The sequence below is a fragment of the Gymnodraco acuticeps genome, unplaced genomic scaffold (genome assembly GCF_902827175.1).
Source record: "Gymnodraco acuticeps unplaced genomic scaffold, fGymAcu1.1, whole genome shotgun sequence".
NCBI classification, from domain to species: Eukaryota; Metazoa; Chordata; class Actinopteri; order Perciformes; family Bathydraconidae; genus Gymnodraco; species Gymnodraco acuticeps.
The window spans coordinates 4,892,519-5,036,697 of NW_022990271.1; the positions used below are offsets into that span (position 1 = coordinate 4,892,519).

General features: G+C 41.5%; 1 protein-coding gene across 13 annotated transcripts; it reads right to left on the reverse strand.

Moving 5' to 3' along the window:
- Nucleotides 1–10,844: 10,844 nt before the first annotated feature.
- Nucleotides 10,845–83,510, reverse strand: neo1a (neogenin 1a). Of its 13 annotated transcripts, none has more exons than XM_034221015.1 (27): nucleotides 83,385–83,509; nucleotides 80,967–81,117; nucleotides 66,703–66,839; nucleotides 54,571–54,725; nucleotides 54,285–54,405; nucleotides 39,165–39,399; nucleotides 37,178–37,332; nucleotides 34,876–35,024; nucleotides 33,257–33,395; nucleotides 32,737–32,786; nucleotides 30,424–30,568; nucleotides 28,042–28,152; nucleotides 27,695–27,889; nucleotides 26,520–26,615; nucleotides 23,465–23,697; nucleotides 21,275–21,413; nucleotides 19,410–19,517; nucleotides 18,891–19,085; nucleotides 18,092–18,124; nucleotides 17,785–17,850; nucleotides 17,514–17,652; nucleotides 17,088–17,332; nucleotides 16,464–16,556; nucleotides 15,955–16,125; nucleotides 14,879–15,166; nucleotides 13,622–13,707; nucleotides 10,845–13,037 (listed from the first exon to the last, which is right to left on the reverse strand). In XM_034221015.1, exons 3-27 carry the CDS (start codon nucleotides 66,755–66,757, stop codon nucleotides 12,885–12,887), a joined length of 3,555 nt encoding a protein of 1,184 aa, XP_034076906.1. In that variant the 5' UTR covers nucleotides 66,758–66,839; nucleotides 80,967–81,117; nucleotides 83,385–83,509; the 3' UTR covers nucleotides 10,845–12,884. The 13 variants fall into 13 exon arrangements, with proteins under 13 accessions (XP_034076906.1, XP_034076905.1, XP_034076908.1 ...); XM_034221014.1 differs by having other exon boundaries at nucleotides 13,622–13,725; XM_034221017.1 differs by having other exon boundaries at nucleotides 13,622–13,758; nucleotides 39,165–39,333; nucleotides 83,385–83,508.
- Between the last annotated feature and the right edge of the window lie 60,669 nt (nucleotides 83,511–144,179).

A 144,179-nucleotide genomic window follows, 5' to 3' on the forward strand; every position in this document is an offset into this window, starting at 1 on the left:
CCCCCTAGACCCCCCTGCAGGGGTTGGGTTTTCAGCATGTCAACTCTTTCACCTGTGAGAGTGAGAGTGTGTTAATTAATATATTTGGCAGTTTGGAGTAAGTCTGTAGATTTGTTTGTGTGTGTGTGTTTCATGTATCTCTCACGATAATTAATTTTGTTGGATACATTTTCCCGGAAATTATTGCGATAAACGATAATATTGTCGGCACCGTTGTATGACCATTTTAGACCACTGACATAATGTTAATATATAATAATAATTCAAGTACATCCTTTCAAACTGCTAGTCACATCCTCATGTAAATGGCAATTTATCGAGTTCATTTTTATTTATCGTACGATACGTCAATTAATTGCTTACATGTGTTTGACTTTCATTAGTGAATGAAACTTTGTGCCTTTTATAGTCTGTGTCCAATATTGTGTATTTGTATATATTGTATATATATCCTATATATAGGCTATGCTAAGGTCCTGCTGCTGACACGATAGCAGTAATTTTGTGCGCATATGTAATTAAACCCATGATATCAAAATCTCACTCTAGCCAGGTACCCAAAGTTGGCAACCCTGGTGTACGGTTGTATGGGGATGACTAGAAAAAAAATATTTTAAACCACCAATTCAACTGTATACAGTTGGGCTGAAACTGGGACAAGAAAACAGCGGAGAAGACGTAACGGGGCAGAAACCCTCCTTTTTACGCAACGGTCCAGACATAGACATCAAACGGCAAAACATATTCAGTTGCCAGAACTTTGGCATTAGGGCAGGGATATCTAGATACTTTCCAAGGTTTGACATAATGAATTGTGCTACTTTTAAAGCAAGCAACGATGTTTTCAAATCTGTAATCAAAAAGGTCCGCAAAAACGCTATCGAAGCAGTTCCTGCCGTTGCTACATAGTTCAAACAGTAACAGCGGACTATTTTAGTTAGTTAGCAGTTTAACATCCCACATTTCTAAGCAGGTTTTTAAAAAAAAAAAAAATTATGTATTTTATAATTATTGTTGGACATTTAATGTAATTGACTGATAATGTTTGCATCATTTCAATCATATAATCATTTTAACCCTGCTCAACCATGCACATCCCTTAGAAACTGTCCTAAAAGAAACGCCAAAAAGTTTGCCATTATTAAAGTTATTGTTGGCTTCATGGCATAGGGGGGCAAAACCCCATTTTTTGGGAAATCAGACATGGAATGTTGTAAAAGGTTGTCCACCAGAAATGATATCTCGGACCTTCAAGGATCACAACCTGGGTGGACAACCCGGTCAACTAGCTACTGGAAAGCTACAGTGAGGGTCAGAACAATGCAACCCATATATGAAAAAAGTCAACAATTCTGGCTGGATCAGATGCCATCATTCTCTTTCTGATTGAATATCTCTGTGACAGTTCATGGTAAAGACACACTGAGCCAACCTATTGAAAGAGCAGAACATAAGCTTTCAGGTGATGCCTCGGTTAAGCCTGTTCTCAATAAGGCCACTAGATGAAACTGTGCCTTTTTTGTCTCTCCAAGGCAAAATCCATTTCAAGCAATGCACTTGTGGTCCTCTGGATTGTTTTCTGTGTTCAAAATGGGTAATCATTTGATTTATATAGTGCTTTTCCTGGTGCTCAAAGCGCTTAACAAGCAAGTAAAGAAGAAAAATAAAAACAAAAGTAAAAAGTGCTAAGCTAGGTAGAATAAGGGTGAGGGGTTAGTGCAGGGGTGTCAAACTCAATTTCATCGCGGGCCACATCAGCATTATGGTTGCACTCAAAGGGCCGGTTGTAACTGTATAAATATACATATATAAATATATAATATATATAAAATAACGTGTTATATTATATCACATTATTGCCTCTGAATTGGATTATTATCGGATAGGATAATAACTTAGTAATTAACTACCAACTAAGTCTGAAAGCAGAAGTCTAGGGCAAACAATAGCATACAGAAGGTTTACTGCCGATGCTAATTTGAATTGATTCAATGTTTACAGATTTTCTGTGTCACTTTGAAATGAGGTGTATCATTGCTTTGATAACAAGATTATTCATATACCCCTTTTTGTTGTAAAAAATACTCATTCATTCTGGGCATGTCATTTTCATGATGAAAAACAGCGAGATCCCCCATGTCTGGACTGGAAGATGAAGACACTGGAGGGTGGGAGTTTTAATGCCACCACTGCAATCATAATTGAAAACCAAAAGATTGTGTGGGTCCAGGAGGGTGCCAGACTCTCCACTCTTCTACCTTGGACAGAAAGAAGACTCTCTCTGATGTTACAGACCTACCTGCTCCTATACCACGTCTCTGCTAAAGACAGGCAGAGGTCCAGGTCACTTGAGCATATTGAGAAGCTAGAGAGTCTGGATACTTCCTCAGATGGCACAGCTGAAGACCTGTTACTTATGTGGTGCCTAGCAAGAATGGTTACACCTTCAGAGTTGCTGGATGCTCCTCCAGCTGCAGAAGCAGGACTACCTGGCTTTTCTGCCTTCTGTGCAGACCTCCACCCACACAGACCGGCCAGTATCATTGGCTATCTTCCTCTCATCCCAGCATCTCCAACTGATCCTGCTGTCCTGAAAGAAGAAATTAAATGGCTGGTCAGCATACACTGGGAGACAAGTATACCATTATCACAGGAGATCAGGCTACATATGAACTCGCAGTTGCCATCCGAGACAAGCACAGAGATGAGTTCTGCAATGTAGTCCTGCTGCTGGGGGGATTTCACCAAGCTCATAACTACATGAAGGCTGTTTGCAAGATCATCAGGGATGCAGGTGCAGAGGATATTATTGTTGCAGCTGGTCTGTTTCAGGAAGGGACTGCCAAGAAGATGCTTGGTGAGAAGGCTGACTACTACCAAACCATGCATGCTCTCAGGATCCTCAGTGGGGGCAAGCATTTGAGGCATGTGCAGCAGACAGAGAAACACAACACTGGCAGTCACAAGTAGAACATGTTGTGAAGATGTTGTTTGAGAAAGAAACCACTGCTACTGAGAAGTTAGAGATTATCCAGATGTCACGTCCACAGATATCAATCCTACAAGAACAGATGTTACTTTTCCACGAATCTCTGAATGAGCACCCAACTGCAGTTTTCTGGTCAATCTTTCTGGAGATGTCGGACATTCTGGCATTTTGACATTCTCCACAGGTTCATCTACTACCAGCGGGAAGGTAACTGGGCACGACATTTCTGTGAATCAGCACGAATGCTACCTTACCTCACTGAAGCAGGACACTACAAATATGGGCAGCAGTCTTTGCCTCTGTATTTGGCTGAGATTAAGAAACTGCCAGACAGCCACAGAGGCACATGAAGCACTGATGGCAGGTGCATTTGTTGGAAGGAGAGCAGATGGAAACCACAATGGTGTATCTCCTGACATGCTTCTGGAGCAGACATATAATGCAGATGCCAAGGAGGCAAGTGGTCTGGATGGTATTACACTCAATCTTGCTGCCAGGATGAAGTGGGTCTACACAAAACCACTCACTGCAGCTATCTCTGCAGAGCTCAAGTCTATGCTGCACATCCATTCCTCCAGCCCCCACCATGAATCTGGTTGGAGTCGTGTCAACAGAGATGGTAAGGTCATGGCAGCAGTAGAGACCAACCCATTCACGACAGCCACACCATCACTGATAAATATATCAACTGGTGAGTGTGCAGATCCCACAGTCAAGGACAACCTGACAAATGTGAAAGCAGTTGGTTTGAAGGCATTGTCATAGTCACTGTCCAGTGACCAGAAGAAGACAAGTGTTGTAAAGCTAAACACCTTCCATACACAAAACAGGATGAAACCAAAGAAGTCTGTCGGGAAAACCTCTGCACCTGGCAAGAGCAATGAAGTCACTGCCCTTCTGCGCATGACCAAGATCATTGCCAGTGGTGGAGAACTCAACATTGTTGACTTCATAGGCAACCACGAGTGCAGTGACCTTCCTCCATCCCTCTTCCAGGAAGATGGCAGTATGAGAACAGGGACCAAGGCAAGCCTTGTGAAGATCTTGAAAGAGAAGACCAAAGTAAGCAGCATCCCTGATCTGCCCCAAGACTGCCTCAAGACAGCAGTAGTCGTAGATGCCATGTCCACCATACAACACTGGTCTTTCCACACAGGTGAAGGATTTGGAGTGATCGCTGAGCGATACAGGCACCTGCTGCTGAATGATGTGCCTCATGGCACTGACATCATACACTTCTGTTGTGACAGATACAGTACAACCAGCCTCAAGTCAGCTGAGCAGGAACAGAGATATGCCAGATCCAAATCAGCGAAAGTGTATGAAGTCAGTGAGCAGTACACAGCTCGGGATCCAAAGAAGTTTGTTGCAGTGTCTGCTAACAAAGCAAACCTGCTGAGCTTCCTTTGTGAGAAGTGGTGTGAGGATGAACAACTTGAACCTGGTCTTGGCTCCACTCATCTCTACCTGGGTGGTGGATTCAAGGAAGAGACGAAGAGTGTGGTGCTCACAGCATGGTCTGTTATAGATGTTCCTGCTCTTGAATCAACACAGCAGGAGGCTGACACTAGGATCTTCCTCCACACTCTCTACAGTGTCCAGAATGAGGGAGTTGACAGAGTTGTCATACATGCCAATGACACCGACATCATTACCACATGTCTGTACAATGGTGCTACGCACCTCAGCGATCTAACAGAGCTGTGGGTGAGAACAGGCAAGAATGCATATACCTGCCTATACATGAAATGATTGTGGCACTGGGACCTTCACAGTGTTGTGCCATGCCCTTCATCCACAGTCTGAGTGGTAGAGATACCACTAGTTATCCATATTTCACTGGCAAGAAGGCATGGTTCAAGAGCAGCATGAGTCTGCAGTGTGAGCATTTTTTTTTTTAGAGAGTACTTGTCCATGGACAAGTGAGTTTGGCAATTTACTTGTCCGAATACATTTTTCATTTGTCCAGAATGGACAAAAATTGGGGCCACTGGAATCTTCTTCTTCGCCATCGTATTTTACATTTTTCCACGTTTTTTACGACACCGCTAACGTAAGTGAGCGGTAAGATTTTACTGCATCACACATAGGGTTGGGTATCGTTTGGATTTTAACGATTCCGGTTCTGCTTTTCTATTCCGGTTATTTTCGGTTCTCGATTCCGGTTCTTTGAGAGGGTAAAAATAAGTCCCATGACAAACTGGGTGAAAAATATATTTAGTCAAATCTGTATTCCTATTTACAAATCACTTGATTGATTGATTGATTGAAAAGTTTATTAACAGCTTGTATATTGGGTACAGTACAGCTCAAAACATACAATTGTTAATAGGATGCAGACCAGAGAAAGACTTTCGTCTTGTTTACATCAGGGTCCCCCATTTCCAATTCATCATATCATTTAAGACATATAAGACATATTTGACATACAGATGGCTTATATACAATTTACATACAGGTGTTTTTTTACATACAGATTGCTTATTTATCATTTTCATTTTAGATTCCGTTCTAATACATCCTAACCGGACATTTAAGACATACCAAGTCTACAGATATACAGTTAGTAACAGAGTCTAAAATGCGAGTATATACATAGATGGGGGGGGGGGAAGCTGTCCATTGAACGACAGGTTGAGATTTGTACCATTACCGGGGCCAGTTTTTGCAATGCTCTCCCCCGAAGGTGCTCTTTAAGAGAGGTTTTGAAGGTAAGTATAGTTTTACTTTCCTTTACAGTTGTGGGAAGAGCGTTCCACCTTGATGTGGCATAATTGCGAAACGTGTATTCCCCCTTTTTTGTGCCAAATCTGGGTTTCACATGATTTGTGGAGCTCCCTCTGGTGTTATGATCATGGTATTCCTTGACCTTTGGGAAGAATTTTGACATGTACATGGGTACCATAGAGGTGTAGTGGATCTTGTAGACCAGGCCCATTGCAAGTAGCTGTACTCTGTCGTCTACTCTAAGCCATCCTAGGTTGTCAAAGTGGGCAGAGGTGAGGTGGGTTCTAGATGAAAGGTCAAGCAGTAGTCTGACCAGTTTATTTTGCGATGTTTGAATTTTTATTTTTAGCGCCTTGGAGGTGCTATGGTACCATGACGTGCAATCATAGTCATAGTACCCTTGAATGAGTGCTCCTGCCAGGGTTTTCAGGGTGTTTTTGTTTACCAGAGAGGAGATCCGGTATCGGAATCTAGTTCTTTGATTGACTTGTTTTATTACATTGGATGCCATTTTGTCACAGGAGAGGTTTGCCTCAAGAATAGATCCTAGGTATGTAATTTCCTTCTTACTTGTGACAATAATGTCACTTCATACTGTTGAATTTCGTTACGGTTATTGAATACAATTATATAAAAAATAATCTCTGCATTGTTTAGTTAGTTCTAAGTGGTGCAGTTTGAGAATGTACAATTGGCCCAGTCTCTGATGTTACATCAGATGTGAGGACAGCGCGAGGACACAGACAGGGAGGCTGCTTCACTTCATAAAGGAAATGGCGGTCAATATTAACAACATAGGAGCTGAAACGCTTAATAACCTTCATTACGTGTTAGAGAAAGAACATAAGAAAGTTTGACAAAGATGAGACTGTTAAACGGGCAGCGGATCTGCTGTGTGTAGAAAGAGAGAAAGAGCTGCACCATGCAGCGATCAGCTGATACGGAGCATAGAGAGAGAGAGCTGCAGTCCGCACGGCTCGGCCTCGCCTCCTGTCCTCACAACTCTTATTAATCCCGGTACTGGGCAATTGTTATTTGTTTTTACTCGGAACCGAGTTTTGCTTCCCAACCCTGCCACTGTGCTACACGTCGTTCTTATTATACATCCATGGTCCCGCCCCGCCCCGCCCCCGTCTAACAGTACAGAAAGCGGCGAGATGCGTTTCCTTAGGAATCGACAAGCAGAACCGAAACTAACATTTCCAAACGAACAATGGCGGACACGGACAATTTGCGAATAACTTCTGCCTTTTGTAAACTGAATTTATCAATAATTTGTCAATAAATGAGGGCGAAAAACGTCACTTGTCCGCCGGACAAGTCAATTGAAAGATCTACTTGTCCGATATCGTAAATAACACGTCCCGGACGGTGGGACGTGTGCTTTTTCGCACACTGGTCTGGACATACCTGCACTTGAAGAGTTTGGTGAGAACCCCGCCGATGACATAACAGATGACCTCCTCAATCAGGCACGAGACCTCACCATCACTGTGTATACATCCAAAGCTGATCACTTTGAGGGTTCTGATCTGGGCAAACTGAGAGCATACAAGTTCCTGAACAACAACACTGCCACACTTGAGAGCAGTGACAGCCAGTAGCGTGGCGTGGGGAAAAAATTAGGGGAAGCCAATAACACGTCCTTTCTTTTGGGTCGGGGGTGTGGTGGTCAGTGCAATAACGTAACCAGATGAGTGATTACAGCACCCGGTATAATTTTACACACATTTGTATCATACAGATGCAGGATTTACACACGCCTGTTATCTAACCCAGGGGTTCCCAACCTTTATTGTGCCAAGGACCGGCAGATACATAACAAAAAATAATCGCGGACCGGTTGTCAATTTTAACTGATTTTAATATTTACTCACCAGCAGGTAGCAACAGAGGCTCATTGTATGTAACAGCCTGAACAAATACTAGAACATATTAACAACGTTTAAAAAAGAACCGGTGTCGTTTTTTGGTTTTTCGGAAAAACGGAAAACCAAAAAACCGACGTTATTCAGTTTTTAAACCAAAACGGGAAAACAGATAAATCAATGTTTTGGTTTTGTTTGTATGATTTACGGATAATCCAGTGATGGGAACACGAGGAGAAGGCGCATTATGAAGGTTGTGTGTGTGTGTCAGTGACACTGGCATTTGTTTTCAGAAGATATTATGATAGTGACGTTCGTTCCGGTGCACGTCCGACAGCATTTAGCACTACATCGAGATTAAGATTAAACTAATTTATTTTGGGAACACCCGCATATAGGCTACCTATGGAGTTAGCAGATGTGTGTAAATTACTGTTCATGGTCATTTGAAAAGAAATGCCGGTGTATGGAGTCAGATTTGGGTCAATATTCTCGCGCGTAAAACAAGCTACTCACGAGCGGAAAATGTGCTTTTACACGCGCATAAAATGACGCTCGCGCGCAGATTAAACCCCCGCGAGCGTGTCAGCCTCGCGGAGTCTGTCTACGCGCGCGTGAAAAGTTTCTGGCACTTTGGGGCGGAGCCACTGGACTTTGATCGACAGCTGCCAGGAAACCCGGGGTTGCCAGGTTTGATAAATGCCTGAACTGCCAAGAGCCGAGCAGTGACGGCAGCAAAATCAGTTCGACGAGATGCAGCTGTCAATCAAAGTCCAGTGGCTCCGCCCCAAAGTGCCAGAAACTTTTCACGCGCGCGTAGACAGACTCCGCGAGGCTGACACGCTCGCGGGGGTTTAATCTGCGCGCGAGGGTCATTTTATGCGCGTGTAAAAGCACATTTTCCGCTCGTGAGTAGCTTGTTTTACGCGCGAGAATATTGACCCAAATCTGACTCCATACCGGTGTCGGACAGACACAAACACATAGCTGAGGTGATTATTAAAAATAAAAGCTAATAAAATAAACATATACTGTAACATAGAAAACCTTAATTTAAAGGGTTTTGCAAAGAAAGTGGCGGCCATTTGAATTTCGCTGCCTGTAGCTTTCCAGTCTGTAAACTGAAAAATCTGTAAACATTGAATCAATTCAATTTAGCATCGGCAGCAAACCTTGTGTATATTAATGTAAACCCTTCAATATATTATATATAAATAATATTTTAAGTACATTTACCCATTTTGAACACAGCAAACAATCCAGAGGACCATAAGTGCATTGCTTGAAATGGATTTTGCTTTGGAGAGACAAAACAAGCACAGCGCCATATAGTGGCCTTATTGAGAACAGGCTTAACCAAGGCATCACCTGAAAGCTTATTTGATGCTCTTTGTGTCTTTATCATGAACTGTCACAGAGATATTCAATCAGAAAGAGAATGATGGCATCTGATCCAGCCAGAATTTGTGACTTTTTTCATATATGGGTTGCATTGTTTGGGGCACTGTAGCTAGTTGACCGGGTTGTCCACCCAGGTTGTGATCCTTGAAGGTCCGAGATATCATTTCTGGTGGACAACCTTTTACAACATTCCATGTCTGATTTCCCAAAAAATGGGGTTTTGCCATGAAGCCAACAATAACTCTGACTCACACCTCAGATTTGTTCAGAGATTCAAATGAATAAAGGGAAGCTGCTTTGTTTACCTCTTAAAGTTTTGGGCCCAGAGGATTGCTGTTTTACTGTAACACAGCATTTATATAAAATACAAAACAGTCAAATGTAAATGTAAGAATGAGGAAAATCCAAATGTTTAAACCAAAGAGAATACAGCATATTATGTGAGTTATTCCATTAATTGACATGACCTCCATTCAGACTTCAGTCAGTTTCTCTGCAACTTACCTTAAGTGACAGGGACAGTTGGGAGAACTTATCTGTAGCTACACAGACTGGCTCACATTTTGTCTGCAGAATTAAAAGGTTGGTCCATTAAATGCAGCGGTGCCAGTTGTTGATTAATCTGCAACTGTGAGTTCATGATGGTGGTGAAACTGCATGAGCTGTGGATAAAACCATATTTTCCTTATTGATATAGATGTCACAGTGTAGTGAGGTGAAGTCATAACAGTCTTAAACTTTTCCTTCTCACGACAGTAGTCTGCCATGATTTCTGTACAGCAGCAGCCCCCCCCCATCTATGTATATACTCGCATTTTAGACTCTGTTACTAACTGTATATCTGTAGACTTGGTATGTCTTAAATGTCCGGTTAGGATGTATTAGAACTAAATCTAAAATGAAAATTGTAAACAAGCAATCTGTATGTAAAAAACCACCTGTATGTAAATTGTAAATAAGCCATCTGTATGTCAAATATGTTTTATATGTCTTAAATGACATGATGAATTGGAAATGGGGGACCCTGATGTAAACAAGACGAAAGTCTTTCTCTGGTCTGCATCCCCTTAACAATTGTATGTTTTGAGCTGTACTGTACTGTACCCAATATACAAGCTGTTAATAAACTTTTCAATCAATCAATCAATCAGCAAACTGCTGTCATGTCAGACTTTATATCAATCTTACAATCAGGGTAGATAAATAAGGACTCTTCTCAAATTGAGGGTTATTTTCAGCCATCCTTGATAAACAATAAAAACACTAAAGCGCCCTTCTGTAACCTCAAACACTCTCACATGACACACCAATATGCCAAGTCTATGAATAGCAGAAGACTCATTTCCACCCTTACAGGAACACTTTCAGCAAACTGTTTACTTAAACTTAGTTGTCCATGGCAGTTTCATTTCATATGAAGCAACACTTCATTCAAAAGCTGCAACAACTTGAAACTTGTCATTACTAATTATTAGCCAAATGATAAATGAGTCAGTTACACCAGCCCCTCAGCACAAAGCCACTTTTTATCCAGTCTCACATGATGAGAAAACCAAAGCTGGAAAACTTATGAAACAAATACTCAAAACTTTACCTTAATGCGGCTGTACATACAGTATAAACCTATGAAGAATTTGGGAATTTATCCAGATGGCACCTTGAATGGTAACCAGACATGTGTGTGTGAATGCTGGCTTGTTTGGTAAAGCATTTTGTGTGGTTGCTAAGAATAGAAAAGCACATTATAAGTGCATTTACCATCATGTTTGATGAAAAGAAGACGAGTAGAAACATTGACTTTGTTAGTATTCATAATAGTTTGTATACACAATGTATAGGAGCACCAATAAAAAAACATATTTTTTTCCAAATCTTTTTTTCAACGTTTTTTAAAAAGCCACAGATTTTTTTTCTACAGAAAGCAAAGAAATCTCTGTACATGAACAAGCAACAACATAATTCCTCATCATGAGCTGGAAAGTAAACAACTCGGCTGCTCAAATTCATTTTCATCTCTGAAGCAAAATAATAATAAAAAAAACATTAAAAAAAAACAAGACCAGCTGCCTGCTGCTTACCTAGGACACTACGTTACACAAACAGCTTTTTGATATTTAAAACACAAGATATGTATAAGAAATGTACTTTTCAAAAATTGTGAAAAAGTGCAATACAGGTTCAACTGTTTACAACTCAATAGATTATTTCCCAAATGGAGTCCGGTCCTTTTTCTTCCCAGTTTGTTTTCAATCATTTTTTTCCTAAAACGTGTTCCTCGTTTGTATCCATAGTTAAAATCTCTTACAGATATATTGACATTCATGACGATGTACATTTATGAGAAACATGGTATTCACAAAAGTAGAGCAAATGACTATGATTGCAAATGACAAATTCTTTGGGTAGAGGGTAATGAAAAACTAGTTTCTTAGATGAACTTTTTTTTCTTTTTACATCAGATTTGTGTATAGAACAAGCTTCTTTTTTTTTCATACAAAAACTACCATGTAAAAAAGAAATCCGGGAGTCCTATTTAAAAGGCCAACATCTTTGCATCTTGTAAGATTTGTTAAAGAACCAGGGCATTTGATGAAGGACAGCAGGAAAAGAAACAGCACACATTGCTGTGGGAAAACGCACACATGGTTGAGCAGTACGGACACCGAAAACCAAATATTGGTTTTTGGGAACGACACACGCTTTTGATCACTTCTCATACAAAAGATAACTGGTCTGTTGCAGGTGATTGATTGATTGATTAATGGGTGATTTCTTCTTTTTGCAGGGGTGGGGGTCAGCGCCCTGAGTCCTACTGTAGGTACCCCTGACCTGAGAGGGGATACTGTCCCACAGAACTACATAGAAACGCAGCACACCTCCGAGCGACATCTGCAAAAGTCAAGACGTCTCCAACATACAAACAGGTTGGTAAGGCTTTTAAAACGGAGCTCCCACATCAAACAAAAGACTGAGAAATAAAAGGTTTTTAATGTACATAGGGGACAACACTATGCCAGAGAAGAATGTACTGTAAAACACATCCGGCTTCTCTCCCCTTTTGATATGAAAACTGAGCTTCAGGACTCACTCTTAATCCCACCTTTCATCCAAAATAATAATAATGAAACAATGGGAAACATCAGAAGAATGAGGCAGTTTAAAAAAAACACAACATATGTACATGTTTATAAGGATATGTGTGTAAAAAAACAATACAATAACATAGAAAATAACAAAAAGTCATGGCACAATATATGACACAAGGGGATAAAAACAGAAATAAAATGACAAGGTTTATGAATGTAGGCTTGTAAAGGGGGAGGGGGGGCTGATATCCAATGTTCACTTCACTGAAACGGCCCAATAGATATACAAAATGCACAAAGAAAACACTAATCAAACAAACACTGTGTGTAGACTGCGCTGCATGAGCACCAACATCAAAACCAGCATATTTTTGGACTTTGTCCTTTTGACTTGACATTGAAACCATTGTCTCATCTTGAGCAAACGTTCGCCACAAAAAACCTTACGTACATATTTTTGCGGAGGAAAAAATTCACAATCTTCCGGTTGAAAGCGACCAATGTTTTAAAGTTCATTGTCTCTGAGAATGGTTCTTCATAAAAGATGAAGCGCGTCACTTTGTCTTCCCTCTCATGGCAATCTCCTTCCTGAGACTGAGCAAGGTAAGCCGAAAAAAGTTTCAGTCTGGAGTTTGTTTCTTTCTGCAAGGGGACGTGAGAGTTTGTTTTGGGCACAATAAGCAATTTTGTGTCCACCAGCATCTGGCTCCCAAGGTTCCTGTTTGGGTGTGTTTGTTTGACTTTAGAGTGTGTGTCTTTCCGTGTGTACGTGTGGATGACAGAGAAAGTGTGTGTGTAGGTGTGTGTGCGTGCTCATGGCGCTGTGGTGATGGCGTTGAGGTCCTTCATGAGACCCTCGAGGTGGGCCATCTCCTCGGTTAGCTCGTCGGGCTCGTAGCTCTGAGGGAGAGGAACAGGGTTACTGCGGGGGGCGGGGGAGGGGCAGGGTGCGAGGGAGGCAAGCACCTGGAGGCAGGAAGGGAGGAAGGGAGGAGAAGAGAGGAGAGGAGAGGAGGAGAGGGTCAGTCAGGGATCTTTCAGAGGATGGGGGGGTTGTATGGGTGGGATGAGGCGAGCTGGGGGATGGGTCAATGGGACTGAAGCGTCGTAAATGGCAGAAACAAAAAGAGGGAGCAGACAAAAGCAAAACATTCAAAAGAGACGCCAGTAGATGTTCAACAGCCAATCATGGATTAGGAGGCGGAGGAATAAATAAATGGTAATAAATAAAGTCATTCCAGTTATGGGGCATGTTAAGATTAGTTGTTAGAATTTAAATAAATTGATCAAAAGGCAGGCGACAACAGCATAACAAAATGGTGAGATTGAAGTTGGAAAGAAAAAAAAGAGAGAAAGAACAAACAGAAAATGTGGTTAAAACCAATGTCCAGTGGAAGTAACCTTATAATCCAGTGCCCAAAGAAAAAACATGGATTTGGAAGGAATGTGTGATAGGTATACTTTTAAAAGACAAGACTAAATAGTTATTAGGCCTGGCAATAAGACAGTCTGCATTTCTAAAAGCTGCCAGAGTGGGGCGCTATACTCACGCTGTCGACATCTTCCAGCATCTTGCTGGTCTCTGGTACGTCAGGGGCGTTGGGTACGGTGACGATCATCGGAGTTCGTGTCCTTCCTAGTGTTCCAATAGAGGCTGTTTTAACAACATGGGGGTGAGTAGGAATCCCTGAATGCGACAAACACGTGCACAACAGTCAGTGAAGGCAACAAATGACAGTAAATCTAAAAAAGTACTCTTGGAAGTGTAAAAAAACCGATAGCCTTGAGTCACTTTCTTCATGTATCTGTCAAAATAACATGCTATGTGAATACGTTTTGAATGAGTTTTCAAAGTCTTATAGAGCAGATTAATTTTGTGAAAAAAAGTTGTGAAAAATGCCATAACACAAAAATGTTGCAATAGGTGAGGATTTCTTAATTATGGTGAACACACACACTGAATTTTGTACCACATACACAATCCTGATGCAGGAAATATTCAAAAGGTTGAAGTCGGTTACTGAGGCAAGTAGCGATTCCCAAATATCAACTATTTACTTTTTTGAAAAAGTACAAAATAAGTTAAAGGGGACCTATCATGCAAAATGCACCTTTGTACGTCTTTTATACATGAACATGTGTCCCCGGTGTGTCAGGGAACTCACCAAGTGTCAGAAAACACAACCCTCTCTCTTTTCCTCCATACCCAAATCTCTATAAACGGGGCTTTAACGGATCTGATACAGACTGATACAGATTTGAAAATAGTGTGACGTCAGTGACGAGGAGCTCCGGCTATATGGCCAACTCTCCACCTATCAGGGGAATGACAGGTTGCCGTGGCATGGTAACATGACGCTCGTAACTCGGCCCCCTCCTTTGCATGGGGGGGGTGGTCAGCTGCAGCGCATGCAAACACAGGGGTGGAGGGGAGCAAAATGAGGCATGGCTAAAATGCATGATCTGTTTGGTATTTTGAAAAAGAAAACGTATAAATATACATTATATAGGTATGGCCCTACAATATATTATTCAAATATAGCATGATAGGTCTCCTTTAACATAACCTTTAATTGAAGAGAAACATTTATGTGACAAAACATAACAGTTAAGAATCGAAATGTCATGTCAAGCAAGTTCTCGATTGTTGTAATGCAGGTGAAAATATAAATAAAGAACTGTTGATTATCTGTTAATTTAATTCAATAATCTGTATCTAATGAATAATAATCACATGCTGCAACTTTTGGATTTATTTTAGATCCCTGGTGTGTGTATGTGTGTTAAATATGAGTGTGTTTGCTCACCGGCCTGAGCGTGCAGCTGTGGGCTGGGCAGGGCAGACGACTCGTACGACGGATGGCTGCCGGCTGGGATGGCAGGCACGGCGAAGCTCTTGAGGGGGTGGGCGTGGGCGTGGGGGTGTGCCGAGCGGAGCGGGGGCAGGTTGCTGGAGTAGCTGGGCTCTTCCTCGGTGGTGGAGGAACCGTGATAACTGCCCTCAGGGTCCACCATGATCTCCGAGGGGCAGGAGACCTGGGAGGAGGCGGTGGCTGGGGGGAGGGGCTCTGAACTGGGGGTGTTCCTCACCGACTCTGGAGGGGGGCCGAGGGGTTTGGAGAGAAATCATGAGCAGATGTTCACAGGCTCACAACTTTTTACATTCACAGGGAACGATAACCAACTTCATACTGTCACTTTCCAGCTAGCTAGAGAACTAATGCACTGCTTTAGAGACAATTATAAAAATCTTCCTGGTATTTGGAAAAGTCTTAAATCAACATTGTACTGATTGTATTTTCTATTTTGTTATTTTCTACATAATTGAACAAATCATTCAAGAGAATATTCTTAATAAATCTGCTACTCAATTAAGTCTTTTTATAGCAAAACATTCCAAAATAACTTGATCTCAGCTTCTCCAATGTGAATATTAACCATTTACCAGGGAAATTGTGATGGGTATTATTCCGTTATTCTGGACATTATACAGACTATATAGTTGACTGAAAAAATAACACGAATGTTCAGTTGAAGCCCTGCAATGCAAACAGTCAACAATAATCCATATGTTTTGTAAATGGAACAGCCAAGACAGTCGAGCTCTCAGCTGTCACTGTAAATGAAAAACAGACAAAAAAGTCTGACGTGCGTCAATTCGGAAAAAGTAGAAGTTAGTAAAAGAAAGCATATAGAAACTTTTTCAGCAGGCAGGAAGTTCAGAAAAGAGAGGTTAGTAACAAAACCGTTGCAAACTACAACATGAACGCAGCCATATGGCAGCAGCATGTGAATGAATAAGAACATGATTATTAAATGAATGAATATGACCAGTGTCCCCCTCTGTATGTCTCCTACTGTCCAGCAGGTGGCAGTGTCTCACCTGTAGAGTCCACCCTCTCTAGATGGGAGATGGGGGTGGCACAGGCGTGCGGGCGAGGGTGCCCGCCGCCCTGGTGGTACATGTAGCTGCGTGTTGTCGACGCCAGGCTGCCCATGTGATAATGGTGGTGATGGTTATCAAGGGAATGGATGGGATGAGCACTAATCACAGCTGTGAATGGAAATGGACATGGATACAAACACAAACAAGACAAGATGTTTAACAAGCTGTAAAAATGATGAATGGCATGGAAATAATGCTGGTGAGATACACACACATGCAGCTGTAATAAACACACTTGAATATTCTCTCTGTCAAAAAGATTCAGGATGGAAGACAAGCAGAAAAATAAATGATAACAATGATTATTTTCTAGGTAGCATGACATGGAAAGATAAGATAGATTTGGAGATCTGTATTACGTTGTGCTCTAATCAACACGTTTTATCGACTGTTATCTGTTCATTATGAATGACTTATCACTCTCTCACACACTCACACACACTTACGCTGAGGCGGCTGTGAGTCAAAAGGCATCATCATTTTAGGCCTCATCCCTCGTCGGCCTGCTAGTGTAGACATGCTGTCCTCTGATTCGTGGCCTAAAAGGTACGGTGGAAACCAGCCATTCAGAACGATTTTTCTTTTGTGAATGATCCATCTGTGATCTTAGGATCCATTTTATATAATTGGGTTTTTGATCTCTAAATCTCACACACAGCACATGAACTAGTTACATTGAGTGGATTCACTGTACTGTGGAAGTTGTGATCATAACAATGGACATTATGTATGAAAAGCATGAAATGTGTTGCATGATAACCACAGAAAAAAACACCAGCAAGCACAAGTGTTGACTTGTGAAACAAAAACACCATCCCACTTTCTCCATCCTCCTGCAGTCATCCCCCTGCAAGCAAACCTGGGGGTGTTAGCACATTTCCTGCCTTAAAACCAAACAGTTTTCTTAGTCCCCAGAATCTACTTTCCTGTCCCCAACTCCCGCCAAACTCAAGACGTTTACTCAGGATTATTATGCATGTAATTCAAGCAGCAACGGTGACATTTCAATTCGATCCTTTCCCATAACATTTAAGTGAAATTCTTCCCCCCCCCCCCTCGGCGAGACTGACCGCGGTAGGAGTTTCGCCGCTGCTGGAGGTGGGGGTTGTTCTCTAGGCTGCTGTCAGCCGGCGTGATGTCCTGCGAGGTGCGGGGGATGGGCGTTTCCGTCATGACTGGGTTGGGATCCGGCGACTTGTCCATGGGTTTGAGTTCCAGCCTCTCGTGGTGAATCCAAAGATCAGGGGGCTTCAGGTCTTTGGAGTTTCCCTTGTATTTGTGTGAGCCGTTTGAGGATTTTGAGGCAGCCCGCTTTCTGCAGAAAGAAAACACAGACGTATCAGTGAGAGACTCCTCTCAGTTATAGAGAGAAGTACAAGCAAAAAGGGACACATGTGGGGAGCTGAAGATTAGTAACCAGAGTTGGAAGATGTATTTCAGAACTCTGGAACATGAAAAAGGACAAGAAAAAGTAAAAGTGTTACTGAGTTTCTTACTTTTTCTGGTGGGACGTGGTGCGCCGTGTGCACAGGAAGGCCCCGACCACCACCACGATGATGGTGAAGGCTCCCACTGAGATGATGATGACGATGACCAAGATGTGACCTTCACTGTTGCCTCCAACCCCTGATTTACCTCAAGAGGAGAAAGACCGGATTAGACTAGCTATTGGATGCCAAAATAATAATGTACATCCACTAGTGTCTGACTAATAGCATCATAGCTGAACAGGATTGTTAAAGAAGGCAGCTGAGAAGAAAACCTTACCAACTGGATTTCCACCACTATCTGGATGGTTTCCTGGGTTGCCCTGCTTGGGTGGCAGATTTGAGGCTGATTCAAAATGGAAAATATATGTTTTAGTGAAACTCCCTCAAGTGTTTTCATGGCCTCTTATACTGTCATATTTATACCTGAGATGCATTATATTCTGAAATGTTTTACAAGCACAAATAGATTTTGCTGGTCATGCAGCCAACATTTTCATCAGCCAAGAAGAAGGTAATCTCCAGAATGAGAGATACACAAGGTGCAGAGTCAGCAGTGGAAGATAAAGTGTGAAGGGGGAATTTACCTTGGTCATTAGCCATTTTGTCAGAGGACTCAGCTTAACAGGCCAAAGGAGAGCAGGGAGGGAGAGACAATAAAAAGCAAAAAACAGGTTAGTGAAAAAGAGCAGATTTGGAGACAGGAATAAAGCAAGAGATTAGAGTTGTGAGGAGGAGGAGGAAAGAGGCAAATCTAGAAGAATTTAAACCAACAGCCAGAGTGTACTACTGACACAGCCAAGAAGATATTAAAAGCAAAGCATCCAAGTGAAGAAGATTATAAAAAGTGTCCTACACACAGTACAATAACACATACTGATTTTCAGTAAAAAGAAAATACCAAACATCCAAAAAATACTGAAATGAAACCTGAAATGTACTCAGAGGTTAGTGTGAATTTGCTGACGATTAGTGGCAGTAATTTAGTCCTCCCCAAGCAATCAACAAGGCATGGGAAACATCCCTGTGCCCGCTCTCAAGACACTTTCTCACAAACAACTTAATCAGGAGGAGAAGTGTTAACTAGAAACTCATTTTAAGCCAGGACCTGATCTGGCAAGGCACTGCCGGTCATTAACATACCAACAAAACACATTCCCGGTGGAATACTTTGTAATGTGAAACTTGTATCATGTTGCTTCACATCATGAACTACGAACAGAATAGTAAATACCACCAAAAATGTATGATTCTGTCTTTGAGTGTTAAAAACTGCAGTGATTAGGTGTCTGATAAGCCTTCAAACTCATGTATCTGTTTCTCAAACTGAACTTCCAAGACTTCATTCACTTGTCCTTAACGTGTTCCTATATTTTCCTAACTTACTCTTTGGAGTTCGGAATTGTACAGCCTCAGACATGGGGCCCATGCCCTTTGAGTTTCGGGCCTGGATCTTGAAGTAGTAAGTGGTGTCCAGCGTCAGCTCCTGGATCTGGTGGGTCAGGCGGTTGCCAACCACTGGTTCGATAACCCAGTCATGGACCTCAGCGTTGACATCTGTACTGTAGTAGATGATGTAGCCTACAACAGGGAGGGTCAGGAAGAAAGACAATTCCATTAAGATAGAGGCTTTAACGCTGAGCAAAGCAAGATCAACTACAATGCTTTTGTGCTATTTCCTCCAAGTACTGTATTGTGTCATATTATCACTCTTTATTGGGTTTATTTATCTCACTGAATCTCTTTTTGATAAAATATGTTGAAGACTGACGAGATCTGAGCTCTCCTGCATGACAACAAGTAAAACAAATATTCCTTGGGACTTTGTACACGTTAATGATAAAACTTGAGTCTATATCAATCTGAGAACATAAAATACGTAACGCACGAGACTTGGATACTGACCAGTGATCTTCCCGTTGGCCTCGGAGGGAGGCTGCCAGTTGACGATTATGGTGCGAGGTTTGTTCTCCTTGCTCACCACGGTAACGTCTTTCGGGGAGGAGCTGGGAACTGTTTAGTGGTGGAGTGATTGAGACAGGTCATTTATTGCTGATAAAAAACATGACATATTGTAATGCTCCATCTTTAACAACATATTTCTCTCATTAATTATGTTTCTATACGTCATTAATTAACTCATATGATATGTACAGTATGTATATTGGATGTCTAATGTTTAGCTTAGCAAATATCTTTTGGATACTGTGTGTGCATTTTATGAATTTATGTGATTTCTGTGTTTGTGTGCGTATCGTGTAAGAGGCTCTACTGAAGTGACAACCTAATTGTTATGACGTTGTTTTTACATGTCAGTGCACAATGACCTTGAAGATAATATTTATTTAAACGATTGTGAATCAAACCCCTGGCTGGACAGATATAAGAACTGGCTGTTCTCCTCACTTCTTCGGAAAAACAACACATAATGTTTCACTTCGTTTTTTAAAGTCCAACAAATCTCAATCCAATAGCCGGATAAATACGCCGATTCCAAGAAAATTAGCCTTTGTTTTTAATGTGCTGTTTATTTTCAGGCCACCATTAGCTCAGCAGTAACAATTTACTCAATGAAGTATGGACTCTGACACTTTAGTATTTGCTGTGTGTATATTGTAAATACAGAATAGCCAATTTAACAGTAATATAGTAACTAAAGGGAGATCATTCACTGTCATCCCTCCGATGTTGTTTCAAGCTAAATGTAATTGAATCAGGAAAAGTATAATGAACCAAAACAAAATGCTTTTTGCTCTACAAGCTTGACCCCATAAAGACTCAGGTCTTGGTTGGCTCCTCAGGCTGATATACCCGGCCATGATGCTGCAAATCAAGAGAAACATGAAAAATAAATATGTTTTGTTAACACAACATTTTATATGTATTCTTATGGTTATAATTATCATTAATTTCTGATTCGTCCATTGGCGTATTGTGCGAGAAAGCAGGGTTAGTCCAAAGGGCTCTTAGTGAACAGAAGAGCAATACTTAAATTATACAGGCCTCACCCCCTGCATGCCACACTGGTTTCCTACCGGAGCACTTTCAGCCACAGACTGAGATCACCGATAACCACCACACAGCGCCACAGGAGGTCTTTCCTCCCAGTGGCCATCAAACTCTTTAACTCTTCACCCCTAAGTAAAGCGCACTGAGAACTTACACACCAACACTATGTGCAATATACATATCAATATAATTAACATCATTGCAATACACTCGCTGCTATATATATATATATATAACTATGTGCAATATTATATTATTATTAGTATTATTATTAATAATGCTATGATAACGTGCAATTACGTAACTGCCACTACGTTTTAATTTTTGCACTACTAACTACTTAATACTGCTAATAATGATTGCATTGATTGTGTGACCATCTATGTTTCATGTTGTCTGTGGATGTTTAATTGCTCTTTTTCTGCTGTGTTTATTGTGTTTATTGTATTTTGTTACTCTGGCACAACAATTTCCTTCGGGATGAATAAAGTCTTATCTTATCTTATTCGCCAACCACCAATTTCACTTGTGGTTAGTGTGAAATCTATTGATAAATACCTTCCATATTAACTCGATTAAACTATACTGTACAGTGACCGTTTGGTTATCCGCAGGTCTGTCATCTCCTTCCCTTCGGTCTGTAAAAAGTGAAACATTACTTCCAGCCAGCCAGGGGCTCGTTACATTGGAGCATGTCTTTGTGGATGTGTACATTTGGTGTGTTTGTGCACAATTATTCATGAGTCTTTGTTTGCTCCTACTGGTTTCAAAGGTGGTGCCCTGAGCAGTCATGCTCCACGTGCTGGTGCGGCGCCCTTTGGTCACCATGACGGAGAACTCGTACAGCGTGTTTGGCTTCAGACCCGTCACCATGTGGTTCAGGCTGGTGGTGTTGGCCATCTGGAAACACACAGGCAAACACACACAATAAACAATAATTCAGTTTGTTTGATTGTAGATTACATTCACTAAACACAGATGAGGGATTCAGAAGTATTTTTGTCAGCAAAGGAAAAATAATAGGAGAACACTTTACTTAAAAAACATTATTAAAATTAATATTTCACTATAAAAACAGCTGACATATATTCTTCTCTCAATTAACTAAGGAATTCATTGTTACTATAACTCTGGATGTTGTGCATAGTTTATTACACTCACTGACCACTGAGGGGAACCAGAAGCTTTTACATTCTGTAATGCTCAGTCATGTTTGGTGTGAAACATGATGGCACAGAAAGACGAGTGTAGCCATTGTGAAAAAGCTTTACACTGCAGATTAGCATAACATCAAGTTACAAAACACAAGGGGTCTATTTAAAATGTCTACAGCATCACAAACTTTAAATTAGTCAGCAAGTCGAAAATAAACGTGGGTTATGTCATCTTGATGTGTGTTGTCCTGAGCTGGCAGGCTTGCTGTGGTTTGTCGCTCGCTAACAGCCCTATCTGTAACATTGCGTGCTATCACAAAAGTGCAGTTCTCCAGCGGGGATGTCACACAGAGGGCAGTGGGATAGGAAAAGAGAAATGTTCTTAAGAAACATGCTGCCAGTTTGAGAGCAGTTGTCTTTTCAATAATGTACAAGCTTGTCTGGCTAGACTCGCATCAGAGTAGAGGACATGATGAACATTACGGCTTCACTGTTGGTTAGACTGGTTTCAAGGTTTACGTGCACAAATACAATGTAGATTTCGGAGATAGGAATCCTCTGATTAATACAATACACCAAAATAGACTTGTTAGAAGATGGAATTTGGTTATTGGGACAGAAACATAATGAGCCTGTGAAACTCTTTAATTACTGTCACAGGCGGAGAATCAAACCAATTTGAGCAAGAAGGCAGCAAAACCTGGCTGCTGAGTCTGTCTGTGTGTGTGTGTGTCTGGTGTATATGTGCATGTGTTTCTGAGTTGGCTAGATGGAGAATGCACTTTCAGAACTACAGAGTATTTTCCTAGTTCTTAGATTCTCTTGTCCTTGTTGAATAATTGATCAGTCAACGTAGGCCTTTATCAGAGCTCTGCTAGGTCACATGTTTGCATACATACATGCAGCCATAAAAAACACTTTTGCCATTATTGTAAAGTTGGGAGGGAAGAGGTGTATAGAAAACAACATGCACAACATTTTCTGTTGAATATCTAACAAAGAAGCAGCTTAAGAGCTTTTGCTGTGATAAACGATATTACTGCACTTGCTGTAACCACTGTTCATGGATGATGCCAAATCAACCAGGACAGTGATCTTACAGGATATTACTGACAATCAATCAATTATCAATTGCAGCCCTACAACTCTAGAGTCACTAAAAAGAGACTTAAACATAATAAACTATAATAATAAGCTATTGAGTTAACTGAGTTGTCAGCCACATTTAACGCGAATGGAGAGCAATGAGAATTTTATTCAGCCTACAACTTTATGAAGACAAACGCCTTTACACTTAATTCTGAGGGAGATGTTCTCAGTTGAAACAGACTTCTTCTCTTTATAGTGCTTCCTGAGCCGGATGAAAATAGATTATTGCTTGGCATTATCCTGCCGCTGTGCTTGGGAGCTGCTGTGGGAATACTTTATTATATATCATTGTATGACATTGCTTTTCATTTTCAGCACATCAATACATCTCTCTGGTAAGTGTAGGCGCAGCGGGAGGCACAAAGTCCCACAGCACTAAAATACACAGAAATCGTACTGTATTAAATGAAGGCGCATTTTTAGAGTTTGATCAGACTGAGATGATTCAAGTTTTACTTCAATGAATTTGACTCGTAAATAAGTTACTTGAGCTTTAAAGTGCTGAGCTAAACCAGAAAAAATTAGAAAATTAAACTGGGGCTTCAATTTATGAGAAAATCTTTCTCAATTAGATTGACAATAAGTTTTTTTTAGTGCAATGATTTTAGGTAATCTACACACATTAAACCAGGAACATGAAGCTCTTACCTTCACTTTAGTGTTGGCAGGGATGTTGGTCTTCCAGCGGACGGTGTAGAAGCGGTTATCTGTGATCTTTTGGTTCTTGGGCAGCGAGTTGTCGGCCCAGGTCACCTTGATGGTGTCGTGGCTCAGCACGGAGGACTGAACACCCACAGGCGGCATCATGGGAGAGGGGTCTGGTACTGGGGTGTATGGAGCATGATAGTTGATAGACATGTCAACATCGGGGTCTATGGGGTCTGCATGTTATGGCAGGAAACCCGCATGCATGCACACAAATTAAAATGACCAACATTAAAACATAAAGGAAAAGGCGTGGCGGATCGGACAGTGGAGTCAACAAAGGATGCAGGGAGGAACAAACAGAAGAAAATATGGTTAATGAGTTTAAATAAAGAGGGAGGGAGAAAACAGATAAGTGGATGGGATTGGGAAGGATGAAGAGAAAGAGAGAGAAGATTCTATTAGAAAAACAGACACAGACCTCTACAATAGGACAAATCTACAGAGCTGGTGCTTTAAAGAAACTACTATACAGTATTTTTCCATCAAGAGCTACTATATACTACAGAGAGAGAATGGAAAACTCTATTCATAAGAAAAGATTGCAGTAAATGGAAATCTAGGCAGAGAGCAGATAACCACAATCCTACAGCCAACATTTTCAAGCTCACATATTTAAGTGTTAACACACTCTTTTCAGAGAAAGGAGGTACTGGCATGTGTTTTGACGTGTTTACATCATGGACCTGTTCCCAACATTTGAATGCAAAGTGGATAAACAGACGGACTAGGGATTTACTGGAAAATGTTCCTCTTTGCAGAGTAACATCTAAAAGGCTGCATTATGTCCTTGAAAACTGTAGAAAGAATGCCGAGGCTTTAAGTGAGGAAGCCTGCAGGCAGAGAGGAGGGTCACGGTCAAGTGGTAGTTTCATGTGTGTCTGTGCTTCAGATCTGAGCCTTTTGGCAAACTCTGGCACAACTAGAAAACATATATTAATGTGCGGTTTCCTTGTTGAATAAGACAATCAATTAAATGAATACCACAGGCTTTTTGTATTATATTTTGGGGGATTCAAGGACACAGAATAGTTTTATAATTATTCTCATGTATTGATTCCAGTTGTATCAAAACTGGTAAATGTCAATACTTTCTCAGTCACCCATGATGACTCTCCTCCTTGACCAGCTGTTGGTCCTCTCCTCTCTGCCTCGCTCCATTTGACACCTCTTTGTACAGAGCTGCCCTCATTACATTCCCCAGTCAGAGTCAGAGTGTGTGTGCATGATGAACACCCAGCATTCGTGTGGTTATGGAGAGACACTGCGGTTTTTGGAGTGGCATGCAAGCTGCATTTCTTTACCCAGGTTTGTGTTACCACAGTCTCCAGTGTTAACCAGTAGAGCAGGGTGCAGGAAAGAGTTGCCCTGGTAACATTATGTTACAGGTCCGGATGCAATTCCTAATTTCCTGCTCCTAAGTTTTGGCGCCATGTTATTATAACATATTCAACCCAGCACTCTCAACCTAAGTTCACCAAGTTTCTCCTTTTTTTTCAAAAGTTAAAGTGCTATGTAGGTCAGCTCGTCTTTTTAATACCGACTTGAACAAACTGGCAGGAAGGGAACGCGCCCCAGAAGATTCAGCAGACGATGGTTGTGGGCTTTGGTTCTGCTTTGAGAGGAAACGTTTGGATCTGACGAAGGGTTGCCAAGAACACCACAGGGGGTCTGCGAGTGTGTGTGAGGAAGAGAGGGCTTCATACAGAGAAGGGTACAGTGTGACAGTGTGTGGGTGTGCGCGCACTTAAGACTGCCACCCCCCCTCGAAGCATGTTGACGGGATTCATGTCATCCAGCATCCCACCCCTCCCCGCATGGCTGTGCAATGGTGCTGCTGCAGAGACGAACTGCAGTGATCAAGGCTTCATGGGGGGGGCGGGGGTGGGCAGGATGGGAGAGGAGGCAGGTGCAGCCCACATTCGGGGGACACCACAGGGAGCATGGGCTGGTTGTCTTCTGACATTGTCACATAAACTCTGTGAACTCCACTAACATGCAGTCTAACTGGCAGTGTTTTCTCGCTTTCAGATCATTTGTCAGGCACTCTGCAGAGAGACTTAACTTCCTCTTCTAATTGTGAGCTGAGGCTTAAAGAATTACAGAGTCTCGGGCTGGCAGCCAAACTCGATTCCCCATATTATTTGCCCGATGCGACAAAGCTGTTTCATTATAACAATACATCCAATTACCTTATTTAGGTTGATATTCCTTTTTCATGCAAATCTAAGACAGTGACAAATAGTTTTGTAGCTATTTTGTAATTAAGATGTGTTTAGCCAAACTTTTTCTGATTGAAAAATAAACTTGTAAAGGCTCATTTGTAGACATTAATAGTGACTCTAAACATAATAGTTCTGCTATTGCTTGTTACTTACACCTACGCCACTAAATCTCTTTGGCTCTACTAAAAAGTATGTAAAATGCCTGTTTACACTGATTAAGTTGGTGAGCTATATTCCAGTGTGGGTTATTTATTATAACTCCTTATAACATATTTGTGAATGTATGTTGATCTGTTGCCTCTCATATATACCTTACCTGGGAGTTGCTAAAGCTGCTAATGAATTATCCTTTTTGGGAAAAATAAAAAATAAAGTTGTGTAAAACCTGAAGAGGTTCTCCAATAATATTTCTTTATTCCACTCTTTGTTGTTGGATATGTGCTCCTTCAATATATTGGAATATTATTCCCTGACAACCGAGGACATCTGGTAATGTAAGGGCAACATTTCAGAGCCTTGAAATTTTGATTAAAAAGAGACTCAAGTAAACGGGGAGTCATTAAGGAGAGAATTAATTAGAGCAGGGACAGCCAGATGACCCGTTATATCTCCTTGGTAACTTGGAGTCGAGACAAATTCAGCCTGATAATGATCTGAGATTAGAGAGAGCAGAGATAACTGTTCACAGGATTTAGGATGCTACCATTTGCAGTGTACCGAATGATAAGAGATTTAAGGTCGGCATGGAGATGTGTGGATGTTTGTGGTCCTACCTGACTGCGGTCTGGTGATGGCGCTCTCGTACACCGGGATCCCCTCACCCACGTTATTGTAAGCCTTCAGGGTGATGACATAGTGGGAGCTGGGGACTGAGAGAGTGATAGAGAGAGGTTAAGAAAGAGCATGGTGAGAGACACAGGAAGAGCGAGATAAAGGATGTGTCCGGCCATCTAATCAAGCCCAACCTCTCAAGACCCTCCACTGATAATTGCGATATTGGCCAGAATGAGTGTTTGGACACAATCCTCCTCTTATTGTGATTGTAATAAGGGCTTCAATTATGCATACATAGATATTCTGCAAGACTTTTCCTCCTAAATCTATCCCATTTAATATGATTATTATTATCTAAGTCTGACCTTTTCTGAAGCTTAGATTACTGGAGTATTAATTGTATATTATTGAGTTTGACCTACATAATGGGTATGGTAGAAACAAAGAAATAACTATGGAGCAAAATGTGTGTTTTGCTGTCCAACGAAGCAACATCACTACCTATTGCTAATATAAGAAATGTCAAAACATTGATTTCTTGAGTTCTATTAGTAGATAATGTATTCCAACTCCTCCAAAGTTCCATACTGGTAACATGTATGCATATGTCAGTTTCTCAAAGGTTGGACTAATGCAGAGAAATGTCTCTTACTGTATGCAACAGTAGGAACAAGCAGAATATTTTACTAAGGTAGACCTTTCATTTTATGTTTCCTTTTCTTTTGATGACAGCAATAATTAATACCACCAAAACTATTTGGTTTGATTTAAATAATTTTGACCCCTAATTATCGTGTCCCCATTAGGCCACTCTGTATAATTAACGGCTGAGGCGTGTGGTGGAGAAGATCTCATTAATTCTGTAAATGCTCTCTATGAGAGATGAGCTGCTTCATACTGTTTGTGTGTCTGGTGAGGGTTTTCTCATTTGTTATTAAAATGTCACATAACTAGTTAGTTCTATTTCTAAGTAGGACAATCACAGTAATGTTTCTAAATGTTGACATTTTAGTATATGACGCATTTGTCCCCACGCTCTCATTACTATCTGAAACAGAGCTATTTGACAAATCAGCTGAGATTCTTCAATGTCATGATGTTGTGTGACAAATTAATATTTCAGTAAAAACAGAACACAAGCATTACGGCAATGTTTGAATGAACATGTTCTTACAGAGGTTCTCGATAGTGTAGTAGCGCTGCTTGTAGTCCACTTTGATGGTCTGGGCATGGGGACTACCGATGCCATAGCCGATGGTGTAGCCCCTCACCACAATGTCCTGGTTCTCTGGAGGCGTCCAGCTCACCACGATGCTGTTGACCAGCGGCCGGACGTGGAGAGAGCTGGGCTGGTCGGGTACACAGGATTCTAGCAAAGGAAATACATTAAATAATAACTTATAAGTATGTCTTTACAATTTCAGAGAGCAACATGGGTAATTAAATGCTGAAAAAGGTTGAAAACATACATTCCAAACCTAGTTTAGTCTGTACATATTGAGTAAAGCAGATGATTTTTACCATCCAGGTCGCTCTCAAACGTCTCAGTTGTGGTCCACTCGGTGGCCGGCCCTGTGCCGTTCACAGTAATGGCCGACACCCGAAAGGAGTACTCAGTCCCACGCTCCAAACCTGGACAGGAAACACAAGCCGGTCAGATTCAGAATGTTTAGACTGAGCTGTGGCTGATCTGAATTTCAAGCAGCAACAAAACTCTTTCTTTAAATCTTCTCTCTCCCTCTAAAACCTGATTTTATTAATAATTTACAGCTGCTGTCAACTTGGCTGGTAATCTGGGGTTTCAAGTTGCAGACACAATACATTTTTGGAAAGAAACACATATTTTAAACAGATTTCCTATTCCTCTGCACAATTTAAGGAGGAATGTATAAGCTAGCCTGGGGAAGGATTAAGTGAGGGTTTCTGTGCAGTTCATTTTCTGTTCAACTCGATATCACAGGAGTGATTGAGATTTTTTTTTTTACCTTTTACTTTTCTTAATGGTAAATAAATCTTTATCCACCAAAGCATATAATCAAAGAGAACAGTGTGTAAAAGAAGCCAGCACAGAAAAGTAACACAGAAATCTTTTGGAGTTTGGAGTTTAGTTAATATTTTAAAGCTATGTCTCCTTCAGAGTTGATTCACTGCTGGGTGCCAGCTTTAAAATGCACAAAAGAGAGGAGAGCCTGCTGACAAATGAGGTGTTGCTTTTTTAATTTGCTGTAAAAATTGTCATCATCGCTACATGCTAATCCTGCTGCCTTTTCTTTTTTGTACCCACTATTCTGGGCCGCCCTTGGGGGGTTGCTTCTGAAGACTGCCTAACTATCCATGCCTCCAAGGCTACAACATCTTCTTCTAAACGCTTTTGAACCAACAAACACCCCACTGTCCCCCCCCCCAAAATCTACTTTTAAGTGTATATTCTCTTTGATGCAGCACACAGCTTGACGTCAGGCCACTTGAAAGTTGCTGAGACAACATCTAATATTAATCACCAGTGCAGCGTGTCTCTGGTGATGTTTTTGTGGTAGCAGCGGGTGACGTTACGGTACAGTAAGACATGAGACCCTCTCAAAGTGTTCAGATCAAATGCAGATAAACAAACACAATTACAGACAGACCGACTCCAAACATCAACTCAGACATGTCTTGAATCTGAAGATCTTAAATATTGTAGCATGTCAGAACTAATTGACGGATACATGCAGCAGAGGTCAAATGGAGTGTGATAGCATAAGGGTTTTTATGTAGGACCTGTATGTAGGATCAAATGGGAAATTGTGGATGTGTGGAGCTGTGTTCTTAGTAAAGAGCACAAACCAGCGTTTCCGCCAGGGGGCCGTCTTGCCGTCATTTGACGCCCTTATTCAGCTCGGGACACCCTGAACTCGAGCCGAGGGCGTCCAAAACATATTAATAATTCGAGAGTAGATCGAGAATTTTTATTGCTTGAAATGACGAAAAGGACATCCCTCTGTTGGAGGGGCAAAGGAGTCTGGTGGGATTATTTTCGGAGTATTGAAGATCGTTTCCCCGACATCGAAGGCACCGGCTGCTACAGGACAACACGGAACGTGCACGATTTGGACGCGATGAGCAGGGGGAGTTTAGTGGAGCACGCGCGTGAGCTGTGCCTGCGAGCGCGTGAGCTGTGCCTGCGAGCGCGTGAGCTGTGCCTGCGAGCGCGTGAGCTGTGCCTGCGAGCGCGTGAGCTGTGCCTGCGAGCGCGTGAGCTGTGCCTGCGAGCACCAGAGCCTCGCAGCGGCAAAACTGAGGCTCCCTGGTAAACTGTGGTAACATGAAGAGCCGTTCGGGAGCCGAAACAGCCGGCGCTTTAAGAGAGCCGAGCCAAATGATCCGGCTCACTAACGTAAAAAGACAGTATCTATAAGGGACGGCTCAAGTCAAAATTCAAAACAACCCCCCCCCCCCGCTCTCGGGGTGGACGCCCTCTCAGCCCTGGTCTGGCGGAAACACTGGCACAAACCCTCAGTCCTATCATTATTCCTATGACCCTGATCACACCCAGCATCAAACACACTCAGTGGACAGCTCTAAATGCAAGTGTGGACACAGATAACCCCAGATAAAGGAAACATTGTTAACTAGGATGCATTTAAAATGCATTTATATGATATGTGTGAACTGCTCTCCATCTCTGAACAAACATGTAAAGTGCTTGTTGTAACGGGAGCTAACTAGCTTCAATACAAAATACAGTTATAAATGCAACACATTCACAGCAGCTTGCAAAGCTGTTAAACGAGAATTGAGTCAATCAAAAAAAGTTAAAACAACAAATACAAAATGTTGTGAACATGTGAGGGCGATGCTACAGCAGGTAGAGTTTAATTTTCACGTCAGCAACTATAGTTGAGCCAAGCCAGTGTCTATTACCATCAATGATCTTGTTCAGCTGGGTGCCTCCGGTGGTCTCGGCTGCTTCACTCCTACGGGAACCTTTCCGGTATCTGATCTTGTAGCCGGTGATCTCCCCATTCTGGTCACTAAAGGGTGGGGGGTTCCACCGAAGCATGATGCTCTGAAGGAGGAAAAAAAGGTGGATTAAACTTAAACCTGCGTATGTGGAAATGTCTGGTTTTGAGCCTGCAGCTGTGAAGGTGACCTCATTGTTTAGCATCACACCTTCCCACACACACTTTGGCACAGACATTTGTGTAAACGTAACTCTGCAGGTTTACTGTTCTGTTGGCCAGAAACACAAGGTCTCTCCCGCCTCTCCCCTCTCCTCCTGACTGTGGTGCAAATGGGAGGGCCGTGTTAAAACAAACATCCCTCTGAGCAAGGGTGACGCAGCGCAGATTGACGCATTAGGAAGGAATAAACACATGAATAATAGAGGGAGGTGTCCTGATGAGTGGGGTGTGCATGTGTAACTGTCGTCAGGTTAACCCTGCAGAGAGGCAGAGAGAGGAACGCAGGCTGGCGAGCAAACGCTGTCGAGGGATTCATGAATCTGAGCTTTTGTGTGTGTATTTAAAGAGATATGTGGGGGGTAGCCCTGTGTGGGAGAAGAGTTAATTAACGCTTTCTCACTGTCACACTGATGCACAAAAGCCTGAATACATGTGGAGGGCACACACACAGGAGTTCCTCCACAGCCAAGTCAAGGGAGTTGAGCAAATTACATTTGTGTTAAGTGTGTTCAATTATTCCACTTTTGTTCTTACACTTTCAGTCCCAACTCCTCATCTCCCCCTTGTTCTCCATAGTCATGGAAACCTTTTTAATTGACTTCTGGAAAATTCACAGGGAAAAGGTGCAGAAGAAGATCATAAAGACAATGTTCTCGGGTTGCCTTGCAGGGTAAAGATGTGCCGTTCAGCTTGACAAGGCCCAAAGAGGAGGCTGAATAAATAACAAATATTAATTTGTTTTTTTCCCCTTGGTTTCATTTGGCTGGGCGTATCCAAAAAGCGAATTGCATAAATGATTTGCATCTATACACTCGCACCAGGATTGTTGACTTAATGACTGTTTACATTCAGAATTAAACACAATGACAACAAAGAGAAAATATTAGATGAACTAATTTCAATAATGCTTGGGAATAAATGATGCCAGATGTTTGTTTTGCAGCTTTGAAGGGGTTTGTCTGTGTGTAATTGGGAGGGGACAGCTGGACGTACACTAGCCATTCAGAAACACAATCCCTATCGTTCCCACAGAGCGGCTCTTTCTCATTTTTACTTTTAACATTAGCATGAGGGTTTTCTCTCCATTAATCTCAGCTGAGTATCCCTCAGCATGGGTGGCCGGTTCTTGCTCAAGCTGGAAGTGTGTGATAGGATTCTCTACCAGTTTCCTTTTCTAGTTTCAACGACAGTTTTCTGTAATTCTGGTTCTGCATTGAAGGGCTAAAAGCGCTGGCTGCTGCTTTTGTAGCCAATGCATGCAGCTCACAGTTTTCAGCATCTCCTTCACTTCTGTTTGTAATTGCTGTCTCATGTCATGAGTGAGAAACTCTTTAAAAATCAAATGTAATCCATCATTCAAGTGGAAATATACAACAGGCCTGCAGCTCTCTGTCTGAAGATCAAATGGTTGAAGAGATTTCCAGCTGAGGTCAGTTTCCGGTCTGAATCAAGAGCTGTGAAGCCTGAACACTACTCTCCCAAGAAATCTATTGTGAATGTATTTAATTTAACCTAAAAACATGCTAACCAACAGGTTGAAATGGTTGTCACTACGTTAGCTTTGCACCTAGCATCACATTTAGCATAGATTTGTCGGTCAAAAGCCACCAAAACAAATATTTTAGCTGGGAAATGACTGCAGGCCAGATACTGTACAGAGGGAGAGTGATCCAGAGGATAAAACCTTCTGACAGACGGCTCTCCTGCCGATGAGAGGATCGATGAGGGTTCACACTCCATCTTAACCAGCTGGGGCAACAGGCCTGTGACACGGCTGATCACACAGAGAAACAACGGTGTGCTAGCCTTCAGGCTACGTTCTGTATTTGTTCAACTGTGTGTGTGTGTGTGTGTGTGTGTGTGCGTGAGTGTGGATTTTGTGAAGCGGCTGCATACACCGTGGACCGAAGCTCAGTCAAGCTGCAGGCAGTTTAGGTGCATTTTTATGTTGGCATCTGAGGGAGTCTGTACAACATGCGTGAAAGCTTTTAAGACGTCAATAAGAGAAGGGAAAAATCTAGACTGGTTACACGTCATGCAAACTGTGTCTTACTTTTGAGTTCTGAACCTCCAGGGTGAGGTTTTGAGGAGGAGCACTGGGTACTGTGAAACAAAAGAAAACAGAACATTTATTTTCTTCACAGAAACATAGCACACTGAGGGTGAGTATTTTAATTAGCGGGTGATTAACACAAATTCTATTTTTAAATAAGCTGCTTGTCTTTGCCTTATGTGACAGTAAAACAGATACCGTAGGTTGAGTGTTGCTCTGAAAAAAAGCATTCCATTTGAAAGCATCAACTCAGATTCATCATGTTTTCCAAAATTGACAGACTAAAGGATTAATTGATTCATGTAGAACATTATTTGCAGGTGAATTGCTTATAAACTAATTGGTTAATCACAGCACTAATCTACTGAAAATGAACAGTTCACTGTAAAGATGTATCTAGCATACTGCAGATTACTCTAATTTATAGCCATCCATGACATTTTACACACAGACAAGGATGTTAACGTCAATCAGGACATGTCACAAACCAAAGGCAGGCTCTCTTCATTAAGATACTGACCATCAGACAGCGTGCGAACGGCCACATCGTCAGTGGAGACCCCCGGCCCGTGCTTGTTGTTGGCCACCACACGGAAACTGTACTCTGTGTTCTTCTTCAGGCCTGTCATGGTGTAGGACTGAATGTCAACGTCAACGTCCTGAAAGAAAAGGAGGGAGGAAAGAGAAGAAAGTTTGTTTGAATATACTAAAAATATAACAATTTATAAATATGAATTAATACAAATATATCTTCTTAGGTGACTGTGCTAAATAGAACATATGAAGTAAAGTGCTGCAAATAAAGCCAAAACCACACATTCATTTGACTAGTTCTATACCAACAACATTTACAGAATTGTGTAATTTTAGCTTTCAAGTTTGATATTGGCACACACATGAGTAAATAATACCAGTTCCAATAGTTTTAAAAGCCTAGGATGTGGCAAAGCTACACATGTGTTGCCTCCTCCATCATTTCATGACACCAATAACTCAGTTTGTGATTCTGTGTGTTTAAATAACATCCAAGGCAGAGAAACAACTTATGCTCCGTGTGATCAAAACTCTACTTCAGGCCAATTTACATTCGTCTCTCCGCTTGTGACATTTGGAGTAGAAAGGCGGAGACTTGGTGGAAATCGAATCTTGCTTCCGAATCGCTTCAATCACAACCTCTGACCTCGAGGCATATGATCGCTTATGACCACTTCACCCTGGAAGAGGCATCACAGGTTGTCCCTGACTTCCCCCTGTCCTTTAATATTTCATCTCCTTTCAGCACTGTATCTTTCTATCTTCGTCTGTGCTCCGTCCCATTCCTTCACCTCTTTCTTTCCACCCCTCTCTTAATCTCTTGCCTTTTTCACCTCATATCTGGCTCTCTTCTCGAGGGAACTGAAGCGTCATTACTCAGTACGCAGGATGACGTTTCATCCATTATCATATTAAAGGCTTTTTAATGCCTCACTGGCTTGCACACCGCTACTGCTGGGGCTGACTCAATATCTAAGCATCTGGATTCCACTCCTGTGACGGAGTTAGACCTGCAGAGAACAACTCTGTGAATCATATTTCCTTTTTTTTTGCACAATATGCATTTTGTGTGAGATGCATAATCAAGAATGTAGCCAAAAAGCAGTACAAAGAGTCTTTAAGCTAATGATTAGGAACGCCTTACCTCATCACAATTTACATTAGGCAAGGAAGTGAAATTCTTTTTATCTAATGAACCCCGCAAAAGCAAGCAGCAGCTACAGGAAGTACCTCTCCTCTTAGGTACAAGACATGAGACAATGATGTTCACTGAAACTATCCAACTTTTAACAATATGAAATCAATAAAAAGAAGGAAAAACACAAGGAAAAAATGTAATGCAGGAAATACTACACCCGTTTAAAGTCCTTTAAAAAAGTAGTACATTATATCTGAAATGATATCTAGACTTTACATGTTTTATCTGATTTCTGGATTATTTTTATTTATATATTTTTTCCATCAAGCCTTTTATTGTCTTGTTTCTACATCTGTTGTTCTGTGTGCAGCACTTTGTAACTACTCTTTGAAAAGTGTAAAAACGTTGTCTCAGATCCCTTTCTGCTATCACACATTATAGCTGAGTGAGTGAAGACAATTTCCTACCTGTTCGTTGTCAAAGCTTTTGTCTGTGTAGAACACCTTGTAGGTGAGCATCTCTCCGTTGCCAGTGATGGGTTTGTCCCAGCTCAGAGAGACGGAGGTGGGCGTGTTGGACACCGCCTGCAGGTTCGGAGCAGGACCGGGCACTTGAACTGAAGCAGGAGAGCAGAGATTAGAAAACATGACAATTGTGTTTTGTTTTATCTTGAGCCCTCTCCATTTTTCTAAGCATTTTTATGCATCTGGAAAACAGGAGCTCAATTTAGCATGTCCATTTGTTGCTGCCAGAAACACATTCTTGGCTCCTCTAAAGCCTCATTTCCCTGTGTGAGCTAGAGCTGAGACCAAGACGGCTCAGAGGAGAGCGATTCCCTCCGGACTGGGCTGACATGTAGATTTTCTTGTTATTGCCATGACAAACAAACTGAAGGTGCGCCTCAACAAAAACATCAATGTGCATCTCGCATTACACCAACATTTGCCTCAGGCTAATATTCAGTACGCTTGACTGTTTATCTAACTACGTGTAGTTATTCAAAATAAGGGGCAGGATTAGACAGAGATTGAGTTATAACTTGTCTGTGTATCAGTTATATGTCTTGTGAAATAAATAGAAAAGGGCAGATATGTAAATCTTGTTGAGGAATGTGGTTCAACATCTTAAAGTAGAGGCTTTAAACTTGGCACTGTGTTAATTTATATCTTTTAAACTTTTTAAAGGATCTGACATCTTAAAAAAACTAATGAGAACACAAACATTAACGTTAATGTCTCAGATTTCTTTACTTCCACTTAGATTAGGGGAGTGTGAATTAAACTACTCGGCTATTATTCCTACACTGTGGTAAATCTAAACACTTTTAAATTATAGCAGACCATTAGCACTTTAACATCCAAGCAAATATCTTATTTAATTTCCAGTTTGCTGGCAGATAGAGCTCTATCACGTCCCTAAAAGGTTGTGACATGCTGCTACCACCAAGAAGTACCTAAAATGTGAGAAACATACAGATATGATGGTCAAAATCAAACAAGATATAAAACATGTAAGAGTTAATTTGGCTAGTTTAAAAGGTAAAAAGTCATCTTTGTTTTTCGGTAGTTTAATTGTCCTAACCCAATAATAATGTAAGGAGGATGAGAATCAACCTCGTAAGCAGCTGGTTCCAGTACTGCAGAGAAACTCGGAGAGTATATGGACAGTGGTGTCATTTCTTGTTGTCTTTGTACTGTCCCAAATTAGATTTTAAATTAAACATTGACTATAAGGTTAAAGTCACACAGAAAGAGATATGTGTCTGTACCTTAAATATCTGATATTGAAGACAGAAGCTCCCCTTTGTGTGGGTTTGAGTGTGTCTGTGTGTGTGTGTGTGTGTATCAAGTTTCTGTGGAGAGGTGACACGGTGCAGCTGCAGAGATGTGTGCACACACCTGGCACTCAGGTGCAGGTCAAGAGTTTAAGCTCCCATTCGTAGCATGTTCTCACACTAAAAGTGCACGCACACGACAGAGATATACTGCCCAGGTACAGCCCGCCCTCACTGCTATCCCCACGGGTGTCTAGGCATTAACGTGCAGTGTGTGTGTGTGCATCTGTGTGTCGATCCGTCCGCCCTCCAACCAAGGACACAGGTAGAGTAACGGCAGCTGACCTACAAAGTGACAGTGACTGAGCTGCGGCTGAGCCCAGAGGTGGGGGACGTCCACCCTGACAGTGTGCTGGGAAACCCCCTTTACAGCACTTTTAAATGTGGGTGAAACAGCAGCAGCCATGGGAAGGATTACACACCCAGACACAAAGAGAAAAGAAGAACCACTTCGCCCCCTCTCTCCTCAAGAACTTGTGTGTGTCCTCCACTTTAAACATCCTAATGAGCTTCTGTACAGCATCTCTGTGCAGACCGGCAGAGGAAAGTGTTTCAGATAAAAGACTGGAATACTAATTTCAAACATTCCCTGCTCAGGTAGGCCTGGTTCAAAGCAACACACACACAGGGATTATAGTAAATGTTGGGGCTTGAATATGAAGAGGCTTATGAAAACGCTGTATTCCTCTGGTGTGGGTGGTCTGCCTTAACACACAACACCAAACAGCCTCTATGTGACTGCCCGTGTGTGTGTGGTGTTGCTGTATCCGAGTGAATATTTGTTTGTATGAATGTTTATTTGCACATTTGTGAGCTTCGTTTGAGTGCATCCTGTTTGCATCAGTGTGCCAGTGTGAGCATGTTCCCAACCAACTGCCTTTATGTTTATGTTTCCTGTTTACTGAACACATATAAATGACCGTGTGTGTCTTTACCTTCAGCCTGGGTGGCCACTTTGAGCGCTGCAGAGCTCTCTCCCTGCCCGTTGCTGTTATGGGCCACAACCCTGAAGCGATATTTGGAGTCTGGCATGAGGTTCTGGATGGTGACCTGCATCTCCCCGGGGCGGCTGGTATTCACTACCCGCTCCCTGACACACACACACACACACACACACACACACACACACACACACACACACACACACACACACACACACACACACACACACACACACACACACACACACACACACACACACACACACACACACACACACACACACACACACACACACACACACACACACACACACACACACGAACATTTTAACTTGTGAATTCATACATTTAAGAGTGTAAAAAAACACATTTTAAGTTTACAAATGAATAGTGTTGGGTACTAAATGAATGATATAATCTTTGATTGTATTTAAAAGCAAATCCTTAGACTTGGTAAGCAGAAAACAGCTAATGTTTGATAAATGACTCATTGTTCTGGCCATTAACTAATCAATCAAGTAATTGAATAATGATGAGCATATTAGCACTCATCTGTCTCTACAGCAGAAACCATTTGTTTGTTTGAGGCAAATGGCACATGTGGTTAGTGTAAACATTATTTGTACCATCCATGTATCCGGATAGATACTTATATATGCATTTACATCTGTAACTGTAGCTCAGAGTAAACACTTCTTATGTATTAGGCAGAGTTCCCGTTAGCCGGTAATTACCGGACTACGACCGGTAAAATATGCTGAAGACCGGCAAATCTAAATCTCTCCGGTCAAAGTGTCCGTTCAAAATAATTTCCGTTTAGCGCAATACCACATCAGTTGCGCCACTTGCGCCATTTATGTGACAGACAAAAGAGTATGTGACAGACAAGAATAGTCAATTCTAATGTCTAACACATAATGTGGAGAAAGAGATGTCCTGTATGGGTTGATTGTGCGTTGATCTGTTGGTAATGCCTCAGGGTTCCGGTGGGCATGTAAACAAATGCATAATGCTGCGCTATACTTTGTGGCCTCACCCAGTTGCATAGCGACACTTATTGTGTAGGTGTCTGTTGATAAGCAGCTAGTCATATCATTAGCTAGAGATCTGATCGATATGGACATAAACGCGAGTGAAGTCTAATCTGACGGGAGAGAGAGATCAGCTGCTGCTGACGAGTCGACACGCAGCTCTGCATAATCACATGCAGCGGTGAGCGGAACAAAACACACACCAGGTTAGAATATCACACGTAGCTATTTTACCTCTCAAACTACCGTAACTAGTTATATGTTTAGTTTTACTGTCGGGTCACTCATTACTGATCCGCGAGCTGCATGATACTGACAGGCTGTCAGGAGAGGGAGAGCGCTCCGTTTATTATTCCCGTGTTGTTGTAAGTTACTGTTCACTTTTGAATAATGTAGTTAATCTACTATAATTAGTTTAATATTGAATCATATCAATTTGTTTTAAAGCTCAATAAATAACAAAGACCTTTGACCGGCATTTTTCTCATTTTGTCTGGAAGATTTAAACTTTAACGGACATGTTGACCGGCGAATACATATTCTAACGGGAACTCTGGTATTAGGCCACTTCTGAGAATGACTTACAGCCATTGCATAGGGAAAACATAAAACGTAGCCAAAATGCTGAAGAGTAATTGTGGAAAATCCTCTCAGCTTCTTTAATTTCCTCCTGAATCATACACAGTAAATCCTCTCCACAAGACGCTGGGGGAAATTATCACAGAGCTGCTTAAAAAGAGTGTTTGGACTGAATTGTTTTGTTTATACTTGAATGTAAAAAAAGGTAATCCTTTGAGGAAGGAAGTTTGTTTTTAATTAATTAACATTTACTGCTATGATAAGTGCTTTAATTAGGCATTTCCAGAGTGGTCTGAGTGCCCTGCCGACTGCAGCAGTAATGTGTGTATTAGTACCCTCCTGGCAGTACTACAGTTTAGTGTGTGTACTACCTGCTGGTGCCCTCCTGGCTGTAGAACACAGAGTAGGTTAACTCGTCTCCGTGAGGTTCGGCTGGCGGGCGCCAGGTCAGCTTGATGAAGCGAGTGGAGACCAGCGAAGCCACAACGTCTCGAGGGGCGGAGGGGGAGGGCCCCGCTGGACCGGCTACACCTCCGGAGCCTGGCGTTACATGGTCAGTAGTGTTAGGAGTCAGTGAAGGGGGGGGGAAAGAGGGCAGGGCTACATCTTTGGGTTTGGAGGAGGAGGGTAGAGGGAGGTTTGGGTGCAGCGAGACAGGGAGGGGCAGGAGAGAGTGGCAGTGTGGGAGTGGGTGAGAGAAAAGTCACGCAGAGGTGCCCGAAAAGGAACGGGTCGAGGAGAGGAAAGGGGTTGAAATGGAAATGACAGTGAAACGAAAGAAAGGAAGGAAACAAAAAAAGAAGAAAAAACAAAATAACAACAACGTAACAAAAACTGCCTTTTGGCGTGACAAGGAACCACAGAAATAAAACACTTCTACTACACTCACACAGCTGACAAATAAAGCACAATACAAGGGGGACTACACATGCAGATCTACACACAGCTCTCTAATGTAAGGGTAGTGTGAGCAGAACATAGCGTTAAACATTTAATTCTAAAAAGACGGCTTTTCCGCCAATCATTTGTGATTAAAAATGATTGGTTAGCAAGTTTTGGGTAGCATTTATAACTAAAAACTGGCATACACAGGTAGAGTTTGTATGAATGGGACAAAGACACCTTCCAAATGCACACAAGAAAACCATATGTTCAGGGAATTAAACATATTTTTTCAGACACAGTAAAACAACTCAAGTCTAACAATAAAGTTTATTCTGAAGTCTAAATTCTCTCAACTAACACCCCAGATGATATTTTTTATACACTTTTCCCGCCACATTCCACAGGCTAGCCACAGAAATGTTTGTGATTTCATTTGGTGGTTGTTTTATTTTGGAGGAACAATCTGCGGTCAGACTGAGCCAGATCTGCTTTCCATTTGCCTGGCAAGTGGGCGAAACGAAAGCATACGGAAAGAATGTCAGTCTGTATGACATTTCTATTTGTTGCGGGTCAAGGAAATTGACAGGAGGGCAAGGCTAAAATACAGAAAAGGAGCAGGAAAAGTGCAGTGTGCAAACGGTGTATTATTATTGGTGAAATTGTTTTGAAAAGCAAAGTGACCGCTGGCCTATTTGTCTGTCGTTGCAAGTGAGCTAACCACTAACCCAGCTCTCAATATTTGTTTACATTTCAAATTCCCAGATCACTGACTTCTGTGATTGGAGTGATATGAAGCAATTGCTGCTATTTTGGTCCACGTACACTTTTTCCCTTGCCATTGCGCACACACTGATCAATAACGCAAACCTCTGAAGGAGTGTTACTTTTATATTAATGTTACAGTGTTCGTTTCTATATAAGTTTACGTGTGTGTGTGTGTGTTTTCAAGTGCAGTCTTTGGCAAATGACACCTTTTGAGTTGTGTTGGCTCTGTACTTCAGCACCTTGCATTTGAAATCAAACAATGATTTATGAGGTAAAGGTGCTGACTATAATATTTCATTTCAGATTATTTGACACAAACCTAAAACAAAATCAATTCCTCTTTTATGACGTTTGGTTGCAAAGTCGATGTTTGGCAGAGGCTACAGCAGATATGAGCAGACACTCAATATCTCCAGGCCGCCTTCAGTCAGGTTTTGGCAAGCAGGAATCAGATGGATTGATTCAGGTGACTGATGGCCAGTCGAGATTATTCCACAGGTTGGCAAACACTTTTAATGCCTTGTCTATATTTTTTGTAGGAAAAGGTTGGGCGATTAATGTTCATAAAGGGATAGGACTAGTTACCCAACAACCTAAAACAACCTTAAAGCTGGACGTCAACACTCAACCTCAAAGCTACTGATTCATAACAAATCCAATTAGCTGGAATTGAGCCAAAAACTGAGGAAAACATATAATTGCCCTAATACTCTTTGACTGCCGTGTAAATTACCAGATGCTGAACCATTATCCTCATTCAACAAACACACACACACACACACACACACACACACACACACACACACACACACACACACACACACACACACACACACACAACACACACACACACACACACACACACACACACACACACACACACACACACACACACACACACACACACACACACACACACACACACACACACACACACACACACACAGGATTACACAGCAGATACTGTCACAAATTACTATTGGAGACTAATTTCCAGACAAAATAAACACATAAAACACGTTAAAACACTATCAAAACAAACAAATGAAACGCTAAATGTAATGTTGGGAATGGTCTACACAGAAAGGAAATAAGGGTGAAAGATCAAGAAAATAAATACAGTATCAAAAATGCAGTCAAAATATTTGACTGCATTTGCTGCTAAACTGAGGAATAGCAGACCAAAACACAGACGTTGAAATGACCGACCGACTGACTTTCTTACCGACTTAATAACACAATAAAGGCATGTGATATTATAGTTTGTAGTTGCAGCTGCAGAATAATGCATTTAGACCTCCATGTAAAACATTTATCTTGGTGGTCAGTAAAAAGACGAGATAAAACACACAGGAAATCAGCTTGGCAACTCTAAAGTTAAGGTTCCTTGAAATTGCTACTATACAATACTATACAAGAAGGACGGGATCCCATGTGTGCAAATGGAGTTTATTTTAGTTTAGCGTATTCTGGAGTAGAGCCACCGCTTGTTGACTGAGACAAAGGAATGAAGGCATGACAGAAGTGGAGCCAAGCTTTCAGACATGTATGTGCAGACACATTTAGAAAGAAAACCTCCACTTTGGCTTTGTTCCGAAAGGCGTACAGAACTGTAATACAGGAGGCATTTTAGAGAAACACAAATATAAAGTGGGGCTGTGGAAGAAAAAGGTTTCACAGTTGGGTAAAGCAATAAGGAATACAGCAGTTCAGTTAAAAATGGTCCTGAAATCAGTGAAGATGTAGAAATATAGTATAGCCTGATGAGAAATGCATTGTGGGATAGGCAAAGGGTCATTAGATGTAGTTTCTATCTTTATACACCTTGTCAGCTGTAGGTAATTGACATGCGGGGCAGTTTTCGGTGTCCTTCTGACAATCTGTCTTGTACTTGCATGCCTAAAACTGTTACTGTAAGAAGGCGTCAGCCTCCCACTGCCTCTGCCAAGCTCTTTTCATAGCTGATTAATAGTGCCATTAGTCTCTGTGCCAGAGGTAATGAATGGCTGGCATTAAGGCTTAACGAGGAAGGTTACTCTAGATCTGCATAATAAATCTGGGAAACCAATACGCAAAACAGTCAAGACAAAGACATGCATAGCAAAGCATTCGTCTTAATATTCACCGGAAGCAAGAGCAAATTAAAATAATTAGAGTAGCACTAAAGTTCTGATTAAAGCCTCATAACTTTTATCTTGCTAACTCCAGCAATCCTCCCCAGAGTTTAGCTGTAAAGTTACGCCAAGCAGTTTTTTTATCATCTGGTCTGAGTGTAAAGATAAGAGAGCCTACCTCAGTGGCTGAGACTATACACCTCCACCAAGAGAGCAGAAATCTATTGAATGCAGATATCTGCCAGAAGCACCCACAACGCTGTAACTACAGATATCCTTTTTCAGAGGGAATTCAGCAGGCCATGCCAGGCTCTTGCTAAATGGATTTCCTCAGAACTAGTTTCCATGCCTAATGTGGTTCAGTAATGATGACTGGATAGGAGACAGATCCTGCACAATGCTAATGGTCCATTACTGAGTCACCACTTGTATCTGCCTTAGAAAATAATAAAGGAAGAATGAACAATGTACTGCAAAAGCCTGGACAGAGCCCTCAGAAAACCAACAAAAAAGCTGGCTGTCGATTAAGTCTCTTTCTGCTTCATCCGAACGTGCCACGGTCGCACGAGGAGAACATGTGGGGAGCATATCTCTGGGCTTGCGGTTGAAATACATCAAAGGTGATTTCTTCTGAAGAAACACGAAACAGCATAGAGACATTCTTTGTTTAAATGTATAGGTAATGTAAGCATTGCCACTTCTCACGTAAATGTGGTGGAAATCGGCTGCCTTCTCAGAACGACTGCTGACAACCATAGATGCACTCCCTCTACAATCTTGTTATTCTCGCTCTCTTCCTAGATAAGAATGGAAAGATGAGCAAGCCTGACAGCTCATGACATTTGAGCGGCTTCTTAACGCGCCGACAAAAGAAACTGATTCAGAAAAAGAAGACAAATGTTTCAAGTGGAGACAGAGAGATGTGAAGAGAGAGATGGTGGAGGTTGTTTTTGTTACTCTTGAGTTTCTTGTCGGAAAACAATAATAAGCTACATTTTGGCCACCATTTTCAACACTTACAAAGTACTTAACAAACAATACTACAATCAATAAAAAAAACCTTTATAGAAACAATAAAAAGCAATACATTAATCCACAAGGGGAGATAATAACACCCTGCTAATTTCACCATAGCAGGTGAGAGATTTGACTTTTGGACCCTTACATCACCTTATCGCTGGAGGGGGCTGAGATAGAGTATCAGATAGGAGGAGCATATCAGTTACTGCTGCACACGCTCTCTCGCTAAGATAATCAGAGACAGTCGGGATTAAAGTCCAACACGAACCTCACAAAGGCTAAAAGCAACAATGAAAGAAAAAGAAAATATTTGAGTCACAGACTGTTTCTCCAAAGAAGTGAAACAGGATCCCTCCACATTCCTCCGTATCACTTTCTAGGGCACATTCACCATCATCGAAAACATGTTTGAAATCTGTAATGTTCCCCGGGCGAGAAATAAGCTTTTATTAATTAAAAGAAATACATGGCAATCCCAAAAATGAATGTTCTCCTCATTAGGTCTTGAGTGGTTGAAATATTTTTCTGGAACAACTTATCTGTGATGAAGATGCTGGTGGTGGGGCCAGAGGGGACACATCAAAGTCAGACAAATTAGGAGAAATTACTTTGATGGATCGGCACTGGTAAGGTCATGTACAGAATATTGAAAAATGGGACATTAAGCTTTTGATGTTACCGCCAGTTAATGCTGCTGCAAAAGTGTGGAAATCAACATTCTGATTATAAAAAAAGACTATCTCAGCTTCTCTGCCTGAGCACACGCCATGAACGCGGTTATAAAAGGTTTGGAGTGGGTCACAGATGTCTTTACGTCTCCACACTCCCTAAACACTCCTGTGGTGGCAGAGACAAAGTGTGGAGAGAGAGAGGACCCATCTGATAGATCTGGGCCTCCTGGATGCCATGTGGTGACGCAGCAAATGCTTTAGTAGGATGGAGGGGGTTGTTTGTACTTCCAAGGATGGTCCATCCATCTATCAGGCGGCTAAAACCTCTGAAAGCCTGTGTGTGTTCTCCTTTATCGACTAGGAAAGCTGTCTCTTTGAAACCCTGAAGTGATTTCCTCTTAAATGCCAGAGTCTGTTCAATGTTACATATATCTTGCTCTTCATATCCAAAATCAACATTCTCTAATTCCCTGTGGGCCTACAGAAACAAGAAAAAGGCATTTGTATGGGCTATATTTTTGGACGGGATGATGGTATGGCTGTGTTTGCATTCACTCTTGGCCCTCTAGCAATTGACTTTCTGGTAACTTCGTTTTAATAAAAAAAAGAGACAATTCCTGCTCTGGGTTCTCAAAATGAACATAGAGCAGAGGGGTTTGAAATGTGCGGGAATGTGTCAAATCAACGGAAAAAACCTTAGAGGATCCACAGATCTCGTAGGGGAAAACGAGCGTCCCTATTTGGAAATGACGGCAGTAATTGAATGGGGTCGGAAGATAAATAATTAATCATCCGCTGTGTTTACATCCAGCGTCCCTTCACGATCAAACACATGTACACACTTGATCCGTGGGCCACTGGTGAGTTAATTTGGGTGTGATTGCTTTGTTTCCCTGAAGGCCTTGCTTTAACACGCACACACTCGCAGAAACATGCAACATCATGAGGACAACAGCTGCTTGCCAGGACTCTGTATGCAAATGAGGATGTGCGACTATGGTATACAATGTAACCCCCCCTTTCCTTTCCTTTCCTTTCCACTTTGACGATTCTGCATCACATGCTCCAAATGCTGGGCGTCTTGGGCTCTCCTTTCAAGCAGATCAAAACAGCCAGTGATGCTGCACGTCTCCTGAGGACTGGGCCACCAATGCCCAGGACTGGAAACAAGATTTTTTTCTTCTGCACCTCCTGCCTTTGTGTCTTATTACCTTGGAGGAACACAAACACACTTCAACCTTTGCCAGGGGAACACAGCAAGCTTGGAATTAAGTAATTGATTTCAGTGAAAGCCCTGTGGTTGTGTGTATACATGCACTTGCCACATTTTGAGTATAAATTGAGTGGAGCTGAACAAGCAGCAAAAGGGCTGAAAAGGTCAAATAGTATGTTTGCAGAAGTGGGGGCAGCGGCACCACCCATGGGAGACTTGATAACAAACAGGCCAGCTAATCAGACTGCTACCAATAAAGCAGCCTCACTGGGTTCGACCCACTGAGAAGCGGCTATCACACGGCGCGAGCAGGCCGTGGGATGTCCACGTCCCGCAGTGATGTTACTCACTAGTCTACTTTTAGCTTGTGGAAACTAGGAGGCTCATGGAGACAAGGGGGGGGCGGCTGCTAACATGAAAGATAAAAGCTCCAGCTTTGGTGGCGCCGCTCACAGTGGTCAGCTGCCTGCAGCTAAGGGAAGGGTGTGAAGGGAAAGTGATGTTTTTGTGCCATGTGGTACTTCCAATTACTGCACCCAGAGGAGTGGCCACGTCCAAAAACATCACAACGGCATCCTGGATGAGTGTGTGTTGGAGGTGGTTGCTGTTATATTGTAGAAAGGGCACGTGTTATTAGTGGGGTGTGTAAAACAGACTGTCAGGGAAAGGCAGATCCCTCACACATACGTACGCAGTACACAGTATACAACTGGTGTTGATAACAAGTGTGACCTTCACAAAAACAGCACTGACGCAGGCACTAAAGGCTACGTTTGAACCTTTTTTTACTTTCCTTTGCAAAACAACAGCAAAATAGGGACCAATAACATTTGCAGTTAGCACTTAGGCGACAGACCATTAATAAATAAGGCTAAGCCTTTCACCACGGTCGAATAAATACAACCCATAGAAAAGTTTAGCCAGAGCTGTGAGTCTGGACACACACACACACACACACACACACACACACACACACACACACAAAACACAAACACACACAAAACACAAACACTTCGCCATCACTCGTCGAATAAACTGCAATTTGGTGATGGCTGATTTCAGCTCTTCACAATCAATTAAGGCTACAATCCCTTTGATCAGTGCCCTACAGCCCCCAGTGGGGAACACACTCACTAATCACTATTCATGCACACTAAAGACATTCTGTATTTGTATTTCAGTTAAGACACTGCATGCACATTTCAGGACTTTATCCCCTAATTTGAATTTCAATATATTTTGCTATGAGGAAAATTCTATTTAGTGGAATATATTCACATTTACATATAATTAATATTCTCCACCAACTGCTACTGATTAGTTTGTTGTATTCCTCTTTGATTACCACAAGCTTTTGTAAATATAACTACAATCTTCTAAATAAAACAACATTATCATATTTGTTCCAAATCAACCTTATCGCACCAATAGCAAATAATACTCAAGACTGTCAGTTAAGACATGTCACTAAGATGCTTAGAGCACCCGCAGCTAAAATGTTGCTGTTGAAGAAAAGGTAATTTTTGTGTTAATTGAGGTTTTTTTTTTTATGGAAAAGGATTAGTGGAGCTAGTTTTTATTAAATGCAATTTTATCCCCCAGTTGCACTTTATGAGTTTACAAAAGCCTTTCGCTTTTAGACTCCTTATCTCTGTTTTTGCTGCATCACGCTTAAAGGGATGTTCATTATAATATAAATGTTGACTTTTGGAAATTGCAATTTTGAAAATAAACACAAACTGCAGCTCGAAAAAATGACCATAAAGCTAAATTAACACCGCAGGATGCAGCCACGTATTCCTGTCAGTCATTGTATACACCCCCAAACTGTGTGTATGCGGTCACTGGTATATGACCGAGATACAGTACGGAACAAAGCCAGTCAAGGCTGGAGAGAGCAGCCTTGACATAATGATTGACGGTTTGAACGAACAATGGAAAACTATTTAATGAAATCATGAATTGAATATGATTAATTTGTGCCCCTGTGACGTCATCACCAAGGGAATCACAATACCGTAAAAGAAAAGTAAACATACGTGTGTGCAATGATGTGTATCCCAGTAGCACATGACACGTTGTCTAACTGTCACTTTGTGGTACTGGTGCCTGCTGTATGTAACCTTATGACGCAGCAGAGATGGAGCGTCAACCCTGCGCTGACACATTCACATGCTCTCAACATTACACATTCACTCCTGCTGGCCCCGCCATGACCCTGCGAGCAGATGATGGCGCACACCGTATTCCCCGAAGTGGGCCTGAGCTTTTATTCAGTGTGGGTAGTCTGGCTGGAGGGAAGGGGTCTTTTAGCAGCCTATTCTCACTTCTTGATTTGAACAGGGAATAGCAGTGGCGCTCAGATTTAGCGGGACCATTCCCTTTCGGTGGCTTGTCTGTCTCAAAATGTGTTTTGATGTTTTGTTTTGTTGCTGCTCTGCCATCCCAAACTGTTTCTTTGTCTTTCAATCCTGATCTAGTTACATATTATATTATATGGAATAATAATAAAATGGAATCCTTTTCCCGAAACCAGCAAGGGGCGCTGCTACAGTAAAGCCCTCTGACAGCAGTACGGGGGCAGAAGAGGCCTCCTTTAAAGTCACTTTCTCTATTCTTACTTTTGATATTAGATGGGAAAAACATCAACATGTATTTCTACATAAAACCCTTCTTCTTGTGAGTCTGCACGCAGCGACAACAAGAGATTGATGTGGCTGTGTTCTTGTCTCTCATGTGTACCAGTGGTCCATGAGGAAATAATTACTGCTTGTGTTGAAACAGTTCCAATATTTCAGCGCCTGTTTGTTTTGCTAATTTGCTCCAGATCTCAGTTCTGTTAGTAATGCATCTCTCTTAAGGTTTCGAAAAACATTTTGAACATTATATGGAAGGGTTTGGTGTCAGCAGAAATGCTTCTCGCAACCAGGCCTACAACATCTTTGTCTGGGGTGTGTTCAGTGTCTGTGGTCTATTTAATGTTTTTCAAAACCGAGTTGAGAAGCATCGTTTATGTAGATTTTCATAATATAGTTATTAGACTGACAAAGATGACTTCATGTTTATTTAATTAGTTTCTCTTTACAGGCAAGGTAAACTTCCACTTCATTTGTTTTTTTTATACTTTGTAAATCTAAATTAAGCTTGAGTGGGTTTTCTTGACTCTTGGATCCTTTCTGAAAGTATAATCTTTTTTAAAAAGGTGTTAACTTTCTCAGCCCAGATCAAAGGGAATGCGAGTCACAGCCTGTCTCCCTTTTTGGTTGCTAATGGCAGCGCCAAGTTATCTGAACATGCTGTCAGAGTCTTTTGGTCTTCGTGTCATTTCACTGGGAGGTCTAGTGCCTGCTGTAATTAATTGATTCACTAATGAAGTTACGGTATGTTCGATGCTCTAAATAACCCTTCCAGTATCTGCCTGTCTCTTTGTCAAGCTGCAGCGTTGGGGACAGCACACATGTCAGTGGTTTATCATGCCAGCCCTCCTGATGCCTGAACTCATAAATACACAGAGTGATGGAGGGAGACACAGCGAGCACTCAGGCAGTGATGAGGCATCTCCATCTCTCAGTGGGGGTCTAGTACCTCTGATGGGAGGGGAGGACAGGGCTCTTCTGTTAGCTGCCACAGGTCTGAGAGGGGAGGGGAGGGACTAATGGTACCATGGCTGCATAAAGGGAGAGGAGAAAGGTAGAAATTCAAAAGCAGGGGGAAACCGAAGGGAACAAAAGAGATGAAAGACAAGGAGAGATTGAGGAGCATCGTTTTCCTGTTCAAGCTGTGGATTCAGCAAAAGCTTAGATAAATGCATTTGCATCTGAAATACTGTCATCTCCACTTGAATTAAAGCTGAAGATACAAGCCTATGGAATAAAGAAGCTGAAATGATGTAGTAGCATTGCACAGCATTAAGCATCCAATGATGTTGATTTGAATTGTGTTATCTTTTACCCCGAAGTTGGCTAAGTACTGAGTAGAATGCCTCCCTCTCATTCATCTCAATGAAATTGACTCTCCACAGTGGTGGCTAAAGCAGCATGAGAGTGCAGAGCTTGTACATCCAAACAAGCTTTCAGGCTCTCCAGTTAAGTATTTGGCTTGGGCTCTAGGAGGCAAATGTCAAAACATTATTCATGTGTGCTGTGGGAACGAAGAGGAGAAGAGAGAAGAGATGGAGGGACAAACTCAGACAAAGGAGGATTTCCATATTAAAGCCAGCACAGTGTATGAAAGGAGAAGAAGTAAGTATTCAGATGCAAATGGCAGTGCATCTCTTGCATTTATGCAAACATAAAAAAGCAAAAAACATGCACTTAAGGGCAACGTGAAAAGTGAGTGCATCCACTTCTCTTTTGTTTGCCAATGTTAAATGCAGATCTACATTTGTCATATTAAGCTTTCACTGTAGGTGCTTGAATTTTAAACAAGCCGATGTTGTAGAGTGGGTATGTAGGGTATGGAGTTCCCAGGTTCGTGTGCAGCCTTGGGTTTGTTATTGTTCAAAATGAAAAAAACATAATGCTGAAAAACAAGCAGTTGCTTTCTGCTTCTGAATGAAAAGCCTCAAATGTAAATGCTAAATGCAGATCTCCACAATCAATAACGCCAACTATCCTAAAAGTAAATATGTGCCTTAGCTCTGGATCTTAAAGAACTACACAGAGAAAGAAACCTCACTGCAAATATTTGACATACATTTGAGTTTGCCGTCTTATCAAACTTCAAACACAGCCTTACTCTTTGTACTGCATGTGAAAAGATGACAATCATATAAACAAGTGCTTTGTCTAGGCGTGCTCAACTTCAAAGTTTTAAAGCGTGACCCATTTCCTCTCCAAGCTGTAATTGCCGCCTACTACCGTATCACGCATAAACGCTTCACATAATCATGTGCCTGGAAAAGGCTGCAAATTGTTGATGCACGCTGTCTATCCTGCAGATGACACATGACGATAATCCCTTAAATAGCATATCCTCTGCAGCTGACTAACCTTCCTCATGATCTTTTAGACAATAAGGTCTACATGTTGACAGCAAATTAAACTGCCAGCTAGGAATCATCATGATAGCCATTAGTGGATGTATTAATAGTTTAGTTAAGAAATCAAGGGCCAATGTGCTGGGATAAAACCATTGTATTGTACATTGTGTACACAATGTACACAATGTATTTTACAATAAAAGTTATTAGTGAGAACATTTCCTGATTGTCTTTATTGATTCCAACTCCTGCTTATATGGGTTTGATGTGGTACAATTACTAAGATAAAATCAAAATGTCTATATATATATAAAAAATCAGATTTGAGAAATGATTAAGCGTTTGTCAGTGTGGAAAGTCATACCACATTGATTCATGGTGTTCTTTGTCTTGGGCAAAGCCTGAACAGAAACTAGAATAACTACGCAAACTTCCAGCACATCTCAAATATGGCGTCCGTATGTGGCAGTTTCCCATTAGGAGGCGCTTTCTTGTCCTGCATAATTATGTCCACTTTCGGAATTGTGCTCCTATTTACCCACATCTGGTTGCAACTAGTTGACCCTTATAGCACATGGCTGTGGAATGTCCAGGGAAATTGTTCTCGGCTGCAATCTGTATTCCTATTCCTGACCTCCACTCGCTCCAAAAATCTGTTTATTTAAGATTTTAAGATTGCTTTAGAAAAATTCAAATAAAGCTTTCTTTTCTTTTCTGACAATGGAATATGAAATTGGCATCTACAGTACTGGAGTCCAAAGCCACAGTTATTGATACAAAGCAAATACTGTATCACTATAAATAACTGAAGAAAGTGTACACATGCCGACAGCTGACCTTTTTCCATTCCAAACATCCACAAGTGGGAATCATCAGCGGAGCCACATTTAACTGCAGCTGGCAGTGTCAAGATGCAAAGATTAGGCCCACTAATGAATATTAGCCAACATGCAGCCGCTGGGTGTTTAGATGCAGTTCACCCCCATTGATTTCCCTGTTGGGTGAAGACAACTTTATCCCTGTGGCAAGTCCCTGGCTTATCAACCCCCCGACTGCAAGGCAGCCGGCAGACAGACGGGGTGATTTCTGGCCATGCTTCAGGAGGATTTGAGTCTGGCAGGTGTGAGCGGGATACCTGAGGTGTAACACACAGGGGCAGCAGAGGTCAGGAGCAGTATGTTCGTGGGTTAAGAAGTGGACAAAGATGTCCAGCTGTGAGGAGGGGAACCATATAGGGGGAATATTCAAGATGGCCCAATAAACACAAAGCCCAGACTATCACAGAGAGCAGGTGGCTGTGAGAGACAAGGAGAGATAAAGTGAGAGGAAGTGTGGAGAAAGGTGGCAGATGGCTGTAGAATTGGATATGTACAAAGAAGAAATAGAGAAGAATACAGAGGAGCGACTCTAAGGAGAGAGACACAACTCTGCTAGATCTTAAAGAGATTCATTTCAACCTCACATCACAAAGGCATATCCACAAAACACACAGAGCTGTAGAAAACAAGAAGACTTCAAACGTGTTCTCATTGATTCACCGTTGCACCTCTGAGAGAGGAAATTACTTTGACACAGTGGCGCTTGCATTTGTGGAGAGTGCAGCAGTGGATGTGTCTGTACAAGCTCAAAACGTCAATAATTTACAGGAAGAATAAACAGCAGCTCTGCGACTTCTGTTATTTTGTGGATCTATCATCCGAGACGCAGATGATGACTAGATAATAAACTGATGAATAAACAGGAGATTGGAAAACCTTCTGCTGCTAAATGTGTTTCTATTAGTGCTACTGTGACAAAGAAAGAGGTACACTCAGAAATGGTTCCCTGTGATATTTAAGTATTAAACAGGGATTCATTTTTCCAAAGCCCCACTCTGGGCAGAACCCGTGTACACGGCCAGCTGCCGCAGCAATTCCTCCCATTTATCTTCAGGTCAAAGAAAAAGAAAAAAAAGGAAAAGACTCAGGGCCATGTAAAGTGGCAGAACCTTATCAATGGTGTCAAACACAAACACACAATGAGCTGCAGGTCATCATTATTACTGACTTACTGTCCTCCAATCAGAGGGGGAGACACAGCTGGGGGGCCACCGGTTGGACACTGCTCTGCTAATCCATGAGCCACCTGCTTCAAGTGAGGCGGAGTTCACGCTTGATCACATTTTGTCTTCCTCAACAAAATGGGAGAGTCTGAGTCAACAGTTAAATTGTGTTTATGAAGAAAAATGTGCTGCATCGGGATGTTTTTCCTTTATTCCCCCGCCGTGTTATTATTTTTACACTTGTTTTATGAGATTATGCTTTTTAGTGAAAATGTGTCTAAGTCATCATCTTACATTTCTTGTTGCTTTCCTTGTATGTGTAGAGAGGTTTTCCCTAGCCCTGTGGGTTGGACTGTGATCATTATGACTGTGCAAATGATCTCTAATTTAAGTTCATTTTCCCCAATGATCAGCCGCAATGAGAGAAAATTACCTCATAAATGAGGATGTTACATTTATTTTCAAACATTTGCTATTATTTCGGCACCTCTAGCCACTGTCCTTGGTGTCTGCTTGTGTTGTTCTCAGTCTGCACTCAGCAGCTCCACTCTGGGAATTAGCGTTCAACCTGTTATTTTGGCTTTGAAGGGAAAAGTACAGTAAGAGAGAAAATGCTGCAGCTATCCAGGCACTCTCACTTAGCACTAGTTCATGTTTGGACACAGCTCGACCAATGTTGCATCAAAGCATGCACGTTGTGTGAGGCTTCCTAAAGCCTTACTCACAACATTTCTGTAGCACTAGATGTGGAATGGACTAGAACGTTTGCCCCAGATATAATTTGGTTCCCTGTAAGTCACCTCTGGCTTAACAAGGTCCCAGTGGTTCATTTCACTGTTCACTACACACTCTCACACCTTCACAGATGTGCACTGCCTCTAGCCTCCAGCTAGGTGTTTATAAATAAGGCAAACTGTACAGAAGAGCAACTCTACAAGCCTGTGTTGAAAGAGTATTATTGCTGACATAGATGTATCTAGAATCTTGGCAATTTAACAAGACTAACGGAGCGTCCACACTACAGCTTCAAAAAAAGCTTGGAGCTGGGCGTGTCTGAAGCTTGGGGATGTTATTCAAGCAACGCGACCAACAACCAATCACATGAATCTCCCGCCCCCGACATAGAAAGCAAAAACCCCCGAGGATTTTATGGGAGCAATATATATATAAACTCCCCAAACAGGCAAAAACCTACCAGTTTCACCCACTGTCTCTGCCACCTCCCTCCATGCCTGGTTCCTCCGGTTTGTATCCCGGTAGGTGAAGAGGGTCTGGTCATACAAAACCGGGTGATTTGCTACGGCGATAATTAGTTTCTCCTCCATCTTTTTTTGAAATATAGAAATGAACGGCGGGATATCTCTCCCAGCTTAGACGCAGTTTGATTGGCTACGGCTTGAGCTGTCAGATTTTCCGAAACGGGATTTGATTGGCTGGCGCTGGCTACTCCGGCGTCTCCGGCGGAGACGGACCGCTATGCTACCCACAATTCAGTTCGGCGAAAAAAAGCGGCAACGTGACGTCACCCCATTCAAAGAGAATGGGCAGATTGAAGCTGTCGACGCTGTAGTGTGGACGGGCCGTAACACAATGCTCACTTTGTTAGCATTAAACAACACCAGCTCCCATAACAATGACTCATAGGAGGTGAGGTTATCAAAAGCTAAGAAATAATGAGCGACATCATTGTGGTAAGTATGAGCTTGTTAATTGTGTGTTTTGTAATTTTTTTTCAATTAGAAATGAATTTTCTTTTGTTGACTGATTAAATGATATGCCAACTAGTGAGTGTGTGGCGTACCGTGATCCAAGATGATGAGCTGAGCGCTGGACTGGATGTTTCCTGCATCGTTTTCCGCAAGGCACTGATAGAAACCCTCATCTGACTTCACCAGACCCAGGACCTGCAGGTTGTGCTCCTTCTGCAGAACAGGAAGAGAAGAAATAGAGAAAAAGATAAGAAGATTAAAGTTGGTTAGTTACAACTAGCATTTTTAAATCTTCCTCATAACCCTGTGATGATGCTAAATCGTGCTAACCCTGCAGGAAAGGGAGAAAGCTGCATCTCTAGTGCCAAATGTACTTACAATTATTTTGAAGTAGTCGCTGGGGATGACAGCATCTCCATTCTTGACCCATTTGACAGTGGGAGCGGGGGAGCCTGAAACCTCACAGTCAAAGACGATGTCCATGGACTCGTAGGCGTAAACGTTGTCTGGCCGCTTGAGAAACTGGGGAGGAACTGTGGAATCCAGAGGAGAGAGGGAAGTCAGGGAAGTTGCATTAAATAACATTGCATTCATTTTGATGGAATTAGCAGTATAAGGAACGGAGAGATTAAGAGGGACTACAGAACATTTGTAGCAGTCCTCTTTTTTTATGAAAATCAGAAACCAATTTGTTAAAACCATAGACTGTATATGGTTAAAACCAACCAGACACATGAAACTCCGTCACTCTGGTCTCTGCCAGTAAATGAAGAAAAACCAAGTGATGCCATGCCCCCCCCTTCAACTGCCAAATTGCCATTCAAGAATCATCTAAAAAACAACTTATCAAATTATATTCTGTACCCTTCACAACTGAACTGCAACCTTTTTCGCCAGATGGCAGCACTTGGATTATTTGTTTAAAAAGGATCAAAAACCTCTGATCTTATATATTGAATAAAAACAGCTACTTGGGGAACAGCACTGTGTGATAGCATGCTACACTGGCTAAGCCGAGCACTTGCAGATCTCCCCTAGTCCTGGTAATGAGGGCCACAAAAGGAGTTATTTGATCTGCTGGGGTGATACAGCGCCTCATCAATCTGTCCTGGAACAAGGTCACTGGGAGCGCAGGGCCCAGGCCTCTTCCTCTCTCTATAATTGGACTGCATGTGTATGTGAGGAGAGACAGAGTAAGACAGACTGTGCTGTATGTGTGTGTGTGTGTGTGTGTGTGTGTGTGTGTGTGCGTGTGTGTGTGTGTGTGTGTGTGTGTGTGTGTGTGTGTGTGTGTGTGTGTGTGTGTGTGTGTGTGTGTGTGTGTGTGTGTGTGTGTGTGTGTGTGTGTGTGTGTGTGTGTGTGTGAGAGAATGTTTTGCCTTTGCTTCCTCTGTGCATTCTCAGATAAGCAGCAACCTCGCTGACCACAGTTAAATGATTGCATTGTTGGTGTGTCGAGCGTTGCCAGCAGCCTCCTGGGCCCTGTGATAGCTAGTTATTAGCATCTATTTTGTGGCCATTTGCGTGGGCTTATTGGATATTAGTAGTGTCAGGTAGATAGGGTCCTTTTCTGGCTCTATTTAGCGGAGAAGCAGGTATTGAGGTCAAGTCGCCCTCATATGCTTGATGTAGCTGTGGCTAATTTACACTGACATGAAATTGCTCGTTAAAAGATGAACGTGTATTCTGTTGGGACACACTGTTACCAACAAAAAGAAAATGAAGACTCAAATAATAGCAGGGTTTCCCACACATAGACTATACTTGGGCGGGCCGCCCAGGTATATTAACGGCCGCCCAAGTATATTTCGCGACCCATTTTTTTTTTTTTTTTTATACGTTTTTTTTGTATATATTTTTTTTTATTCGTCCGTGACCACGACGCCATCTGCGATCGATTAACTTGTGGACAATGATCCCTCGCTCCCTTGCTCTGATCTCGCCTCGTTAAGTGGCCTGCCTCACACAGGGTGACTGGCTGTCTACATGATGTGGCCTGCCGACATGGCCACTGTCATAGAGATCATAAATCAAAGCCCTTGATTGGTCTCTGTGTGTCATTCAAGCTCGGGATAACCTCAGCTCAGGTGAGGTAAAGGACTCTCTGAGTGTTTAGATCAGGGGTCCCCAAACTTTTTCCTGTGAGGGCCACATAACTTTTCCCTTCTCTGATGGGGGCCGGGTCAGTTTGTAACAAAAAAAGTGTGACGATCGCATGGGTGTCTAAACGTAAACATTTATTGTTTTCTAGAAAGCCACACATAACCAAATATTAATAACCCTTTCCGGGATCTTCACAGAAAAAAAGTCAGGAAATAAATAATAACACTATTAATGAAATAAATAACACTATTTATGAAATAAATAATAACCAAATAACCCTCTCTGGGTTCTTCACAGAAAAAAAGTCCATTGAAAATTACTGTAACTTTCTGATGTGCCGTGCACAATCTTAACAGGTAAAAGTTTAGCTTAGTTGTCAGAGCAGAATCTCTCAAAAATAAACGTGGATTTACGTAAACAAATATATTTTTTCGGGTTTCGGGTGTTTTGTTTGATTTTAAACAAACAAAGTCTTGGCTTTCAGAATATGAAACTTTTATTTCCAATTTATTTATTTCTCACTCGCAATCTGCTCTTCCGCAGCGCCGCCGCCGCCCCGCCCCCCCCCCCCCCCCCCCCCCCCCCCCCCCCTCACTCCGCTGAAATTATGAATGTAAGAGTATAGTAATCATAGATAACACTGCAGGGTCCGTTACAGTTTGTTTTCATCTGATTTCAATTAAACAAAGTCTTGGCTTTCAGAATATTAAACTTGTTTCGGCAAATTCAGATGATAAATACAACTTTGAAGCTTCGGCATAATTACAAGCGGAGAACGGCAGGCATAACAACAGCCGGTGTTTCTCGTGAGTGTTTTCCCCGGGAAACAAACACAATACACACAAACGCAAAATTACACAAGCACACACACTGACACACACACGTATACACACACACTCGCGAGCTTCCCCTCCAAACGAAAATATCTTCCCTCGGTAGTATTTTGATCATTTGCTCCGCTAATAATCAATCAGATCGATGGATTCCAGAGAAGAGACAACTTTGAAGGCCTTTTTCTCAAAATGATGACTCGGTGACAGTCATTATATAATGTGACATATTTCGCTTAATATTTGAAGTACAAAAACAATCCTGATATCATTATAAAGCTAGGAATATCCTCTTTCCATCAGTGTATACAACTCAAAAGGTGTCTTCGGGTCAATGCGACTGATTTCGATAGAGCAGGTCACAACATTTTGACAGGGGCTAGTCTAGGATTCGCGTGGCCAGACTGAAAGAAGAAAAAAAAAAAAAAAAAAAAAAATCATAATGCGTCTCTGGTATTGTTCAGGGGGCCGGGCCAAATGTGGAGGCGGGCCTTAGTTTGGGGACCACTGGTTTAGATAGTTAACTTAGTCTAAGTTCTCAGTGGGTCTCAAACAGTGTGGTCACCATTTATGTAAACACATATTTCCATTTGAGAGGGTAGTGATTGGTCTAATGGATAGTGAGGTGGGCTGAAGATCGGAAGGCTGTGAGTTCAAATCCCGCCAGGAACACCACCACTAGTGTGCCCTTGAGTGCCATCTTTACGCAAAATGATTATACAAAATGATTATACAAAATTAAAACTTTTTTTTTTTGCGCACCCCCCCCCCGCCCGCTGCCACCACCCCGCCCAAGTATATTTCAGATCTGTGGGAAACACTGAATAGATATGCTTACATTTTCAATACATCCATAAACAGTGTAGCTACAGGACAGAGGGGCACCGTGAAATGTGTGTGTTTTCCTGACCTTAAAATGCACTTTGCCCATCTGTTTTCTATTTTCTTGCCCAACAGAGAGCAACAGCGGGAGGAGAGGCACAACTCGCAGAAGTCGGCACAATGTCACAACATGTTTTTTTTGTATCCTCATCTGAAAAGTGGGGGCAGCATCTGCCAGTGTCCTCACTCTTGGTGTTTTTTTATATTCAATTTTCTATTTTCTGTGTCTTCGTATTTAGAAATAAATTACGACAAATTGAAATCGGTGGTATTGCCTACTTTAACTTCATGGACATAGTCCCTGACCATGACTGTTAACTATTTGCAACAAGTGGCTTTGTGATATTATACTAGATTTCCATATGCTTTTTTAAGTAGAGCTTGCATGTCACTTAGATTTCACAATGCATTATTGAAATACAAGTTCAACAAAATCATTTCAATAGGAAATGCAATTCACTTTACTTCACTAGGAATCACATAAAACAGTGTAGGGGTATCAAAGGGCTAAGCTTATCTTCAGGTTTGGTGCTTCAAAAAACAATACAAAGTTACAGTATTAAAACAAAAGTGCCGTATGGTATCATTCTCTTATCTGCACATTTTCCAGATGCCAGTTTTCGAACCACAAAATGTTTCAAAGACACTGGCTAGTCCACAGAATATTGAAACGGCCCATCTCCTTATTTAATGAGCGTCTAGACTTTTCTCTGAGCCACTGTGGAAAATATTGACAACTGAGACAGGGATGGAAATGAGGATGGTGATGCTTGCGGACTGGATCCCTGTATGATTGTCAGGACAGCCACCCCCCTGTGTCATTGTGTGTGTGTATGTACCAAAGTTCCCTGCAGCGGGAAGTGGAGCTGTTAATAATGTGTTTCACAGTGTGGTGTCCCCTGGATATTCGCCTCTAGTTACTGTGCAGGTGGATTCCTTGGTTAACTTTTGTGTCAGGAACACGGCTTTAAGGTATCAGTAAGTCAGCGTCTGTGTGTGTGTGTTTGTTGAGCCATGTGTGAGTATGAATAATTTGAGTATAGTCACTGGTGCTATATGCTGTACATGTCTTTGCTTCCTTCCCTGCCGGCAATATGTACATGGATGGATTTAGTTATGTATTGCAGTTTGTATTACAAGTGTGTAAATGCCTGCTTATGTATGAGAGCATGTTTCCTTACCTCCATGCTGTTACAATCTGTGCAAGGATATAGGTATAGTATAGTGTATGTGCATGCCAGTGTGTTTTTGTAAGTGTGTGTGTAGGGAGAGACCCCTAGTGTGTTTTGCTGGTGACGGGTTCTGATGGTGGCTTGTACCCCGCGGTTCTCTTTATCTCTCATCCTCTCTCTTTCCGTTTCACCACAGCCCCTACTCTTAATCTTCCTTTAACTCCCCGTTTATCTCTCCATCTTTAGCCTCCCCCCTTCTCTCCATTTGAGCAGACATGCACCATTTTCTCTAAATGGTGTTCAGACATTTGGAACCTATTGGACTGAGCAATGAGTAGGAATGCCTAAATATACCAATAAGGCTTAAACAGTGGGGGTGGGGGATCTTTCAGGACTCAGCGGACCACGACGTGTGTGAAAGTATGTGTGTGTGTGTGTGGTGTGTGTTTAGAGGGGAGACGCTCATTGCAACCAGCCCAATGACCTTCCTTAATTGGCGTTTTAAAGCATAACACATGCATATGTAAATGTGGAGTTAGTCACAGTCACAAAAAGATGAAGAAGAGTGCTACCAAGGCCAGCAGTTGGTTAATCAGAACAGCGGTGGTGTTTTTGATTAACAGGCTCCTGTATTAATTGGAGATAAAGAACTACGACGTGCATGACTACCATCAGCTTGGGAGTTGACATAAACATGACAACAAAGGCGAAGTAAAGGTAGTTATATGCTCAACAAAATGTTGAACAAAAACTCAGGTTTCAACAGAAAAGGCTTGACTTAAAATGTAAGGACATTGTGTTTGCATAATAATACTTGTTGCCTCTGAAAGGGAGTAAAGAGGGTTTTTTGGCAGATAGTATTTAAAGATCACTTAAATGTAAAGACAGAGAGCATTGGAAAACACTTCCAGCTGAGCTTTTAAAAAGGCAGAGTTGATGATGGTCATCATGTTTATAATTATAAAGAATTGTTACAACACTAAATGAATGTGTTCTTGTAAATGTCTCTCAATCATTCTTAGTGTGCATGCAAAGGTTTTCATATATATATTCATTTTTTTAGAGTTTGACGATTGTTCTATGTGTACCTGCACAGGAAATGAATCTCTTCTAATTAAGAAGTTATTGTTTATTTTTTAACATCTGGAATTCTGGATCCAGTGACCTAACGAAGTGCACGTCTTCCAGTTCAAAGACACACAGACACACATTCTCAAAAGCTGGAATGTGTCCAATAACTATTGATCTCTAATGAAATAAATTGTTCAGACACAGAAAACAAAACAACGAAATGTCTAAAACATGGGATAAAACATCAAGAGCATTGTGAGAGAAGGGAGAATGGCTGAAAGAACTACAATCCCAGCTCTTTGGGGATGGTATTATCTCTTTAGCCTGTAGCTTAATAAGAGAAGCTTTCATACAGACTTACACCGACTCCAGTGAACTGTTAAAAGACGGCCACATAAAGGTCACATGGGTGTCTCACTGTGAGCTTGTAAAAACAAAACCCCATAGGATTCCTGAAGGGATTCTGGCGAGATACTTTACTCAGATCTGCACTGGTAGCCAGGAACACATTGAATAGAGATACGCTGAGGGGAAGAAAGCCCAGCCTTCATCTCATACTACACCCAGATACAATGTGAAATGTCAAATTCAGAGAGCAGAATAAAGCAGCCGTTAAAATGTTAGACATAAATGGTCCCACACTTACGCTACAGCAGTGATCTAATAAGGCCTGATGTAAGACTGTTGAAGCTGAACAATCAAAAATACAAAATACATTTTCCAACTGTGTTAGCTTGGCTGTTGTCCAGTGAGCTTTATAAAGTCAAATAAAAGCTCTTAGGCAGTCCGGGTTTACTCTGAGGGCAAGCAGATCTCGGACTGTGCTAATTACCCGTCCTGTTCCTCCAAAGATAACAGCCTTACTTTTAATCCTGGCCAAAACAAACAGCTTCAGCAGAAAGGCAAGAAACATGCTTTGTGTTGGCTTCTCTAGTTATTGTTCAGAGCATAATGTCCTGTTAGAGTCGGAGTCATAGAGAGGGAGTTCAATCTTTGGACGATTTTGTCAACTCAGTCGGATGGTTTTGAAATGACGGGAACTGAGGGAAAGCAGACGCCCTAGATTCTCCCTGAAATGCTGAAACAGCTTGTTGATGGTTTGGTTACAGCTAAGGGGAGTTCATGGCACTTCCTTTGTGCAGTGCTTTCTTTTCAGATCAATCTCAGTAGAGTTGAGCTATAAAACAGACTTTTACTACTCAACATGCTTTTGGAAGTATACTGAAAACCTGGCAAACCAAAAAACACAACACAAATGTCCATTCACTTGTATTGCATACTGAATATTTTACTTTAAAATGTGGTATTAATGTAATTTATTATAAGAGTCTAACTAGCAATTTGGAGGATTAAATACTGGATGTGTTGTTTTGTGTAAACTTATTTATTGCAATCGGATACAAATAACATCATACTCATGCCGTAAACACGTTTTTAATTAAATATGAGAAGTTTTTGGAGGACTAACTTCAGTATTGCATAAGAAGAAGCAAGTATGTTGATACAACAGTTAAGAATTTAGAAATAGGTCAATGGAAAAGTTATCTTAGTGACCCACAAAGGGGTTTCAACCTAACAGGAAGTCCCAAACCAATTGCTCTCACTTTCCTGAGAAGTAACACTAGACTATCAGTTAATGAATACATTTAACAATTTGACCAGCAGAGCAATGCCTGTCAGGAGCTGCTTCAGCAGATACAGAAACATGGGAAAGACAATCACATAGCTGAAGTCGAACACACACGGTACATTTTGCATGTACTGTTTGAGAACGATATCACACAAAAGTGTGATATCGTTCTCATAACAGTACATGCAAAATGTACCGTGTGTCACAGGATACAGGAGCGTACACAGGATCTGACAGCGACCCCTCCACACACTTCTCACCCCAGTGGTTGAGCTAACACCCTCTATGAAAGAGGGAAAATGTGTGTGTGCGTGTGTCTGTGTGTGCTGATCCTTATCAGATTAGTTTTCTTATAATAGCTAGATGGAACATTTCCTTTTTGTTTCAGCCAGAATATATCTGCTCTGTGACGGCACAGTGGGGTGCAGCAACATGGTGTTCCCAAATAAAAACAGACCAAAATATCCAACACATCTTATCAGATTTCTAATTCTTCCAGGCATTATTTTAACAACTATTTCTGTGACTAGTTGGAAAAAAGAGTCTCTGAGCATGGTTCAGGGAGGTAAATACTATAGCACTTTATAGCACATGCTTTGGCATTAAGTCACAGTCACATGTTGCTTTTTTCTCCGTGGATCAATGTGAGCTGCCTTAACTGTATAGATGTACAATGTCTTACGTCTCTTGCTACAGAACAGTGAAGAAGAAAGTAGAACTTGGAGTTGAAATTTCAAATATGCAGTTTTCTATTTGGTACCGTCTATTTTTACTCATTGCTATAACAAGGCAAAACGACTCCTCCTGTGTGTGGTTATAAACCCTAACTTTAACAGGGGGCAGGGACTTCCTGAGCGCTGCATATGGAAAGAACAATTAAGTTGATGACACGATAGCATGAGGCTGTGATTGATGAGGGCCACTGGCTTGGAGCCCTATAAAAACATACATTTTGTTATGCTATTTCTGACACACACACACGCACACACACACACACACACACACACACACACACACACACCACACACACACACACACCACACACACACACACACACACACACCACACACACACACACACACACACACACACACACACACACACACACACACACACACACACACACACACACACACACACACACACACACACACACACACACACACACACACACACCACACACACACACACACACACACACACACACACAGAGAGTACAGAGGGTGAGAAGTCACAGCGAAGTCACACTGAACAGAAAACACTCTCACAAACATACAGTAATCACACAATCCTGGATACGATGTTGATGGAGTTAACTGTAACTGTCAACACTTTAGATTAAAGTCTGACAGTCTTCTAATCTACCTGCCGGGAATTTTCCTGCAGTCTGAGAAAAAGTGTAGCTTCAATGGTAATGCCAGATTGTGCTTGTGTACAGCCTCTAATCCTCTTTATCTCACTGATTACATTTAATAAAACTGATCTGGAACACGCTGCTCTGGTATACCTCTTGCTTATGTTTGACAGACGCTGACTATCTCTCCTGGAGCTGTTTATACATCCTTTCACATTGCAACATATTCATGTTTGTTCAGTTGTGTTTTTAATAAAGGATTTGCAGCTGAACATTTACTATTTTTGTAGCATAAAGACGGACAGCTATTCAATACATCTACAATTTTCTGCCGGAAAGCTCTGCTCATGTGAAGTAAAAAAAACTGCATTAATTAGGTGTATGAGATTCTGATAAGTAGGGTTCACCATTAAAGGACCATCAAACTGATTCTCCTGAAGCGTTAATGCCTTGGTCATTTAAAAAAAAAAAAAAAAAGTTTCCACCTTGTAGGTAGAGACTTTCATAAAAAATACTAACTATATATTTTGAGAGATTTTACTAAGTTTTATTATTATTATTATTATTTGTTCAGAAATGTACAACTGTAACTGTGTCTTTGGTTGGGCTTTGTGTCCCTGTAACTTTAACACCATGGAATGTATCGTCTCTTTCTCACAGATAGTACACATTGTACAAGATTCCAAAGCTTATTGATTGAAAATAAAAAGAACAAACATATTCTCGAGGGGAAATAGCAACCAAGGACACTTGAAAAGCCACTAAGGCAGGTCCATTGGTTGAAGAATGGTTGAATCTGGAAACCATGCACGTGTAGTGAATGCATACAGGTGTATAGAGTGATTGACCTTGTGTGGCTTCATTATGTATGCTAGTTGTGCGATAGTGTGTGTGCACACACACACACCTGCTGCAGCCCTGTGCAGAGCTCTCTCCACAGATGAGCACCAGCTGCATCACAAACCCCCAAGCTATCTCCAGGCGAAGCCTAACAATGTTTTACCATATCAAATCCCCGGCCACCTCTCTGCATCTTTCCCCAAGCACAAACTGTCCAGTGTCTATGAAAAGTGGCCAAACACACAATTGCTCCTTGTTCCTGCTGCAGAAGAGGCCCCTACAGTGTTTTTATAGCCGTCAATCATGGGGAAAATAGTGTTGATGTTACTATAGATTCATACCACGATGATTTGTATGAGGGCATTTTATGAGCGGAAATGTTTCCTCAAGGAATCAATTGACCTTTCAAGTGTCATTTCTGTTGTCAAGGGAGCAAATCAATGCCACAATCTGGTTTCTTCATGAATCTGGATGGAGCAAATGCAATTAGGCCTTAGAGTCTACAGCATAGGATTTAATCAAACCGGTTTATTGCATTACAATGACTGATGTCTTTCAACAATATTCAAAGAGTGCTGATCAATCCTCGACAGTCTTGTCACATTGGAGGTGGAGGCTGGCAGGGTCGGGTCAGAGACATGAGGGATTTCAGCGAGAATTCGATGGACAGACTTGAAATCTGAAAACGAGTGAAGTCCGATGTCCTCCTGTGACCTAATCCCATTTCCCATTACTGTCTCCTGTAATCACAGGGAGCAACGGGAAATGATGAAAGGATAGTGGAGGGGTGATGGTGGGATGAAGGGATTTGGGGGGGAAAGAGATGGAGTCATAGCACGATGTGGCTGCGTGTGAAATGCAATGAACCCAGGAATGAGCCTCAGGGTGTTTCCCCCAGTCTCAAGTTATTTCACAGCAAATCATGTTGTCTTGCCTCACCTGGGAAAAGCACACATGACATGTTTGTGTTCATGTCTATTTCTCTCAACAACGCAAAGTCTGACAACAGTAATTACAAGGCAATTACTGTGGGTGTGTCTCCTATGTGAGAGAGTGGTTTTACGTTCATCCACGGATTTTTCCACAGATGGTTCTCCTTTCTGTCACTCTCATACAGATTGAGAATGTGGCGTGCTCGATTCATTGTGTTGTCAAAGCTGAATTTGAACATTGTTCACTCATTGTTACCATATGAGGCATGGATGGATTTCAACACTTGGGAAGGGGAGAACTATTTTTTTCAGAGGAGATTGGTTGCTGAGTGAAAATTAATTCTTTAGATTTACATTATGATTATTTCCAGTGCTGGTCAGTTGCATTGACATTTACAGAGCAGGATATAGTATGGTATCACTGGACGACACATTTATTCTAGTTGCTTTTCTTGAGATTTTACATGCATTATTTATTCATTTTGTATTTCACACCATGACACAAGGACTGAGCTTATATGGGAATTTTAGACTAGTCATGGAAAAATGAAGTCTTTGCTACGAAGTTGGACTTTAAAGAGAAAGATTAGTCAGCGTTCACTTGGGAAATGGCAGCTGCTGCTTGTGTAAGTGTGATACTTAATGCTCATAAAAAAATATGTCAAAACGAATATGTCTCGAATTTTTATTTGCTCATCTACACTGAATTTCGAGTGATACATACTACAGCTTCAGCAGTCTAGTACCTTCAAAGGATTGGCTGAAATTGAAATGCAGAACTGAGATATGTTTGACCTGAAGACCATTAACGGCAAGTTATTCATGTTTTCCAATTACAAAGAGGACAAATCTTACATCACATCAACAACAGATGTGTAGTAATGTAACGGGGAGAAAACCCAGCTCAAATTGTAATGCTACTTATGTGTACTATTTACTTTATATTTAATACTAAGCGTCAGACACACATTTACTAAAACACAATATAACCTCTTTTGCAGAGGTGAACTTTTTCTGTTCACCATGTTGTCTGGTATCTCAAGCTTCTCACGTTCTTTTTTGTCTCTTCTAAAATCTTATACTTGTCTTTCTCCTGCCAGCAATATGTGCAGCTCAAATCTTTTTGTTGTTGCTTTGTGTAGTGAAGTTATGGGCAACGGCAGATTTGAACAGGTAATAACACACCACACATGCTACACATGCTACACATGCTACACATGCTACATATGCTACGTATGCAAACTTATGCTGAATATTTCACTCACAGTCAACGCCTTGATATTTTTAGTGTGCAGCATATCCCAACAGTCACCTGCTTGTGCACATTTACATAGTTTGCGAGCAAGAAACACACCTTGTCCATTTCATTTCAAACTAAGTGGTTTTGTTTCAGGTCTGGGAAGTGTCCTTTAGTCGTCTAATAAGTTGATTTCCAAACTTAATCAGATGGAATGAGTCTGTTTTCAGCTCTCAAGCACGGCAATCTTCTTATTAGTTAATACATCCTCTCTTGGCACGCGTATACAATCCAATCTGCATCTTAATAAGAGTCAGTAGGTCTCCTTGTTTCACATTTTCTTAAACAAATAGAGCCACAGGAAGATTGGCAGAGCTTTTTCAGATAAATAGAGCATTTGTTTTTTTTCTGTTCTTCTGTTACAATTTTGAGCCAGAAGGCAGACAATGCTGACGGTACCTTGTATGGTGAGTTGGGCCTGGGCTTCAATGGTTGCGTTGGCATTGTCCGCCATGCAGGTGTAAATGCCGGCATCCTCCTCTGTGAGATTGAAGATCTGAATACTGCCTCCTCCCAGCAGCTCCACACGACCCTCACTGCGGACAGACACAAAAACAAAGATGTGAGAAAGAAAATCAGCCAAATGTGACTGTGAACAAAATGTTCCTCCTGATTCCTTTATACAAATAGCATGAAGGACCTTTGGGGCTGTGCCACTGTCAGCATCACATGCAGGGGACCTCAGGATTCAACATTTGTTTTTCTTAACCAGACTTGTGAATTATGTAAAAAGCCATTACATTTCCATGAAGCATATTCCCTCCCTGCTCATTTAGATCACTGAGAGAGAAAGGTTGCATTCTCTGGAGCTCCTTGTTAACCTACTGGCCTGAGGTTGACTCCACATCTGTCACACTTTACCAACTCCGGTTATGAATAAAAGATCCTAAAAGTTGAGTCAACAGCCCAGAAAAAGGCAATTTACAACCTTTCTTAACAATTATGATTCATGGACAGCTCAAGAATTATTTAATCTTGCGGCATAAATGACTACTTTTAAAGAATACAAGCACACAATCATACAGATCATACAGCTTTGCAGCCACACTACAGAGTTCTTACAACGCCTTAACAAATGTTTTCCTTCTCTTTCATCAGCTGTTGATTAACCGGGGTGACACTCATCTATAAAATAACAATACAGAGATCTAATATCGAGGGGATTCGACTTTTCAAACTGATGCGTATCCACAGCAATATTATCATACGTTTATTAAAAGTTCACAACCTCTAAATGTTGTGTTTTCCTTTCCTTCATACAAGCTTGAAATCTTCACTCTGTGTTGTCCCTCAGTGAAATCATTATGTAAATGCATCTTTTCGTCTCTAGAAGACATCTTACAAGCCACAGTGAAAGCCCACTGAAAACTGAATATCAAGTGTTTCACTGTAACAACAAATCCATGTTTCCATCAGGCATTTCAATTACTAAATATTTATTCTAAACTATTTACGCCTAATCCAAATATATAACCGCATATTTGTTTGTTTAGCCTCCTTTTGAACCAGTGACCCTCCTCCATCTTAAACAGTCCCAACTTTCATTTCCCCAATTGGCCCAGGGGGAGCAGTTTGTGGCCGAACTGAGGCTTAACTCAACAACCACTGAAGCCGGGGAGTAGGAGGGGGCTGAGAGGAAAGAAAAAACAAATAAATAGCCAACAGAAAGCTCTGCATTCAGAAAGAGACAAATAGAAAGGTGGAGCAAGACACTAATTCAAAAAGGGAAGGTAAGATGCAGCAAAGTAGAGGGAAGTTCAGTGTTTTCTGGGCAGAGCAAGATTACTGCACTCGAGTGCATTGAGGAAAACAACACTAAGCAGCAGGTTGAGTAAGTACTGATCAACCTGCTGGCTATCCATGTATTTCACATAAACTCCTGCATCTCTCTCTCTCTGACTGGTGCTGTGTTTGGCAGCATTGGCCTTTGAGACCATCTGCCTGTCTGTCTGTGCTGAGTGGAGCGTTGTAGTGGCCCTCGACCTACTGTCACAAAAATGGCATCTCTGTTTCACTCATATTGTGGAGATAAAATAGACTATTAACCTCCGCATGAACCGTAATCACATAACAGTATGCAGGGTTCTTACACCTTTCCAAAGTCAAATTCAAGCACTTTTCAAGCATTTTCAAGGTGCATTTTCCAGCTTTTCAAGCATCTTACAGCTGTTGTAAATTACATATTTATATACACATACTCAAATGATTATTTCCCTACCTCACATTAAATGAGATGTTCTTTATGCGATAAACAACCAAATGTGTGTTTCGTGATAGCCTTCTACACGAGGATGAAAAATTAAAGAAAAGAAAACTAAGTTTAACATTTCAAAATGAGTGATCTGTATGTAGACTGGGCCTCCCATATAACCTGTCTGAGCCAATATAAAACAATCAGCCAAATAACTTTTCAATACATTATTGATTACTATTTTTGAGGTACTTTTAGGTTGGAAGTGAACATAAGTCAGAGGTACATGGTGTACTTCTACTCCACTACAGTTCAGAGGTAAATGGTGTACTTTTCCTCCACTACATGTATTTAATACCTTTAGTTACTTCACAGATGTGGATGAATGATGTGAAATCTAATCAAGTGTTAAATCAGACTTTAGTTCCACCTGGAGTAAATCCACAAGCTACCCTGCAGTCTACAAAGCCATTCAAACTAGCTGCACCTTTACCAGCTTTGAGAACACTTTCATGATCAATCATTATAAAACATATCATATATATTATTCTGAAATGGACCAATCTGTACAATGAATACTTTTACTGTCTTTAACTATATCTTGATGAGAATACTTTTCTACTTTTACTTGAGGAACATTTTGAATGCAGGACTTTTACTGTGACAGAGTATTCCTACACTCTGGTACTTCTACTTTTACTCAAGTACAAGATCTGAGTACTTCTACTTTTACTCAAGTACAAGATCTGAGTACTTCAACTTTTACTCAAGTACAAGACCTGAGTACTTCTACTTTTACTCAAGTACAAGATCTGAGTACTTCAACTTTTACTCAAGTACAAGACCTGAGTACTTCTACTTTTACTCAAGTACAAGATCTGAGTACTTCTACTTTTACTCAAGTACAAGATCTGAGTACTTCAACTTTTACTCAAGTACAAGACCTGAGTACTTCTACTTTTACTCAAGTACAAGATCTGAGTACTTCTACTTTCACTACAAGATCTGAGTACTTGTACTTTTACTCAAGTACAATATCTGAGTACTTATTCCACCTCTGGTAGTGTATTAGTCTGAATTGTAGCCACAAAATCACGCAGAGCTGCATAGAAATAGACTCACAATGGTAACAAGTGGAAAATAATATGTACAAATGTGTACAATGATTTGTAGGTAATGCTGACTATTCAAGACACCTGACTTATACATCTTCAAAGGAAGACTGTGTTCATTCTACAATTACATGGGATTAAAGCAAAATGTAGTTTTACTTGTATAATACTTCAATTTTATATAAAAGACCGTTTGTTTTCATGTTTTCAAATAAACAAAGTATTGGCTTTCAGAATATTAAACTTGTTTCGGCAAATTCAGATGATAAATACAACTTTGAAGCTTCGGCATAATTACAAGCAGAGAACGGACTAATGTAACGTCACAGCAAGCAACAGCCGGTGTTTCTTGTGAGTGTTTCCCCGGTACACAAACGCAAAAATACACAAACACACTCGCGAGCTTCCCCCAGACCAGTAATACAAACGAAAATGTGTCTTCGGGTCAATGTGACTGATTTCGATAGAGCAAGTCACATTTGGTTTAGGCACGAAACATACTACCAGTAGAAATACATTGCTTTCAAAATCGCTCTGTGTCGAATCAATAGATTATATTTCGTGACTATAACACGAAATGCCGTGAGTGCTGCATCCTCTGAACACCACACGATGGCGACTGTAACGCACACATAGGTACGCTCCTCTGAAATGATTGTCCCCTGCAATTATTATTATCCCTCAATCGAGTTTGCTAATCAGCTTGCTAACGTTAGCTTAAACAACGTTAGCCTAATCTAAAATGCTCAACTACGGCGTACCTTTCATGTGGCTCGTCAGCGCAGACTCTCCCATCGTTATGTTGCAAACTTTGCAGGAGGCTACTCGTGGGCTTGACCCTCGTCTTAGCCATGGCTTGTATTTGTCTTCTGCTAGCCAACGCTCGTTGAAACGGCAACCTCCTGGCACACAGTCATCTATCACTCTCATCAGAATGCCCAGGTCACACGTAACACAAACACTTGCAGGTCGCGCGCATAGCGCGGGAAGGCCGCAGCGGAGCTGTTTTATGTAGAAGCGAAGCAATTATTTTAATCTAAAAAGCGAATTATTCAGTCATACAGCAATTTATTGTACAAGTAAAGCATTTACATTTTCAAGCACTTTATCTCAATTTCAAGCACCATTCCCATAATTCAAGCACTTTCCCAACCTTGAAAACACCACGTCAAATTTCAAGCATTTTCAAGGATTTCAAGCACCCGTACGAACCCTGAGTATAGTTGGATAGCACTTCAGTTCACCGTTAGAGACTTAGTGTCTTACACAAGTGAAACTGTTGGTTTAAAAGGAGAAACGCTCTGAAAAATGATATGTGTTGGAGATTTACATGCAATTACTGATCCCTGCTTTGTACAGCGTTTGTACATTTTCTCACTGACAGGCAGCAGTAGTGTCTAGCAAAACTATTTCATAAAATCCTGTGTTTGCAGCAGTTTACAAGAACATAAGGTTTAATCTGCTTTTGACCCTTAAGGCGGTTATGAAAGGTTAATGCCTGGTTGTCATATTTCACAATTGCTGTGGAAGTTGTCACCTCTTTCTACTCCAGTCAAGTAAGATTAATACTGTATGGATTCTATATAATTCATGGCAAACATGTAATTACAGTAGAGCTTACCCATTTATTGGAAATCTGAGTCGAGGACGACCGTATGTTTAATTCAGGCCATGAGCAGGTCAAAAATGACATGTTGACCCAGTATGACTGACAGGAAACACAAGTCAAACTCAGTTTAGTGAGTCTCAAAAAGCTATTAAACAGCACACTGGGCCAATTCTGACAGCAGTAGATTGAATAATAAAGAAAAACCCACATAAAATATATTGCACTCAGCAGGAAGTCTGACAGAAAATGCCCTGGGTCTTCAAGGTGTGGGGGAAAAGATGTAACATAGGTCAGCAGCTGCCTTTACTTTAGCTTTACAGCGGTACATAACAGAACATTGTACATTGACTATTTCCCTGTGCACATTAGAGAGCTAGCGGATTCGGCTGAAAGGCTCCGCATGTCAAATCCTTGCTGAATGAGAATTTCCTTATAAAAGACATTTCTGAGTTCCTAGTGCCAAGCATTCCTGCAGTTTGCTTTACCAGGACAACTATTCAGAGTCAGACTCTTGGCCTATAGTGCCGCATGCGCCATAAAGGGCATTGACAGCTTCTCTTATATTTGAAAGAGGAACACACAGTTAATATCAAACCACCAGGCAATTTCTCATTCTGCTTTAGAGAAAGTCAATCTAACAGCAGCAGCTAAAGTGCTCGGTTAAACAAAGAACGCGTTCTCTCTTTATAGACCATGAGGGAGGGAGGCAAAGTAAATTGGTTTGAGCTGAACGGGCTCTAGACAACTTGTGCTATTGTGGAGGAGCACTTGTGGTAATTTAAACAAAGACAAGGTGTCTGCTGTAAGGCTATGAAGGATATCTCCTGCATTAGCTCCAGGTCCTCGGTGAGAGATGTGAGGCTCTAATTACATCCGTATTCACCTACAACAGGCTGTTAAATTAGCTCACCAATGCCAATGCCACTTTTTATCTCGTTACAAAATGGCACACACTTACACTCAAATCGTACACGCAATGTGAAAATGACAGTGTGAATGTGTGAAGCCAAGAGGCGCATTGTTCCCAATTGGCCTTGCTCTTTCAGGTTTTGTGCCAATGTTGTTACTAATTCCATTTCTATCAGCTACAACTTTCCACATTGTAGTGGTGTGCAAACTTGACATATAATGTTCAGTTACACATACGCAGTCAAATGTGGTTAAATATGTAGTTTGTAGACTGCGACTTTCCTTATTACATAAAACTATTCTCTCAGTTTCAAATAGTCGGAAAGGACAGCATCCTCCTTCCTAGCTGGTGAGGAATAGATGTTGAGAGTTTGCTGTCAACATGCAGGCCGAGGCCTCTGACACAATCTTGTCCCCGTTCTGCCACTGAAAGCAGTGGCAGCCACAGAGACTTCAGAGAAGGGCTTTTGAGACCAAGAGAACATTTGGTATGTGTGAGTGGTGAATCAGCCTTCCGTAACACAGAGTGGTGGCATCAGATCACTAAAGAAGTATGGAGATGTGTGTGTATGTGGGTGTGTGGATGAAAGCAGTGCAGTATGCTGTCACTGAGCATTCAGTGGTACTGTGACATTGGTTGGGCAAGGGTCATGCCATCTGCAGCGCAGCGCAGCGCATGGGCAAGGCAGGTGGAGTCACAATTGTCACAACAAAAAGGGGATCGACTTTTTATGGATAGCAAGGCATCTCTTTCCTCCTCTGTTTTGTTGCTCATTCATTTCCTCCCTTCTCTCTTTGTCTATAAACCCCTCCACTGTTGTGGAGTTTAAAATGTATCTTCTCCCTGTTGACAACAACATATTAATAACAGCTCCATGAACTTGAATGATGTTTTTACAACCGAGGAGGACTCCAAAAAACTAGTACTATTTCAAAAGATCTATGGGGAACACACTTGAGCGACTAAGGATAGAAGGAATAAATTAGACTAGCTAAGGAAATAAATGACTGAAGAAAAAAGCGCAAATCGATGTGATCAACAACCTGGTGCAAACAGCACAGACACACGTAACTTAACCATGAAACATTTTTGTATTCCTCTGGCTTGTAAAGGAAAGCCGCAGGGCCCTTGAGACAATATCAGCTCTTGCATACCTGACTTTATTGTTTGTTTTTCTTTTACCTAACCAAATTCCCAAAAGTAATCAGAATCGTTTGATTAGCAGGATGAAGCTTGCCGCCCATAACTTGCGTAATATACTTTGAGATGGCTCTGGTGGGCCCTTGGGGCGCCTGCAGACATGTAAACCCTGTGTCCCATGCTGGGTCACGTTTATACAACTTCAGCAGATTCAATGTCTGCTGATGGGCCTCAGCAGAAGGAGAGTTGTTTTATTATGTGAAAGACAATGTGCAGGTGCAGGCTTCAGTGATTAAAGACTCATTGTCTATTTAAAAAAAGGATGCCACACAGTTTTAGCTTTTACAAGTAATTACAGTATGACTAAAGAAGATTTTTCTTGGTACCTATTGTGGTGTTTTGGAATTATCAAAAATAAATCAGCAAACAGTAGATTTACCCAATGGCCAACATCCAGTGTAATTCTCTTACCCTCAATTCTCACATGGAAATAAAGACAATATGACAAGAACCCAACAAACAACAATAGATGGTATGACAGGAAACAGGCTTTGAAGAGAGCCAGTGTGTGTTTGTGATGTTTCAGAGACGGAGAGACACTGTAAAGAAGAGCTCCTCTGCCAGAATACCTTGTTGCTTGTCTTGTTTTCTCAGCCCTACTCACCAGGAAAAATATGTCCATTTCCTTAACCCACTTTGCAGCTGCCATCTGTTACATAAGCAGTGTTGAAGAAAAGTCCATTCCTAAGCAGATTCAGTCTCCTGTGTGTGCTCACATGCATGCCCACCTCATTCAATGTGGCAAACATGTGGAGCAGACCAGTTTCTATCAAACTCACATGGATCCTAACCCTTCCTTGGACGGTTCTTTTTATATCGACTTTATAAGTAAATTCGGATGCAATTCAATACAACAGCTCAGCCGCGAATTATACGTTTACAAAATATTAAAATGTTCGGTTTGACACAGTCTAGTATTGATGGAGCTAGATTTTGTACTGCATTGTATTATATACACAGTGGGGGAAAAAAAGTATTTAGTCAGCCACCAATTGTGCAAGTTCTCCCACTTAAAAAGATGAGAGGCCTGTCATTTTCATCCTAGGTACACTTCAACTATGAGAGACAGAATGGGGGGAAAGAATCCAGGAAATCACATTGTAGGATTTTTAATGAATTAATTGGTAAATTCCTCGGTAAAATAAGTATTTGGTCACCAACAAACAAACAAGATTTCTGGCTCTCACAGACCTGTAACTTCTTCTTTAAGAGCCTCCTCTGTCCTCCACTCGTTTACTGTATTAATGGCACCAGTTTGAACTCGTTATCAGTATAAAAGACACCTGTCCACAACCTCAAACAGTCACACTCCAAACTCCACTATGGCCAAGACCAAAGAGCTGTCAAAGGAAACCAGAAACAAAATTGTAGACCTGCACCAGGCTGGGAAGACTGAATCTGCAATAGGTAAGCAGCTTGGTGTGAAGAAATCAACTGTGGGAGCAATTATTAGAAAATGGAAGACATACAAGACCACTGATAATCTCCCTCGATCTGGGGCTCCACGCAAGATCTTACCCCGTGGGGTCAAAATGATCACAAGAACGGTGAGCAAAAATCCCAGAACCACACGGGGGGGGACCTAGTCAATGGCCTGCAGAGAGCTGGGACCAAAGTAACAAAGGCTACCATCAGTAACACACTACGCCGCCAGAGACTCAAATCCTGCAGTGCCATACGTGTCCCCCTGCTTAAGCCAGTACATGTCCAGGCCCGTCTGAAGTTTGCTAGAGAGCATTTAGATGATCCAGAAGAGGATTGGGAGAATGTCATATGGTCAGATGAAACCAAAATAGAACTTTTTGGTAAAAACTCAACTAGACGTGTTTGGAGGAGAAAGAATGCTGAGTTGCATCCAAAGAACACCATACCTACTGTGAAACATGGGGGTGGAAACATCATGCTTTGGGGCTGTTTTTCTGCAAAGGGACCAGGACGACTGATCCGTGTAAAGGAAAGAATGAATGGGGCCATGTATCGTGAGATTTTGAGTGACAACCTCCTTCCATCAGCAAGGGCATTGAAGATGAAACGTGGCTGGGTCTTTCAGCATGACAATGATCCCAAACACACCGCCCGGGCAATGAAGGAGTGGCTTCGTAAGAAGCATTTCAAGGTCCTGGAGTGGCCTAGCCAGTCTCCAGATCTCAACCCCATAGAACATCTTTGGAGGGAGTTGAAAGTCCATGTTGCCCAGCGACAGCCCCAAAACACCACTGCTCTAGAGGAGATCTGCATGGAGGCATGGGCCAAAATACCAGCAATCGTGTGTGAAAACCTTGTGAAGACTTACAGAAAACGTTTGACCTCTGTCATTGCCAACAAAGGGTATATAACAAAGTATTGAGATGAACTTTTGTTATTGACCAAATACTTATTTTCCACCATAATTTGCAAATCAATTCTTTAAAAATCAGACAATGTGATTGTCTGGATATTTTTTTCTCATTTTGTCTCTCATAGTTGAGTTATACCTAGGATGAAAATTACAGGCCTCTCATCTTTTTAAGTGGGAGAACTTGCACAATTGGTGGCTGACTAAATACTTTTTTGCCCCACTGTAAGTAGGAGTTTCTAATTGTATACCCACAACATTAGCATGCAGGGGGGATAACAAATTAGAGACACATTTCATTATCATGTGATCCAGGGAACCCCTAAGGGAAAAAACCCAAAAACAAACACAATTGAAGAAACATATATATATATATATATATATATATATGCCAAGATGTTGTACAGGATTCAATTAATAGAACGGCCAGGGCACTGCAGGCAGTCTTTACTTTTGTTATCACATTCTGACACTTAAAAAGAAAATATTATTGTCATTTTTTCCTCTACATTATTAGGATTGGAAGAAAATGATGTATTCTGTGGTATGGTATGTGTTTTTTACTGACATCCCAACAGCGACTATGGACTTTGTATCATTTCGCTATTGAAAGATGAGTTACAGCTCAGCATGTGTCGAACATTTGCCATCAACCTCACTAATAGTCACTCTGAAGAAAGGATCTAGTGAAATCATAGGCCATTAAGGTTGATAGGTTGTATCTCTGACAGGCTGAAAGGTTCAGATGCTCTCTCCATGTCTTTTTATGTCACTGGCCATTTGAAATCCACATGTAAAGAGCAGAAGGGTGCAAAATGTCCTCAACTTAATTTGAAAACTAAACAGAGTTAAAAAACTAAAAGCCAGCAGCTGATGCTGAACTGCACTCAAAAGGATGAGGAGAAACAATGCAGGTTAAAAGTTCAAGTGTCACTTTCTGACTTCACTCAAAACTACAGACAATTATGGACGATTGCATCTGGAAGGACTCTTATCTTGGAAGAAATGTTTTAAATGGCTGAGGCATTTGGTCGGCTATGCTGCCTTTTAAAGATTAGAAGAACATTTTTTTCTGTGTGTCCATGCAGTATTGCCAGCTAACACAATCCTCAAACCGCTTTTAAAGTGCCATTGGTTTTAAATGTATTGTGATCTATTAAGAAATTCTACTGCAAAATGTTGTTTGTAAATTGGTAATATCATTGCACAATACAATACAGTTATAATCCTTAAGCCTATAACGTATTGCCTTGTTTTTTACAGAAAGGCTGTTTTTGCCTCTACCAGTGATACATGAGACATTTTAAAACAACTCTGAGACTGTATTAGCAGTAACGAAACATACCTTATGTACTCTAAAATACAAATGAACTTCATATAAACTAAAGTAGGAACTTAACACATATGCCCAAGACCAATTGTAAGTAGAGTTATGGAAAATAAATAGTTTCTGAAAGGATAAGCAACATATTTTTAACAGTTAATCTAGTTTCGCTGAATATACAGTTTTTCTAATAGGTAAAACTATAAGAGCTTAGAATTGAAACCCCTGCTACATTTTGCGCTCTAACTGTGAAAACATATATAGAGTAGCATGTACAAATAGGGTTAAAGCCATTTTCATACCTTCATGTGGCTTCCCATGGTAGCCCACTGAGAAAAACACTTCCCATGGCCAGAAGTGTTCCTTTGTGTGTGTATCTACCACTTGTGTGTGTCTGTGTATATGTATTCCTTTTGCATAAGGTGATTTGTGTGTGTGTGTTTGTATGGAAGACATATGTGAGAGAAGGTTACACTGCAGTTCAATAATAGTCCAATTGCAAACAATTCTCTACCCCGTGCATCTCTCTCTACACACAAGTAAATGCAATATACACAACTCATATTTAATGAAGGCTACAAGACAAGGAGACGGATGCGCTTGGAGGCTTCGGAAGGAAGTTGATTTACATGCTCTGTCAATTCCCTGTTGCTGGCGGACATGCATAATTCATCCATTTATTGACTGCTGGGGAATTCTATTAGGGGATGGTTCTTAGGAGCGAATATTCCCCAGAACAAAAGATGACTGCCCTTTTCATGAGTGTCATCAGGACCATGTGTGAGGAGTCCAAAGGAATGCTTCTCTGTTGCACGATGGCTCCTGCTATCGATGACACACAGGGCATTTGGCTAAGAATGCGTTTTTCAACATGTTGACTGAAGAGCTTCAAGTGTTGCATATACTGTCACGGTGCTGCTGAGCTAATCAAAATAAATGGAGAGCTTTGGTTGTCCTTGGCAATAGACTTGCTCGGAGGCCAAATGAATAGGAGGCTAGGATCGGGTGACTACATAAACAGCATGTCACAGCAGAATAAGCCAAAGTGTAAATTGATATCGCAATATCAATCTTTCATTCGAGATACGGTGGAGAAGATACCTCAGCTGAATAATTTCACACAAGAGAGCATAATGGATCGTGTGAACAGCATCCCCTACATCTCTACTAAAAACTATACTTACCTATCAGTAAACAGTCATTAGACCAACCAACATCTAATTGGTCACACTGACAATGAGACCAAAACATTGCTGTTATCAGACTATACAATATCAACCAGCTAATGGTCTGACGGACAAACACAGGGCATCCTTATTGCCAGTTTAATTGTTGTGTGTAAATGTAAGGTAATTGACGTTTAATCTAGGAAACATTGCATAGGCTGCATCTTGATTTCCCCCCAAAAAGACTGGGATGTCAGCGTTGTTATGTCCTCTTTTAGGAAGATCCACACAAATAATTGTTTGTGCAAAGAAAAATAAGAAATGTGTTTTTGAACCTGTAACCATCAGCATCTGCACACCATATGTATGCACCCTCCTTTCTAGGGACGATGGATGGTTCTGGATTTACTTTCAATCATATATATTTACATACATGAACAATTGTTTGTAGTGGTGTAAAATGGAAAAGGGAAGTCATCCCTACATCTCCTTCTCTATCACCTAAATGTATGAGAAGGACTGCTAGCTGATGATGCCTAGTCTTACCATTGCAAAAGACAAAAACAGTATGTAGTATAATCCCATCATGACGGGCTTTAAAGAGACATAGACAGCACTTTATAAGAAATAAATCAACTATTCCGCAATTGAGTGTTAGACAACCTCCTGTTCTAATTTCCATTTCAGGTTATTGCTCTGTCCCCATCTGTCATCACAGACATCAAAGAGTTTGAAGTCTAACATGGCCAATATAGACATGTGACACAAAAAAAAAGAACCTGTCTGTCTGTTCTTCTGGAAGGTTATGAAAAATGTACTAATGAGACTCTTCAAGACTTATAAGACTCATAAAGGAAATATCTTATAAGGCACATTTTGAAAGGACTTTGAAGGATTCCTCTGTGTCTTTAAAGTGTCCTAAAGTACTTCTGATGAGTCAGTCAGAAAGAGAAGGACTGTAAAGGTATTAGAGAGGAGGACACAGATATCCAAGAATCAGCATGGTCTAAAAATCATGGATACTCAGTTAAATGTTGCCCCTTCTTCTGCAGCTAAAAATAAAACAGGCTTCCTGCGATCATGAAACCACACGAGAGAGAGACAGAAGAAAAACCAGAGACATGACCAAGTTGAAGCACCAGCGGCAGAAGCTCAATGTGATAATCCCCGCTGTCAGTGGAGTCACCCTGCCTTCAATTGGTAGTTTTGACACATCTTATAAACTTTCATCTTATGTCTACAGCTTTGCGTCGCCACTTTCAAGGCCTTGTTTGTGCTCTGCACCAAAGACCAATTAGGCCACTCTTTGCAGATTTGCCTTTCTCTCTCCCCTAGACTGTATGCCACACATATTTTTAATTGACAGAAGCTCTTATATCTCTCATGTAATGCCTGAGAGGGACAGGAGACTCTCAAGGAGAAAAGAGAAAGTTCCACGGCTATTCTTTTTAATTGTCAATGTCGTATTAAAATCAAAGAACAGCGGCGGTAATGTATTCGCCACACAATCCATTTTCTGCTCTGGAGGCAGGAGCATGGAGGTCCACTTCAATATCTCAAAGAATTCCGTACGCTTTTCAGAGTACGCTTGCTAATTGCCAGCAAGGTACCCTGAAGGGGCGTGTATGCACTGTGAATAGCGTTTGTAATTAATACAAGGAAGATTAGTAAGTACCTTTTAGCCTAGACCATTTAACTTGAGATGTAGTGCTGGGCTTGTAACTAAAGGTTGGGATAAGTTATGCTAGCTCACACCCCACAGGACCATTGTGGTTGTCCAATGTGAGTGACCTTATATTAATTTCACTGAAGGTAGAAATCCCATAGTGTGGCTGGATTTAGATGACTGAGCCTTATTTCAGCTCTTTTCTGTCGACCGCACAAGTTTGCAAAGTTATTATTCTCCGGGACCGGTACACAGAGTTTAGGTCAACAAAGTGCTTTCTTAATTGGTGAGAATCAAAACTTCCCAAGGCAAATTGCAACTCTCTCTGGGGGATTTAAGCTGCTCTGCTCGTGCTAATGGAGTGCCAGAGAAGTGAGTGCACAGGCGCGGTGGACACTCTCTCTCGGCTTTTAATTTGTGAACTTTCCCCTCAGCTGGCTACCCTGCAGCCTGGTCTCCCAGCTGAAGGGGCTCTGTTGGCACATCCGGGCTCCTCTGAGGCTTCTGAGTAGCAGTGGCAGAAAAGCATTAACACCTTGGGAGCAGGCGCCAGCACTAACAGGTTAGCTTGTGGAGACCAGGGGCCCCGGGTTACAAAGGAGCAGCACATTATGGTCTGTGTTGCTTTTAAAAAGGTAGGAATGTGTGAGAGCCAGGGAACACAGCTGTGGCTATCTTTTTAGGTAACTATTTAAATGTGAAAGCTACATGTGATTTTGAAGGTTGGTTTGAATAACACATCAGAGTTATGCCCCCAAAAAACCTGTAGCATTTTTAAACGTCACCTATTATGCAAAATCCACTTTCTTGTATCTTTTATACATAAATATGTGTCCCCTCTGCGTTAAGACATTCTGAGAGTTTCAGGAAAAAAGATTCTCTCTTTTTGTTCTGATTCATTTGTATAAAAACCTGTCTGAAAATGAGCTGATCAGATTTTGGCCACCTTATCACCTGAATCTCCTCCTATAGGGCTGAAACAGAGGGGTTTATGGGATGCTACAATGCATGATCTGTTTGGTATTTCGAGCCAAAAACTTCAGACATGTTTTGTATATATCTGAGCCCTATAATATATTGATGAAAAACAGTATAATATGGGGAGCTTTAAGGCTTCTTTAATTCCTGAATACGGATTTCATGCTCGTACCTTTCTTCCAGCAACTTGTCTCCAAAACATCAGCGAATGTGTGGCGCAGGGTAACCCATGACGACGCAGGGCAGCAGCACGCTGGCCCCCACCACCTTAAAGACCGCTGCAGGCTGCACCAGGAATTCCAGCTTCCCTCTCTCTCCAGTTTTCTAAAATGGTGAAAAAAATGTCAGGGTTAAGGCTGAGGATCAGGTTGGGGTGAGTAAATGAAGCAGAGCAGAAACCTTCTACGTGACGGGTGTCATTTGTCTTATAAACCTTCAGAGGACTCCAGTCAGGTCCTGACACCCAAACCGGACCGGTCAGATGAATAATGTCCATGTTGACGTAGTGAGACAGCCGAGCTCGCAGCTCTTTAGGACTTCAAAGTGATCCCATATAATTGCAGCTGCAACTAACTGCATCCAGCAATAACCACAGGGTATGTGTGGTATATGTTTGACCACAGCACATACAGATGAGTTCAGCACTATCAAATTATCTTAAATCATAATTCTCTAAAGCTTAAACAAGATTTAAGTTCAGAGAAACAGAAATGTATAAATATTCTTCTCCAAGCCCATCTCCTACTCTAACGGCCCGTCCACACAGCGGCGTGCGTTGGACGGCTTGGAGGTGGGCGTAATCTGAAGCTTGGGGATATTTTTTGCGAGCACCGCGACCAACAACCAAATCACATGAATCTCCCGCCCCCCGACATACCAAAGCAATAGCAATGTTAAAACGAAGTAAACTGGATATAAATCCCCAAACAGGCGAAAACCTACCAGTTTCACCCACTGTCTCTGCCACCTCCCTCCATGCCTTGCTCCTCCGCCGTTTGTATCCGGTAGCTAGATGAACAGAGACTGATCATACAGCACCGGGTGATTCACTACCGCTACAATGAATATTCCCTCCATTTTTTGGAATATGAGGAAATGACCTGCGTAGTCTCTCCAGCATACACGCGGTTTGATTGGCTTAGCGCTTGTACTGGCAGATTTGCATAAACGGGATTTCATTGGCTGACGCCTCCGTCGAGGCGTCAAAAGTTGAACATTTGCTCAACTTTTGAAGCCAGCTACGCCAGCAACGCTCCACGTCGCTTCCCAAAATGCAGTTCGGCTAAAAGTTGACGTCACCCCAGTCAAAGTGAATGGGCAGAAGAAGCGTTGGAAGCTTCAACCGCACGCCGCTGTGTGGACGGGCCGTAAACGTCTCCCCCGCAAACGCCCCAGTTACTTTATTCTCAAGCTTATTTGTTGCGACTTGAAAGAGAACACAAATAACCATAAATGTATTTATGTTGCTCTAACATCTGCCAGCATGCATCCAAACAAAATGTCTTTTCAATTTCCTCACACAGCTTTACGAGTTTTCCGTCGGAATGCATCCAGCCTTTTGCCACTCAACAACACATCCATGCAGGAGTCATCCAGAGATAAAGACCCCCACTGGGGTCTTGTTGTAGTCTGATTTATGACCTCTAATATCTTCTGTGTGGTGCCAGGAGCCTGGTGCTTAACAACTCAGTAAATAAAACTGTAGAGGTGAGAGACGAGACACTGCCACAATGGAATTCAGCCCCCTTTTGAGCTGCAACTGAGTTACTTGCGGCATTACTGATAACCCCACTGGGAGCCGTACCCCTCTTTCATTACAGTTGGGCAGATTTATTCATGCTAAAGGTAGGGAGAAACCCAAAGCTGACAAGTAAATGATGCACCTAATTGTATTTTAATAATAACGAGTGCTCTACAACTTCAATTCAAGGTTTGAAGGTTCAAAGGATTTATTGTCATGTTTCAATTAAATTCAAGGCTTTATTGTCATGTGCACATTAGGCTACGGTGTAGATATGTCAATGACAAACTTAAGGTCCCACGCTCCTCCAATAGTGCAACATGAATATATATAGGACATAAAACAAATAAAACAGATAAAATAGTGCAAGAGAATGTTTTGAGATGTGCAAGTAAATACAAAGAAAATAGAAATAGTGCAAGAAAAGTAGATGGAATACGATAGATAGCTAAATAATTTGCAAGACGCAAACAGATGAATGTTTTTGGATGTTCTTTAAAAAAGTTCCGGTGTTGAATAGTCTTATGGCCTGTGGGATGAAACTGTCCCTGAGTCTGGTGGTTTTAGTCCGGATGCTGAGGTACCGCTTGCCAGATGGCAGCAGACTGAACAGTTTGTTGCTGGGGTGATGCACAGCTACGGTGTAGTTATGGAAATGAAAATGACATAGCAAGGTAAATGCGTAAGAAGTAAATATATACATGTAAAATAGAATAAGATGAGCTAAAAACAGAATGTAAAATTGTATTTACTGTAGATGTAATAAAGCTATTCTACACCGAGCAATACAAACTCACTTTTCTCCAGTGTCACAGGACAACATTTCTAAACTGTATCAGGTCAAATTACCTGGCACTACTTGGAGCTGGGCCTCGTCGCTGGACTTCGACGACCCCACATTTTCCACCATGCAGCGGTACAGGCCGGCGTCTGCCTCCGAGGCGTTGCTGATCACCAGGGCTCCGCTGGGCAGCTGGACCAGCCTTGAGCTCATCTCCAGCGGCAGGCGGTCCTTCTCCCACCTGGTGAAGGGTATCAGTTCTGAGTTGACCTCACCACGCCATCACCTGGTTGTTCCCTAGATGCACAGTGGTCGGAGTTGGCTGGCTGGCGAACCGCGGCATCCCTGCAAGACAGCGAAGAGACACAGATGTAAAAACCAGCACTTACTTCCAATGTCAGAAGAATAGCAAATCTTTTTTGAAACATTTCAGAGGTGTTTTAGGTGTTTAAAGGTCCTGAAAAGGTGATTTCAGTATCTCAGCATAAGCATCTTAAAGAGCAAAGGAATTTTGGCATTTAAAGAAAGCCTTACTAAGCCGACTGATCTGGGACCTTTGACACAGCAGCGAGGGAAATTAGACAAACTTGGAGTGTCTGTTTTAAACTATGACAAGATCTAATCTTCAGATCTGCGAAACATAACAGAGGACTGGAAGTAGCATGTTGCAATCCATTTCCAGGATAGATCTCAGGGGCCAGAATATGCAACCCACACCCAACCCCGACCTCTGGTATCTTAATGCACACACACAACCTCCCACACACAGTTGCACAGCACAAACACTTATCCGCGATGTTAATGTGCCACGCAGAGCAGGAGACACAGAGCACTAATTAAAAAGGCTGGATCCACAGGCTGTTTGTGCTGCTGTACCCAGACTTTCATCTCAACGCAAAATAATTATTTCCTGCGTTTGAAACCATTGATCTGAAACCAACACTCGCGGGCCACGTTCAAAACAATCGTAAACAATGACTTCAATTAAAAACAAATTACAATGTGTGAACTGCAAATGGTATTCTTGGCTTTATTAGTGAAGAAGGAAGAGTTGTGTTTAAAAAAAGTAAGAAGGCCACTCCGTCCACAATGAAAAGAGTATCATGTTGTGTTATTACCATATAGGGCCTCTGAGTTTTGGGCTGACTGAAGTTGTCTCCTTGGTAATGGGTGTATAAAAGAGAAATGAGTGGGGTACCAATGTGAGACTATGGAGGATGGGGAAATAGGGTTTTTAAGTTTGTTTATATATTCATGAGTGCAAGTTTTTCTGCTGTAACTGTGTTGTTACTCAGGAAGTGATGAGTGATTATTTGTCGTCTCTGCCCTCACTCACCTACAGACAGCCATTTTAAATCCCCTGCCAAGAATGGCTCCAGGGTAAATCACACTTTAAGATAAGGCCCCAACAGCTATAGACTCTCGTCTGGCCCGGGCCAATGCACACATCTTTTCTGAGAATATCTCCACACAATAGTTTGGCTTATATGGGTTTAGCTGATTCCAGTACTGATATGTTTGTATCAGAGCTGCCAATCCCCGACTGTAAAATCATACAAGGGTAGAAAAAAAAGCCTGAGCTGAATCATTTAGATTACTGAGCTCCCCAGCGAATCAAATGATTATGATTAGCAGCTGTAGTGCAGGGTGAGTAATCAGTCTCGCCAATTTTAGGAGGAATTCTGGGATATATATATCAGGCTTTCAATAGAAATTCATTAAGAAAACACGGTTAAAAAAAAAAATGAAATGAACGTTTTGTAGTTTATGCTTTATTGTCTTTATGTGCGAGAAGGAGATTCCTTATCTTTCACAGAAATTAATTATATTTTCTTGACGATATTCACAACTTCTGTGAGTGCAAAACCATATATAGTTTTGTGTATACGTCTCCCTCAACTTTGATAGTAAGGGTGCTCAGTTGTTAAGGAGGGACGTATTGATGTACTTCATTTATTAATAGGTGGACATTACAGGGTGGCTGGTAGCTCATATTAAATAAAGGACGGAGTATACGATGATTAGCTGAAGTCTTTAAGGTTTGTACTGTTGTGATCTTTTGTGAGGTATTTTTGCGTGCTAGCTGATATGTTTGTCTAGTCCTACCCAACAAACATTGACAGACAAAGAAATAGATTATCTTACACTGCGTCCACAAAACACAATGAACACTTTGTAGGAGTAAGCTGTAAACAAACTGACATTTAACCTAGCTTTAACTGAAACGTAAAACTTCAGGAGGTGCTCCGTCTCATGGAACAATAACATTGCAAAGGATAAGGTTGAGGACCATGAATTAATGCGCCTGATCCAATAGCGAGATAAAACTATGAGTTTGTGTAACATCTTGTGACTTCACATTCTGCCCAAAGAGGACAATGGAAAAACTGGGAGTAATCAGCAGACATGAAAAGCCAATTTAGTTCCACATGAAGGGATCATTTTCAGAGAGGAGAGAAACATCTTCGCCCTCACAACTTCAGGTGTTGCGAGCACTTTCTGTCTAACTTTGCAGTGACTCCTGCTCTCAATCGACTAATCCTTTGTTCCTGCAGGCCCCTCACATCCCATCAGGCTGAGTTCATCAGTTTGCGGTGTCTTAAGGATGCGTGTGTGTGTTTTGTGTGAAGGTGTGTGTGTGGATCCTAATTCACAAAGGCATGAGATGAATGCGTGTTATGATGTTTGAATATGTGTGGGTGTTTGTTAAGTGTACATACTCATTGAGCGTGGGTTAAGGAAGTGCATTGTAGATTGGGAAATGGTGGGTGTCCAAGCCAACACTATCGATTCCAATTAATCACAATTCTCCATTTAAATCGACCTGATGGGAGCTTCATTTTCCACACCCTTGCTCAGCACCACGTATTGAACAGGAGTGCTGTTCTGCCAATCTCAACACTTATTACCAGAGTGTGAAGAGGCCAAATGATTGCAGGATAGCAATAATGTCTCAGTGGTCAGCGCACAAGAATGGCTAACGGTAGCAGTTGCTTTGTTCATTTCAAAAGGCATAAATGAGAGGAAAAGGTGACTCATTGTATCGTGCATGCAAAGAACTAGGGATGTCCCGATCACCTTTTTTTGCTCCCGATCCGATTCCGATCATTTGATTTTGACAATCTGCCGATACCGATTTTTCCCGATCCGATCTTTATGCAATGCATTAAGAGAAAAAAAGGTAACAGATAACGGCTGGTCATCCAACGCGATGAATTCAGCTATCTTGGCTGTTATTTGTTTGGCCTTTTCACTGTTCTGGGGCAGTTTCTCTTTCCTTTTAAAAGCCGTTACCTGAGTGGCCGCTGTGTACTCGTCAAGTTGTTGTTGGCGTTTGTTTCTCAGGTGGCGTATTAGATTGGTCGTGTTGAACATAGCTCTGTTCTTTCCACCACGCGGAACCTCCGCCTTGCAAACATTACACTGCCTTCGCTATCAATTTTATAATACTTCCAAACTCCTGACATTTTCTCTGTCCCGACTCCCGAGTCACCAGCTGAACGTAGCCTCTCGTTAGCTTACTGCTACTATTAGACACTGCGCCCACTCTGTTGCCAGATTTGAGAGAAAAAGCAACCAGGTCTGAAAACAAGCCCAAAAGAAGCAACACATACATGATGTTGTGTCATTTCATTTTAAACCAAAACTAAGGCCTCAGGATAACTTTAAGACGTGAACATGGTCATTTTTGTTTTGTAACATTAAATAAAATAATACAAATATTTTATAAAAAAAATAAAAATAAAAATCCCGATCCCCGATTTTTTTCTCCTGATTCCGATCTTTTGAAAATCACATGATCGGATCGGGACATCTCTACAAAGAACATTTTGCGGCACCTCAGTTGTTTCCCCGACTCAGACTGCAAGGAATCTGGGTGTGACCCTAGATAACAACCTGTCCTTCACTGCAAACATAGCTGCTACAACCCGTTGCTGCAGATACACGCTTTACAACATCAGGAAGATACGTCCCCAGCTGACTCAGAAAGCGACTCAGGTTCTGGTCCAGGCTCTCGTCATCTCACGCCTAGACTACTGCAACTCCCTCCTGGCTGGTCTACCTGCATGTGCCATCCGACCTCTGCAGCTCACCCAGAATGCAGCGGCTCGTCTGGTCTTCAACCTTCCTAAATGTTCCCACACCACTCCGCTCCTCCGCTCCCTTCACTGGCTTCCGGTAACTGCTGGCCCTTCCTACATCCAGGACATGGTTAAACCGTACACCCCAGCGCGTGCACTACGCTCTGCATCAGCCAAACGACTCGCTGCGCCCTCGCTGCGAGGGGGGACCCAAGTTCCCATCGGCAAAAACACGTGGGGTTTGCTGTCCTGGCTCCAAGATGGTGGAATGAGCTCAGGACAGCAGATAGCTTGCACATCTTCCGGCGCAGACTGAAAACTCATCTCTTTCGACTCCACTTCGAGCGATAGAACTATTAACAAAGCACTTATATACTAATAAGGGACTGGCTTATCTAAAGCCAGTTGAGTAGCACTTGAAATGTTTGGCTCTATGAAACCTGATGTACTTATATGATTCTGTTTTCTTCAAGGTTGTGTCTTCCTGGTCGAATGTACTTATTGTAAGTCGCTTTGGATAAAAGCGTCAGCTAAATGCAATGCAATGTAATGTAATGTAATGTAATGTTAACATTTGTGGCACCATGCCTCCTTTGTGAGTAGTGGTTTATTAGATTCACCAAACCCTACATCATCTGCATGGCTTTGCCAGCGGAGCTTATAATCGTATGAATGCTAATGAATAAATGTGTCCATCACTGGATGGAGATTAGCAGAAAGGAATTGTGCCGCAGAGAGCTAGGTACAGGCGTTACGACTGTCTGCTACGCCTCAGACTTCACATGCACATGCCCTTAAATCAAACAGTTGGGTTTCTACTATTCTTAATTCAAATCAGGAATAGAATAACAATGAGCAGCTTAATGTAATATGCAGAGGGCTTTAAGGATCTCCCTCTAGATTCTTCTTAATTAGTAACTGACTGCAGAATGGCTGTCTTCACCTTGGATCAGAAATACAACAGCGCTCTATGTTACACATTTTCAAGCAGTCAGTTTAAGTAATTAAAGAAAACATTGAAACTGGCACACATGTTTGAGCTGCCCTGAGGGCTATACCTCCTTATATGGTTCTAGCCAGAAAAAGTGATGTGTTTAGATTGGCAACATAAACTAAACCATCCTCCACGGTGAGAATGTGGAGTGTTACGAGAAAAAGGACAAATAACGTTTTCACTTTCATCACCCAATTTGATCCAACAGCCGCTTCCCCCCCACATTTAGTTCACCTCTGCCCCATAACATCTTATCTGTTTGTACCAAACAGATAATATGAATTAGCCTAATTGACTAATCAGGACTGATAACACTGATTTATTTTACAAAAAAAAATGTTATCGTCATAGTTAAATGTATAAATAATATATATGTAAATATGTATTGTAACAGTAGATTATGATTCAGAGGCATGACAATAATACCCATGCATAACACAACAGTCCAAACCAGTTTATCTCCGAAATGACGACTGTAATCACAAAGAGAAGATAACGAATTAAATGCTGAAGGCCTGATGCTAAAGACGGTCTATATGGAAATTCTTCAAATGCATATCTTTGCCTTGACAAAAAAAAGAGAATAGCTACAATTTCAAACCCTCCTTAAAAGACATTAACGACATTAAGGACTAACGACTGTACGAGTACTGCATACAGGATTTATGGGAAACTGGCTAAACCATGTATGATGCAACTTACTCAACACAGAGCCAATTATTTTCCTTGTACTATTCTGGACTGCTGTGCATAATTCCCCCTGCTGGCACATCAAACAATCATTTGAAAAGCCACAGTGAAAAACATAAAGACCAATAAACAGGAGTTATTGGAGATGTATCTGGCACATCTACAATAGAGCGTGGTAGCAGAACAATGGGAGATTAGCAGTACATGTTTGGTGAGGGTATTCTCTACAGATTGGACATTCATTTTCAAATCATGAAACAATAAGAAGGAAGTGATCACTGATGGCAGAACCAGTTGATCAGAATGCAACAGACACTACTGGGAATCTCATTTCACCAAGCAATTATTTCCACTACTTCTCTTTCTTTCTGCCTCTCTAAACTCAAACAGTTCACACACATTATCTGGGGATTGGTGAAAGTCATTCGTGGTAATGCCGGATATCAATACTTGAAATTGAAGTACACAAATCAGGATAAAGGATATTGGGTACACAAAAAAGTCAATCAAACCACTTCATGTCCAAATAATTCCTATCAATGCACTGACAGTTACACATGTATATTCACTAGTTTATGACCATGCACCAATCACCTTCCCTTTCAACATCGTCTTCCCTCATGAACCCATTGACAGAACAATCATAGCCATATTGTTGGTGTTGTTATGAATTTCAATATCAGACAGAGAAAAATCTAATTTGCTGAGTCAAAAAAGACCAATTTCAGGCAATGAGGTGTTAGATCAAGCCCGGGAAGAAGAGTACATTATACAAAGTGTGAAGACATCCAATCAATGTCAATGATAATCTCAGACTCCGTGTGAATGGAGAGGTGTTGGGGTAATCAAGCAGGTCCAGAAAAGGAAAACAATGTGTATTAGAGATATTGTCTTCAGAAATGTGAGCTAGGTCGAGGTCTAAAATCTATTTCCCTGCTGTAAATCCTCCTGTAACAGTATTTTCAATAGATGCTTTATTCAGTTCAGAGCCTCTTTATGTTCGTGCTGCCACTGCAAGTAGTAATTAATTCCATAATTAAAGGTTTCAGGGCTTCGAGGGAGGATATTTTCCAAGGGCTTCCTCCATTAAAATAAATACTGCTGTTCAGCCTACACACTATAGGTTATATTCTAACATTTAAAACCGTAAAGTATTCACGGAACTTAAATATTTTCCCTCTCAGATGATTTCAAATGTAGAAACACTGCATGTTTACAAACTGTATGATTCATCGTGGGGTTATTGTATTTACTTGAACAGGTGTATGTTTTAAATAGCTAAATCATTTTAAATAGAAAATACAGATTTTTTTCAGATAAAGACTTAGTTAGACCCAGTTATAAGGATTGCATGTGATATGTTTCTTCAGAAATGTTCTTTTGCTAGATTAAAGCTTTAAAAAACTAGACATTCATTTATTTGAGTGTTATGCATCCAATTTCAGGGTTTATTTTTTACTTTAAGATTGGATTAAAAAAAATCAGTGGAGCGCTTCCTTTTGGTGTACTGGGGAGGAGCACTGCTGGGCCAAAATGTTCAGAGGGTTTAGCACAAGAAAAACATCTCCCACTGGTATAGCATTGGTTATGTGCGGGCAAGTTCATGTGCGGAGGCAACACCATGGAAACTCACAGGCAGTAAACAACAATTAGTTACATAAGAGACAGATGTTTATACTGCTCATCTGCACTCTCCGTTATCAAACTTCAATTGAATTGCATTGCAAGACCCACTTTATCACATTCCCTCCAAACAACATTGTTCAGCCCCCGATATCACTCTTAATAAAAGGCACTTCAGGAGTTATTGGAGATTATTCTATCTCTCTAATGCAGCCTAGGGCATTGTGAAATTCAGTTTTAAGGGTTGCTGCTTCAGTTTTGCTTTTAAGTGGCTGTGCATGTTGCATGAAAACCACAGCATGAATTATTTTGCTTGCTTTTTTATTGGGTTAAAATGGGGAATGTGATCATAAACGAGGCTGATTGATGTGTCTCACAATGAAAACGTCAAAACAGGATTTGCATGGCACTATATGGAAGATATCAAAGATACATAGCAAGTTTATGAGCGACTGTGGGTGTTGATCTAGAAAAAAATATATATACACACTTAAGGTTTGAATTGTGCAATCTACTAGGAAAATATGAAAAACATTTTATGGCTTTTTTTAATCGACAAAGTCAAGACAAGTGAGGGAAACGTAAACGTTGAAGGTCCTTTCAGTTTGTGAAAACATGTTTGCTCGCTCCATGGTAAAAGGTAACGGCAACCTTCATCCTGTCAGGGGCTGACAGGTGGGAGGTCTTCCAGGATTGACAAGAATGGAAACAAGATGAATTAATGACTCTGTGTTGGAATCTAATATAGAAGTCACTGAGGCACTTCATCATGCATGAAGCCTGACAAGCCTGACATACTGAGGAAATGATGAATGCACAGTCTGGCAGTGTCATCATAACATATTTGTCTTTTTCACCAACAGGGAGGGGAGACAGGCAGTGAGTGCCATAACAGAAATTATGTTGGACCATAAAACTGTTCTAAATCTTAACTAATCAAATATGTTCAGTCTTCATGTAATCTAAACAGCTGTCTGTGAACATACATTTATAACAATTGGTGTAGTTTACAACTGAGCTAAAAATAACTCTTACTGTATGATCCTTTGGCACACTGAAACGTGTGATGAACATCAGAGGGAAGACATGACGTGAGAAGGTATCAGTTCTTTTGAACTCTATAATACATGTGCAGAACAATGGCAATCACAAAAGCATACACACTTCTACTGACAAACTGCTGCTGTTGTGCACACATCAGAAGGACAGACAGAAGATGGATGGGTGGCGTTCCGCAGGAGTCGGCCTCAACCAGGGATCTTATTTTATCTACTGGGCTGTAAAAATGTCTCTCGGGTGCAAGAAATGACAGGAAGAGCATTTCCTGACCTTGTAACCAGTCAGTGCCTACAGTAAAACCCTTAGAACACCACTGCTGTCCCAGAATGACAACAGCCTATTGTTAACTTCCCCACATGACAACCTCAAGACGAAGGTGGCAGGAGGCAGTCGGAAATACAAAGTAATTTCTTTGTTGACAACAGAGATGCCAAAAAGAATCCTGTAGTAGTAGCAGTGTATTTACTTCAATGATCCCAACAGACACCTTTAAGTATGTTGTGCTAACTCTGCCCGGCTTAACATCTCTGATAGCTTTTAGTTGGGTTGGGATATTTTTAACTGCTAAAACCACTCTGGGTGCCAGATGTTGCAACAAAGAACGCCCTTATAAACATTTATGACTATCAGAGGATGGGCCCAGGGCGCAGCTGCCGTTTAGAGTACAACTGAGGCGAGGGGACGTCACCCTTCGCCTGATGACTACATTTCTCACTCACCACAGAAGCTTTATTTTAACCGCAACGCTCAGAAAGACAGGCAATGCAACATGCACCTTAGAGAACAGTCAATCAAACAAAGCTAACCTGCAGAACAAGTGTTACAAGTTTCTTAAAATTCTTGTCTACTGCATATGTTAGTAAAACTCCAACAATGAAATCACACACAATCAATTGTCTGGATGGGAAATGACACGTCAGGATGAAGCACAGTTGGCATTCTGACAGCTCCTGATTGCCTGTTGTGGGGACAGACAGGAGATACAGGACGGATGGATAGATGCTGATGAATGGAGAAGGACATGTGACAGGGCTAGGTCAGTGGTTACCATGGAAACATCAATGAAAGGAAATCGAATTTCCCCTTTCAAAAATGTATAATTTCACAACTGAGACTTTGGACAAATGATATGACATATATATTATTTATATCATGTCAACCACTTATATCATGTATTCAAGTAACGTGTATTGAAGCATTTCCACTGTAGTTGATTCCAATAGAAAACTATTTAATCTGTGTGATAAACTCTATATTTTTTTCACAATTAAACAGTATTTTTACAGTATAATGTGGATAGTTGTCTTTAATGATAGCGCTGCTAAATCCACAACATTTTCAAATGATATACACACGGTTAGATCATAAATGTCTAAAGACGATTTGTTTTATGGCAGAAAACATTAAACTTTAGATTTGTATTCAAGGAATACTTGAGATTGATGGGGACACAGGCTTGGGCCATAATGGACAAAAAAACTATAGTAAATACAAAACCTTGAAAGATAAATTGTAATTTATTACTGAAAATGGAAACAACACATTGATAAGGTATATGAGGGTCATTTCATGACTGCAGGCAGCCATATATAGACTGATTTCATAATAATTTCTCTCGTCTAAAGAGTTTTCTCCAGTCATTTCTGGTGTCAGCAGCTACAACTGAAAGTGAGCATTAGGTTATGGAGACATTGCTCACATCCTGGTTATGTTATCTATTATTCATGACTGTTTGGCATAACTCCAAAAGTTAAAACTACACTCAGTATAAGCATTTCATCATTTTATGGGTCAAAAGCTCAATTCTCCTCAGCTTTTTGCTTTTTAAATCTCACAGCAGATGAGTGATGTTGCAGCTCTATAGCTCTCACACATATACTGTATAATATATTCTTACAGGTAAATCTTTTTTTAAATTCGGTTAAGAAATTTCTACTTGATAAAAGCTGTGCCACAGGTCCATATCGCCGACACTGCTTAGTATTTACAAAAAAACCTTAATGGAGCTACATCTATCACGTATGTATAATGCTACAGCTAAAGAAAAATAAAAACGTGAAATGCAAGATGGAGGATATTTTTTTCCCTCTGTTTTCCACAGAAAAAGACTGTCAATAATCGTTACGAGCCATCCGGCCAGAAACCACCCCCCCGCAGCAGGGGTCATTTGTCAGCTTCTGAGACATTGCTGTGCACGGCCCTGCAGATAATATATTTTTTCTGTGCTTTTTTTAAATAATTGTTTACAAATAATAGGTGACTGTGTTATAAGGGTGCTATAGGAACCAATTTATTTTTGGGTCACATTTTTTAAAATTGTGCTTATCAGTTTCAAGCTCAAGGTGATGTCCTTTACTATAAAGTAGGACAAAGAAAAACAACATATCATCCCATTTGAGAAGATGGAAACAGGTGATGTTTATTTGTTTCGTGGTTTGTTTGAAAATTAAATCAATTATCAAAGTAATTGCTGCTTCATTTTCTGTTAGTGTTTGTGTACATGTTGGCCGTATTTTACTTGACCCTTGTGTTTTGAGTCAGCATGTGAGTGTTTGACCTCCCCTCTCAGGGTATCACATGTCTCTCGTGCTTCCCCTGTGTGTTTCATCTGTTCACACTCAGACCTCCAGCCAAGCTAACTCCCCACAGAACCCGGGAGAAAACGAGCCCTTATTCATTACAGGTAATTGAGTTGTAGCTGAAACAATACTGATTGCATTAGGGCCCTTAATCATGTTAAGGTGTCTTATTTATCACTGGGAATTTAGCTCATTCTTGGCCCATTTGAAGCTAACCTTCTGCAGAGGTCGTTGCCACGGGAGACTGAGGCTGCTCCCATTACCCGAGCGCAGATAAATGTGTTGGCACTCCGACCGTACATCCCTTTGCTCTTTCTGTCTCACCTCCCCCTTTCCCCCTCGCTCCCTTATCAGAGAACGAGGGGAGGAGGTGAGAGGTAAGAGAGGATGCAGAGAAGCTCAACAGAGCCGCCTCTAATGTCAGAGGAGTCACGTGGGGAATTATGAGGGCGATGTCAATCAAAGAGCAGCTGGGTCGTCCTTGTATCTTTCATCAAGTGCTCGTTTCCTTAAGACCCCAGAAACTACTCCCTCCTCTGGAATGAAGGGCCCCTCCACCCTCGACTAGCTCAACAGGCCATCCAGATAAAGGAGCCTAACACACCCCTGTCCTGCTGTTGATGGACACATGGATACGAGCTGAAGGAATAACCTCTCCATATCCCCCTCTCCTTCTCTCCCTCCCTACAGCACCATCCAACAGTCCTTCCCATTTCTTCAGCCTTTTCTCAGCCGCTCTCTCTTCCTCGTTTCTCCAAGTCGCATTCATTCGGTTTGCATTCCCATCACCCCTCCCCTCTCCATCTCCCCACCACACATTTCAGTGGGGAGTTCTATTGTTCGCTAGAGAGGGGCATGCTGCTGCTGGTTCTTATCTGGGGGCTATTGGCGGCACATCTGTAGATGCTATCGGCGGCCCTGTTGCTCTGCTTATCCTCAAGCCTTGCAAGGGCTGAGATTGGGGAAATGAGATGGATGGATGGAGCCAGAAGAAAATGGAGCATCTTTCTTGGAAGGAATGATGAAGGAAGGGGCAGGGAAAGGCAATGAAGACAAGTAAGGCCAAGACTATGTAATGTCCAGAGAGAATGTAGGACCCCGGCATTCAGTTTGAATTCTTGTACCCTCAAAAGGATATCAATAAATACAAAAACTGACGGTATGTCATCATTGCACAATGAAACAGCACCCTGTTTTTCACAGAACTTTTGCATTGATGTACTGTATGAGAGCTAAATGTGTCAAACCCTACATAGAAGCACTGAGCAGACGCATTGTTCACCATCATTTAGTACTTATCTTTAAAAACAGTGTGTGGGTGTGTACTTCAAATTATACCCTGACGAAGCTAAGGTAGAACAAAAAACATTTTGTCCTGCATCAGTGAGATTAAAAGTGTGCCATGTTAAAGAGGACATTAGCACAAACAGTCACATTAGGGAAGACTGTTTGTAACACATATCATTGTGAAGTATCTGCAGCTGCTATTTGGAAAATATCAGCGTGGGTTTTGTGGTGTTTTGTCGTTGATAATGAAATGCGCTGCAGACACAATGAGGCGAGCTCAGGCAGTCAACCAAGTGACACAAAGCAGCAGCTTGACTCCTGAACTTGAAGGGAATTGTCTCTCAAAGCGTAGAGGCGGGCTGCTGACAGTCTATCCTGAGATGGATGGGTGTATCTTACTAGAAGAGCAAATAGGAACTATGCCTGTATTTATGTGGGGATGTATACATGTGTATGAGTGTGGGACTGGCAGTTTGGGAGCAGCAGATGTTTCTGAAGACACAGATTTAATGCAGGGGGATGATGTCACTCCACAGCGCCAGGGGGCATTCACCATCGTTTACCTCGTTGGGAGGTGTAGAGGTGAGGCTAATGAATGTCGATAGCATCCCCCGATAATATACTAATAAGAAAGCACTACTTTTTTATTTTGTGTGGAAATTATGACAGTTTAAATGTGGTATCAACATCAGGGTGACAGATTCAAGTTTAATGAGGATAATAGAAAATAGACTTTGACAACTTGGTGACGGATTGAAGAGTTTCATCAAGTCTGAGGAACTGAAATTGAAGACGAATAAAAAGTCAAAAAATGTAATTAAATGCAGTATCATGTTATCATGTGGAATAATTAAACGGCTTCCTGTAAAAGCGTACATTTATAACGTGTGGGGCTGTAGAAGATGCACTAGCTCAGTCTGTAGGGATTTGGCTCACTGTTCCTAATAATAGGATCGGGTTAAATGCAAAGTATACATTTCCCTGTGTGTGCTGTGCTGTGGACGATAAAAAGTTGATTTGAATCCTCCATTTCCCTGTGCCTGTGAAGAGCTAAAAGATCAGAAATCTGTTGACTTTTTTTTCTCCCTCTCCCTCTTTTCCAAATGCATGTAAACATCTTTCAGAGATGCTCCAGTGAGCCTCAATAACAGGACAAGCAGAGCCGCTCATACATTTCAACAAGAGATCTGACATGATGAAGGAACAATCTTTCAACACAACACAGTTTCAAAGTTCATTAGCCATGTCTGGAAAGATGGCATGTATAACACAGATTCAATGATGGCATCAAACAAAGACATCAAATACTCTGAATTGTACATATTAAAAAGACTGCAAGGGGGCAGTGTTTGCATTGGATTTAGGATCATACAGCAGCATTTGTACTTTCGGCCTAATATTTACACACAACAGTAACAGGTAGACTGTTTATTTAATTAAATGTGTAATTATGAAGTGGGTATTTTCACTGAGGGCAATCGTGTCTTTTCTCCGAATATCGCACAGAGGAATACAAAGCAGAGGTATTGAAATGATCATATCAAATATAACGAGGAAGACAAACAACGATGAAGGCAATCTAAGCAATCACTCAACCCTAATGAAAAGGATGCAACAGATCTGTAGAACACCTGGACTGTCTGACAGAGTGGCATCAGCAATTACTCAAGTCCATCTGCAGTGCATTGCCTTCAAACGCAGCAGATGCTATGCCAAATGCCTCTGAACAAAACCAACCTCTGTTGAGTCTTAATTGTGTATGTTAGCATTTGTTTGCCTAAATATTGTGTTTCCAACATGGAAATTAAACATCAAATGCCCAAAAATTAGATGTGTGGTGGTGCCTGTGTAATTCATATTTCAGCCGATATAAATTGGAAGCACAATCCCCTTTGCCTCAGGAAAGATTGAACACATACAGTATATCGCCAACATCAAAGACATGTGCTTTGATGCAATAGCTAAATCCGATCTTGCTTTGTGTTCCCGGGTTCCATGAACTGAGACCTGAGTGTCAAAACGCAGCGCTGAGGTGCAGGGAAGCTGAAAGGTGAGGTAGAGGGAGAATTGTTGACAGTGTGTAGAATAAAAAAACATGCTGTTGGAGTGCTACTTTGACTTGACTGTCCGGGGTGTTTGGTGGTGGACCTGTGTGTAGGAGGGGGTGTGTGAATAAACAATAAGGGAGATACTCATCACTGACCTTGGAGCCCAAGTAACTCTACAACACACACACACACACACACACACACCACACACACACACACACACCACACACACACACACACACACACACACACACACACACACACACACCACACACACACACACACACACACACACACACACACACACACACACACACACACACACACACACACACACACACACACACACACACACACACACACACACACACACACACACACACACACACACACACACCACACACACACACACACACACACACCACACACACACACACACACACACACACACACACCACACACACACACCACACACACACACACACACACAGAGAAATACTGAGGAAGAGGAGAGTGTTCTCGGTCTGTTGCTCTTTCGTCTTCCACAGGTTATCCTCACCTCCCAGCAGCATCCTTTTTTCCCGCTTTATTTGTCTTGTCTTGAGATCAAAGTCATGGTAGATTGTTCTCAACTAAATGCGTCTAAGACTTAAAGCTCATTAACAAAATATTCTTGCTCTGACAATTATTAAAGCAGTCCAGCAGTACACATTAAAACCTACCAGGATGACAATGAACATTGTATTTTATTTATAAAAAGGTAAACCAAATATTGAAGGATGTCTTAGTTTTAATGTAATAAGTGTTTTATATTTATTTTATCAAGACAGCCCTTTCATTCATTTTTTGTTTTGCTTAACAGACATGTTCAAAGCTTGCTCCCATTTCCCTGTATGTTTCATCCATTTACATTGATTGCTGGTTTTATTCATTGTTGTATTATTTTCATAGTTAGCTTTATCAACTGTTGCACGTAAGCCAAATTGCACCACAGGGACATTAAAGTTTTACTCCGCTCTATGATAGAGGCTGCAGTCAGGTATACAAAAGGAAATTCCACAAAACCGCACATCAACACTAACAGTGGGGAGCCCCCATGAATACTGCAAGTCTTTATAGGTACAGTGGGGCAAAAAAGTATTTAGTCAGCCACCAATTGTGCAAGTTCTCCCACTTAAAAAGATGAGAGGCCTGTCATTTTCATCTAAGGTATACCTCAACTATGAGAGACAGAATGAGAGAAAAAAAAAATCCAGAAAATCACATTGTCTGATTTTTAAAGAATTTATTTGCATATTATGGTGGAAAATAAGTATTTGGTCAATAACAAAAGTTAATCTCAATACTTTGTTATATACCCTTTGTTGGCTATGACAGAGGTCAAACGTTTTCTGTAAGTCTTCACAAGGTTTTCACACCCTGTTGCTGGTATTTTGGCCCATTCCTCCATGCAGATCTCCTCTAGAGCAGTGATGTTTTGGGGCTGTCGCTGGGCAACACGGACTTTCAACTCCCTCCAAAGATTTTCTATGGGGTTGAGATCTGGAGACTGGCTAGGCCACTCCAGGACCTTGAAATGCTTCTTACGAAGCCACTCCTTCGTTGCCCGGGCGGTGTGTTTGGGATCATTGTCATGCTGAAAGACCCAGCCACGTTTCATCTTCAATGCCCTTGCTGATGGAAGGAGGTTGTCACTCAAAATCTCACGATACATGGCCCCATTCATTCTTTCCTTTACACGGATCAGTCGTCCTGGTCCCTTTGCAGAAAAACAGCCCCAAAGCATGATGTTTCCACCCCCATGTTTCACAGTGGGTATGGTGTTCTTTGGATGCAACTCAGCATTATTTCTCCTCCAAACACGTCTAGTTGAGTTTTTACCAAAAAGTTCTATTTTGGATTCATCTGACCATATGACATTCTCCCAATCCTCTTCTGGATCATCTAAATGCTCTCTAGCAAACTTCAGACGGGCCTGGACATGTACTGGCTTAAGCAGGGGGACACGTCTGGCACTGCAGGATTTGAGTCCCTGGCGGCGTAGTGTGTTACTGATGGTAGCCTTTGTTACTTTGGTCCCAGCTCTCTGCAGGTCATTGACTAGGTCCCCCCGTGTGGTTCTGGGATTTTTGCTCACCGTTCTTGTGATCATTTTGACCCCACGGGGTGAGATCTTGCGTGGAGCCCCAGATCGAGGGAGATTATCAGTGGTCTTGTATGTCTTCCATTTTCTAATAATTGCTCCCACAGTTGATTTCTTCACACCAAGCTGCTTACCTATTGCAGATTCAGTCTTCCCAGCCTGGTGCAGGTCTACCATTTTGTTTCTGGTGTCCTTTGACAGCTCTTTGGTCTTGGCCATAGTGGAGTTTGGAGTGTGACTGTTTGAGGTTGTGGACAGGTGTCTTTTATACTGATAACAAGTTCAAAGAGGTGCCGTTAATACAGTTAACAAGTGGAGGACAGAGGAGGCTCTTAAAGAAGAAGTTACAGGTCTGTGAGAGCCAGAAATCTTGTTTGTTTGTAGGTGACCAAATACTTATTTTACCGAGGAATTTACCAATTAATTCATTAAAAATCCTACAATGTGATTTCCTGGATTATTTCCCCCCATTCTGTCTCTCATAGTTGAAGTGTACCTAGGATGAAAATGACAGGCCTCTCATCTTTTTAAGTGGGAGAACTTGCACAATTGGTGGCTGACTAAATACTTTTTTGCCCCACTGTATGTAATCATTAATCAAGCTTCATCAGACTCAGCGCAGTGAGAGAAACGCCTCTGTGAAATCATGTATGCACCCACACACCACCCTGAACGACACCTCCACAGAATGCAACCAATGAGCGTGACGGTGCCGATGGTGTGGAGATGAGAGGTCTAAACACCCTCACCAGGGAACATACAGAAGGTTCAGGAGAGCTCATTCAGGCAGGATCTGCACATTCACACACATGAACACCTTCAGAGGTTCTATACGTTTCCTGCATAGCTGCATCGCTCATTGAAACCTCCCTTTCCTGCTTTCCATCTCCCTTGTTTATCACACACTCCTTTCTTCACACTTCGCTCTTGCTCACACATATCATGCCCTTGCACATCAACACAAAGGCTGTGTTCCAGCAGGCTTGAACAGGCTCCTACAGCTCCCCAAACAATCTTTATTCCAGATAAGAAAACATGTACGCTTCCCCATTCATTGACAGCTTTTTCATCCCTGTTGTTCTGCACAATGGATAGGAATACTTGGCAAGCAACAGCCATCTCTGCTGAACCTTTTAAAACCCCTTTTTTCTACTTAAGATCTCTGAGTGGCACTGAGTGAGGAATGCAAACTGTCTCTGGCTAAAAGCAACAAAATAAATGCAAATGAACTTGCTATTAAGGTTTGTCAAGAAAAATGCTTTTCCCTCAATTAAAGCCATTAGTTTGTCACTAAAGAAAACACATCAATTAATCTATCATAATTAAAGGAAACGAGGAACGGAAATGTGGTTATTTTTTCTATTTCCACCAGCATAAAGAAGCATTCTGTAGGTGAAATCCAGTCGGCTGGAAGACAGGGCATAGGACTTGAGAGGAAGCGGAGATAAATGCTTTTTGGAGGTGTCACCTCTCACACCTTCAGCGAGCCTCTATCAGTTAGAGCTCCACTCTGCTGCGATAATACCATTAGAGCTTATGGAAACCTGCTCAGATGGTGCAAAAAAGTAAATCCATAAATAACGTTGGTCTCTGAAGCATAAGAAACCAACATGCTCACCAACTGAGTACTTCGCACTTTGGTTTCTTCACTCCATCTGTGCCCGAGGCACAGTGTTCTTTCAGTGCAGAATATTTAATGAAACCCTCAGAGTTGCACCATATGTTTTTGCATCATCATCACAAGTAAAGTAAAATAGGCATTTCAGACATATTTTATTTACATGTAGAGTTGCAAAATAAAATGTGTTTTCTGTCACCCTTAAATCACACAATTTAGTAAAGATATTCAAAGGATATGCCACAAAAATATGTATCGATTGTCATCATCTAGTGACGAAAACAGGAGGACTTAAGGTAAAAGGTGATCATAAGGACAACCATATCAGAAGGATGCTTGCTTCTATTATCTGTATAATATTTGTGTCAGGACAAGTAGCCTTGAATGTCAAATCTCAAGGCTAGCTGGGTCGAATCAACCTGCAATAAAAACTTTCAGCCTCACTTTTTCTGCGCACTCCATGTGTCTGATAAACACAGAGGTGCGTTTGAAAGATTTCCCCGCGGCATGGGGGAGCCATACAAAAAGAACACCTGAGACTCACATCTCTTTCAGGGTTCAAAAGCTCTATGAAGACCAATTTAGCTTTGAAACATGGGGACGATTTAATATGAAAAACCAAAAACTGCCTCATGCATGCTCACTCGGACAGGCATTTGAAGATGAAAGAGCTTTGCAGATGAGTACACTGGTCTGAAAGTGCCTCAGTGTCTATCTGTAGAACCCCAACGAAGGAGACATGGACACTGAATGTCAATGAGGGAGCGGAGGATAAACAAAATGCTCTCAAATGCCGTCTAGCCTCTTTTTAATTCAGAGATACGGCAAAAGTGATGGATTGTTGCCCTTAAAACTTGGGACTTGCTTTGAATGAGGCACTCCCCGGGTAGTGAACGTCCCTGCACAGAGCAGCTATGTATTGGGTAAAGTGAGGGCTTTGCCATGCACATCCAACTCATATCCTCAGGGTAGGACTGAGTAATTCACCTTGGCTTTTGGAATTCAAAAGCCTCTTTTTTGTAATTGACATACCCTAATGTTGGACGTTGTCCCGTGGAATACTTTCCAGAAATATTTTACTCTGCCCAGGGGCCAAGGCACTTCTCGCTGTAATTTGTCTGACTCAGAAAGGGTGTGCGTATATTCTCCTTTGTTTGGTGTTATTATTTCCTCCTTGTTTAAACAGCGTTAAAAATGAATTGTTATAGTATATTCAAGGTAAAATTAAGTGTAATGCCATCTTTCTTATGCTGACCCGAGGTAGCTGTTGCTTGCAACCATTTCTGATAATATAGTGTGCACTTGTTTGGTATATAACATTAGTGCACTGTGCTCCATCTGCTGTATTCCCCTCTGCACTCTGTTTAATCAGACTCAATTACTACAAGCAAACGAAACAAGGAGGGAAAAAACTAGATTGGCAAGGGCTACTGGAAAAAGTTACTGCCATTCCTGAACGTTTCACCGCTTACACAAAAACCCAAACTTTCCCCTCAGCCCAAAAAATTTAAATTGCAAAACCAACATTTCAGAATTAAAAATGGTGGAAGTAAATTGTTTGGTTAGATCTGCAGTGGAAACTACTCTTCACCAGGTCATCTGTCCCAGCCTTATGTTCTTTTTGAAAGGAGAGCTACTCATTTAGAGAAAATTCCAGTTTCCTGCCAAAACTCAACTACACAAGCAGAATGACTTGCATGCAACTGTGCTCATGACTGTGAATAACAAGAACCAGGAGATGGACTGCAGATAGGAAAGCTCATGAAAAAAATTAAGGTTTATTGAAGTGTAAGTATTGCAAGTTGTATACAATGATGAATCTGGTTTCTTATCCAGCATTCATGCTCAATGTTCAGACATGATTGTTAATTCCACTTGAGTGGTGTAAACTGTAAAGGAAGTCTTTCTGATGTGCTATTTAACATGATAAACACCACATTTGCTTAAATTAGCACTTCGTTTAAGTGAAATCTGAGTTATGTCAAGTTCATTCTCAGGAGGCGTTGACATTTATTTGAAGTAAATCCCACATACAACCAGTGTTGGGACTAACGCGTTACTGTAACGCCGTTATTTTTGGCAGTAACTAGTACTCTAATGCATTACTTTTTAAATTCAGTAACTCAGTTACCGTTACTACATGGTGCGTTACTCCGTTAGTTTTTTATATAGTCAACAGCCAGGCGAACAGAGATGAGAACTGTACTTAAGTACAGTTCTTGAGTAAATGGATGGGGAACTCTGGGCTCAAACACATGAGTAGAGTGAGTTGAGGAAGTCATTATGCTCGAGTTTATCTTCATCTGCTGACAGCAGCAGTTAATTATCACTTCCATTAGAACACAGTAATTGCACCCGCCAAAGCATAGTCTAGAACATTTCTGAAAACGGTCAGAGTTTAATTGGACAGTATGCTTTAAATTTGACATTTTAAATACAGAGTGTTGTGAAGAAATGTCCCAAGGCATTTGGTACATTATGTGGCACAAACAAACTCCATCTGCATCTGAACCAGTGTTTCCGCCAGACCAGGGCTGAGAGGGCGTCCACCCCGAGAGAGGGATCATTTGGCTCGGCTCTCTTAAAGCGCCGGCTGTTTCGGATCCCAAAACGGCTCTTCATTCACAGTTTACCACGGAGCCTCAGCTCACACGCGTGCTCCACTAAAACCCCCCCCGCTCATTGCTTCCACATCGCGCAGGTTCCGTGTTGTCCTGTAGCAGACACCTTCGTTGTCGGGGAAACGATCTTCAATACTCCGAAAAGAATCCCACCAGACTCCTTTGCCCCTCCAACAGAGGGATGTCCTTGTCCTTTTTCCTTTTCGTAATTTCAAGTGATAAAAACTCTCGATCTTCTCTGGAATTATTAATATTTTTTGGACGCCCTCGGCTCGAGTTCAGGGCGTCCCGAGCTGAATAAGGCCGTCAAATGACGGCAAGACGCCCCCCTGGCGGAAACGCTGATCTGAACGCCTCCGAGTACATGTTGGCACTGCATAACAGTTGTAAATAATTAATGTTATGAGGAATTAGTCTACTTCCTGTCTGTATCCTGTAATCAGGGACATTATTAATAAAGCTGTATAGCTGGAACCTGTGAAGCTGTCCTGGCACACCAAGAGGCAACCTGGGTAAAAACCTGTGTTTGCAGTTGGTGTGAATTCATCGACACAGGAAGTCTGTCCTGCGACTGCAACCCTGCTCACAACAAGATTTACAACAGTACTACTGCTTTGATGTGACAAGGTAAAAATCAAGCTATTTATGCACAAATTGGCAATACATTTAACTATTACAAAAAGTAAGGATAAAAGCATATGATTTTGGAGCCTTTATTATAACCTCTCAAAATGTGCTCAAATAAACCAAAGCACAAAACCTATTGTCGACCGAAGGGAATCTCCAGTGTAAAAAAGAAATTGCTGAGCCCATTTTCAAAAGGAGATTTGAACAAAAACATAAAATGAGGTATATCAATTCATGATTCAGCAGTAACTGGGTTAGTTTAAGTGTTATGGGGGTTATATTAGCATGTAACAAAAGGCAGATAACAAACATCCTCGCATTAGTGCTCAACTTTGAATTTAAAATCTGAATAAAGCACATGATGAAAGCTGACATGTCACATACAGTAGAGGAATTCTAGAAACATACAAAGGCAGTTTAACGCCTGGGTGTACATTCCTTAGCACACACACACAAAACCCACACACACCAGGCTCTGAGGTGTCTGGAAGGTAGAGATAGGGCTGTCTCCATCAGCCTCTCCTCCTACCCAGAGGACCTAATCAGTCAGTGAATACACGTAAAATGGAGGCTGTCATCTACCTCCAGCCCACCTGACTCCCGGTTGACTTCTCCTGCCGCTGTCCTCCAGAGAGGAAAAAAAAGATGGATCCTCCCCCATAGCTCCATCCTTAACCAAGATTTCCCACATCATATTTTCTCGGCCGAGTTCCGTTTCTCGGTCTCCTTCACAGCCTCAACTCAGCTTAAATACATCCTTTCTCTCTCCTGTTTAAACAGTGTTTTACTTATTTTACTTTTTCATTACATATGCTCCCAGGGGAACTGAACGTTTTCATTTGTCAACTCAACATATGATTAATGCACCTCTGTAGAAGTCTCTCCTCTGTGCTTTATCTACAGCCTTCCCACCTTCTTGCGTCAGTCTCTCCTTATGGTTGCTAGAGACAGATGGAAATCAGGGTAATGAAACAACACTGCAACCCTGACCCTGATAACCGGTCAGAGCCATTCGTCATGGCAACAACCTCAGCTCTTTGTAGCAAAGCAGCACATAATTGGTCCTAAAGGGGAATCGCCTACACCTGGAAATGCCACACTGACATGGGTTAGGCTAAGGGAATGCCTGCACTAAGATGCATACATATTTTATATGCCTTTCACATACAGCAGGATCTATGATGGCGTTTTGAGGCTGTTTCGACAACGTTTTCTGTCTCCTCTGAAATGCCAATTTAACATGATTTCCCTGTTACAAGAGAAAATCAATAAAGGTGTGTATTACGTCAATCACTTGGTAGCATGTGGGTCAGACAACTAGGTTCATTCAACAGTTGTCAGCAAGTTAAACATCCTTTAAATCTCATATAAAATAGTATCAACACTTATTTGTTTTTAGTTGCGTTATAAGACAGTGGTAAATCATATTTCCCCTGTCCGAACTACTAATGTGTTGAGATTAATTGGAGGGAAAGTGTTCTATTGAAGCGTAGTTTTTGTTTAAAATGTCAACTTTTTGTAGCTGGCAATTGAAAACATGACAGGAAAATATATAAATATATATCCTTTTTTATAATTTAGCTAGCTTAGAGAGTGCAGACCGACTCATGTGCACACAATAAGAAACAAAAGATTACATTTTTAAGAGGAAAACAATGACATGGTTGGTTTATTTCTTTTCTGGGGGTCCCTTTGAGAATGAGGGCGATATGTTTTGTTGTTTTTGAGATTTATTACTGTTTGTTTGCCATTTTGGAGCTTTATGACTCGGGTGCAGCCACTGTGGAACTGCAAAATGGTGCAAAAGAGTGTGTGTGTGAGTGAGTGCGAGTGTGTGTGTGTGTGTGTGTGTGTGTGTGTGTGTGTGTGTGTGTGTGTGTGTGTGTGTGTATGTGTGTGTGTGTGTGTGTGTGTGTGTGTGTGTATGTGTGTGTGTGTATGTGTGTGTGTATGTGTGTGTGTGTGTGTGTGTGTGTGTGTGTGTGTGTGTGTGTGTGTGTGTGTGTGTGTGTGTGTGTGTGTGTGTTAGAGCAGCAGAGAGGTGGGCTGAGAGGATAATAAAGAGAAAATACAGGGCTGATAGTGAAGAAGGTAAAATATAGAGGACAGGTTGATTCAGTGAGAAGGAGGATAAAAGAGAGAAGCACAAGGAGAAAGAGTGAGAAATGAAGGGGAGGAGTGTCAGTGTTCTTTGTGTGAACAGATAAGAAGGATGAATGCATGCAGGTCAGTGAGTGGTGGTCAGACATCATCTGATTGGGCTTTATCTCTGTTGGAACCACATCAGCCTTTGAGATAACCCTTTTGTTGTTTGCCCTTGTCTCCGTGTGTGTCACTGTGTGTTTGTTTTAATCAGGGGGAGTTTGGTACATTGACACAAGGTGACATGGACTAAGTGCACAAAAGAAAACTGGTTATTGACAGACATCTGGTTGAGGCATATAATCTAAGGATCATACGCACTCCGATCACCTGAAATGAATATTGACATGCAGATTGTCCCCTACGACATTTAAAACTCAATACTGGCTGAAACGAGTTATAATAATAAGTAAATAAATAACAATAATAACTGTTGAGCTGTGGAAAGAGATCTTATTTATGAATTAACGTGAATTATTTTTATAATTTAAATCAGATTTTGAGTTAAATTGCTGAGGATAAAAAGACACAGCTACAATGATCTCTTTCAAAGTGCTAAAATGCATGTTTAAGCCTATTAGAAAGATATACTATAAAAGGCCAATAGCAGTTTACATAGCTGTGTCCCTCTTAACTCCATAAACAGATAAGGATAGTCAGATTGCTTGCTTACATCAAAATAAATCCTTTAAATGCAATAAAGGGACAGTAAACAAGTCGGTTTAGGTGAGTTTTAACCCTCTGATTCTCAATATTAAACTGTAATTAACTAAGGAAGGAATCAAGACACTATATAAGTAGGAACCTGAATCTTGCACTGAGTATTGGACGAACAACATATCAGAAACACCTTTTAATATAATAAAATAGTCGATAGCACCTCTTTATACAGTCAAGATAAAAAGAGCGAGTCTAAAGTCCACCTCAAAGGACTAAAGAGTGAGTGTGCTTTGAAAGACACATTGTTCTGTAGATGTTTAAAGTTGCTGTATTCAGACTAAAGTGAAAACTGTGAAGCGCATATTGTACTACACATGTTTTGGTGAGTCACCTCAGTGCATGTGGACCATAATGAGGTTTTATTCCAACTGAATGACTCTATCCATGTTTGTTTGACATTCATCAAATAGTTGACGTTTTGTTATTCACAATATGTTAAGATGCGAACATAATTAACCCACAGTATGTCCTACAAAGTGTCCCTGACAATATCACAAAGGGCTGCCCGAGCAATAGTGACGCAATTATCCTTTGCCCCCCTCCAAAACAAAAACAGATTAAAATACATCAAAAAAAGGGATTAAAGAATCTGCCGACACCCTTAAACCCTTCAAAGGACGTCCAACTCTATCAAAGGATGAGCATGCTAAAATGTGAGGCGACACACATGACACGTGTGTCACTTTATAATTTCTACTTCTGTGAGGAGGGAGAAATTAGATTTCAGCGAAACACGATATGAGAGCAAAGCGGTGAGGGGCCTGGGTTATCTATAAATACCACAGTTGCCTACAGGTGAGAACGAAGGAGGGGGCGGGGGGGGGGGCAGGAGCAGAAACAGAGAAAAATTAAGACTGAAATCTGATACACTCGAATAGTCTCCTCTACATACTTAGAGGTCAGAAAGGCAAACAAAGAGACTGCAAGATAGAGTGTGATAGACAGAGAAGGGGCTGAATTAATTCCTTCTCTCATTTGGGGGTTTCCCTGTTTAGCGGGGGTGAGATGGGGTTCACCTCCAGTAGTTCCTAAGGGGCGGGGTTCAAAGCGTGCGGGTGGGAGGAGGGACAGCTCTGTTGGGGAACAGCAGACAGTAAAGATGGGATTTCTCATTTCTCTTGCTATAATTGTTCTCCCCCCCCCCCCTTTTTCTCTTACAGATACTCAAACTGAATACATAAGATTGGGCTCCACTCGGCCACACTCCTCTTTCTTAGAAGAAGAAGAGGAAGAAGAATTGGTGCGATGAAACCCTCTTTAATGGTCACAAAAATGTCACTGTGTGTGCTGCGTGCTCTGCATGTGTTCTGAGTCTGCTTGTGTTATCTGACAGTGCACACACAGGATCAAACACACAGAGGCAGACAGGATGACAAAGCCAGAGCAAAGAGGAAACACAAGGCAGAGAGAGACTTCAAAGCTGGGCAATTTAGAGAATAAAACATGTCCTAACAACCACAATACCCTATTTTAATTAATGCATACGGTAATCACCACCGAGAAAGGAAGATAAAGCTGTTTACATGATAATGTAGTGTCCTCACGCTGGTTTATACGCGATGTAGTTATTTGGCACATTTCTTACATGTTGATCTTTCTTACACCTACTAGGAGTTTGTGTTAACATGTATCCTACTATCCTAGTCAATGACTCTCACATCCCACACAAACACATTGTGTGCATATTTTAACACCGTCAAATAAGGAACATGCGGAGAGCAGTGGAGAGGTGGGGCTGCGGGGCTGAGCGCTGTGGCGATGTGTGGAAGTGCTCCTCCAGAAGACTGAGCCACACGTCTCCTAGCAATCAATCTCAGATATTACCTCGGCATTTGTCAGATATGCTCCCTGCCACGCCAGCCACCCGAGACTCATTCCGTCATTACATCTGAGAGGTCACGCCCACTCCGCCCCCGCCTGCACCATCGTTCCCGGGTCTGACGGCGGCTTAATGGCCTTCTCTCTCTACACCGCAATTAACCTTTTTATTGGCCACCTGCCAGCCAGCTGAAGATACATCAGCTGTTGTGCATGTGTGTGTAAGTAGAGCCATAAATGCAATAGCTTTATTGTGTTCAACACTTGTGCGCGTATGAATGTGCACAAAACCATAATGTTAATGAATTTCCATGTGAAAAGTGCGTTTGTGTAATAGCTGACACATTTCACTTGCTCTCCTATTCAAGCAGAAATTGATTGAATCTAAAAATCCTATCGTGGTTGACCCAACCAGATCTAGGTGGCTGTGAGCAGTCTTATAGCAGAACTCGTCTTGGCACACAATCTAAAAACGTTCCCTCAGCATCATACATCGATGCAGCAGTGATATTAATGAAGCGCCGGGATGGATTGTGTTCAGTTCAGCTGAAAAGACTTGGAGATGCACACTGATATTACGAACACACAAACGTTTTTTTCTTTTGTGTGCGTAGACAGTGAATAGCCTACCTTTTGTCAAGGAAAGTCGGTTTTAAGAGATCACGTAGCACATGCTGCTAAACAAATGACGGAAAATATCTTATCAATCACTCAGATGGTAATAAACTGCCTCATTAACTTCTTAACTTATGAGAAGAAACAGAATCACAGTCAGACATTGTCTTTACACAGGCACTCAGTATCCGAGAGCCTTACACTGTACTATCCCATTGTCAACAAGAGGCCTCTCTTTAGCTACTTAAAATCTGGCAGAGCACTGCTGAGCAGTAAGTGCATTCTGTGGCTCCTCCAGCTGCAAATTGAATTTCAGGCACAAAACACCTAATAATCCCACGTCACTTGCTGTTCCCAAACTGAACAAGGTCACATTGTAGGACTAGTAATGGGGGGGAAAACCAACCCTTTTACAAGCATTTATCCAGTAGAGCAATGCATTCATGCTCCAGCAAGGTGAAGGACTTTATGGTAGAGAAAGTACAAATGGCTGAGGAATTCAAGGACAAAAAACAATTGTCAAGACAAAGAAAATCCTGTTCACACCTACAGATGTAGTGTGGGTGTATATTTTTTAACATAACGTGTAGTAGAAAACATGTCAAAGGAATGCTTGGAGAAATAAATCTTTATATTACAAAAAGTCTCACATTGTTATCACATCAGCCGTGGAGGTTAAGTTTTCGGCTCGTTTTGTGTCCGTTTGTCCTTCAGCAGTTAGAAAAAAACTGATTTTCATATAACTTGGTTGAATTGTGACGCATAGGCCAAGGAACAACCAATTAAAATGTAAGAGTGGATTCTCACAAGACTGATGATTACAACAGTTTTGTTCATTTTGTGAAATAAGGCATTTTTGCATGCTCATTTCAGCGATGGTGCTGTATTCATGTGGGGTCGGAAAAATTGGGAACATTTGTTCCAAGCTGTGTAAACAATGCATTCTTTACATGATCTGAGCTATAAAATACAACACATATTCTTTGCTCATGATAACACAATTGGGAGGTGAAATGAGACCATCGAGGAACATTCCCAATTGATGACAAATATAGGATTTGTAAAAACAATTAACAACTGAAGCTTAAGTTTAACAGTGTGTTCAAGTTGTAGTAGTACACAATACATTTGTAACACCAGGTCAATCTGGCAGCCCTTACCTGCTACTGAGAGACGGGCTGTCTGGCTGGAAATGGACCCGAGGTTGTCGATGGTGGCAACACACTGATAGGTACCCTCGTCAGGCTTATTGTGCTTATTATGGGTGACGTGGGTGAAGAGCAGCGAGCCATCGGGAAGTATGTTTCTTCTCTCGTCTGAAATCAGGCTCATGAAGGTTCCGTCTTTCTTCCACTCTATGCGTGCCGGCGTGGCTGCGTCGCTGTGGGCCGAGCAGTTGAGCAGTGCCGAGTTTCCCCGGATGGCCAGAGTGTCCTGGGGCTCCACCGTGAACCAGAAGGGGCTGAAGGGCTGCGCTGCTGAACCTGGAGGGACACAGGGGAAAAGAGTTATGAGCTGGGTGCTCTTCACTGACACTAGGTTGTGTTTTAGAACAAGACCGCTTGATTTTATTTGAATACTGCAACCTAAAAGCTTCAGCATGAGGTGTTGTACTACTACATAAAACTGAACCATGTCTGTGTAAATGCTGTAACATATACATGTATTATGCAGTGGAAGATTTAAGAAGAAGCAGTAAAATAGTGACAATCACTTTGAAAAACATTGGACTACTACTGAAGCTACTTTTTGAGTTCAAGTACACAGCAGGTCACAGCAAAACCACAACTTCTCGGACACCATTGACTTTGAACAATTTAAAACCCACCCACATAAAATGTGCCAGTTGATAAAGTGAAGGACTCCAAGTGGCCCACACACTCAATGAAATGTTTTAGAGCAAAACATATTTTTGCTCATTCTATCTTTTCACCCACTGTGCTTCATTCGATCCAAGAAGCTCCAAGAGGCTTATCATTATGAAACCACAAACCCCGCTGGAATTGGACGAGAGGAACTGACACATTTAACCCAGTCTAGCCTCCCTGGCAAGTTAATATCATGTCTTGCTTTATTATCAGTAGACAGTGCAGCGAAGGAGTAAACACTTTGGAATGCAGTTGCCATTTGCTTCCTGGAGCATAAATGGTAACATCGCACTGACATGGATAGTGCCAAAGTCAGTAAATAAGTGCAATTGCTTTGCATTTGTCCTCATCCATTATTCAAGCGCTCCCAACCTAAAAGTCACACAGTGGTATTGTTTAGATAAATAACACCAATTATCAGTTCTGCAGGGATGGAGAAGGGCTAGAAAAATAATTAAGAGTGTATGAAGGTATTTTAATAATGCAGCGAATGTTGTGAAATGAGTGGCTGAATGTTAAATGCAGTTTAAAATATGCCTGCTCTCTTCCAAGGAAATGGCATGTCTCCAGGGGATAGCTAGACCAGAAAGATAGGAAGACAGAAAAGAGAGATGCTATGTCAATGGTTCAGCTATTTTACTACTAGGAGGTAATTTTTCTACCTTGCGCCACTAAGTCCCTAGTGTGAGATCCGAAGAGAGAAGCAATTTAATACGTGGTCCATTACGGTGGCAATACGGCTGCTTGTCTTCAGTGTTCTTAGTTCTCTTGAAAGCACAAACAATTACAGCAAAACTCTACAGAAAATCACTGAATTTAATAGGTATTTTCCACTTTCACATTAGGGAATAGAGCCAAGACAACATAGCATTCCAACTATGATATGCAATAGTCTTTACAGTAACTCTAAGATGGAGAAGACTAGAATAGAGGAAGGGAAAAGATTGTCCTTCTTAATGGACAGTATCATACCTTTGTAACACTGATTAGAAAGGTCTATTCATCTGAGAAAAAAATAGAAGCGTATCTCTTTCTTAGCTGCTTGTAATCAGTTAATATGTCAAGTTTCAAATCAGACTTTACTGCAAGTAATGTAGCTTCGGGCTAAGAGCATGTAAAGCAACATTTCAACAAACCAAACATTATTAGATCTGCAAATCCAAAGACGCTACAAGTGCTCAATCATACAATATTTTATTTTGAAAATCCCTTTAGGCAGAAGTGGATGTGAATTAAAAAAACAGTTGCAAGTGTCACTATTAGCAGCAAGAGTATTTTTCTTTTGCTGATTTCAGGAAATTGATCAATTCAGCACGGCCTAGTGTACATATTGGTCAGAATGTGACCACCAGATAAATGCATTACACTGGTAGTCGTGTACATGACAGATGGAGAGAGACCAAAGTGGGGTAGCAGTGGGGAGATTTGTCACTCCTACAGACCAGAGGCACCAAGCTTAATCATCTCTGCTTTACGCTGCTGGAACAGTGGGTGTGTGGGTTGGGCAGAGCTTCCAGGCTCCAGTCTGGCTCCTTTCCAGTCAAAAGACCATCATCAGCCACTCTCTATCAGAGGAGAGAACTGAAGGGGCATGAGGATCCTGCGGCATCCTATCAGAGCCAAAACAGCCGCCTTCAGCAGCTTTTTATCCCCGTCATAGGAGCAGTAGGGAAGGGCTTAGCGATACTGTCAAACAAAATGGCGAACCATCTGTTTTCAGATGCAGACACAACATCCACTGTCAGCAGAGCAGGGCAGTGAAGAGACAGGAAGATGGGACCAGGGTGTGTGTGTGTGTGTGTGTGTGTGTGTGTGTGTGTGTGTGTGTGTGTGTGTGTGTGTGTGTGTGTGTGTGTGGGGGGCTGATGGCTATTTAGGGGCTTGTTTGTGCTCAATTACACAAACAACTCTTTTCACGTAAAATATCCTGGATTGACCTTTAATACCAGTGTACCAGTTAAACACACATGCCAACTGACAAGAGTTGAAACCACGATACCCCTGGTAATGGTCAAAGTCCAAATTCCAATAACATAGGAACATGCCTGACACTAAACAACTATTTTGATGAAAAAGGAAATCAGGTGCCAAAAATATTTCATTTTGATCCAGCATTTTCTTTGCATTTTGTAGCATGTAGAGGAATTATCAAGTAATGCCTCCCAAAATATATCCATCCATTAAAGCTATCCCGGTTTCAAGGTGCAAGGATCAGCAAAATGTTTTCATTTCATTTTTTTCTCTCTTGATGTTTTTCTTTAAAACTATCTCAAATTATTGTTAAAAATTAGGCTTGACGTACTGTATGTAAAGATTCAAAATACCCCTGTTTATTTGGTGGATTAAGAATAACAGCCTTACACAAATATCAACTCAGGCCTCTGAACTTCAACCATCAGCGATTGCACTAAAGGAAGAAGCTGGAAACCCATGTCAGTGGTTAAATTAAAAGGTTAACAAGCCCAAACTGTCAATTCAGTATGAGTGTGAGGAAGACAAGCAGACAAGCTAAATGAGCCGGATAAGGCCAACATATCAGTGAGAAGCAAGGATATCCATCAGCAGCGTTTGATTGAAAACAAACTCACTACAATAGTCAAATATGTCACCAACTCAGACTTTGGCAAGCTTCAACTTTAAGATCAAAGCCAAGGAAAAGTTTATTTTTGGCAACTAACAAGGTTGTGAGTGAATAGAAAAAAACGCTTCAGAACAAGCTATGTTCTCTTGATGTATTTCGAAGTGTTCAGTAAAAGAAAACTCAGAGTGTATGTTCTCATTAAAGTGCAAGGGAACATATCTAACCAAATCTTGCTGAAACAATGTAATGAAAAGAAGTAGAAGAAGTGATTTGTAAAACAGGGAATTGTGGTCTCTTCTACAGAAACGTTTTGGTCTCATAATAGAGTCATCAACTTATGCACAGGTGTAGATGACTGCAGGTTACACAAAGTACACATTAACATATTCATTGAAGGTGTTTTAGGCGGTTGCAATGGAGAACGCACACATCTTTATGCAGGGATATAAGATAATTAAAACACTGCAGGCTTTTAACAGCACAGCTGCAGAGTTAAAGAAAGAAAGGGGGTGTCAGAAACCACATTACAGTGTGGCGTCTAATGTATTCAGACCCAGCAGTGTGGGAGACCCCGTTTGTCTTTGAGAAATAGAAAGCACCACACCGGGCAAGCAGTGAGAACGAGGTAGAGGCGAGCAAGGGGCTAGAAAATGAGGTTGTCTGCTTGATAAGTACGGGCCGTTACCTCTGTCCCAAATCCACTTTGCTCAGCAGTCATAAAAGGTTTCGGAGCCCAGCTTAAGGTGGTGCCATGATATGCTGCCTTGCTCTGCCTCGCACAGTTTCTCCTCTGCTCTCAAAATGAGTGAGACAGAATGGAGATGCAGTGTTCTGTATTTCCTATCCTGAGCCAACATTTTTTTTTAGATGTTACAAGCAGTCTTGCGAGGTAATGTTTTCACAGAATGTGAGTAAGGTAGTGTTGCTTGTTGGCTTACAACCATTCTGTCACAAGTAAACTTGAAAAAAAAATGGCTAACAACATGGATACATGTATTTGTTTTTGAACCTCCCTATATCCAGTTCAAACTCTTGCACAAATATACACAGTCAGTCTCTAGTAATATCCTAGAAAAGGCAGTAAAAAGGAGTGTTCTCCACACAAAGACCCCCTGTTCTCTCCTTTTCTAACCTTGGCTCAGCAGGAAGCCTCCTCCCTCATTGACCCACCGCCTGAGAGCAGCCATATTGACTACCCTCCTTATTGAGCCGCTTGTGAGACAGAGCAGACCACTCTCAAGACCAGTCACATTTTCAACAACAGAGCCCCTTATGTGGCTTAGACTTAGGGACAAGTAAAACACACTTGAACGGCATTTTGCAACCATTGGAAAATGGCAATAGACTTTAAAAGGCTACATTGTATTACATATATTCTTATTATCAGTTAGAAATACACACTGTATTTCCTCTGTATGATGTGTCACTGGATTTCTGATCTTTTAAAAACTTTATAAGGGAGACAACCAACCGAGTATAAAATCATTAATAACACATCGAAGATAAATGGAAACCTTCAACGCAGGTAAAGATAAAAGGGTGGGCGGTGATACTTTGCAATAAACCAGAGCAATTCATTCACTGAGCTGCTGCTTCTTGGTTATTTTCCATCCCCACTGTTTGTCCTTCCAACCTCGGCGTCAGGGTCGCTTTAATGACACTAATGGAAACGTTTGCATACTTTTTCCTCTCCTTCATCTTTATACCTTGATTCTGTCCCTGCAGAATCCTTCATCTTCCCATCTCACCAAACCCCCATCCAAAGCCCATCTGTCACCAAGAAACACCTCAGGGAAATAAGAATGATCTTGAGAGCAAGTGTGCAGGGACTATGTGTCTTTAATAGAACTGCAGCTAACTTTCTTTATTTGAGGTATGCATCTATTTGTGGAAAAATGAGAAAAGGTGATTAAACAGTAGTATCCTTGAGGTTGAGTGGCATGTCAACGCGGCTAGCATACTGCTTTTCATTTGTTAAAACTGACACTTGGGCACTTGACTTGAAGTCAAGATTTGAGTATAGAAAAGAAAGAAATGAAGATGTCATTACCAGGTTAAGAGAAGAAAGGAAAAAGGTGCCAATTCATCGAGATAGATTAGTGTCTTCAATACTACAAATACATTAATGTCTTTAAATGAGTCTTGATAAATATAAGGCCCCTTTTACACGGGAACGCAAACGAACCGAGTTCGATATCAAAAAAGTATTCCGTTCACACGGATACGGCTCAATAAACGTGTACCTTCACACAAGACCGCTCGACCCGCTGTAGTACATATGCCGGGCCTGTAAGTGGCGCTGTACTTCCGCAACAAAATACACCAAAAGCAGCGAAGAAGACCACCGAGCATGGTTGCCATGGTTGCCCTTCTGTTTATGCTCCGCGGTGGATTTAGCAACAACATGTAGTTCATGTAATTCTCCATGTCCACTTGTTGCTGATGGTTGTGGTAGAGGAGCAGTAGATGTTGCACTAACATCTGTAGCATGGTCAGTAGCAGTAGCTACTGACCATGCTACAGCAGTGAGCAGCAGAGGTGGGGAGAGGCGGGGCTATGGCTTAATCGTTATCAGGAAATGATCGTTATCAGGAAATGATCGTATAGGACGTACACACGGAGCCGTTTGGCCCCCCCGGAGCGTTCCGTCCGCAGATCTATCCACCTTGGGATCCGTTTCCGCGGTTCCGTTACGGCCTTGTGTGAACGAACGGGCTATACGAAAGAGAAAAGTAGCAGATACAACCCGTTTCCTTCCTGTGTAAACCGCACCTAAGATGTGAAAAAGAATAAACATTAAAAGTAAAACTCAAAGCAGAGAGTCACAGAGGCAAACTGAAGTACAGGAAGGGATGGATGACAGAAGAATGATTGGTTTTGCACTATTCCTCAGATTTGTAACACAGTTTTGTCAGAGTTAGTGTGGCTAGTCACGTATTTCTTTTAAAGTTGATGCCAGGAACAATGTCTGACATGCATGATGGGGTAGCTATGATCATGGACACCATAACCCACAGATTCTGGTATTCTCAGCGTCCCCCACAGCAGTCGATGAAATGAATGGTTGGGGCCAAGCAATAAAGGGTTGGAAAAAAGTATTGGAGCGCCTAGCGCACACTGGTTGTCCTGCGCTGGCACTGACTCAACTGGCAGATTAAAAAAGGGAAAGGATCCAATTTTTTCAGCTTGCTAGTTCTCTGTCATACTGTCTGCCCGTTGCCATTGTCAAACTCTGGAGGCCCGTAGAAAACATAACAGGGTCACATGCTGGACTGAGTCATTCAATGCTATCAGCTTTGGTTTCAATGGTTATTGCCAGAAAATGTTATTCTAATATAAATGTCAGTCTCTCTTTAATCAGATGAAGAAACAGATCCTACTCAAATGATTGGCTGGTTAATAGGATTAGCAAATGCTTTGAGCGCAATAGGCCGGCAAAATATAAAAATTCAAACAACCATGTCCAATGTATGCAATGTTCAATGTGTTCTCATTCTGACCATTAGGGCATGGCACTCTCACCATTTAGTGATTGAGTCATGAAATGGTATAAGAGTAAATACTGAGTACCGAATCTCTTCCAGGGCTCGACATTATAAATGGCCCGCTGGCCCGGAAGCACTATTTAGACACCCCGGGCCAGCATAACGTACTTTCCACTTGCCCGCTCGGGCCACTAAAAATATTGCTTTAAAAAAAATATATTGTCCTGTGGTATTGGTATTTTGACTTGCAATTTTGTTAAATTGTTTCCTTTATTAACGCTACAACATAGCGTTTCGTGAGTCGGTTGTCGTTGTTGGGTGAAAAACAAACAGCTGTTTGCTGCGGAGTGCAGCGCGAGCAGGCTCCCGTGAGCGGGAGCGCGCTCCTTCACTACAGACTATCGCACCACCTAACCATTCGCCAAATGTTTTTAATACCAGCGGTAACCGGCCAAGCGCCGGGCAAGAAACTATCTTCAAATAAAAGAAAGTCACCGGAGAAGTTAAAGGAGAGTGACAGGGAGCATGAGAAGAAGAGGGAGAGAAAGTTTCAGCCAGCTTGATCGATGGAGTTGGCTTCTTGGTGCAGTGACGAGTCCTAAAACCCTTTTATAATCTATCATTAGATTTAAGATTCAAAAATTATAAAAGTAGGGTAGACATGTGGAGATTATCCGGCTGAACAAAACGTGCATTTATCAAACAGGTTTGTTTTCCACAGACCTTATTTCCAGCTATTTTCCAAAACCCTGTGGAGAAATCCCATTGCTTTTTGTCGAGGGAACCAGCAGCTTACTTCCTGGTTTTAGGATGCGTCACTGGCTGCACCTCTCAATATGATGCCAATATAAACAAGGTCTTCTGTCGGCTCTGTACATCAATGCCGACCTATGCTGACAAGTAAGTGAAGAGTAGAAAAATATAAAGGTATTGGCTATAGGGAAATGTCCCAGCAGTTTAGGATAATGAAGGATCTAATCTATAGCCATTACATTTCTAACTCCTGATGACAGGAAGGCAGAAAGCGCATTATACAAATAATAATACTCATAATAATAGCAGACATGTTTTAACAATGACCACAATATCATTATTTTAATAAACCAAATATGAACAATTGAGGGAAATGAGGAAGAACTGATGATTCAAATGTTGTAGTACTAGTAGTAATGTAGTTAGTGCATAAATTACTATTGCAACAAATGTGTTAATTTTCCTCATGCTCCTCGACGAATGCTCCGGGCCAGTGGTTACAATGGTGGGGCCAGTGGTTACAATGGTGGGGCCAGTGAGAATACAATTCCACCGGCCCAGAGGGCCAGTGGCATTTTACCCTTAATGTCTACCCCTGCCTTCTTCCTCATAACAACCCACCCAAACTGAACTCCATTTTCTGTTTTGAAGTGAGAGGCTCAACAAGACCACCTCGGACACAGAGCTCTTGCTGCAGATCTTAAGTTTAAAAACTAGCCCAAATAAATCAGTCAATTTGATGAAGATAAAAATATAAGATATCCAAATATTTTTTTTACTATTTTAAAAAGGGTACAAAAGCCATGGCCAAAATTCAGAGTGAGGAACAGTTTGTCTTGTGACATTTTCCTGACTAAAGCTTAGTCACTTAAACTTAACAAATTAAAATTCCTCTTTTATGTCGTTTGAAAAGCATTTTGAATAGTGAGCGAAACAATGGCTTGCCTGAAAAGCAGGGAAATTAGCCTTCCGATGATGAATGATTCATGCTGTGCAGTCATTAGCGTGGCATTACATTTTCATCACTGTTAACACAAACTACATTTGGAACCCATGTTTCTGAAATTTGCAGATTTGTTTTCCTCTGCCATGGCAGTACATGTGAGCAGGATATAAAGTACATGCAATCTAAATGTTTTCTTAATTATGGACTCGGTGACTTTACAAAAACTAACTACTCATTAAATTTGATTCTACTGCACATCATTATTAAGCTGAGCCTGGCTACTGTAAATAGTAAATACTCAACATTAAAACTTAAATGGCTAAAGTATTATCCTTGCATACATGATACTTGCTAGATGGGAAAAATATTAGTACTACCTAGCAAACTACCATTATACCTAATGTATTAATAAAAGTGTTATCAAATAGCCCTTTGAACACATAGAAATGTGTCAAAGGATTATACTTTTCATGGGAGAAGACTAACACTAGCAAGTATGGCAGAACATAACTACACACCAGGGTAAATAGCACTTGTAGTCTGAAATTTAGAGTTTCCAACTGATGAGTGTGTGTGAGGGAGATACAGAGATCAGGAGGGATTGGCTAGAGGGGGGGAAGCCTCACCTCCCATGGCTGTGATAATTAACCAGCACTGATTGAGACTTGAATTCCCCCTCTTATCAGCCTCCCCACGGGCCCACGCTGAAGGACTGGCCCACTGAGACGACAGCAACACAGACGAGCATACTGTGAGAGCTGGTTTAGAGGTGGCAAGTGGGTACAGTATGTGGGAACGTCAAAAACACTGCCTCATGGACAAATAATAGGAGAGCAAAATAGCAAAAAACAGCATGGTTTTTGGGCTAAATGGGTACCTACAGAGCAGTAAGACCGTAAATGCCGCTACACACCAACCTGAGACCAAAGAACGCGTACCGAAGAAGTCCCAACTTGTACATCCGCTACGTCGCCTGCGTCGGCTACGCCGCCCGCCTACGCCGCCCGCCTACGAACACACCGCAAAGACTTGGCAAAGACGAGTGGCAATAACTGTCCTTACCAGCAGGCAGCGGTAGTGTGCATTCGTCATTCAAAAGAGGCAACAACCGGAAGACAGACTATACACAGAGAGAAGAAGAACAGGCTGCGCGATATAAACAAACAACAAATAGCGTCTGGGTTCCATTTTCACTCTCTCTCTTTTTTATGTAAACATAAAAAAGAAACTCTTGCGTCCAGGTGAGATGAAAATGAAAAAGATTAACCGTCTGTGTGTGCCTTCTTAATCGTTTGTTTTGGTCCCTCACTTCCGCTTCGCTTCTCATGCACTGAGATTCAACATGTTGAATCGGCCGCGGGAGGTGTGAAAATGTGCCGTAAAGCAACGACGGTGCGGGACACACCAACCTGAGTAGGGCGCCGCGAATGCCCGACTGCCTCTGACTCCCAAAATCGGGTAGGTGTGTCAGGGCCTTAAAGGTTATAACCATCACTTAATGTCAGGATTTGAAATTGGGCTAACCTTTTCTGGTTGTCGGAGGAAGCCTACTAAAACTCTCGCAGTGGCAGTAGATGCCATTATCTGCTGTTTTCGAGTACGATGCTCTTTAAATCAAACTCAAGAAAACTTTTCGGTGCAGAGAGAAACTATGCCTTTACATTTTTTTTAAAAACTGCTATGATACAACACTGGTCAGCTCTAAAAGCCTAGACATGTTCAGACTAGGGGTGTTGAAATTAATCGTTTCTACGATGCGGACGTGGACGATTCTGCATCGATGCAGTGACAGAACATAATCGATTATAGCGTAGTAACGTTGCTTCCTGATTTTACGGCCGCGGCTTTACAATAACGTTTTTTTTTCTGTCACTTTAATATCAAATCGGTCGGTGACGCAGAGATCAGGGAACAGACGTGACAGCGGCACATCGACACCAAACACGGAGCAGTCTGCTTTATCCACCAACACAAGAACACCAGTCCAGAACCAACAGCAGAAGGACCCGCTCTGAATCACTCCGTGTCGCTGCGGCTCAGAGACACAGGGATTTATGTTTTTAAAAAATACTTGCGTTACAATCATGTCAGGTTTTTGGTGGATTTAGTTAAGTCTTGGATAGCATAGTATGAATGTCCTCTTGCTATTTTCAGACGATAGGCTACGTGTGTAAAGCTTGTGAAGGCAGGAGGAAAAAGCTTCCGCGATCACCGTCTCCTCTGTTCCTCCAAACCCCGCCCCCTCCCTGAAAATAATGAGTGACAGGCTGATAGTGACCGGATAGAAACGTTATTATTCACTTAATCACTGATTGAGATATAATGAAGCTAACTTAATCTCCTACAATCAAGGGATTTATGTAACAGTGAGACAGAGAATGTAAGTGTGCTCCCACATGCAGTATTTTAGTTTTTATATGCTGTCATAAATACTCCTGTTGTCTGCTGTGTTCAGACTCAAGTCATGTGTGTGATGCCACATTCAAGACATTCAGTGTCTTTTTTTAGCAGAAGACCGTTGCTATAAGACTGCAGAAGCATTAGTTTTTTGTTTTTGAGGATGGAACAATTTCACACACAGATACTGTATAGGGATGCTAGAGCTATGCAATTGATTTATTTTGGTTTATAAATTAATGTCAAGACATTTATGTTATTGATTTCTGAAGCATTTACTACATAATAAAAAGAGAGTTCATATGTATTTACTGCATGTATTCATTGATGAAAAAGAAGCCATGTGCAGTAATATAGAAAATTGAGGATGCAACGCATTGGTATGCATCGTGATGCATCGGGATATCAAATCGGTGACAGGATAATCGTAATCGAATCGTGAGACCAGTGAAGATGCACAGCCCTAGTTCAGACTAGTGCTGCATGGTGTTTTCAATTAATACAGAGCTAGTATGTGATATATCAGAAGCAAACATTTAAATAAATGATCTAATAGCACTGATATATTGTAGCACTGCTCAAAATCACTCTAGATCCTGTGATTCTATAGGTTTTTAGTAGTGGTGCACGATAATTATCGGCCCGATAATTATCGGTCCGATATTAGGGATTATGACGTCATCCCGATAAACCCGATACCAGTATTAATAGCCCCGATAATATACAATATATTTTTTTGGGTAAAAAAAAAGAAAAAAAATACTGCGGTGTGGGTGGATTGGGATGAGGGGCACTTGTTTTTCACTCGGCTCCTCCCGTTTTGCCGGTACTGTGGTATTAGTGGTTTAGGAAGAGGGGAGTTTTTCACAAATCCAGCGCTCCCTAACTCATGCCTGGCTGTGACGTAAATGGTGTGCGGCCGTGAAGCCAGGACAGTAAACAAACATGTCGTCGGTAGTATGGGACTATTTCAAAGTTTCAGAGTTAGATAGTTCGCTTGCTATTTGTATTAACAAATGCAACGAAGAAGTTCCACGAGGAGGGAAAAAGGCAACGAGCTATAATACTTCCAACCTGATTAGTCACCTGAAACATCGCCATCGCTACGATGGTGTGTTAAAAGCGTAGGAAGACGCCTGCGCTGCTAAACTAGCGGCAAATCCAAAGCCAGCTGCAAAGGCACCGGGGCTTTTACCTATCGACGAGGCTTTTGAAAAAGGCAAGTAAAATAAATATGGTCACTGAAGAGTCAAAACTGTTCTTGGCTTTGTTTTGTTCATAGTAGTAATGCTCATATAATTTGCTCACTACTAGTCTTTTTTTTACCACCAGGTGTGCAAAAACTACAGGTACATTTAATATATATATATATATATATATATATATATATATATATATATATATATATATAATATTATTATCGGTATCGGTCTTGAGAAGCAGGAAGTTATCGGTATCGGTTTCAAAAAACCAATATCGTGCATCCCTAGTTTTTAGTTAGCTCTGCCACGCATGAGTTATCTGATAAGATTGTAAAATCAACAAGCGGTAGGCAAACATGGCCAGGAAGCTGTCGACATACTGGGCAGATTGAGCCCAGTTCCTTCTTTCTCCATGAACAACAACAGATGAGATAGTCATCTTAACGCAGGAAAGCGCATTCATCTTGCCACCCACCAACTCTACACAATCCCCACGAACCCTGATGCTAAAGAAAATCATGTGGCTGTAATGAGATATTCTATAGATTTTGTAATGAAACACAATATTGCATTCTCTTGCCTCTGGTTTATTTTTGCTATCACACTCGCTCACACAAACACATACACAGAGAGAGAAAAGAAAATCAATATGATCCAGTATGGCTTGCAAAGTCAAACACCCAGCAATTTATCAGTATTGGATTTCAAAGTCTAGGTCTTAGGCCTACTTTGTCCTTGACTGCTGTCATTTTGTTGTAATCACAAGAGAAAGTTATTGAAAGGGGGTTTTGTACAGTACCATTTTCCTCACAGGGAGGTAACAGTTAAGTATAGCATCTGGTGTGAAGGACCGCAGATGAAAGTGCAGTGCAGATCGGACAAGTCTGTGAGAGGTCACAGAGCAGCTCAGTTGATCACAGTCTCTGGCAACGGCTCCTTTGAGCACTCAAGTGTGGCCAATCTGCCTCTGATAAACTTGCTGCCAATTACCAGCCCCAGACACAAAACATTTCAAACTATCTCAATTTCCCCCCCTTGTTATGATAAGCATCTGCATGCAAACACTGTTAATCACAACAAGAAAGCTGAATCACCCCCTTTCAAATTCCCAAACAACATTAACAGGCGATTACACTGGCCAATTATTGTCCTATCGGGTAAATTAGATAATTTACCACTGAAAATAATTAAGGGGTCATGGAGTTTCTTTCTGTACAATATTCCCGCCTTTCTGTCTTTAACATAGGACTATACTTTTAAAAACAGATAAGCAGTATATATACTGAATATATACAGGACTTCCCATCCTTTTTTCTTCTTAGAGTGAGTTGTTTGTGGCTTCAAAGTGTTCAGTGAAGAGGTGCTGTTAGCGGGCTGCTGATAAAAGAGCAGCTAGTTGCTGCATGTTCCAGCGATTTAGAGGAAACCATTTAACACTGGAACACGGGAGAGATCAAAGCCTTCAAGCCAACTCTGGGAGGGAGACTCAATTACTATTTATTTTACGTTAAACCGGATGTTAAAAGAGAAACTTTAAATAACTCTGGACAAAATATCAAGGGCAACATGGAGAAGCGTGGGCACGGGAGAGAACGCCATGTGAAGACAGTGCAGTAATATGTGTTGAGTTAAGTGTGGTTACAGAGGTTAAGTGTTTGCAGCAGGGGCATAGTTAGATAACAAAATGAAGAGACTGTGTGAGACATAAAGGGAGGGCTCTTAGATATTATTACTGCAGTGTACAAGACTGTCAAGCTCCCTTTGAAGTGATGAAAGCATCTTTTTTTTTTGGAGCACTTTATTTGTAACAAGAGTGCACTTGCATCACCTTCCACTTCCAGCCTGCAGACACATGCCAATTCCCTGGTCTGTCCACAGATATTTATATTTCAAGCAGAAATACCTTTAAAGCATGGCAAACAAATAACTAAGCAAAAGTCGGGTTCACCAGATAGCAAAGACCAAAGGACATCCCCTGCATTTCTCATATTCGTTTTCAATTTAGAGTTTCAATCCCAACAACAATTTTTCTGTTCAGGTTACCTGTCAATTTACAAAACATGACCAGGCAGAGAAAGCTATTCAAAATGAATTTCGGGGGTGGAAGAAGAACATGTGTTACAAACTCCAAATGCAGGTTTGAATGACCTAGCTGGTCCGACCACAGAACTGACCAAGAGTAACAATTATGGTTATTAACCAAGATAACCTGTAGAGTTAAGCTTGCATAGCATAATGATTTGTATGCATGTATTTGTGAAGATGTTAATCTGTTCATCATCCTCTTTCCTTCTTTCTCTCTCAGTCCTTCCCTCAGGCCTAAACCAGTCTCCAAGGGTGTAGCTACAACAAAAGAGCTTAAAGGATGTTTTGGCACTGGTGGCATGAATGAGAGGTGAAATATGGCACAGATATCACCCAATACAAAGCATTGCATCACCAAACATCCTCACAAATCTGCATTCTTGGTCACAGAGGCTTATTTTTGAAATACATACACACCCATTTTGCACTGCAGGACAAACATGCCTTGTTTTATTCCTGCCCAGCAGAGGCTGAACACTGGTTACAGAGTGAGCTTATCTGTCAGTCCTGTCAGCTCGGACAGCAGGCTGCTGTGGATGCTAATGTGGATCATATTGCAGGTGCGGAAGAGGCGCAGTGATGTGGATACAAGACAGAGTGATGGGTTTTATGTTGTGCAGTCAAGACATCAGCAGAAAGATCCAGCAGGACAGAACAAGGTTAATATCACTGTGTTTGGGTGTGCATCTCAAAGAGAGAAAAAAGGTATGTATTTGTTTACAAAGACAAGTATGGCTTTGTGACCTCAATCAGTTTTGGCTTGGATAAGAGTAGTTCGAAAAGGACGCAGTGACTCAATCACGACGGGTATCATTTCTGACTGACAATCATTTTTCCAACAATATCACAGTATACAAAACAAGGATCCTGTTCGTTCTTAATGCAACATCTGAATTTACAGACAAAATGTTTCTTATGACAGGATATTAAAATATAAAACACGTAGTTACAAAGATGGCTACTGCTCTACCTGCTTTACATTTTATTTTTTTAAATGTTTTTAGATTTATTTTTATGTTTTTAGTTTTCTTTATATTGTTTCTGTTCTGATTTTATGAAAAGCGCTATAAAAATCCCATGTATTATTATTATTATTACTACATGTAATAAGATTAAGATAATGTTTGCAGAAATACATTTTTGCTTGGAAATTTCTAAATGAAAGCAACGGAGAGAAATAATCAGTTTCCTCGGTTGAGGCCAATTTGTCTGCTGCAATTACACCGTGTTATCAGAATCAATTTGGCAGCTGACAAAACAGTGTTATTGCTGGTGCATCTCAGCGTCATCGAGTTAGATAGATGAATCCCATTTCCTGTACACTGACGGATGGTATCTTAGCTCCATTGTGTGCTGTCATTATGTGCACGTGTATCTGAGTGTGAGTGTGTGTGTGTGTAACCGCCACAAAGCAAGAGATTTAGCCCATCAAAAGGGCTTCCCCCCCTTCACCCTCCCACCTTTCTGTCTGCATGTGTCTGTCCCTCTCACAATAAAATCACAGGAAGCAGAGACCATGTGTACTTGACACAGATATGTCCTGTGGCAGATTTGGCTGAAAGTCCCTCTTATGCGTCAGCCAAGGTGTGTAAACACTCCGAACATGTGTGCAAGTGTTTACAGTATATGATAAACAGACCAAATCTCCTCCATGGCAATCTGGTCGCCATTTCAGAATAAAACGGCAATACCAATGAGGCTGGGGTGAAGTTTCATCACTATTGGTTTAAAAGTGGCAGTCAAATCGGCTTACTGGCCTATATATTAGGCTCTCTTATCAAACTTATCAGTGAGGCATGTATCAAAGGACCATCAATAAAAGATGAGGATTATGTATCTAATATGCTACGTATAGCTTATGCGGTATAGCGGTCATAAATAATTCACTGGAAAGGTATTAGATAGAGGCCTGTGTATCGCTGAAGCAACACTTTTCCTGTCATGTTGAGGCTCTCTTGACAGTCTTCTCCCTAATGAAAATCGCACACCGTTATCAGTTGTGAAAACTTTACCGAGAACAGACTTTGAAGTTATGATGAATTGTTTGTATTCGGCATGAGATATTGACCGGCTCTCGCAAACTACATCACATCTTTCCCCAAACAACTGTGTTTCTCAATGATTTCTTCCCTGCAATCCTGATGTATAATGAGGTATGTTTCTGTGTGTGTGTGTGTGTGTGTGTGTCTCTCTCTGTGTGTCCGCGTCTCAGTCGAGCCAAGCTGTTGAGTAAATAAGCTGAGTGGCAGCAACTGATGAGCAGTAATGATTTGTGTGCAGTGCAGTCTTTCCCCCTGAGGGTTTCATGCACACTCAACTATCCACCTTAACACCATGCCGAGGCGGGAGTTGCAACCAGAGGGGCCCATCTAATCCTCAACACAGGAATCAGGCCCCGTCAATGTGTATGTGTGTTTTTAGTGGAACATGCAGCAGACCCCATGAATGTATGAATATACAAGTAGCTGCTGTCCCCTGTCACCTGTGTTTTTTTCTGTGTCTGCGTGTTCATGTGTGTGTATGGCAGAGGTTAGTACAGAACACATCTACTGGGCCAATATATTAGCATCAATGACAAGCACTAAAATATAATAATTGTAAATGTAATAATGTTAAATCTAGGGTAAAGTTAATCTCCAGTTAATGGAACCACGTATGCCAAACAGTGAAAGCAAACAGAGAGTCTATGTACATCCAGACTGCAACAACTTCCAGACTTATCTTTCCTGATCAAACAATTTGCTGGGGGAAGCAATCCTACCAAACGTGAGACACTAATCTCTAGGAAAACAAAAGTACTAATAGTCACTACAAATAGTTTTCATATTTAATAGCCAGAGTGCGTCTCACATGGTTCCCTTGTCCGCTCCATCACGTCTGAGTGTTTGTTTAAATTATTGATGTTGCCCTCGCCAGCTGCAGGTTAGCCAAAAGGCAGGGCGGTAGTATGTAGTGTGCAGAGGCCACTCCAGCCCTTGTTTACATGCTTGTGGGGATTGTGATTGAGTGTTCACTTTCTAATCGCCCACAGTGATGTCAGTTATGCTGACACGGTTGCCTATGGATTTACTTGTATACTCAAAACATTTAATGTGTACATACGTGTCCTGTATACAAACAAAATACAGGCGTAAATCCACATGTGGGATGAGCCCAAGTGGATTGGAAATTCATGGCAGTGGCTTGCTAAGTTTCTGTGAATAAACCAAGCACTGCAGGAAAGCAGAGACCAGCTGGGGTGCAGTGATACAAGGAGCCGTCTGCCCACTGGAATTAGCTCAGAACATAAAGCATATTTATCTTCACAGGCAGGTTAAAGCTGCACTATGCGCAGCAGGTTTAGGCTACTCAGACAAAAGTAAACGTAGAGGACAATGGTTTAGGACAAATGTCTGCCTTCTATCTAATATTATAGAACTGCATGGAACTCATCTTGTGATGGTTAAAGCGGCAAATAAAAAATTTTAAATTGAAGAAACTCAACAGCAATGTCTTTCCAGGACGCATGACCCGGTTACTCAAGATAATCCATAGACATTGTTGCAAATAGTTTCACAAAATAGCTTTTTTCTACATTTATCTACACATTCCAACATCTAAAATGTCCTATGGGCTGATCACTGATCTTCAGGTAGGATTATGTTGCTGAGGATAAATTGACACAGGGAATATAAATAGTTGGGAATGGGTCATTAAGTTGTGACAAGAGTTTTGCGTCACCTTTCCTGTGCAGGCGAGAGCTCTATGTAGCTCACAAAAAAACCTTGAATGTCGGGGCAGTGGAAAAGGGATTTTAATGGCTTCATTTAACTCTTGACAGGACTCTGGGATGACTAACTTTGCCTTTGATGGGTGGTGGTGATCCAGGGGGCACCTTTATTCAAGCGCTTATGCTCTGGCACTTTAGAGAAAAGAGAAACTATGAAAGTAATTTGGTAAAGCTGCGTGTGTATGTGTGAGTTGCGTGTGAGTGTTGTAAGATGGGGAGTGCGAGGGGAACGGGGACAACTTTTATCCACATCCATTTGGTTTCCTGTCATGAGCACAGACAGCACAAAAGGCTAACAGAAGACCCGCTCTGATGGGGGATTATGGTAATGGTAACCTAGGCAAAACAGAGTGAAGCTAACGATTGTTGCTGTTACTCTGCACACTAAATACATTACAACAGCATGCAATTCAGAACAAATGAAGACAAACATTCACCAATATAACCTGAAGGCATGAAGTTCTTGTTTTGAGTTTCCTACTCTTTTCAATTGCCTTACAGCTTGCTACATTTCCAGTCATATGAACCTGTTTGTACATGCCTCTGGGACGGGGTAATTAGCTCTGACACTCAATCTATTTTAGGGACTAGCCAAAGCGCTGGCAACTGTGCACCATCACTGCTTAATACTGTACATGAAAGGCCTGAATGAATGATGAATCCATCCATTAACATGGGGCTTCTGGAGTGTTGCAAGACGCCCAGGCTCTGTTTTCTCCTTTTCTTTCAGCGTTGGTGGGGAGGGAGGAGGAGCGGCTGTCGTGCTGAAAGGCAGGGGTGATAATTGGTTCTGGCTCTTTTGATGTGCAGACAACGCCATAATCCGTCCTAATCATATTAAAAGGAGCCCTGCTTGGCCAGCAAGGGCCATCCAGCTATAGCCAATATATAGGTAATACTCCTTGGCTTCGGTCTGAACAATCGTAACAAGCAACAAGCTGTCCCTCTAATTGGCTGTGATTATGGAAATTGCCCTCTTTTCTGTCTCTTTGTTACTTTTAATGCCCACATTACCCACATGTGTATTGTATTCATGTCTGATATCATCATACTGCTAACCTGTAGCATTTATTCTTTGAAATTTGGAAGAAAGGGCAATCAAATTAAGTGCATCAACCCTAAAAAGGTGAAAGGCTTGATGAAAAGGTTCAAAAGAGTTTCTGACAGCCTATCCCGTCAGCAGGAGGACAAAGGACGGACAGGAGAATGAGGCAGGCTGGGACCAATGTGTCCACACCCTGGGGGCCCAGCCAATGATCTCACTGGCCCTCTGAGGCCAAAATGGCATTTCCTGCCAGCACCCTGGAGCGAGGCACTGGGCACAGCAAAGGATGTGTGGCGAACATATGGCAGTATTATTTTCTGTTTAGCATACAAGGGATTTTCATATTGATTTTCACAGCAGTCCAATTTTACAAATTAGTTGTTCGTCCCATTTTCTGAGAGCAAATTACCACTTGCAATTATGTTTCATCAGCTCACAAGGGGGAGAAACAAGTAGTTAGTAGACATGTCATGTAAATGATTGTGGACACCTGGAAGGGATTTAGACTTCAAACACTGCTTTATCAGCAGTTTGAAAACTGGAACAGTACAAGAAATCAACTTTGTAATGCTTGTCTTTCAGAATATGGTCGTAAATGATGTCCAAACTGGGTACTGAAACTGTGCTTCTGTGAGGAATACTACGTACTTACTGTGCTCAGGCACACTGGTGTTAATCCCTCAGCAGCCCTAACATGGCCCTTAACAGTAAAGCATGCAAAGCACCGGAGACAAACACACAAACTGCAGACAGTTCATTCTTAAAGTGAGAAATGATTGCAGTACATACGCTGTCTTACACTAGTAACAAGCAAAGTCTACTTTTCCTCTATCCACAGACTTCATGTCTCTTGTCATCTTCTTTCCAGCAGCAATATCCACCAACAAACATTTACACTGTCGGTGTAGCAACTGTCTGTTAGAGTCTGATGCAACATGTGCAAAGAGATGCTCTCCGTCTCTCTCTGATCCCAAGCAGGCTAACATGTAACAAGCGGTGTGTTGTGAGTGTTCAAGGGTTTATTGTGTGATTAAGCTTCATACTCCATTCAGCATCACCCAAAAATAACCCTTTTGCTTTATCTGAAGGGATACAAAAAACATTTACATTTTAGATTTTCTAGAGAAATGTTCCATGGAAAATAAGCACCACTTGCAATTATTATTTAAGCACCAGATCTTGTTTAGTAACTGTTTTTAAATCCTTTGATGCCCAGAAATGCACTGCACAGAGTATTGTTTGGCTCTTATTCTGCCAGTGAGAGCTTTGTTAACCGCCTCACTGTTGTACAATACATCTTTGTTAGGTTGTTGATATGTCATGTACAAGAGGTTGCGATGTTTTGGATACAGTTGACATGTTAGATGTCCTATTTATTTACATTAAGTTTTAAAAAGAAAATGCTAATCTTTCATTCACAGTAAATCCGTTTGCCTGAAAAACAACATCCGAATCCATACATGGTCTCATTTGTGTTAATGTCATTGTGGGAAATACATGTATAATGATAATGAGGATTTATAATATAATAGTATTAATGATGAGATTTAAATTAATTTACCAACAACATTTTAATTACATATAGATTAGCTTTTGTTTTGCATGGGCGTTGTTGGTCCCTTTTAAATCAGCGACGGCACCCACTGTGTAGTGATGCCCGATGTAATCTTCCAATCACACAGGCCCCGTTTGGAAGTGTGTGTGCAGCTCAGAGGAGGAGGAGGGTGGGGGTGTGTGTGTGTGTGTGTGTGTGTGTGTGTGTGTGTGTGTGTGTGTGTGTGTGTGTGTGGGGGAGTGGTGGACCGCCATTGTTGCAGGAATCAAATAGCGTTGCCATGGAGACCCTCTGGCAGTAGCAGCCTCTTTGCAGTAACCAGAGAGTAAAGACCCCTAGGGACCCCATCAACTCCCTCCCTCCACCCCACTAGCCTCCGGCACGTTTGCGGAGGGCTCGCCGGGATCCAACTGGGATTTTTTGGCGTTTGTGCTGGGGGTGTCCTTTGAACGGCCATGCACAAGTAACCAAAAGACCCTAAAAAAAAACAGAGTTTCAATTTTCCTCTGAGTTTGCTTTCAAACAGTAGCGTCCAACACAATGAGCCAAAACAAGAGCTGGAGCCTGTTGATAGACATTTGGAGAGCTAGAGGACCAAGAGGGAGGGGAGGGGGTAGGAGGAGCCACACTCTATGTTTGAGCGCAAAATAACACACACACACACACACACACACACACACACACACACACACACACACACACACACACACACACACACACACACACACACACACACACACACACACACACACACACACACACACACACACCTCTGCCTAACACAGGTGGGTATTGTCTGCAGCGTGGGGCGCTCCTGGCAGCCTTCCAGCTCGGCTCAGTGGCTGGGCTGGTCCCGCTTCAGTCGACTGGCTGCGCAGGTCCACCATTGCAGGCTAAACGCTGCCTCCATCAGCAGCTTTTAACTGTTTCCTTGCCATTAGTGCTTCTTTGTGAAGACTTTTCAGCTGGACTTGAACATTTCAGCTCAGAAGGATAAAGGGAATCTCATGTTGATACAATGTCTTTGAACATGTTAACTGTAATTTTATTAAATGGACCCTCAGTGAAATAAAAATGGTATTGTAGATGATATTAAGCTTTTCCTTCAAGACAAACTGGTTACCTGCTCCCCAAGGATTGCTGCTGGATCTCTGGATTCAGCAGACCGCAGAAAGAACTCGTCAATGTGCTTTTGTTTCCATGTGGCAAATGTCAGGTCAGTGAAAAAAGGAGGCCAATGTTCAGCAAAGAGCGAATTTAGGTTAAGTGACACACACAAAAAGTCCCTGATTAACTAATTTGACGATCCAAGCCTTTTTATCCAATAGAAAATATTCATAAAATAATATGATAACTAAAAAAGCTAGTTTAAACAGAATGCATGTATCTAATATTATACAAATATTTGGGAAAAGTACACTTACATATCAGCCTATAAAATGATAGTCATAACGATCAATTTTTAAATAACTTCAAATATGGAGCATGTAAAAATGCTTTTCAAACATCACACAGATCTCAGCAAATAAACTCAAAGAATTCAGGAAAATATATATGGGTCTCAAAGGACCAGACCACTGATTTATTCGTGAACTCAAAGACCTGCAAGCTGTAGCTCAGGAGCCGCAGGGTTTTCGTACAGAGGTTATTGATGGAGGAATTGATTTGCCGTCAAATTTAAACGTAAAAGCCAGTCAGACCATCATTTCAGATCAATCAACAGGGCTAAATGTCAGTCCATATTGTGTAGTGGTATGTGGCCAACATGGAAATGACACAAACGGCTACATGCATGTTAAATACCTTTCAGTCTGAATAACTGATGGCATTTAACAATGTTTTTCTTTGGATAAACAAAATCCCACCTAAAAGCAAATAACTTTTAGTTCATGTTGTTCAATATGCGCTGAAAATGATCCCTGGAGGATGAGTCTGAAGTGTTAGGAATTATATTCATGACATTCATCGGGGGAGTAGTGCGACAAGTAGATGGAAAAGCTTGTTCTTCCCTCAACTCTTCCAAAAAAAGGAAGGAAAGAAAAAAACTCTGGAGGGCATTTGAAGAGGTTTTTTTTCTCAACTTTAATTACAGGCCTGTTGTTAGACAGATCTCTTTCCAAGAGCTATAAATTGGAGGGAAGTGGTTGGAATAGAGACTGAGAAACTCTTTCCCAGTCTCCAAGTCTTTTTCACTTTTCACCTCGCAAACACGCAACAAGCCAAAGCACGCAGAAAGCCATACATATGTACACATTTCTCACATTTGAAGAACAGAAGCAACGCAACAGATGTGATATAAAGCAAACATGGGAGCTACTGCTTCACTCTAAGGGTTCAAATTGGCTCGGCAACAAGCTTAGCTAACAAAAGCCACCGCAAGCTCTCGACTGAGCTCATCCCAAACATTCACCCACACAACTAGATACTCTGACAATCAACATTAATTAGAACACATTACATCTTTTAGTAGCTCAGAACACAATGGCCAACTACGAGTATTACATTGGCATAAAACAGCCGGATCTCATTCTGTCTATGAAGCCAAACAAACACACTGTCATTCAGTATGACACGACTCTGATCAAGATAAATGTCCTGAATCCTGTGCTATATTTGCAGCCCCATGGGACCCTCCTCTGTTCCCCTTAAATAAAGCTGAACAAATGTATAACAAATTGCCACATGTCACAATTGTATGTGTCCAAAATGTATGGTTGAACAACAGAGTCACAGTGTGTGCGTGTGAGTCTATTTTCAATTACCCTAGACATCCCAGTCTGGTTTAACCTGTTAACCTGTTTTTTTTCTCACCAAACTGTGTCTCAGGGCTTCTTAATATTTAAAAACCTATTAATGTGTCATACCCACTTAACGGGAATAAACTCAGCTAACTGACAATACGAACCATTTTTACCGAAACAAAAACACAAGTCTCACAAGAAGCGTCTAAATGAGCCCTGAGCGAAAAAATGCTAACACACTTAGCACAGAACTCTAGGTATAAATACCCTTATACATATACAGATCTGCACAAACAAGATATCGATTAGAAATATAAGTATCATCACTGAGCGATCAGAACTCGCGACAGGGGAAGCAAACATACATCATTCACAACACAGAGCTTTATGGAGCAAACACGGCCAATTTGTCTTGCTTTTTGCTGTTTCTGATCAAAAGTTGTGTTCAATGGCATTAAAACGATAAAAACGCTGCTGAAGGTTAATCCAATGTGTCTGTGTCCATCTTCATATTTACTAGTTTGAGCCTAGGTTTCAGTTTTCAGAGCGTAACATAGCTTTCGACTGTGTGCGTGTCACTCACTCCTCAATGGTAATGTGTGTGGAACCTCCCCTTGGATTCTATTGGCTCTAACGGTTCAAAAGAGATGTCAATCACCAAAATCGACCAATGGGTTCCAGAGAAACGGCAAATCCACCCAAATCTCTCTAAACAAAGGTCAAATTGCAATTGTTTTTGCATCAATCTTATTACAGGGTACTTATATGTTATAGTTTGGATTCCTAAAGCTTTTAGTCTACTATCCCATCTTTCAAGGGCGGTTTTCACTATAAGTAATGGTTTTCTTTTGGACGGACACTATAATTTAAAAATGTTTACTATGTTCAATCTGAATTTACTTTAAAATAAAAACATTTATATTGATTCTGACTTTTCTACATCCAACTCACAGGTTTATCATTGCTTTGAGAAAAAATATTATTAATTGACCCCTTTTAGAAGTGAAGTTATAGTCATTTGTTCTGGGAATGTCATTTTCGAGCCTGAGACCTGAGAAACAGGCTCAGGGCTTAACAGGTTAATGATTCAATGTATTACATGTGTCCAGTGACCTCCTATGTGTATACATTTGACTGATATATGGTTAATATGGAGGGGCAGCTTTAATGGGAAAGGAGAGCATAAATCTCATAGAAGTCATGTATTAGACAACTTACAAGAAGAAAATATGAAATATAAAACTGAAATTACATTAGGGGCGCAACATCAAGAAAAACCTGTCAACAGAAATCCTGATCACATTGAAAAAATGTTTTTCCAATTGTTGGTGAGCAGTGAAGAAAATCAACAGCATGTTTAATCTCATTAAAGATCTTCTGATGCTGCTGTCAAAATGTCAACATGGCAGAGGTACTGTTCAATGGTTTACATGCAAAATTATGGCAAATATCTGCTAGGATGGTAGGGGGCCTTTTGGTGTCCATCAGATGATTATGGAGGAAACAGCATGCCACAGTTCATCCCCTGAATTCACCGTCTGCCACTGCAGAAGGTCCCAAACCACCAAGCTGCCAGCCTGTTTCTACGCATGCATGACGATGGGTGACACTAAAAGCCAAAGGCCCTGTCGCACCATTACAGCCATTGTCTGGAAGATTAGACTAAGTTAACTTGAAAGTCTGCACAACCTAAAGTAATATGTCAGTGTGTATAAACTTGGGGAAACAAAGAGGTTTTTTTACGTTGAGAGGATGCAGAAATGTCTTTGCATACATATTTGTTATGTGTTTTATCTTATGAACATCAATGTTACCCACAAAATAACATTGTATTTGTGGTGGTAGCTGACCAGTGGGTTTAGTGTCAGACTCACTCAGCCGAGTTAACTTAAATTCATCAATTTTTGACATATATGTGCAGTGATGCTCATGATACCAACTATAGGTGTAACAGTATCCGTATTCGTCCCGTACCGTCACGGTTCGGACGTCACATGCAGTCACACGGCGAATACGCCTTTTTTTACGAGTGGGAAAAAAGTCTGTCACTCAGGGCAGTATTACACTATATATATAATCCAGGGGGCGGTATTGCGCCTAAAAGCCAGCCGCCCGTAAATAACAAATGAAGAACAAGAACAAAACACAACAAAACGAACACAATACATGAAGAAGAAAAGTTAGTATGGCGAGTTCACACAACACACAGGAGCTAGAAGACCCACCTGCTTCTTTTAAATCAGAAGTGTGGGAACATTTTCAGTCTCAGTCCGCAGCGAGAGGGTTTTCTCAATGGTAGGTGACATAGTTACCGCCAACAGATCTGCCCTCACTACTGACAACGTAGACAAACTCATCTTTTTGAAGAAAAACTTGAAAATAGAGTAAAGCTTGAGTACCTTTATTTAGGCATAATGGCCTCACACACTCACAAGTTAATTACACATGTTAGACATTGCTCCTAAAAAGGTACAGATTTTATTTTGTTATATATTTATCATTGTATTTATTTTATATTTTGACATCAGGAGATGTTATACAGTTCTGTATTGCCTTTTGTTGATTGTGATTGAAACACTTTCTTATTATTTATTTTAATATTTTCAAGACATTCGTTTTAGTTGTACAGCTTATTTAACCTTTTTGTTTGACATCAGCCATTATAAATAATATGGCCATCTGAGTGTTACTGTTTGTGGTTTGTTTTTAACTGTGTAATACAGTTAATGATTCCAAATGTTAGAGTTCCTTATTTTCATACCAAAACTTGCACTACTTTTACAAATAAATAACAGCAAAAAAATTATGCATTTGGGACTTTTTTTTGCTTTTCCTTGTTGTACCGAACCCGTACCGAACCGTGACCCCCAAACCGAGGTATGAACCGAACCGTGATTTCTGTGAACCGTTACACCCCTAATACTAACCATTAGTAAGATCTAGGGATGCTCCGATTGCCAATTTTGGGGCCGATCGCCGGAATCAGTATCGGCCAAATCTGATCGCGGATCCGATCGAGTGAGTGGGGGCTATGGGGATCTTCCATTTAAAGTGATGTTTAAAACTCAGTTAATGGGGCTCATTCACTGGCGCTTCCACAAACAACAACCAACACAATTATTACATTCAAATGAAGTACATTATTCAAGTTTACATTCAATTTGGATAATAACACGGGAGAAATAACGGGAGCCTCTCTCTCTCCCCTGACAGCCTGTCAGTATCTCATGCAGCTCACTGATCCAGTAATGAGTGACCCGACAGTGAAGAATAAACATATTTATAACTAGTTTAGCTTGTTCCAGAGGTAGATAAAATAGCTAAGTGTGTTAGGTCTAACTCTTAGTGTGTGTTTTGCTCCGCTCACCGGTCTGTCACAGCGGGCGGAGCTGCAGGATTTCTGCTTTACACACGTTGCAAACCGCTATTTTATTGTCATTTTCGGACACCTTAAAATACTGCCAGACTGGCGAAGCCATTTTGGCGAGGTTGTTTTGCCGCGAACAGAGAAAAGTGTCATGTATTTTACATCATGTGATCAGCTCTCACGATCGGTCTTTATAGAGAGCACCGATCGATCGGCAGAGATCGATCGATCGGCTATTATTCACGATTGGTATTTTTGTGTCTGGTAAAATGTTTTATGCAGAGGTGAACTGAGAGGGGGGGCCTCCCACAGACTGGTCCGTTGTCAATGCATTTGTTAGAGAAAGGGAGAGAGTGGTTGAGCAAATCAATGAACTGCGCTCAGCTCTACAAGGATATACAATTTTACCCTTTTTAAATAGTATGAAAATAAAAAATCAATATATGGCGGTCAATGTTGATATTGTGGCAGGCTGCCACAAATAAATCCATATATGGGAAACGCTGAACACTCAAATGCAAAGTGCCTGCCTTCAAACATTTTACATTCATGCTTCAAACATTGTGTTTCTATGGCGTTTTGCCTTACCTGCTACCCTTTTTCCATTTGTATCACCCACTACTTCATATGAAGAAGCCATCAAAAAAGCCAATAGCCTACTTGAACAACATGTTTGCCTGCAGCTAGTGTGATGAACATGTAAAAATGGTGACTACCAAGGCTTTCAAAGCTCTTCCTGGATCTCCACATCCTCAATACTATAAGGGAAGCAGTGGCCCATCCACGTCTCATGTTGTAACAGTGTGGAAAGCACCCAGTGTCCCTGTGTCTCCCCTCTTTTCCACCAACAGACTAGTGTGATATCCCATTTTGGCACGACACCTTTGACACGCCGTGCTGTTCCCTGCCGTGAAATCTGTTTGTCTGCCGGATTTACCAGCTAAGAATGTCCCACAGTGCAGACACATGTGTCACATCCCTTCCCCCCCAAAACCCTCTTTTGTGGCTTGGGGTCCCCTATTCCCCATGCATGATCATTTGCATCTTATTATTCGCTCTAAAAAAGAAGAATGTGTATGGTGGCAGAATGAATAGTGTGCTAGTCTAATTTCTGTGTCCAAAAGAGTCACGTCTGAAAGTGAATTGCACATAGCCTTGTGTGTACAGGCAACTCTACCTGTGTCAATGAGGGTTAAAGCACCTGCTGCGCCATTGATTACAATATCCAACAGCGGCTCAGCGGGGTATAATCAAGAGCGGTGGAGGATGGGTATGCTGGTGGTCTTTCCTCGCTTCAGCCAAGACCTAATCTCTTTTTTTCAAAATATTTTACCTGGGTGTGTTCTTTGTCTTTCCACAGCTTGAATGCTCTCTTTGAAAACTGTCTGTCTGACTGAGAGGCAACATTATGCATACAAACACAGACATGTAGGCATTCAGACATAAAACTACGTGTGCTGAATTCAAAACACAGGCAGAGACAGACATAGCCATGTACAAACCATGCAATAATCACAGCATGAAGAAATTGTGGGCGCTGTAACACAGGAACATATGTTCAGTGGCTTTACATCCTTGACGGTATTCCAAACAAGGTCACTATATGAAACATTTGCAGGCACCCTCTCCACCTAATGATCAATCAAAAAGATGGTGTTGGACATTGTCCAGAGGAGTGAGACAGGGATATTAGGGAGCATGTGTAGAACATGGTATAAGAACGCCATGTGTCTAATAACCAGTTTTACCAAAGTGAGTTGGGTAAAGCATGGCAGACATTGTGCATTGTGTATGCCACAAGGGAGCCGTCCTGGCATCGGCATGTTGCATGCCTGTTACAAGCCAGACAATGAGAAAAGGCAGAATGGCGTGTGGGGGAGATAATCCACCCTACGCACAAATAACGCATCCTCTCTGGCTTCCGGGGCCTTCCTTTTGTTGACAGGGGCCACAATGTCGCTCAATATTCGACCTGACAAGCACAGCAAATCACCACGACGGAGCCTAGTGTCAAGAGGAAGTGGGTTTGTTTGCTTATTGAGCTGGAGCAAGCAAGGTGGGAGGGAATGGGAGAAAAGCAATGAGTTAGAAGCTAGTACACTAGAAATGAAAAGGCTAGCAGATATTTGGAATAAGACAGAGCGGAATAAATCTACTAACAGAAAACCAAACAAAGAGGATTAGGGATAGTGCAGGAAGGATTGTTCTGTAACTCAGTGGGTAGTTGGAGATCAAGAGAAACACAAGGGTTATAAAATCTCCTCCATGAGGTGGCGATGATCTGAAGAAGAGCTGTGAGGAAGAGACAGCTCCTGGAGAGGCCTGCCTATACCCAGGGAGATGCCTCCGACGCTGTTTGTACAAGCTGTCTGTGTGTGAGTGGGTGTATTTGTGCTTAAGAACAGGGATCATGGATTTCTTTGTCCCTGCGCGGTCGGAAGCTCTTCATTTCATTTCCTGTGATGTTAAAACCAAAATCTCTTTAGATTCTCTAGCACCCTCACCTGTAAGGAGGGGAACAAGGATGGAGCTGCCGAATGGAGGAGTCTCCTGGGCTGAGAAGTCCACAATCTCTTTTGGGGAAATTCTTTGTCTCCACCCGTCACACATAGCTGTCAATTAAAATCCCAGAGGGAAGGAGGGGGTTGCAAAACCCAATGGGACCCTTTAACACTCACAGCGAGGAGGGTAATCACTTTACAAGGTAGTGAAGACGTCCAAATGCCCATGATAGAGCAGTAATGACTGATCCTGGTCATAATCCTTTTCTGCTTACAATAATGTTTATGGTGTAGTTCCATCAAGAAAAGATGAGAATCAATAAGAGCAGAGTGACGTTATCCCAGATGAGCTGGCTGGATTCTGCAGGCTGCTGCTGACTGTCTGTCTGTTATGGCACACCATTACACAGTCAATTAACCAGATTCATTAACCAGCCGATATGTCTCGTTCAGAATCAATTTGGCCCTTATCTCTCTGTGCCTATTTCAAGCAAAATAAATCACTAATCACACATAAATAAATGGCTTGCATTAAGTGGACATTTCATGGTCTATGTCAAACCGTTCATTTTATCATTTCCCAGGCTGTTATCAGTCATTTTTAAGTAGCAGGAAACTCTTAAGGCCCTGACACACCAACCCGATTTTGGGAGTCAGAGGCCGTCAGAGGCAGTCGGGCAACCTATTTGTTGTTTGTTTATATCACGCAGTCTGTTCTTCTTCTCTCGGTGTATAACGCAGTCCGTCTTCCGGTTGTTGCCTCTTTTGAATTACGAATACACACTACCGCTGCCTGCTGGTAAGGACAGTTATTGCCACTCGTCGACTGAAGTCTTTGCGGTGTGTTCGTAGGCGGGCGGCGTAGGTGTAGGCGGGCAGCGTAGGCGGGCGGCGTAGGCGGGCGGCGTAGGCGGGCGGCGTAGGCGACGCAGGCGACGTAGCGGACGTAAAAGTCGGGACGCCTTCGGTACGCGTTCTTTGGTCTCAGGTTGGTGTGTAGCGGCCTTTAGACCGCACCTGAATGTCGCAGTGGTCCGTTTGCCATGATTTAATGATATATGTTATCACGTTAAAAAGAGCATACTGATCACCAAAAATGGAAATTATTTATTTTTGACAAGCCCATACAGATATAGCGCTCTATTTCAGACGCCTACCCGTGCGGGTCTGTGATCGGCACGGGGTGGGCCCCTGCTGAAAAGGAAAATCCCCCCTGCAGGACTTGAAACCCCCCCTTGATAAATACATTTAATTATAATGAAACCAGCTGCAATGGATCATGGATCCACCAGGGGGAGCCGTGAAAAGCTGCCACACTGGAACTCATGTGAAATAAACAGCTGATCTACAGGTATCTGATATAGCGGATATTTGTTAAGATCCATATGTCACGGATAGGATCATATTCTGTGCTAAATAAGAGACATGTAATCATTTACTAAACATCCCCATGTTTTTATTTAACAAAATAATGTTTAATTCACGTTGGCAAAAGTACAAAACCGTCGCTATGTTTTTAGATCAGGAAATGCATCCAGGCTCAAACAAACGATTTTCAATCACCATCCTCACGATCATTTAATGTATCATATGTTCGCGAGTTGAAATTAATGCACTAAATTTAATCCACGTGAGTTTACAACAACAAAAATAATCGCTTTGTTTTTATATCACATCCGACCGGAGGAAAATGCAGCACGGGTCTCACTACCGATCATCCTAATCCCACGGGCAAACAATAATATGTACAGTGTTAATAGTTTACTGTTTTATTAGTGTCTAATATTACTGGGGATTTCGGAATGGTACTGGATTTTGATTTATTGTATCGGCTTCATATCGCAATATATTCCCGAAGTCTGAAATGCAAAAATGTCCCACATTAGGGCAATTCACCCTACATTTAATCATTCATACAAAATCATATTTCGTTTCTTTTTAACGAAATAAATGTGGTTTAATCCACATAATTTACTGTGTTAATTGTTTACTGTAGTATTGTGCACATTACTTTTCGCTGCTTGTTGCACCCCTGGTTAGAAGCTAAACTGCATTTCGTTGTCTCAGTACCTGCAATATGTGCAATAACAATAAAGTTGAATCTAATCTTGAGCAGGAACAAATGTATTTAGGCTACTTAGTACATATCTGACATAAACGATTAAACACATTTGTGCATTCTTTAAACCGAGTCAAGCCGAGTCCGGAGGTCGCGGCACATTAAAGTGTGCACCTGATTGTTTAACTTGAAGGTGCCTGATGACATTTAATCATTCAAACAAAATCATATTTCGTTTATTTTTAACTAAATAAATGTGGTTTAATCCACATAATTTAGGCCTACTGTGTTAATTGTTTACTGTAGTATTGTTTAACTTGAAGGTGCCTGATGTGAACATTTCCAGAAGAACTCTAGCTTGAATGGCCTTTGTATACAGTAGGCCTACAGTATAGCCCAACCATGTACACCTTCCTTTTTTCCCATCCAAAGTTTGAATTGGATAAAGGTAATGGTTATCGATGGTGCTTTTATAGCCTATTGTATAATAACTGTGTGATTTATATTGCTTTTCAAATGCATATGGCCACCCATTTACACTGCTCTTCCCGTCAAGAATATGAATAGAACTTAGTTAGATCACTTTACATTTCTGCAAATTAATTTTTAATCACACACGTCTCCCCGTCCCGAAAATGATACATAAAATAAAAAGAGGAAACCATTTTCAAGTTCAGTTTAACGTTTTATTTTAAATAACTGACATAACAGACACCATACTGTAGGCCTATCTGCTGCGGAAACCAGGACGAGCTATTTCGGGATCTGTTTTTTCGGGGGCTCCTCAGTCTCTCATTTACCCGGCTCCTGATCTTATGCCACTGGTCAATGTTCAGATTTGGGAACCAATTGGAAACATAGGACTCAATCTTTTTCAACCTCTTGATGGGAAAAAAGGAAGGTGTAAATGGTTGAATGATGAATAAACAGTGAGGAGGGGTACAGTATGAATACACTAGATATACACAGCAGCCCAGCCTGTGAGCAGTATGAACACCAATGAGCGCTCAGCTCGAGATACCAGCGAGTCGAGAGAGAGAATGATATCTGCATTTTCTCTTTTGGTTTGATTAGGACACATCCTGGGGATTGTGTTTACAAACATTGACCAGACCAGACCCATGTTGCCTATGCTGTCCTGTGTTGCGAACTCTTTGTTTAAAACAAATTGGCCATCGGAATGTGTGGAGGAATTCTCCCAAGGGTCACATTCCACAGCTCCGCTCCCCCCCCCCCCCCACTCCTGTGATCTCCCATCCCCCAATCTGTAGGTTTGTGTTTGCATATTTCTATGCCGTAATTCATACTGGTCCTCTCACGCACATACATTCTCCTTACAGTATACATACATAGGCTATATGAGTCCGTGTATCTACGGACCATTTGTTTTTCTTTATTAAACAAGTAAACGGAAGAGCGTCTGAGAGGCGTTTTTGCCCTTTTGCTTTTTACCTTACTAAATGGTCTAATGGTCAGTGGAGCGAGGGGGGAGGCCCGCGAAACTCGCGGAAGTGATTTCAAAACAAAAAGCACTCGTTTGCTTGGAACAAAGAAAACGGCCAAGACACACATTGAGTCCAGAAAATGAATGTTATTAAGGGCTGTAAATATAATAAGCCTGTGTCTAAAATTGACAACAGGCTTATTATATTTACAGCCCTTAAGATACACTTTTGTGTTTAACAGCTGACCACTACCATGACATACTTTGTTTTAGTAGATTTCGCATGAGAGCAACATTTATAAATATGAGCATTAAATTATATGAATATGAGAACAAAATGCATGAATGTGTGAGTGACAATATATGAATGTGTGCATTGAAATATGATAATATGAGAGC

Coding starts and splice junctions, on each gene's coding strand:
- neo1a (XM_034221011.1), bottom strand. CDS start 66,757: ATGGCGGACAATGCCAACGCAACCATTGAAGCCCAGGCCCAACTCACC. Junction 28,153..30,423: donor GCTGAACAAGATCATTGATG/GTAATAGACACT, acceptor TTTCCTGTCCAG/GTTTGGAGCGTGGGACTGAG. Junction 16,557..17,087: donor GCGGCGAAACTCCTACCGCG/GTCAGTCTCGCC, acceptor CGTACCTTTTAG/GCCACGAATCAGAGGACAGC.